This window comes from Kogia breviceps, chromosome 3 (genome assembly GCF_026419965.1).
Source record: "Kogia breviceps isolate mKogBre1 chromosome 3, mKogBre1 haplotype 1, whole genome shotgun sequence".
In the NCBI taxonomy this organism is placed as follows: Eukaryota; Metazoa; Chordata; class Mammalia; order Artiodactyla; family Physeteridae; genus Kogia; species Kogia breviceps.
In genome coordinates, this window is record NC_081312.1 from 25142789 (window position 1) to 25264684 (window position 121896).

The 121896-nt window shown below is 40.8% G+C and overlaps 4 protein-coding genes across 10 annotated transcripts in view; 2 read left to right on the forward strand and 2 right to left on the reverse strand.

Moving 5' to 3' along the window:
• The window catches only part of ADCK1 (aarF domain containing kinase 1), a 113852-nt gene extending 97200 nt beyond the window's left edge, over window positions 1-16652 (reverse strand). For 2 of the 5 annotated variants that reach the window (XM_067027979.1, XM_067027978.1), the window contains exons 1-3: window positions 16420-16543; window positions 5398-5543; window positions 1939-2022 (exon numbers count right to left, since the gene is read on the reverse strand). In XM_067027979.1, the coding sequence (XP_066884080.1) occupies window positions 1939-2022; window positions 5398-5532 (219 nt within the window). In that variant the 5' untranslated portion in view covers window positions 5533-5543; window positions 16420-16543. Of the gene's footprint in view, window positions 1-1938; window positions 2023-5397; window positions 5544-5699; window positions 5813-16159; window positions 16366-16419 lie in introns of those variants that run through there. The other 3 variants (XM_067027975.1, XM_067027977.1, XM_067027976.1) reach the window with 3 other exon arrangements.
• An 11293-nt stretch (window positions 16653-27945) lies between these two features.
• On the forward strand, window positions 27946-83209 carry SNW1 (SNW domain containing 1). The gene is made up of 15 exons (XM_059057629.2): window positions 27946-28097; window positions 46552-46810; window positions 51294-51447; window positions 55681-55842; window positions 63663-63758; window positions 63851-63957; window positions 64877-64981; window positions 66790-66859; window positions 67545-67610; window positions 69230-69346; window positions 75562-75703; window positions 78300-78396; window positions 81827-81944; window positions 82281-82444; window positions 82523-83209. The coding sequence occupies exons 2-15, from the start codon at window positions 46797-46799 to the stop codon at window positions 82719-82721; spliced, it is 1611 nt and encodes a 536-aa protein (XP_058913612.1). The 5' UTR covers window positions 27946-28097; window positions 46552-46796; the 3' UTR covers window positions 82722-83209.
• SLIRP (SRA stem-loop interacting RNA binding protein) lies at window positions 83207-92026 on the reverse strand. The gene is made up of 4 exons (XM_059057674.2): window positions 91892-92026; window positions 86828-86886; window positions 83763-83870; window positions 83207-83317 (listed from the first exon to the last, which is right to left on the reverse strand). Exons 1-4 carry the CDS (start codon window positions 91986-91988, stop codon window positions 83246-83248), a joined length of 336 nt encoding a protein of 111 aa, XP_058913657.1. The 5' UTR covers window positions 91989-92026; the 3' UTR covers window positions 83207-83245.
• A 51-nt stretch (window positions 92027-92077) lies between these two features.
• Window positions 92078-120248, forward strand: ALKBH1 (alkB homolog 1, histone H2A dioxygenase). Of its 3 annotated transcripts, XM_067027983.1 has the most exons (7): window positions 92078-92287; window positions 94531-94639; window positions 98483-98645; window positions 107936-108026; window positions 118032-118225; window positions 119073-119316; window positions 119576-120248. In XM_067027983.1, exons 1-7 carry the CDS (start codon window positions 92096-92098, stop codon window positions 119696-119698), a joined length of 1116 nt encoding a protein of 371 aa, XP_066884084.1. In that variant the 5' UTR covers window positions 92078-92095; the 3' UTR covers window positions 119699-120248. The 3 variants fall into 3 exon arrangements, with proteins under 3 accessions (XP_066884084.1, XP_066884085.1, XP_058913626.1); XM_067027984.1 differs by lacking the exon at window positions 119073-119316; XM_059057643.2 differs by having other exon boundaries at window positions 119073-119668.
• Window positions 120249-121896: the final 1648 nt, after the last annotated feature.

Genomic DNA, 121896 nt, shown 5'->3' on the forward strand with positions numbered 1-121896 from the left:
GCAATCAGCCAAATGCTGAATGTAGGAAATTCCACAGGATAAATGATCTGGTTTCTTCAACAAGCAAATAGCTCCCCAGAAAAAAGGAGGGAGGGGAAATATTATAGACTTAAAAAGATTTAGGAAACATCAGCCAAACATAATATATGAACCTTGTTTGGATCCAGATTTGAATCAACTTAAAAAAGAAATTTTGAGGGGCTTCCGTGGTGGCGCAGTGGTTGAGAGTCTGCCTGCCGATGCAGGGGACACGGGTTCGTGTCCCGGTCCGGGAAGATCCAACATGCCGCGGAGCAGCTAGGCCTGTGAGCCATGACCACTGAGTCTGCGCGTCTGGAGCCTGTGCTCCACAGCGGGAGAGGCCACAACAGTGAGAGGCCCGTGTACCACAAAAAAAAATAAAAATAAAAAAAATAAAAAAGAAAAAGAAAATTTGGGGACAACGTGGAAGATTTTTTTTTAAATAAATTTATTTATTTATTTATTTACTGTTGGCTGTGTTGGGTCTTCGTTGCTGCACGCAGGCTTTCTCTAGTTGCGGCGAGCAGGGGCTACTCTTCCTTGCAGTGCACGGGCTTCTCATTGCGGTGGCTTCTCTTGTTGTGGAGCACGAGCTCTAGGCACATGGGCTTCAGCAGTTGTGGCATGCGAGCTCAGTAGTTGTGGCTCACAGGCTCTAGAGCACAGGCTCAGTAGTTGTGGCACACGGGCTTAGTTGCTCCGCGGCATGTGGGGTCTTCCTGGACCAGGGTTCGAACCTGCGTCCCCTGCATTGGCAGGCGGATTCTTAACCACTGCGCCACCAGGGAAGTCCCAAAAAGGAAGATTTGAATATGGACTAGCTATTAGAGGTTATTAAGGAATTATTATCAATTTTGTTAGGTATGACCATGGTACTGTAGTTAAGGTTTTTTTAAGGTCCTTATCTGCTAGAGATACATTCTGAAGTATTTACAAATGAAATAATATGATGCCAGAGATTTGTTTTTAAATATTTCAGCAAAAATTAATAATAAATAAATAAATGAATAAAGAAGTAAATGAAGGAATGAATAAATAAAGGGGAGAGTAGATGAAACAAGACAGGCAAAAAGTTGATCATTTCTGAAGCTGGATGACAGTTCCATAGGGGGCTAATACTACTCTACCGTTATGGATGGTTGAAATTTCCATAATGAAAAGTTTAAATAAAAATTTAAAAATTAATTATTCCAGCCACCTAGGATGACTGAGGAGGAAAGTGTCACAGAGGAAAGGTATTTGAGCTGAGTCCTGAAGGATGACTAGGAATTTTCTAAGGGGCAAAGGGCCTTCCAGGCTGAGTAAAGATACACAGATCTATCACAAACCACCCTCTGGGAGAACCAAAGTTATCTACACTTGACCTCAAACTCAACTTACATCCCACACCAGTGCCCTCTTGCTTAATCCCCCAACTCTCTGGGACATGTAGAAACAGCACCAAAATCAACTATCCTGTTCCAAATGAGAACAGAGTGTGTGGTCGACAGCTCCACTCAGAGACCTACAACAGGCCCCAGTGTAGCCTTCAGAGGATACGAAAGCAATTAACCTCTCTCAATTGGGTTTTGCCTGACAAGGCGGTTTGGAAGCCAGCTGAGTTATCTCAGGGACAGAGCCTTCATCTCTCCTGAGTCATCCCAGACACGTGCCCTCCCCAGACACACACACCAGCCTCCCCAGCAGCACCTTATAGATTTATAACCTCAGTACTGGGGGGCCCAGCTTGATGGCAGCTTGGCAGCCCAGCCCATGGACACTAAAACATCCCCCCTCCTTCCTCCCAAGCCCCCAGCCTCAGTCCCTACACTGACCCCGCCCACCTCCAGCTGCACTCAGGAAGCTTGCTGGCTTTGCAGTCACTTCAGGACTTATCCAGGCCTGGCCTAGCTCAGATGGGTCCCACAGGTCCCTTACCTTGGATCGAAGCTGCAAGTATTCCTCTGAGCCATAGGGGACACTCCTCAAGGAGGTAAGATAGTCGTAACTGATGACAGCTGTCTGTGAACCAAGGAAGAGGAAGGCTTAGCACCAGACATCAAATGTTACTCCTCTGTCCAAGGCCTGCAGCTGCAGCCCCCTGACACAGGTGGTATGTCTAGAGAAGCAGTCCAACCTCTAAGAGGCCCTGCCCCCAGATTTCGATCTGGCTGGCTTCTTCCTGTCATTCAAGGCTCTGCACAAATGTTACCCCTACAGAGACCCTCAATCTAAAGTTACCCCCACCCACCAGGAACTCCCAATTATTTATCATCACAAACCACCGTCCAAAATTACCTTGCTCATTTGTTTCCTTGTATATGGATGGTTTCCACTTCACTAGAAATTAAGCTCTATAAGCTCAGGGGCATGTCCTTCCTGTTTATCATCGTATCCCCTGCACCTTTCACAGTGCCAGGCACACAGGTAAATGCTCAATAAATACTAGTTGGATGAATGCTGTTGCATAAACTTATCCCATCCCTTTTTATCACAAATAAACACCATCTCATACTTATGTTTGCTCTAATAGCATAAGTTTTAATTCTGGGTCCCTTTGCAAAAACTCCGAGAGAGGTTCCCTTATGCTTGGTGAATCAGGAAATTACAGGCTCCCAGGTATCTTCAGGCACAGAGGAGCCTTAAGGGTTGCTGAACCCAAACCTTCCCTTTTAGAACTGAGCAACTGAGGCCCGTAGAAATTAGGGGGCCTACAAGGCTGGTATTGAGAGGAGTCCATTCCTTTGTCTATACTCCCAAATCTTTATTCCATGCCACATATATTGGCTGGATACCAACCACTAGCAAGACCTGGCCTGAGTGGTGCACCAGGCTAATCAAGACCAGAGGCCTGAATTACGGTCAATGAGATAAGTCAGTCAGAGAAAGACAAACACTGAATGATATCGCTTACATGTGGAATCTAAAAAATACAATAGGGCTTCCCTGGTGGCGCAGTGGTTGAGAATCCGCCTGCCGATGCAGGGGACACGGGTTCGTGCCCCGGTCCGGGAAGATCCCACATGCCGCGGAGCAACTGAGCCCGTGAGCCATGGCCCCTGGGCCTGCGCGTCCGGAGCCTGTGCTCCGCAACGGGAGAGGCCACAACAGTGAGAGGCCCGCGTATCACAAAAAAAAAATACAATAGATTAATGAATATAACAAAAAAGAAGCAGACTCACAGATATAGAGAATAAACTCGTGATTACCAGTGGGAAGACGGAAGTGGGAAGGGGCACAATTGGGGTAGGAGATTAAGAGGTACATACAAACTATTATATATAAAATAAGCTACAAGGATATATTGTACAACATGGGGAATAGAGCCAATATTGTAAAATAACTATAAATGGAGCATGAGCTTTAAAACTTGTGAATCACAATATTGTACACCTGCAACTTATATAATATTGTACAGCAACCATACGTCAATGAAGAAAAATTTTTAAACATCACCCCTCCAAAAATAGACCAGAGCCCTGGCCTTTAAAGTATACACAGCCTAGTGGCTAGTTTATAAAGCACTGATTTATACCTTCCTCGCTCCTCTCCAACTATTCAAATCCCTAAGGTTCCATCCAACCCTACTTCCCCTAAGGCACTCATCGTGACCCCAGCCCACAGGACTCACTCCTGTGTCTGAGGTCCCACAGCAGCTGTCACCCGAGTCACACAACTTGACACCATACATGGCTTTAGATTGTTTTGTTTTTCAATTTATTTATTGATTTTTGGCTGCGTTGGGTCTTCGTTGCTGCACGCGGGCTTTCTCTAGTTGCAGCGAGCGGAGGCTACTCTTCATTGCGGTGCGCGGGCTTCTCGTGGTGGCTTCTCTTGTTGTGGAGCACGGGCTCTAGGTGTGCGGGCTTCAGTAGTTGTGGCACGCAGGTTTGGTAGTTGTGGCTTGCAGGCTCCAGAGCACCGGCTCAGTAGCTGTGGCGCACAGGCTTAGTTGCTCTGCGGCATGTGGGATCTTTCCAGACCAGGGCTCGAACCCATGTTTCCCTGCATTGGTAGGTGTATTCTTAACCACTGTGTCACCAGGGAAGCCCTAGATTGTTTTTTTGACCCATTCATGTGAACACTCCTCAGCCAGAAGCTCCTTCAAAGCTGCATCTGTAGGGGCTTCCCTGGTGGCGCACTGGTTGGGAATCTGCCTGCTAATGCAGGGGACACGGGTTCGAGCCCTGGTCTGGGAAGATACCACATACCGTGGAGCATCAAGCCCCGTGAGCCACAACTACTGAGCCTGCGCGTCTGGAGCCTGTACTCCGCAACAAGAGAGGCCACGATAGTGAGAGGCCCGCGCACTGTGATGAAGAGTGGCCCCCTCTCGCCGCAACTGGAGAAAGCGCTCGCACAGAAACGAAGACCCAACACAGCCAAAAATAAATAAATAAATAAATAAATAAATAAGAGTTAAAAAAAAAAAAAAAAAAAAAAGCTGCACCTGCATGGGACAATTCGTTTCTATCCTTAAGGCATATAAGACAATGCTGGGCCCAAAAAAGGCATTCAGCAAACACTTAGGAATCACTACATATTCCATGGCCTGTTTATCTATTTGCTAATCTTGAGTCTATGACCCAGTTTATGTTAAGGAGCGGGCACCACATCTGAGTCAGGCTAGGAAGAAGACAGGACAACACTGAGTATTAAGGGAATGATTAGACAACAGCCCAGACAGACTGTGCATCAGAGTATATCTACACCAAGGGAAAGAAAGCATGAGCTCATCCTGCGGCAGACAAAAGAGGAAAGAAAGCATGACGCATATGGCACTCTGCCCACCAATGGAGCAATTATGTAGGGGTGTCTGGAACAGCCACTTGCAGCAGACTTAAAGAGGATGTGATCACACCAGAACGACGTTCCTGAACCACTGGAGAAAACCTCTAACAGTCAAATATTCAATTCAGAGTCTGTTAGTTTGGAGCTTGGAGGGGATCTGCAAAGTTCTTCAACTCATAGATACTCTGAGCATGAGCCCTGCATCACGAACCATTCACGAGCTCATTGGAGGCAGACCAAGTTTTCTGGTAGAATTTAAGCAAAGCTGCAAAGCTCTCTTTCCATGTGTTTCCTGAGAAGACCGCCTCCTGAGTCTGTCACTGAAATAAGATAAGGAGGTTCTGTAAAGGTAAAGGTTTCAGAACAGAGACCCCATGCAGTACCACTCTGTTTAACTTCAGGATGCCAGAGGGTGTGTGAACAGGGATATAGGTACACAGGGGTGCACACCCATGCCTGTGCAACTGTGTAGTGGGAGCTTTACACATGTAAAGGTACATGTGAATCTCCACATATGTGTGACTGGCAGGTACATCTGCTGCATGTATGAACACCTGCAAGTAATACTGCAGTTCCTCTGCCCCTCTCAAAAGGAGAAGAACCTACCGTGGCAACTGCTCTGCCCACCCTGACAGCGCCAAAGTCGTTGAGGTCCAAGTACTTGTTGCTGTAGAGGTAGAAGCCAGAGGCGGCAAGAGCCATGCTGGTCCACGAAGCAAGCTTGAGAGCCCTCCTGGCCATGTCCGCAGACCCTGAAGGAGGAAAGCAGAGGAAGAGGAGCAGTTAAGAGTTTCATAGGTAGTCAAATTCAAATCCAGGCTCTGCCACTTAGACTGTATGATCTTCGGTCATTTCCTCAACCTCATTGCACCTGTGTTTCCTCATTTGTAAAACAGGATGATACCTACCTCAAAAGCCGTTGGGATAAAATGAGATCGTGTATATGAAATGCTTAGCACAGTACCCAGCATAAGTCAACTGTCAAAGTCGTTCTTCCTTCAACAGTACCAGGCACTGTTCTAGGCACTAGGGAGAGAGCCAAGAAAACAGACAAAGTTCTTACAGTCTAGAGGGGATGACAGATCACGAACCAACAGACATGTATTAGAATAGCAGCAGGGATTCAGTGCTGAGAAGAAAATCAAAGTGGGTAAGAGGAAGGATGACGTATATGTGATGAAGGATGCTGTTTTAGATAAGAGAAGCGAGTGCATGTTAACCACTCTTACGTTAACTATGATTGTACCACTAAGCACACACAGGCGTCATTAGCCCCCTGTGCCCAGGTCAGAAGCAACCACAGCCAAGATGGCAGCTGGTCAGAGCAGCCAGGTAAGCCCTCCAAGTCTGACTGATTTTCAAAATATTTATTTTGATTAGAATAGACAGCCCCTTTTCTAGACTGTAAGCTCCCTGAGGGCAAACACCATGGCTGTTACTACTTTGTCCACGCTCAGTCCTCCAGGCTGCTTTCTGGTTAGGGGCTCAAGGTCCACCTGCTGATTTGCTCTGTTTAACCAAACTCACACTCCCATTCAGTGGGACCAAGTGGGCTCCCGGCTCCCTTTCCCCACCCTACTTGTACTGCTCAGCGTGCCAGGTGGCTGCACAGACACTCTTTGGGGCCACTGTAGCCAGTGGGCCGATTCCCCTTCAGTTCCTAGGAATTCTATATCAGACTAATGTCCTTGACCACAGCTGCAGCTGCCAGCGGAGAAGTCCCACCCAGAAGTGCCACCTTCAAGCCACTTGCAGCTGCAAACCCCGCACAAATGCAGCAGGAAAATTTAGGTCATCACCCTGTTTGCTTCTGCCCTGGACTCAGTTTGTGACCATCCCCTCCCTGCTCTGTGCCTCTATTTCCTCTTTGTATGGAAACAATTGCTCCAAACGGCCTTGTCTGCATTTTCTTTAAAGTCTATTTTGACTCATGCCTCATAATATAGTCACAGATTTTTTTAAGTATCCACAGGGACATATTTTTCCCTTCTTTTACTTTCAACTTATACTTTGTACTGTTTCTCTAAATAGCATATGGTTGATTTTGTTTGCATTTAACATAATCACTTATGTATTGGGATTTAGTTTTACCATCTTCTGTGCTTTCTATATTCCTACCTGTTCTGTTTCTTTTTCTCTCCTTTCTTGACTTTTCTGGACCCAGTTCTTTTTATAATCCCATTGTTTTTCCCTTTGCAGTGTTCTTTTCCTAGCCAGCATTTCTAAAGTGTGGTCAGAGGAACTCTTAAAAAAAAAAAAAAAAATCAATCTGGGTGCCATTTCAAAAATGTAGATTTCTGCTAGACTCACAGACATAGAAAGCAAGCTTATGATTACCAAAGGGGAAAGTGGGGGAAGGGATAAATTGGGAATTTGAGATTAACAGACACACGCTACTATATATAAAATAGATAAACAACAAGGACCTACTATAAAGCATAGGGAACTATATTCAATATCTTATAATAACCTATAATGGAAAAGAATCTGAAAAACAATATATATGTATAACTGAATCACTTTGCTATATACCTGAAACACTGTAAATCAACTATACTCCAAAAAACTAATAATAATGATAATGATGTAGCAAAGTGAAAAAAAAAAAAAAAAAAAATGCAGATTTCTGAAGTCCACCCCTTGGCCCACTGAATCATCAAAGCTAGGGGTAGGACTCAGGAATCTGCATTTTTATAGGAAATATAATGGGTTATTTTTATGCAAAGTTTGAGAACCACTCTTCTAAATATTTCATTTTTAATAAAGAGAGGCTTCATATGTTCAAATTCATCAGTGAAACCATGCCCCCTTCCAAGTTTATCCTACCCACTCGCAACCCCAGATGACTGCATTCACCCCACAAGGAGGACTGCAAGCAATTTTTTTTTTTTTTTTTTGGCTGCATTAGCTCTTCATTGCTGCACGCGGGCTTTCTCTAGTTGCAGTGAGCAAGGGCTTCTCATTGCGGTGGCTTCTCCTGCTGCAGAGCACGGGCTCTAGGTGCACGGGTTTCAGTAGTTGTGGCATGTGGGCTCAGCAGTTGTGGCTCGCGGGCTCTAGAGCTCAGCCTCAGTAGTTGTGGTGCATGGGCTTAGCTGCTCCACAACATGTGAGATCTTCCCGGACCAGGGCTCGAACCCGTGTCCCCTGCATCAGCAGGTGGATTCTTAACCACTGCGCCACCAAGGAAGTCCCATGCAAGCAATTATTTTTAAAGGGATAATTTAAGAAACTCATTTCTTTCACTAAAAGCAAATGCTCTGGCCCACCTCCTGGGAGCAGTTCCTAACTCTGCAAGAAAGGGGTTTATAAACAAAAAGAATAAATTAAACCTTGCTTTGCAGCGTCCCCTTTCTTTACATCTTCTTTGTTTTATGAAAACTTCCCTACCCCATCCCTCGTTCCTTTCAGATGAGAGAGAGCACAGCGGTTGAGAATAAGCACTCCAGAATCCGGTGGGCCTGAGTTTGAGTCCCGACACCATCACTTACACATTGGGTAAGCAGGGACAGACTGCTAACTCTCCCCGAATCCCGTGACCTTGTCTGTAACACGGGGATGATCATAGCAGTGTCTACTTGATGAGGTGGTGAGGAATGAGGAAATCATGCAAAATGTTTAGCAAGGTGCCACCTACACAGTAAGAACACAGTAGCAATTACTATTGTTAGGGAACCTTAGACCAAAACCGCCCACCCTGGCCAGGCCCGGTAATAACCACTTGCATGAATTGTCTCACAACAGGAGGTCCCAATAAGGAGCAGGATACTGACAAGCTGCCACCAAAGAAGAATTGGGGAGGGGCCAAGAGAAGGGAGGAGACCCCCGCTCGTAATATGTCCTGCCAACCTCCCAGAAACCCTCACGCTGGAAACCATCTTGGCTGAGATGCACATGCCATCAGGAAGAACCCTGAGTCAGACCAAATATGAGCACAAAGAAGATGATTGGCCAGAGACAACCCGGAAAGCTAACCGCCCCCCCCCCCCCATAAAACCTGAGACTGCGAGCCACGTGGCAGAGCAGACCTCCTGGGTTCCCTTACCCTGCTGCTCTCCGCTGGAGCGCCCCTTCTCAATAAAGCCCTTTGTTTTGTCAGTACGTTTGTCTCTGTGGACAATTCATTTCCGAGTTAGACAAGAGCCCACTCCCGAACCCTAGAAGGGGCCCCCGCTCCAGTAACACTGTTACTACACCACCGCCATTGTGGTTGCTGTTATTCTGTCTTCACCCAATGCCAGGCTTGGTAAAGGATCTTATTACTCCCCTATCAACTTCTGCATGCCCCACTTCTAGCATCTCAGCAGTCCCCCACCTAGCCCTACCTTTTCATCTTGCTCTCTACACCCTCAGCCTGTAGTATTTTCTATTGAAAGGGGTAGCACGCTCAATGTCCCCTCCGCCTTGTTTCTGCCAAGACACAGGTTCCCAGTGGGACCCGGACTCAGGCCTTAAATTAGGCTGAGTGCCCTCAGCTCCTCACACACCTTCCTCCTTCAAGATCATCAGTTCGAAAAGGCCCATGAGGGGTGATCCAGGGACCTTCCTTGTGGGGCCTGCAGAAAAGCCCACCCTAAGAAGGCAGTACAGAGCAACCGTTGGTCAGGAACTCAGCCTCTGGAGCCGGGAAGAGCCCTGGCTCTACTGTTCACCAGCTGTGTGACCATGAGCAAACCACAACCTCTTGGAGCCTCCATTTACAAAAGAGGCTCTTGAGAGTACCTACCTCACAGGGTCATCGTGAGAATTAAATGAGATGCTGCTTTAACAGAATGCCTACCATGCTCAGTACATGAGACTTCTTTTTCTTATTGTTATTTTAAACTTCATTTCTTCTTCTCTGAAAAGCTGAAGAGCTTATATAGAAGAACTCCTAGCTCTCAGGGACCAGAATTCAGCACAACCTTGTACAATTAATAAAGGAGGTGGGAGAAACCCATCACATCTTGCCTCAACCATTCAACCATTCCCCATTCCAAACACTTCCCCACATCCCAGCCAACATCCACTCTGCCATGCAAGTCATCACCTTCCTAACCCACAATTGCATTCTTATCACTCTTACCTACCCACTCTCTACCAAAAAGTCCAAATTCTCTAGCAAGGCATTCAAGGCCCACCCCGTTCTCATCCCCACCCACCTTTCCAGCTTCATCTGCCAAAATATCCCGCCACACCCAATCCCGCATTATCCCTCTATGAAGTTTTGTCAGCCAATCACTCAGAGTTCCTTGCTCCTTCCTCTCTGGTCTCATTGTACACTGCTTTTACCTCTAATAATCTGGCCCTATATCTGCCTCTTCCACTAAATGCAAAGGGCAGAATTCGCTAATAAATAATAAGTGAGTAAATAAGTCTGCTAAAAAAAAAAAAAAAAAAAAAAAAGACTGAATGAATGAATGAGAGAGTGAAAATTTCCCCAGTCTATTCTCAACATGGAAACTTAAGACAAACTCTGCATTCCTCTGCTCTAAACTCTCCAATGGCTCCCACCTCACTCAAAGTGAGACAGGAGGGAAGGGGACGGGGCACAACCTTTAAAAGAATGACATGGCCATTGAGGATATGATAAAAACTAGTTAGAACCAATTAAGCCCAAGATGGCAGAAGATTCGACTTCCAGTGGACCTTGAGCCTCATTATATGCTCATTGTGATACGTTAGCTAAATGATACATCCAAAGGCGCCATGACAGTTCAGAGGCTGATCATAAACGGCCAAAAAGCGGGTGATGATCTAACTCCTGCAAATCCCCACCCTTTCCCCAAAATGACTGGAATAATCCTCCCACTTATTGGCCTATGAAATTACCCAGCCCATAAAAACTAACCACCCCATATTTCAGGGTCTCTTGCCTTCTGAGACGGCCCACAATCTGTCTATGGAGTGTGTATCTCACTAAATAAACCTGCTTTCCCACCTAGTTCTCAGGGCAGAGCCCCTTGCCTGCCTGCTTATATTCCTCACAAGTGTCCTATATTAATGACTCTACTTCTTGCCTATCACTTTGCCTCTCACTGAATTCCTTCTGCGCTGAGACATAAAGAACCTGAGCTTCAGTAAGTCCTGACACCAGGCGAGTGATTTTAATTAAAAGACAGTGGGTTCCACACATATGGTCATCTTATCTTTGATAAAGGAGGCAAGAATATACAGTGGAGAAAAGACAGCCTCTTCAATAAGTGGTGCTGGGAAAACTGGACAGGTACATGTGAAAATATGAAATTAGAACACTCCCTCACACCATACACAAAAATAAACTCAAAATGGGTTAAAGACCTACATGTAAGGCCAGACACTATCAAACTCTTAGAGGAAAACATAGGCAAAACACTCTATGACATAAATCACAGCAAGATCCTTTTTGACCCACCTCCTAGAGAAATGGAAATAAAAACAAAAATAAACAAATGGGACCTAATGAAACTTAAAAGCTTTTGCACAGCAAAGGATACCATAAACAAGACCAAAAGACAACCCTCAGAATGGGAGAAAATAGTTGCAAATGAAGCAACTGACAAAGGATTAATCTCCAAAATTTATAAGCAACTCATGCAGCTCAATAACAAAAAAACAAACAACCCAATCCAAAAATGGGCAGAAGGCCTAAATAGACATTTCTCCAAAGAAGATATACAGATTGCCAACAAACACATGAAAGCATGCTCAACGTCATTAATCATTAGAGAAATGCAAATCAGAACTACAATGAGATATCATCTCACACCAGTCAGAATGGCCATCATCAAAAAATCTAGAAACAATAAATGCTGGAGAGGGTGTGGAGAAAAGGGAACCCTCTTGCACTGCTGGTGGGAATGTAAATTGATACAGCCGCTATGGAGAACAGTATGGAGGTTCCTTAAGAACCTACAAATAGAACTACCATACGACCCAGCAATCCCACTACTGGGCATATACCCTGAGAAAACCATAATTCAAAACGAGTCATGTACCAAAATGTTCATTGCAGCTTTATTTACAATAGCCAGGACACGGAAGCAACCTAAGTGTCCATCAACAGATGAATGGATAAAGAAGATGTGGCACATATATACAATGGAATATTACTCAGCCATAAAAAGAAATGAAACTGAGTTATTTGTAGTGAGGTGGATAGACCTGGAGTCTGTCATACAGAGTGAAGTAAGTCAGAAGGAGAAAAACAAATACCGTATGCTAACACGTATATATGGAATCTAAGAAAAAAAATGTCATGAAGAGACTAGGGGTAGGACAAGAATAAAACACAGACCTACTAGAGCATGGACTTGATATGGGGAGGGGGAAGGGTAAGCTGTGACGAAGTGAGAGAGTGGCATGGACATATATACACTACCAAACGTAGGGTGGATAGCCAGTGGGAAGCAGCCACATGGCACAGGGAGATCAGCTCCGTGCTTTGTGACCACCTTGAGGGGTGGGATAGGGAGGGTGGGAGGGAGGGAGATGCAAGAGGGAAGAGATATGGGAACATACATATATGTATAACTGATTCACTTTGTTGTAAAGCAGAAACTAACACACCATTGTAAAGCAATTATCCTCCAATAAAGATGTTAAAAAAAAAAAAGACCGTGGCTTCGAGTCTCAATAGGAACTTTGGCTGGATTCGAATCCCATCTGAGGTGCAATTGGGTTCGAGTCCCAATCTGAGGTATGTGGTTTCAAAAGAGCCAAGGCCTTGGCATGACCTGCGAGGCCCTTCCTGATCTAACTCCCCAGTTCCCTGCAGGGTTTCAGGCCATTCCACTGTCCCGCTTGCTCACTTCACCCCAATGGCACCAGCCTCCTTGCTATTCCTCAAACATGCCAGGCACATTCCAGCCTCAGTGCTTTTGCACTTGCTATTCTCTCTGCCTAAAATAGGGGTCAGCAAACTTTTTCTGTAAAGGACCATATAGAAATATTTTTGGCTTTGCAGGCTATAACATCTCTGTTGTAACTACTAAACTCTGCATCGTAGTGCAAGGCAAAAGACAGCCACAGACAGTATGTAAAGTACTATGTGTGGTCAGATTTGGCCTGCAGGCTATAGTTGGCCATAACCTTGCTTAGCACATGGAACAGGTGCTCCAAAAGTATTTACTGAATGAATGAATTAATGAATGAGTAAACTATACCCTATGAGACCTGTACAGTCAGTAACAACACAGGTTCCCAGGTGAGAATCACAAACTTGGGCTGACAATTCGACAGCCATTGTCCTCCAGTCACCCCCAACACCCCTCCCAGACTTCCCTCCCCCAAACCCCATCCTCCTCAGGTTGCACCATCCTCCAGGCCTGTCCCTCTAGTCAATGAAGCCACCCCAGCCTTAAGCCCACCTCTGAGTGGGGAAGCAGCAGCAAAGCAGACACAACTCCCAAGACCCAGTTTTCATGCAAATGTCCTCAGTAATAAAAGAGGTGGAAATTGAAAAACATAAAATAGATGATATAGGAGTCAAACGGTGTCTAAATAGACTGGAGCTGGAGTTTTCCATAAGGTGCCAGTGAGTCTTTAACATGTAAATGAGTTGCTTCCCTCGGGGTAGCAAGTTTAAAAGACCCTGTCAACCGTGAAATAATGAAAAACACCTTTCATTATTAAATCTTTTGCTAATGAATCACCTGTCCTGTTCTGTTTACTTGCCGTTTTTGACTTTCACCTGAGTTGTTTCTCATAACAGTACATCCTTTCTTTTGGTTGGGGACGGGAGGGGGAGGTGCCTGGGGCCACTGGACCCTAAAACCTAACCGTTAGATAATAATATTAGCAATAACTGATCTTTACACAGCCCTTTGCACTCATTATCTCATTAGTTATTCCACAGAACCCAGTGAAGTGAGACAGATATTACTACCATCCCCAGGTATAAATGAGAAAACCAAGGAGCAGAGAGGGTGAGTGATTTGCCCCAGGTGGCTCAGCTGGTAAATGGCAGAGTAGATCTTCAGCCCTTTCTCTTTTTTTTTTTTTTTTTTTTTTTTAAAGAAGGTTTATTCAGGGAGATACACACTCCATAGACAGAGTGTGGGCCATCTTGGAAGGCAAGAGGCCCAGCCCTTTCTCTTTATGGCACGTGACCGTCCTGACAAGGACTCACAGACCTCCAATCCCCAACATTCTTAACCCCATTCTCAAGTAACTGCATCAGTCACTATAATTTCTGACCCTCTACCACCCCCAAAAACAGTGCCAGGCACAGGGAAGACACTGCTTGGCACCCTGGAAATCAACAGCAATGTCACAGGTCAACCAAAGCACCTCACTAGAAACCACCAATTCCAGGCTATGAAACATTTAGGAGAGCCGTGTTATTGTCAAATCAAGGATGAGCATGGAATCCATCTCGCTGAACCACAGGAAACATACTAGCAAGCATTGAGACAAGGCAAGAGGAGAGTCTGGGAAGTTCTACAAATTAAAAGTTGATGGTCAAATGAAATTCCACCCTCTGTACAGAACTAAATAGGGAACCAAGCACTTACTGTTCACAGGGCTAGGCCTTTTCAGCTACCATCTATCTGCTGCCTCCTCCTCATGCCACATTACAGAACAGTAAGCCTAGAATCACAGCTCCCTGTTTGGTGCACAGGTGAGAATGGCCACAGAGGAAAGAATTTAGGGCTCCAATCCCATAAAGTGACCACAGCTCCTCCTCCCATTTCCTAGAGAGACCGTTAGACAAACGAGCAGTATTTCTTTTGGTCTGCTCCCAAGACTGGAAAAGACCCAATAATACATTTGGAGAGAGTGATCTGGTTTTCAGGGAAAACTGGTTATTGATGTAGATAGAAAGCAACCAAGGTGGATGATACCATCATGTGTCATATCAATGCTGAGGGACCACCTAGTTCATCTGAACAGGTTTATAACCTGCCCTGCCCTGTAGATAGGAATGTAATCCAAATGTAATAACTCTCTTTCCTAGTGTTTGATGCCCAGAAGGTGATTCAATCAATATTGATTAAAGGAATCCCCAACTGATGCCAAAGTCCCAGAGTAGACAGGAAAAATAAATCTCATCCAGGCAAGGAATAGAATTCTCCACTTACTTCATCCAGAGATAGGGGGACTCAGGGAGAACAGTGGAAAACCAAGCACAAAGAGTGAGTAGCAGGTAAGAGGAGAAGAGTGAGTGAGATTGTAACCGGAAATGTACAGTGCCAAGTGCTTAAACATCTCATGTAACTCTCACAACTACATCCTGGGGTGCATCCTATTAGAGCCTCATTCTACAGATCAGGAAGCTGAGTTTTAGAAAAGGTAAGAAACTTGGCTGGGAAGCTACTAAGTGATGCAGCCAGAACTTGAATTACAGTTGTGTCTGCTCCAGCCAAGAGAGCACAAGGTAGATGAGAACAGGGCTTGCTGGGCCCTGAGGTGGGTCCCTGAAGTGCCCCTGATGTAGATAGTTAAACTGAGATGGTTTATTCAGTGAGTTTGGCGGGGGGGGGGGGGGGGGGGGGGGAATGCATGAACCAAGCACTATTCTTGTCTTATAGATCCCTTGTGTGACAAGAAAATACGTGTATATCAGAAAGGGAAAAAATGTAAACTCTCCCAGCAGAGGTCAAAGTTTACATCCTGAGGGCTGCTGAGAAATGGCCAAAGATACAATATGATGCAACCCAGGAAAATTCACACAAGTGCAGACTATTAAACTGGCAAGCCAGGACAGAAAGGCCCAGGACCAGGAGTGACGAGTTGGTGCTTTAAGTTCACAGGAATTTTTCCTACAAAACAGTGATACTCCAAAGTACGTTCCCAGACCAGCAGCAACCGTATGTCCTAGGAGCATGTTAGAAATGCAAATGCTAGCTCTCCACCCCAGACCTACTGAATCAGAAACTTGGGGGATGGGGTCCAGGTTTCTGTGTTGTAACAAGCCCTCCAGGTGATTCTGATGCACGCTAAAGTTTGAGAACTACTGCTTAAAGAAAACGTGTGAAGGCACAGATAAAGTCTAATTCACTTTCAACTCCGCAAATATTTCCTGAGCAGCCACTAAGTGCCAAGAATCATGGAGGTGATCAATAAGTACCTGTTGAATTGAATGACTTCCTAGTTAGTAGAAAGGAAATGCCACTTAACCTGGGGAGAGAGCTGTACTAGGCGTCTTCTAAAGGCTGCTATCCATACAGCGCTGTCATCAGCACACGTTTACTGTGCGATCCGGAAGCTCAGGGCCCAGCCAAGTGCTATAGATACGGCGCGGGCAAGGATATCTGCGCGGCTCGGAGGGCAAGGATATCTGCGCGCCCCTGCTCTGATCCAGCCTGCGCTCCAGCCCCGGACGCCTGCGCCTCGGAGCCCACAGACCACCTAGGCTGAGGTCTGGGTGAGCCACCTGCTGCTTCCCTCCAGCTCCAGCTCTACCTACACGCAGGACTGCGCCACGCTTCCGCCCACTGGTGAGCCAGGCTGAAGAGTCGCCGCAGAGGTGATGGGGCACTGCCAGCAACTCGAGTCACGTGGCCGCGCGCCGGGCCCCGGGTGATAAGGTCACCGGCCCAGGGTTCCCTCCCGGATGGAGGCCCCAGCACACGCGGGCGCCCGGCGCGTCCATAGTGGTTTACCCGCGCCCCGCGGCCCTGGCAGCCCGGGCTTTGCGCGGGCCTCCGAGGAGCTGCCCCTACTCACCCCGCGGGAAACAGAGACGCGGCGCCCGGCTTCCAGCAGCAGACTGGTGGCGGGAGTTCACGGGGAACTTTGCTTGCCGCCACCTCCGGATTGCTCTTAGTGAAGCCGGGGCTCCGCGCGGCCTGCCGGGAGTTGTAGTTCTTCTTGGTTCCCTAAGCCGCAGGGACAAGGGCCAAACAACAACCGCGGTCGCCCTGGACCGCTCCACCTAGGGAAGCAGAGGGGTCACGGACACTTGACCTGTCAGATAGCCTGTTTCTTTGCCTGCGCTGCGGCCAGGAGCCTTCCTGAAAACTTATTTTCAAGAAGCTATCCAGTTGGTCATAGATTTATGTTCAGTAGGAGGATGGAGTCGTGGGTTTGTGTATTACAACAGGCAAAGAAGAATTTTACTGACTGTTGCTGAATAGTAAGAAAGTGCTGATCGATCTTAGTCGTTTTGTCCCCCATTCATTCATTGACCTCTATTTACTGAATGTTTGTTTATAAGATGTACTTTGGAGACAATCATCAGACCTTCATTCCTTCTACAAACATCTCTTGAGGTACTTCGTGGGGGAACAGAGATGGGGTGGAAGAGTCATCTATCAATTCAATGCAATTCTAATAAATTTTCCAACAGGATTTTATCTGGACGTTTACAAGCTAAGCTAAAATTTATATGGAAAAACAAAGGACAAAGCATAGCCTGAACACTCTTGAAGAAGAGTAACATGTTTCAAGGACTTATCCTTACATATATCAACATTTATTATGAAGCTATAAAAATTAAGACTACGGGATATTAGTATAGGGATAGGCAGAGAGGGAAAATGAAACAGCCTAGAGAGCCCCAAAACAATCCAGGCACATGTGGAATCTTGATATATGACAGAGCTGGCATATGAGCTGAACCAACTGGTTCTCTGTTGGGCCCCAAACACAAAAAATTAATTCCAAATCGATTAAAGAATTTAAAATGAACAAGTAAAATCAGAACTTTTGAAGGAAATTTTTCTACTATCTCAGGGAAGGGTTTATTAAATGACATCAGCAAAACGGTATAGAAAACTTTGATAAATTTGGATTATGTTAAAGTTTAAAACTTCCTCATCAAAAGGCGTGAAGAAAAAAGACAAACCACTAACAGGGAGAAGACACTTGCAGTACAGGGCTACAGTACAGAGGTAGCAGTAGTGTAGAGTTGCATAATACAGCTGCCACCACCTCGAGTTTGCAATGTATAAGTGTTAAGATTAAAAAAAGGAATAATTTCTGGGCTTCCCTGGTGGTGCAGTGGTTAAGAATCCACCTGCCGACGCAGGGGACACGGGTTCAAGCCCTGGTCCAGGAAGATCCCACGTGCCGCGGAGCAACTAAGCCCATGTGCCACAACTACTGAGCCCACGTGCCACAACTATTGAAGCCCATGAGCCTAGAGCCCATGCTCCACAAGAGAAGCCACTGCAGTGAGAAGCCCGAGCACCGCAGGGAAGAGTAGCCCCCGCTCACCACAACTAGAGAAAGCCCGCGCGCAGCAATGAAGACCCAATGCAGCCAAAAATAAATAAATTAATTAAATTATTTTTTTTAAAAAAAGGAATAATTTCCAAATGGTGTGATTAGTGTTCGAATAGAGGTATGAACAAAGTGGTATAGGAACATAAAGAAGGGAGCATTAATTTTGCCCAGGAGATTTTGAAATGCTTTGTAAACTCAGACATGACTTACAGGCTGAGAATCAAAGGTTGAACAGGGGCTCCCCGGGAGAGGGTGTTGGGGAGCAGACCAGCATAGGAAAGTTCATATAAAAAAGCATAAAGATGAAGAATACAGTAAAAGACATAAAGGCATTTAAATTAAAATGGAAAATTTTAAACCACAGAGAGAGAAATATATTAAAAACTTAATATGGTCACTCTAATTGGACGTTAACTTTAACTATGAAATTGTTACCAGCAGGCTAGCAGCTAACCCTGAGGAATGGGAATGGGGGAGGTGGGGCTGGAGTACTTTCCGTTTATACTGTACCCTTCTGTAGTATTTGAATTTTTTACAGTGAATGTATGTATAACTTTTATAATTAAAATTTAATTGTTTACATTTTTAAAATTTTTAATTTAGCAGGTTTCCAGTTCAACATGGTATGTTTAGTATACCCATTTAAATCCACGCCTGCCTAAAATCCCATGAAAATGACAGGAAAGGAATAAAAAAGGCATAAACCCCAAAAGGAACAAGAAAGGAGACAACAGCAGATAGAAAATATTTTAAAATATATGTGGGAAGCCCCAAAGCAGATAGGCAAGTGAGGCGCTTTTAAACAAGCTAGTGCCTGAGCCCCCAGCCCCAGAAATTCTGATTTTGGAGTCTGAGCCTCTGTAATTCTCAGAAAGTGGCCTTGGTGATTTTAATGGGCAGTTTAGTGGAAAGGCTCTGTCAAGAAGGCAGTTCATATAGTGAAAAGTGGGTAGATTGAGAGCAGTGTAGAGTTCTAGCCCCCGCAGAGTCACCTGGAGAGCTTTAACAATCGTCCTGGGACACACCCTGGAGCTCTTAAATCCATTTTCCAGGGACAGAACCCAGATAGAAGGATTTTGCAGAGGATTTCCATGCACAGCCAAGGTTAAACACCACTGATTGACAGAATCTTGTTTGAACTGTGTGACTTCAAGCAAGTCTTCTCACTTAGCAGAGCTTTCATTTTCATCTTAATAAAATGGTGGTTTCCTTCTTGATAAAAGATATGAACTATCATCTGTCCTACTAACCTCAGAGGTTCTTGTGAGGATCCAGTGAGATGGTGTTTGTGCTTTGGAAACTGAATAGTGCTGTACAGATGTGTCCCGTCACACTTAGAAGAAAATACAGACTCTTTACCCAACCCTCCCTTCTGCCCATGGCCGTTACCACTCCCTCTGTCTCCAGCCTTTCTTTCCCACCCATCTCCCCCAGCTCACACCACTCTAGTCACACCAGCTTCCTTTTTGTTCCTCAACCTGCCAATCTGCCTGCTCCCTTGAGGCCTTTACACTTGCTGTTCCCCCATAATTTCAAAGGTCTGCTCTGTCACAGCAATCTGTTCTCTCTTTCATCATCACCCGTCCAGAGAGGCCATCCCTGATCACCCTTATCTAACCACCACCACCCCTCCACACTCCCTGAGACACATTCTATCCCCTTACACTGCTTTATTTATTAAAGTACTCATCAATACTAAAAATTATATCATTCATTTGTTTAAGATGGCTTTTATCTGTCTCCTCCACTAGAATATAAGCTCCATGAGAGCATGGATTTAGATCCATGGTGCCTAGAACAGTGCCTGCCACACAGTAGGTGCTAAGGATATAATGGTGAATAAAACGGGCAAGGTCCTTGCCCTCACAGAGTGTCATTTGGCTGAGGTGGAGAAAGAGGAGACAGGTGATAGACATGCAAAGAAGTAACAGGATCGTTGCATGATGTAATAAACTCTGTGAAGGAAGGAAGCAGGGGGGTGTGGTTAAAGAGTAACTGGACAGAGGCCGTTGATTGCGTCCTTGGAGAGCGTAGTCATACAAGGCCTCTTTGAGGAAGCTGCACCCGAATGGATGAGGACATCAGCCATGGGGAAGATGAGGAAGCATGTTGCAAGCAGGGGGAACAGCAAGCCCAGGGGTAGGAAAGAGCTTGGTATGTTTGAGGAACAGGAAGGAACCCAGTGTGACTGAGCAAAGAGGATGGTGTGGGAGGAAGTAGGAGAAGCAGGCAGGGGCCTTTGGAGGGCTCATCAGTTTGGATTTTAGTCCGAGTGCACTAGGAAGCCATTGAAGGATTTTAAATTGAGAGGGGACATGACCAGCGAAGCTAAATAGAAAATGCACTGAGCAACCAAAGCCATTAAGGAAAGCAACTAACTCATTCCAGAACCTGCCAGAGTCCCAGTTACATTTCTGGGACAGCGAGGCCTGGGTTTGGTACATTGAGTATTTAGAATGCTGTCCAAGAAGAGTTTTCATTCAGGGTGCTGGGTGGCTTATCCCAGGGGTGGACCATCTGGGAGAAAGCATCACACAGCCAACCAGAGGAAAAGCAAGAGAAACCAAAGTACAAAGTTCTTCCTTAAGGCAACAAGAAAAAAGTACGGCAGGGCTTCCCTGGTGGCGCAGTGGTTGAGAATCCGCCTGCCGATACAGGGGACACGGGTTCGTGCCCCGGTCTGGGAAGATCCCACATACTGCTGAGCGGCTGGGCCCGTGAGCCGTGGCCACTGAGTCTGTGCATCCAGAGCCTGCGCTCCGCAAAGGGAGAGGCCACAACAGTGAGAGGCCCGTGTACCACAAAAAAAAAAAAAAAAAAAAACACGGCAGAGGAAGTAATAAGGGAACTGTGTTCTAGGCAGGGGGAGAAGGCTTAGGGCCTGTGGTAAAGGAAGCAGGAAAGCTGCATTGGCTCGCAGCAGCACCCCAAAGGAGAGCAATGCCCCACAGGTGTCCGTCCACTGAAGCAGCAGCAGAAGGAAGCATGGGCTAGAGGCCCGAAGCTGGTGTTATCACCTGCCCAGGACAGAATGTTCCAGCAGGACAAAGGAAGTCAACTCAGGCCCAGGGCCAGAAGGTCAGGATCCAGCTACCCCAGAGGGCAGTTTAGCGTTTGCCAGAGGATCGGCAGCCCAATCCATATGCCAATCCATGTGCATCTGTGTAGTCGAGTGGAAGAGCAGAAACCTACTTGCCCTGCCCTGTGAGGTGGTCAGATGGGCCTGGACTTGATGGAAGCCTAAAGGGATTTTTTTTTTTTTAGTATCTGGGAGAAAGTAAATCAAGATAAGTAATCTGGAATTAACTTCCAACCTGGGGGCTGGAGTGTTATGGAGAACAGGGATTTCTTATCTGCCTCTGATTGACTGAGAAATCCCACAAAAGGCACATCACCCAGGCCCTTCAGGCTTTTTTTGTTTTCCAAATTTATTGAAATCTAATTGACATACCCTTCAATTTTCTTATCTGTCATAAGGGAAAAGAAAAACTCCTTGTGAAAAATAGCTGATATATCTCAGTAGGGTAAAAAAAAACATATAAATTCTTATCCAGAATTACAAATCTATTTATTGGAATATATATATATATATATATTTCCCATATATATATATATTCTAATAAATATTATATATACATATATATGCTATCATTTATCAAGCACTCATTGCCAGATGCTAGTCTAAGCGCTTTAAGTATGTACGTTTTCTCATATACTCTTCATGATATATGAGATACATATCATTATTATCCCCATTTTATAGTTGAGCAAACTGAGGCACAGAGAGTTAAGCAACTTGTCCAAGGTCATGCCGAAGGGAAGAGCTGGGCTTCCAACCCATGAATCTAACTCCAGAGCCCACACTCTGCAATGGGGAGCCCACTATGATCACAGATGTATTTAGAGAGGAAATCATTTGAGGCAAATGTCCAGGGCCAAAGTAAAATACACCCTGAGGTCTTTGAGCAGTTTTAACAGGAAATAGGCAAGCTGGCTCAGCAGTAATCCTTTATTACCAATGATTAATTGACCACAGTTCTCAAATTAAGAGGCATGATGGACTGGGAGCTAGGGAGCTGGGTTCCAGTCCTGCCTATGCTACTAATTAGCAACTGACCTTGGACCCATCATTTTACATCCCCGGGATTCAGGATCCTCTTTTGTAAAGAAAAGAAATTCTATGGGCAGAACTCTAAGGACTCTTCCATCGTTCACATTCCACGATTCTTTGAGTCTGTAAGCACTGTCCTACCCCTAGAGACTGACACGGAGGGCAGGCTTGAGTAAGCCCCTGTGCTGAATATGCTCTGTATCCCCACCGAGGTCCTCTCTCCACCCTGCTCTGCCCTGCTCCATGCCCAGGAGGCTGACCAGTACAGGCTGCATCCCTGAGACTCCCCTGCCCTCTGTCTACTAGTTGAGCTTGGCCAGTGGTAAGCGTGAGTAGGAGGCAGGGAGAAGAGAGACACCCCGATGTCTGCACGCGCACGCGCACACGCATGCACGCACACGCGCGCGCGCGCACGCACACACACACGCACACACACACCCCTTCCACATGTGCTCCCAGCCTTCCTGTCTGTGTTCTGGCAGTGGCTGGGTTCCTCTCCTGCCACAGCTCCTGTTGGAGCACCTCTGCCCTAGCCCCAGCTCCCACTGGGCTAGAGGAGCACCACTCCCATACCACCTCCATTTAGACTTAGGGATGACAATCACTTCCTGCCCTGCTGGTGCCCAGCTGCTTCCCCTTAACTTCCCACACCTCCTCTAATCAGTCCATCCGTTCAGTGCTCTGGATTTAAACCCTTGAATGTGCCATCTGTTTCCCGTAGGACCCTGACTGCTGCAGCCCCTGGGAGTGGGGTAGCTTTCTTCCTTGTCATTGCCACCATCTCTCCATGTGTCATAAATCAACACAGGAATCCCAGACCTCCTTTCAGAGTCCTACAGGCATCCTCACCAAGTCAGAGGGCCTAGAAATAGGCACTTTCAGGGTGAAGGGGCAGGATTCTCCAATTCTCCTATGGTGGTGGGAGCGTCAGTACCAATGTTCTATTAGCCAAAGTCTGTAAAAAACTCTTGGGATCTTTTGAGAGAGGTGACATGGAGTCAGACAGACCTGCATTGGCATCCAGGCTCAGATTCACTGGGTTTGAACCCTGGCTCAGCTACTTACAGGCTGTGAGAACTTCCTGTGCCTTAGAATCCTCATCTGTAAATTGAGGGAAATAACATTTGCCTCTCAGCCTTGCTGCAAGGATTGAAATGATAATCTATGCAAAGGTTTTGTACAATGCCTGGCACATTCTAAATAGTTGCTCAGTAAATGTTAATTCCCTTTCTCTATTAGGCAACTAGGAGGAAGACAGGCAAAGCCATGAAAACAATTAGATGAGTTAAAGTGGCTTCTCAAGAAATACCGTACCAACTCCTTCAGTTCTCCAATGGGATAGCCAGGGGCTGATATGGCAATGGACCAAGGCAGGGGAAGGAAAAAAAAAAAAAAAAAAAAGAACAACTCATCGGAAACCAGGCTTTTGTCAAAAAAACAAAAACAAAAAACCCAACTGCAGCAAGCAATTAGGGAACAATAGCTAAATACTTTCTATAATTAGAGAGAGAAAGCATCGCAAGTGATCAGAGTGCCTTTGTCTGCACTGACCCTCTTCACCCAAAGAATATCTTGGCTCACATGATATGGAGGCTGGGGATCTTTGTGGTTTTTTTAGTTTTCTTGAGAAATTGAATCTCACACCACCCTTCTGTTGCCAAGAAAGGAGGACAGCAGAGCCAGTGAGGACCCTCTCATCAGAAAGAAAGGCAATTGGAAATGTGACTCATGTCTAGGACTAATTCAATCCTGAAAGAGGAGATGATCTTACAGCATTGCCTGGGAGTTCCTGACACCCTGGCCCTACCCTGCTCGTGGGGCAGGTGGGTGGGTTGGAATTTCTGTAGGAAGAGGAGACAGATGGGTTTTGACATCCACCTAGCCTGCTCCTTTTGCTAAAATCTGGGGGGCAGCAAATCCTTACTATTTTTTAAAAATATTTATTTATTTGGCTGTGCCGGGTGTTAGTTGTGGCATGCAAGATCTTTTAGTTGTGGCATGCAGGATCTAGGTCCCTGACCAGGGATCAAACCTGGGCCCCCTGCATTGGGAACTTGGAGTCTTAACCACTGGACTACCAGGGAAGTCCCGGGGTGCACAGTTCTTTTTTTAAAAACATTTATTTAATTAATTTATTTATTTTTGGTTACGTTGGGTCTTTGTTGCTGTGCACGGGCTTTCTCTAGTTGTGGCGAGCAGGGGCTACTCTTCGTGGCGGTGCGGGGGCTTCTCACTGCGGTGGCTTCTCTTGCTGCAGAGCACGGGCTCTAGGCACGTGGCTTCAGTAGCTGTGGCACACAGGCTCAGTAGCTGAGGCGCACGGGCTTAGTTGCTCCACAGCGTGAGGGATCTTTCCAGACCAAGGCTCAAACCCGTGTTCCCAGCATTGGCAGGCGGATTCTTAACCACCGCGCTACCAGGGAAGTCCAAATCCTTACTTTTTTAACAATGGATATTCCAGACAAAAGCAAAGGAGAGGATACTTCCGCAAACATTCGTGCTAGAGAATTGATCTCTTGGTCTTGACAGAAGGACCAAGCTGGCTTCCTCATCCAGAATCTCTATGCCTTCCCAGGCACTGCTATTCTCCCAAGCCCCCAGGTTCTAACCCAAGTCATTCTTTTTCCTTCATTCTTCTCAACCCCTCATCACGAACTCAGCCTCTTGACACTTGCTTCCATAACCCTTCCCATCTGTCTCTTCCTCCCCATCCTATCACCACAAGCATTGTCCAGCTCCCCACACATCCCATGACTAGACTTCCACAGACTTCCGTCCAGTGCCCCTTCCTCCAGACTCCTCCCCCTCAAAGACTTTCCAAGAAACACCGCCTAAGGCACTGCATTCACAGTGCCATTCTGTATACCCAGACTTTCTAAACTATGGTACAAGTGCCCCTGGTGGTAGATAATTTTAGGTGGTGTTGTACACACAGTTAGTGTTCTGCCCAGGTCCCCTTGAGCAGGCCAATATGCACATCACTCAGCTGCTGTGAATGTTGGCTGCTAACAGCTCACAGCTGCCTCAGGCTCCAGAAAATTGATGGGCTGAAGGGAGCTGCCTCACCATGAAATATCTGGAAGGTGACATCCTCACACATTCCTACATCATGTTTTCAAGAAGATATCCTGTTTCTTGAATGATGGGGTGCGACAAACCGTTTCTTTGGCAGAAAACCAGGTCAGTCTAGGAAAATCTAGGACACCTGCAATTCCAGTCTGTGAGAGGCCATAGAGACCTCGTTGTCTCCCACTCCCTGCCTGGAAGGAACAGTTATTGGGGGGTCTACCATGACCCAGGTACCGAGCCACTATGAAGCACCACACCTTGTTTTGAGAATACTGATGTAAATAAAATGATGTCCCTGCCCCACTGAGAAGTCCATAGTTCAGTAGTAGACACAGATTTTTTTTTTAAATTTTACAATCAGTTTCAAAAGTGCTATATAGACAAATGTGTAAAGTAATACAGGGGGAGGGGCGAGCTCCTCTGTTCCTGCTACAATGGAGCACAGTGAAGTTCAGGATTCAGCAGCTGAGTTCCAGGGTGGACTCTCTCGCTTACTTGCTGAGAGACCCCAGGCAAGTCACTGATGGTATCTGCTGGCAAAAAAAGAGCCATTAAAATGCCCTTTAGAAGCCCAGAAGGATATACACCAACTTCATGGAAATTGGATTATAGAATTGCAGGTGGTTTTTATTTTCTTCTATTTGCTTTTCTACTTTTAAAATTTTCCACAGAGAATAAAATCCTTTTGAAATCAGAAAAAAAGAGAAACACTAAAATTTTTTAATGTGGTTCTCAGAAATAAGCTCCAAGGTGCAATCTTTTGAGGTATATACCCTCCTCCCCATACTTAATCTGCCTGTCTATCTATCTGGAAGTATTCCTCAAAGGGTAGTTTTTATGACTCATTCCAGATCAGGGGATGGAAATGTGTAAGATGATCCTGGAATATCTTGTCATACCAGAAAGCATGGAAGTTATTAGACTACTGGGGTTGGATCAAAAGGATTCAGAAGTCAACATGAAGAGCCTCCCACTTGTTAAAGGTGGGACAATTTGATCATCAGTTGGCTAAAATCATCAATGGATTGAAGCACATCAAATATGTTTAACTCCATAAAGTTTACGATACCTCCCCACCAAAAGGTCACCTCTGAAGAATATGAGGAAACCACTTAATTATTTTAAAAGCTGGTCAATAAAGAGAAAGAACTGAGTGAGCATCCATTCTCTCTTCCCTTTGTGATCTGTTCCAAAGGGTAGTCAAATAGTTGATGAAGGGAAAATTCTCTTTTACAGAATATTTCAACTAATAAATGTTAAAGGAATGATTGAACATCACCAATTTGCAATTACTAATGATTTATGGTGTAGCAATGATTATAAATGGCTGCTAACATCACAGGAAAGACAAGCAGACTTTGGATCTTCCTAACAGAAGTAAACACTACTATCTGTGAAGTTGCTTTATCCCTCCCCCCACCTCACCGCAAAAATAAACCAAAACAAAATCTGAATCCAACCAGGCTTTTATATCTAATTAAAAATTTACAGGAAATAGAGGAGAAACAACATCACAAAGATAGAAAGTAGAGGTTATAGGAAACTCTACAAGGCAAATGACCTAGTTTCTTCAACAAAATATTGCATAAAAAATAAATAAATAGGGCTTCCCTGGTGGCGCAGTGGTTGGGAGTCCGCCTGCTGATGCGGGGGGCGTGGGTTCGTGCCCCGGTCCGGGAGGGTCCCGCGTGCCGCGGAGCGGCTGGGCCCGTGGACCGTGGCCGTTGGGCCTGTGCGTCCGGAGCCTGCGCTCGGCAACGGGAGAGGCCGCGTCGGTGGGGGGCCCGTGTGCCACAAGTAAATAAATAAATAGATGGAGGGGGAACCTATAAGTAAAAGAGATATGACGTTACTGAACTCAGGTTCAGCTGCTCACCACTAGAAAATCAGTACTGGAGAGTGCTGGTAGAAATGGAAAACGCTGCTTTTAGTCAGAAAGCTGGCAATCTGGGGAGAAGGCAGACTCGTGTCCCCAAGCTAACTCTGAAGATTCTGCCTGCCCACGACAGTTTTTAAAGGGAAAAGGGGAAGTAATCTCAGTTAATCATTGAGTTCGGGGATCAGACGTAGCCATCTCCCACTGTGTGCAGGCTTGTCAACTCCTTGTGACCTTTCTTTAGATGCTACCTCGTTCACACAGTTTATTCGCGAGATTACTTATGGGGAAGCTGGGGAAGAGATCTGGTCATCTGTTAATTACTTATGCTTCGTTTCTACTTCTTTGATCTATGGAAAGAACTAACAGGTTAGGGAAGGTATTTTGTGATCAAAAGATTGGAAAGGTGTGCTTGGGCTGGAGATGAGTAGAGCCTGATGGGGCCTGGTTTAAGGTTAGTTACAATATAGCTTTGCTAAAGTGACAAAACAAAAAGGGGCCCCCTGCAGAGAGCTCTTTCCTGCCAAAAACTGCTTGTAAATCCCCACTTGTCAGAACATCATTCCATTTCTATGGGACTATGGGTGAAGATCTGTCTTCTTTTACTTCTTCATGCTAAAATAGGGCACCATATTCTCAGAGTGGAAGATGTTGACATGGGTCTGTAGCCTCTCTTGGCTGACAATTTTAGTTGCCTGCTTACATATATGGGCAGAACAAGCTACAATTATTTTGATGCCCACAAAGATATAGATTATTATGAGCAACAGTGTTAATCCCATTCTCTTAAGGCCACTTCTTGGAATTGTGCTAGCCATAGATTCAGTACTGCTCAAGATGGAGCAGCTTAAGTCAAGGCTGCAGTCTGGTCATCCCTCTGGGGCAGTTATAGTATCTGTAAAACAACTCAGATGCTGAAAGATTCTGTGACTCTTTTGTCCTGATTATTAACTACTCTTCTGTGACACAGGGAAGCCTGGGAGACTGCAGTTTTTCTACAAACAAGAGGCAGGGAACATGGAGGGGCCTTTGTACTTGGAGGGGCCCTGCAGGATTCTGCTCAGTTCCATGAGATATATCTACCAATCACAAGGGATAAAACTTACTTGGATCTCAATTCAGGTAAGCAAAACTCTGTGTGTGTGTGTGTGTGTGTGTGTGTGTGTGTGTGTGTGTGTGTGTAAAGCAAAACCAAGAACACATTAAAAAAAACATGTAAAGCCTAATTTTAAGACAATCAGGGAAATTCAAACACTGGATCTTTGATGATATCAAGGAATTATTTTTTTAAATTTAGGCGTGACAATGGTACTGTGGTTGTGGTTTTTAAACAGGAGTCTATCTTTTAGAGAAACATAATGAAAGTTTTACAAATGAAATATAATGTTTGAGATTTGCATGAAAATAATCCGGGAGAGGGAATAGGAAAGGGTATGATAAGCAAGATTGGCCCTGTGTTGAAAATTGTTAAAGTCGGTGGTGTATTCATCAGTTTCATTTTTCTGTGCTCTCTATTTTTGAATATCTTTGAAATTTTCATCAATAATATATTCTGGAAGTTCACAGCTGAAACGTGAAACTTTGAGAAAAGTAAAAGAAGAAAACTTACATTATCCATAATCTCACCTTGCAGAGATAATCACTACTATCATTTTACAGTATATTCTTCTTGACTTTTAAATAATATATAAAATAGAAATCCTGCTGTGAATATTGTTTTGTGATCTGCTTCTTTCACTTAAGATAGCATTTTTTCTTGCCATTAAAAATTCTAAAACATTAGTCTTAATAGCTGCAATAGTGTTTTAGTTCCTAACATTTATTTAATGAAAGCTCTGTTTTTACTGCTAAAAATTATTCTGCTACAAACATCCTTGAAAATCTTTCTTTGGGGGCACCCCTTATTTTTAAAAAGTAGAATTAGTGTTTAAAAGACAATAAACATTTTCAGGTATTTAATACATACCACCAAACTACTCTCTAGGAAGGTTATCCACTTAATGTCCTACCAATAGTGAGGTAGAATTCCCCTTTGCCCCAAATCTTACTCTTCTGGAAGAATTTAATTTTCCCTATTTAATAAAAAATTCTAAGTCAAAAGAGCAATTGGTAAGTGTATTGGAGCCAGATCTTTGAATCCTATTAACTGTGTGACATTGGGAGAGTTACTTAACATCTGTGGTCCTGGGAAAAGAACAGCACTGGGAAGTCATAACCATTAAATAAGGTCATACATGTAATGGTATATTATCTGTAAATTCCTAGCCACCATGCCTGGCTTGGCAGATGTTGGCTATAACTATCAACATTATCATTATCATTATTATTACATACTACCTTCCTATAGAATAAAATTCATATTTTTGTAACAGCTGTTTTCCTTTTCATGAAGAGGCCTTTTTACTTGTTCCTGCATTCAAGTCTATATTTAAGATAGCTTATGAATAAGTTAGGATGCCTTTGGTTGCATCCCCAAAAAAGCCCAAGTTAAGCCAATAGAGCTGCAGCACCCAGAGGTACGAAGGATTCAGAAGACGTGGTCTGACTGTCCTCAATAATTCCCTTGGGTCTGCCCATCTCTGGCTGTTGTTTTCAACCCCATACTGATGTCGCTAGAACAAGGCAGCTGTCAAATAAAAGAGACACAACTATATCTACATGTGTCTTTGCTCCCTTCCAGCTGGAAAAAGAAAAAATTCTTCCCCCCCCCCCACCCTCCAGTTAGATCTTGAGATGTATACTGATTGAGAAAACTGTTTTTGTTTTATTTAGTTTTCAGTTTGTGTGTGTGTGTGTGTGTGTGTGTGTGTGTGTGTGTGTTACTTGATAAGCAGATTCTCAAGGTAAAGGGCCAAGATGTAACGCACTATTGAATAAGGAGAACGAGCTGAGAGGACTTGCTGAAACAGGAACAGAATAAGGAACCCCAAAGCAGACCTACACATATGGTTACTTGCTACCTGACAGAGGCGGCCTGCAGAGCAGTGAGAAAAGAACAGATTTTTTAATAAATGGTGCTGATAAAATTGAGTATCCATGTAGAAAACTATTGAAATTGCACTTGTATCTCACCTCATACACAATAGTCAATTCCAGGTGGAATTGACCTAAGTGTAAAAGGGAAAACTATAAAGCTTTTACAAGATAGTACAGGAAAACATATTGAAGACCTTGAGACAGGGAAAAATTTCTTAAACAAGACACGAAAAGCACCACCATTATAGAAAAGATTCATAAATTTGCTTACCTAAGAATTAAAATTTGCTATTCATCAAAAGATACCATTGTTAGAGCAAAAAGACAAGCAGAGTAATAGAAAATACTTGCAATACTACAAAACAGACTCACAGATGTAGAACACAGACTTATTGTTGCCAAGGAGGTGGTGGGGGTGAGGGGATTGAGAGTTTGGGGTCAGCAGATGCAAACTATTATATAGAGAATGGACAAATAGCAAGGTCCTACTGTATAGCACTGGAAACTAGATTCAGTATCCTGTTATAAACCATAATGGAAAAGAATATGAAAAAGAATGTAAATATATGTATAACTGAATCACTTTGCTGTACAGCAAAAATTAACACAACATTGTAAATCAACTCTACTTCAATAAAATAAATTTTTAAAAAATTCTTGCAATAGACAAAGCACTAGTTTCCAAACCACGTGAAGAATTCTCACAAATCGACGAGAAAAAAACTTATCAACCAGTAAGAAATGGACAGGAAACTTGAACAGGATCTTCATAAAAGAGTAAATCAAAGACACTCCCCTCATCAGTAAGCATGGAAATGCAAATTAAAATCAACGCCATCGTTACATACCAGATGTAAAATTTTACATGATGAGTATATCAAGTGTTTGGGTGTGGGAATGTAAACTGAATCACCAACTTTGGAAAAGAGTTTGACATTATCTGGAAATAGGAAGATCCACATACCCTGTGACTCAGCAATCTACTCCTAAGTGTGTACCCCAAGAAACTGATGGGCAAATACCCAAAGTTGCACTATTCATTAATTACACCAAATTGGAAACAGCTCAGATGTTCAGCGACAGGAGAGCAAAGTCTTGGCTTGCCATTACACTCTCTAATAAAAATTAATTAATAATAGCTAATCTTTTTATGAGGTATGGTTGCATAATAGCTAATCTTATTGGGCACTTGCCATGTGCTAAACACTGTTTTAGGGTTTTAATATATAAATAATCATTAAAAATACGAATACAGAATTTACTATGTGCCAGGTACTGTTCTAAATAGGTTTCATATATTTAGTTATTTTATCTCCACACTTAACCTATGAAGAAGTCCCTGTAAGCAGCTTTTGGCAGGAAAAAAGAGCTCTCTGCAGGAGGCACCCTTTTGTCTTGTCACTAACCTTAAGTCAAGCACCCCCATGCTCTACTCATCTCTGGCGCTAGCACACCTTTCAAATCTTCTAATCACGCAATACCTTGCCTAACTTGTCGGTTCTTTCCGTAGATCAAGGAAGTAGAAATGAAGAATAAGTAATTAACTGATGACCAGATCTCTTCCCCAGCTTCCCCCTCAGTAATCTCACGAATACACTGTGTGAACAAGATAGCATCTAAAGAAAGATTACCAGGAGTCGACAAGCCTGCACACAGTGAGAGATGGCTATGAGTCCAACCCCCTATCTCAGGGATTGACGGAGATTACTTCCCCTTTTCCCTTTAAAAACTTTCATGACTGAGCAGAATCGTCGGAGGTGGTTTTGTGGGACACAGAGTCCACCATTTCCGCAGATTGCTGGCATTCTGATTAAAAGCAGCTTTCCTTTCTACCAACATTTGTCTCTCTCTCTCGAGTATTGATTTTTCCAGCGGCAAGCAGCTGGACCTGATTCAGTAACAATGCAATTATTATCCTCATTTTTCAAATGAGGAAATTGAGGTCAAGAAGTTAACTAACTTGCTCAAGATCACACAACCGTTAGTGGTAAAGTTGGGAGTCTGCCTTCATGGAGCATAACTAGAAAAGGGTCTAAAGCAGAACCTTAAGAAAAACCAGCAGATTAGGAGTTAATGCGTAAAGAGAGGCTAAGGAATCTTTTTACAAGATAAGGGGAGAGAGACAAAAGTCCCTTGTGGCTTCTATTTATCTCAGAGGGAGTGTGAGGAAACTTGGAGCAGAGATTTTTTTTTAGTATCAGCTTTACTGAGATATAATTCCACATACCATAAAATTCACCTTCTCAAAGTGTACAATTCAGGGACTTCCCTGGTGGTCGAGTGGTAAAGAATCTGCCTTCCAATGCAGGGGACGCAGGTTCGATCCCTGGTCAGGCAACTAAGATCCCACATGGCGCGGGGCAACTGAGCCCGTGTGCCACAAACTACAGAGCCCAGGCGCTCTGGACCCCACGTGCCACAACTACAGAGAAGCCCTCGCCACAACGAAGAACCCACGTGCCGCAACAATACAGAAACATCCCGCATGCCACAACTGAGACCTGACGCAGCCAAAAAATAAAAATAAAAAAAATCTGCTAGCAAAATAAAGTAAGACTAATATAGCTATTTAAAAAGAAGTGTACACACTACCAAATGTAAATTAGATAGCTAGTGGGAAGCTGCAGCATAGCACAGGGAGTTCACCTCTGTGCTGTGTGACCACCTAGAGGGGTGGGATAGGGAGGGTGGGAGGGAGGGTGACACAAGAGGGAAGAGATATAGGAACATATGTATATGTATAACTGATTCACTTTGTTGTAAAGGAGAAACTAACACACTATTGTAAAACAGTTATACTCAAATAAAGATGTTAAAAAAAAAAGAAGTGTACAATTCAGTGGGCTTTATTATATTAACAGAGTTGTACAACCATCACCACTATCTAATGTTAGGACTTTTTTAAGACTCCAAAAAGAAACCTGTACCACTAGCAGTCACTTCTCCTTCCCAGTCTCCCCTTCCTGTCCTCCGACCCTGGCCCTAAGCCCCCGGCAACCACTAATGTACATTCTATACAGATAGGCCTATTCTGGACATTTCATATACATAGAATCATATAATATCCTGTCTTTTGTGGCTGGCTTCTTTCATTTAGCATCATGTTTTCAAGATTCATGTATGATGTATCACCTATGGGTACTTCATTCCTTCTTATTGCTGAAGAATATTCTATTGTATGAATATATGTAACACATTTTGTTTACCCACTCATCAGTTGATGGACATTTGGGTTGTTTCCACATTTTGGCTATTATGAATAATGCTGCTATGAACACTGTGTACCAGTTTCAATGTGAACATATATTTTCATTTCTCTTGGGTATACACCTAGGAGTGGAATTTCTGGGTCATATGGTAACTCTATGCTTAGCATTTTAAGGAACTGCCGGACTGTATTCCAAACTGACTGCATCATTTTACATTCCCACCAACAATGTATGAGAGTTTCAATTTCTCTACATCCTCTCTGGTACTTGTTGTCTGCCTTTTTTGATTATAGCCATCCTCGTGGGTGTGGAGTGGTATCTTATTGTGGTTTGGAGCAAATTTATCTTTTTTTCTGGACCACAGTGCATGGCTTACAGGGTCTCAGTTCTCAGTTCCCTGACCAGGGACTGAACCCATGCCACGGTGGTGAAAGCCCCGAATCCGAACCACTAGGCCACCAGGGAACTCCCTGGAGCAAATTTCTTGACTATAGGTTGAACTTCACCTTGAATGTTCTCTTCCATCCTCAGCTTTCACCCAGCCTTTGCCAAGTCTCTCAGACCCCTCGTAAGAATGGGCTCCTGATGCCCTCAAAAAAAAAAAAAAAATTCTCAGTCTACCCACTATGAAGAACATTATTTTTCCTATGGGCTGAGCCTGACCCTGACCCTGACCATTCAGACAGGTTTCCACTCTCATGTTGAAAGGAGCTAGATTCCTCCTCTCTCCACTTTTCTGGATTCTCCCAGAATTACTCTCACTTCACCTCTGGAGGCTTCTCTTTACTGCCCTGGGAGGAATTTAACTTGCTTTTGTTAGGAACAGCATTTAGGGTGGAACAGCATTTAGGGTGGTTATTTTGTAAGGGAATATAAATTCTACCTGCCACACGAACTCTGACTTCTATTATTTAAACACTAAAATATTCTCAGCCCCTCATCTGAAGAAATAGCCCTATATTATTGTTGGTGTATAATTGGGTGATGGGTATAAAGAATTCTTCTATCAGGAACCTCTGCTGATGGGATTTTGACAGGTGGTCCCCAAGGGTATATGTGTGTCTGGTGAGTCAAGGAGAATCTCGGGATATGCGTGCAGGTAGTATATGGAGCGAGGAAGTCTCAGCCATCAGCTGGGTTCAGTCATCTTTTCTTTCCCAGTGATGAGAGAGCCAGAGACTCCACTTGCCCCTGGGACGGGGTCTGGGTAGAAAGTTAAAGGCAGGTGAATAGATCAAAGAACAGACAGGCTGTGGCTGCTACCTCTGAACCCTTTCCCATGCTGTTCCGTCAGCTCAAACAGCTCCCCAACTCCACCCCCCACCCAAACCTCTGACACTGTCCTCTGGGTCTCACCTACTAATGGCACATGATCTTGGAAGCATCCTCTGAAGCCCCAGGCTCTGCTAAGTGCCTCTCCTTTGTACTTCCAAAGCATCTGGGGCTTACCTCCAGACCACACTCTGATGAGGTTACCTCTTTATACCAGGGGTTGCAAACTCAAATGCCTACAGAGGCCAGAAAGATAAGAAAAATAAATGAAGCAGGTCAGACATGATAATAATCCTGGCTTTTAAACGAAAACAAAAAATTCATCTGTTTTCCTTAAATCACACAGTTCCCTTGATCTACCTTTTGTTTTCTGTCAAGAGCATCCTAGGTACATGAAGCATGTCACTTCCTTTACTAAAGAAAACAGTGCAGGGACTTCCCTGGTGGTCCAGTGGTTAAGACTCTGTGCTCCAACTGCGGGGGCAATGGGTTCAATCCCTGGTCGGGGAACTAAGATCCTGCATGCACACGGTGCGGCCAAAAAAAAAAAGAAAAGAAAACAGTGCACAACTGCAACCGTGAATGGCCACTGACTCCCTCAGATACAATAGGGAGTGGTGGGGACTATGGCCCACATTCCCACATTGGCAAACTGCCTCCTAGATGTTTGCTGCCATGTGAGACTATAGGCCCGGTATTGCCATCTCTACTAGCTTTCCAAAGCTGGAAATACATATTTTTATTAAAATCTCCCAATTTTTAAATGTCCACAACTAATTCAAAAGTTTTGAAGCATGTGTGGACCAACAGAACACTTCTGAAGGCCAGATTCAGCCCACAAGCCCCAGATCTACTAACTGCCTGGTCTTTAGGACTCAGACTGTGCCGTATTTAACTCCAAGTCCCCCCAGATTAGCACAGGGTCTGGAACAGAGAAAGCACTTGATATGTTTTTAAAGGAAAACACCTGATAGGCCTTCCCTGGTGGCGCAGTGGTTGAGAATCCGCCTGCCGATGCAGGGGACACGGGTTCGTGCCCCGGTCCGGGAAGATCCCATATGCCGCGGAGCGACTGGGCCCGTGAGCCATGGCCGCTGAGCCTGCGCGTCCGGAGCCTGTGCTCCGCAACGGGAGAGGCCACGACAGTGAGAGGCCCGCATACCACAAAAAAACCAAACAAACAAACCAAAAAAAACACCTGATATTCATTTAGTACTCACTGGACCAAGCACTTACGCACTTTATTATCTCATAGCATCCTCAAAGCTTGATGAGGTAGGTAGACTTGCTAAAGGTTATAGAACTAGGAAGCAAGGGAGGTAGGACTCGAACTCAGGTCTGTCTGACTCCAAATTTTTAGAAAGGTACCCTCTTCCACTTGGGAGCCAGTATGGAACAGTGGTTAAGACCATATTTGGGGGGTTTAAGTCACTTTGCAGATTTGTCACTTTCCATTTGTCTCTTGGGCAATTTACATAACATCTCTAAGCCTCCATTTCCCAATCTGTAAAATGGGGATAAATAAGAGTTAACTACTCATAGGGCTGTTGTGAGAGTTAAATGAAATAAATAGATACAGAGGAGCTCATCAACACACAATAACTATTCTTATTGTCCCCATATTTTCCCACTTATGGTTACTAAATCATAGCCATCCACGCCCACATCATTTCTTTAGTACACAAACAGGCATATTTTAGTGGACTATCTTGTTACAAGACAAGAGAAAAGACAAGGAAGTAATGTAAGGAGTCACTTCAGGTATCAGATGGCTACCTTCTGAGCCAGCAGCACACTTGATAGGAATGAAAACGATCAAAATAAATGACAGTGCTCAGGGCAAGGGGCAAATTGTTCCCCCGCCAGGCTGTTCAATAGAAAAAGGAATAGTTATCTTGGGTCTAAAGCTTCGTCCCCACTGGAGTCTTGTGTTTCAAATCCCCTTGAGATTAGAACCAACTTTCAAAAAGAATAATTAAATCTGGAAAGAAATGGGGTCAGCAGGTCTCGCAGTGCTTTCAGTCAGGAGGTCTCAGAGCTGGAGGAGGGAAGTAGCTGCCAGCAAAGCTGCTTTCCTCCATATCAACCCAAAGAACTGCTCATTCCCAGGAAGAAGACATAGGAGCACCTCACCACACACAAGTTGAACTTAACTTTGTCATCTACAGTCAAAAAATTGATTCTATTCATAAATTGATGCATCTCAGAACACTTTTGACTTGCTTAATAAAAAAATTAGTCAGCTTTTCTGCCGGGCCGTCAAAGAAGGAAGGCGCCTCGGGCACCGTCGGCCTTGTGGGCAGGGCGGCAGCGCCTGCGGGCCTGTCGCCGGGCTCTTTGAGGCGGGGGTTGGGGGGGGGGGGAAGGTCCCTGCGGTGTTAGATCCTTGTCTTTTTTTCTGCCGGGAACCCGGCTCCGAGCCAGAGCGCGTGGGGCCCGCGCCCGGGGCCTCCATCCCGGTGCCCTCTGTCCACTGCCGGGCGCAGCGGAGCGGTAGGCGCGGCCTTAGCCTCAAGGTCGTGTCAGGAGGCCCCCTTCCTCTCCCCCTCCCCAGTTGACGCAGCCTCGAGCTTTCCTCCGCGCCTTCTGCTCAGTCGCATTTTTGGAGCGTTGTCGGCGTTTGTTCCCGCATCTCCCTTTGTAAATATGCTCTGGAGACGTGGCATTGAAGTTGGAGAAGAATCCGTACAGTATAGGAGGCCCTGAGACGGTAAATGCCGGTTATATTCTTAGATGCTTCGGGTCACAGAGATGTGTATTTCCGGATACAATACAGAAGAAACCGGTCAAGAAATGGGAGACTGGAAGAACTTTTGCCTCTTCAAAAGCAAAGGTACAACAGAGCCTATGAGTTGAAGATGAATGAAGGTCGTTGTGATAAATGTTTTCCAAAAGCTTGTCACAGAGGATGGCTGTGAAAAAACCACCAGGAGGACAGCTGTGCACGTAACAAGCATATAAGTACCTGCAGATGAATGTTCAAGTCCTTAGCAGTGGTGTTTAAAAATTCTTCATTGCCTCAAAGGTGTGGCATACAACATTTTGGAAGGGAAAATGAAGAATTGGTCAAGAAGACATGAATTAAAGTAAATGACAAAAATTAATATTTTATTTAACATTGATCATCTCACAATAAATTATGTAGAAAAATATTTTAAAAATGGGTCACATTTAGTAATCATATAAAAACAGAGATTGTATTCATGATAACAAAGAAATGAAATACCTAAGAATTGATATCCTGAGAGATGCGTACAATCTATGTAAAGAAAACTTCAATATGTTATTGGAAGAGATGAAAGACGATTTCAATACATCAAAGTCTAAACAGTGTTCCTAAGATATAAAATTGTAAGGATATCAGCTCTCAAAGTTAACTTTTTTTTTTTTTTTTTTTTTTGCGGTACGCGGGCCTCTCACTGTTGTGGCCTCTCCCGTTGCGGAGCACAGGCTCTGGACACGCAGGCTCAGCGGCCATGGCTCACGGGCCCAGCCGCTCCGTGGCATGTGGGATCTTCCCGGACCGGGGTCACAAACCCGTGTCCCCTGCATGGGCAGACGGACTCCCAACCACTGCACCACCAGGGAAGCCCTCAAAGTTAATTTATGGTCAACTCAATGACAATCAATATTCCTACAGACTTTTTAAAAAGAACTCAACAAAATAATTCTAAATTTCATTTGGAAAAAAAATGAATGGAGGGATAGCATACTCTTATTCACTTATTTATTCATTTTATTAATTTTGCATTTTGACTGCTTTTACTTCTTTATTGAGATATATTTCACATTTCAAAAAATTCACCTTTTCAAAGTGTACAGATCAGTGGTTTTTAGTATATTCATAGAGTTGTGTCAACATCAGCACTCTATAATTTTTCTTCTTTTTTTTCTTTCTTTTTTTGACCTGGGCCCTTGGTAGTGAAAGCACAGAGTCCTAACCACTAGACCACCAGGGAATTCCCTATAATTTTTCAATATTCAAAAAAAAAAAACCTGTACCCATTAGCTATCACTCACCTTTCCCATCCCCCATTTCCACACAATTCAGCCCCAGGTAACTATTAATCTACTTTTGTCTCTATGCATTTGTCTATTCTGGAAAATTTATGTAAATAGAATTATACAATATCTGGCCTTTTGTGACTCCTTTCTTTCACTTAGCACAATGTTTTCAAGGCTTCTGTAGTAAAGGATTTAACCTTGCCGAAACAGAGATCTGGCCTTTGTCCTTAGCTTTGGGGAGGCAATCTCTAAGCTCTTGAAATGTCATGCCTAATAGGAGTGCCTTTGTTTTCCTGGTAGCCTTGAGTCACCAGATAGTCTAATAATACAATTTAGGGGGGAAGCTGCTCACATCAAATAGTCTTACAGTGGGGACTGGCCAGAAAGACCAATAATGTGATTTAGCATGGTGGCTTTAGGTCACACAGTATCAGTAAATATCTGGAGGGGCTGGAGACTGAGATCGTCCACACAGGCAGTCAATCACCCCTACGTGATGGAGGCTCAATAAAAACTCTGGACACCAAGGCTCAGGTGAGCTTCCCTGCTTATTGTCACACATTGATGCCAGGAGAGAAATGCTGTTGGGCTGCACATGGAGAAGACAACTGGATTCTCCATGCTTGGAATCCTCCTGGACTCTGCCCTATACACCTTCCCTTAGCTACTTTTCATCTAGATCCTTTTGCTATAATAAACCATAAAATGAATATAACACCTTTCAGTAAATTCTATGTGTCCTTCTAATGAATTATCAAAACTGAGAGTGGCTTTAGGAATCCCCAAATTTGCTGTTGGTGTTAGAAGTGAAGGTAACCTCTTACTGACTGCTCCCTCTAACTGCAAGTTGGCTAAACTCACTCAAGGTTTGTTCATATTTTAGCATGTATCACTATTACACTACTTTTTATTGCCAAATAATATTCCATTATATGGATATTTCACACTTTGTTTATCCTTTCATCAGTTGATGGACATTTGTATTGTTTCTACTTTTTGGTTTTTACGAATAATGCTGCTATGAACATTTGTGCACAAGTTTTTGTATGGATGTATGTTTTCAATTCTCTTAGGTATATACCTAGAAGTAGAATTGCTGGGTCATATGGTAACTTTATGTTTAATTTTTTGAGGAACTGCCAAACTGTTTTCCAAGGTGGCTGCACCATTTTCTAATACCAACAGCAATGTATGAGGGCTCCAATTTCTCCATATCCTCATCAATACCTGTTATTGTCTGTCTTTTTCATTTTACTCATCCTAATGAGAATGAATTGGTATCTCTGTAGTTTTGATTGGCATTTCCCTGATTGCTAATTATTTTGAGCAAATTTTCATGTGATTATTGGCCATTCACATATTTTCTTTGAAGAAATGTCTACTTAAATCCTTTGCCCATTCTTTTAATTGGGTTATTTGTCTTTTTGTTGTTGACTTGTAAGAGTTCCTCTGACTACAAGTTCCTTATCAGATATATGATTTGCAAATATTTTCTCCCATTCTGTAGGTTGTCTTTTTACTTTCATGATGGTGTCCTTTGAAGCACAAAAGTTTTAAATTTTCATGAAGCCCAATTTGTCTATTGTTTTCTTTTGTTGTTCAGGTTTATTGGCTGATAGTAGACTACATTATAGAAGTTTTACTAATTTTCTTAGGAGTATTAATGACAATGTGGTTACAAAGAGAATGCCCTTATTTTTAGGAGATGCCTGCTGAAGGGTTTGGGAATGAAATGTGTACCACTTTATGACACTGACATTTTGAAGATTCCAGGCCAGTGGTCCTATAAAATGTCTCATATTCTGGATTTTTCTGATTGTTTCCTCATGCTATTTAACCAATTTCTCTATCTCCTGAATTTCTTGTGAGGTCAAAGTTAGGTCTAGCTTGATCAGGTAATTTAGGAACATCCTGTCAGAAGCACCTAATATCAAATTGTCCCTCGATCCAGATTTCTTCACTATAAAGGTACATTTTTTCTTTCGCAGTTAATAAGTAATCTGTGAGTCTAGCCTTTTAAACTGTGCTTCAGTACAAATCAGTACTTTGATTTAAAAAAATTTTTTTTAAGATTTTGAAGGCATATGAAAGGCTTCTAAAAAGGCAGGACAGGCTTCCCTGGTGGCGCAGCGGTTGGGAGTCCGCCTGCCGATGCAGGGGACACGGGTTCGTGCCCCGGTCCGGGAAGATCCCACGTGCCGCGGAGCGGCTGGGCCCGTGAGCCGTGGCCGCTGCACCTGCGCGTCCGGAGCCTGCGCTCCGCAACGGGAGAGGCCACACAGCAGTGAGAGGCCCGCGTACCGCAAAATAATTAAAAAAAAAAAAAAAAAAAAAAAAAAAAAAAGGCAGGACAGTGCTACTTTTCACCAGGGAATGAATATAAATAAAGCAGCAATAACTAAAACATAATGGCATCAGAACATAAAATACTGGCATTGCAATAAATAAAAACATGCATCATACAGGAGAATAGAATGTTAGTTCGAAGGTACCCTAGAAATAAAATTGAGTTTAACTGTCTCACTTTACATATGCAAAACCTGAAGCTCAAGAAGCTTAATAAATGTTGTTAAGGCCAATTAAATTAAGTCCAGAAAATAATAATAATTTTTTGAGTACTTACTCTATCCTGGACATTATTCCAGCACTTTACATGATTAAATTAATTAATGAGTTCATTTAATTATCCCAACAGCTTTATGAGAATAGATTATAATTACTTTCCCCATTTTTTTGGCCAGCAAGAAATTTAGACAGAAGTTAAGTGACTTGCCCTAATTCCCTAGTAAATTAGGGAGCTGGGATGCGGACCCAGGAGAGCTGACTCCAGAATCTGTGTGTTTAAGAGCTCCACGCTTCTACCTCACAAGTTATGTCACCGTAGCTGTGGGGCCACAGATAGTTAGGAATCAAATTAGGCCCACTGAGGATGAACTCCTCCCTCTATCTGGAATACCAAGAGTGGAGTCAGTTGATCGTTCCTCATAATCTGGAGCATCACCAATTCTAGCCTACACTGGGCAGTCTATTATGAGCAGGCAGCTGCTACTTACCTGTGGTAATAAGGGAAGAATGCTACAAGGATGATCCAGAACAGCTGGACACAAGCACCCTCCCCACAAAACTGAATAAAGTACTTGGCCTTGGGGTATAATATCATGTTATTTTTTCAGTAGATTTGCCTTCTTAATCATGTTTTGCTAAGATTGCTATTAAAGTCATTTGCTATTCTCTATACACCCCATGGACAGCTAATGAAACTTAAAAGCTTTTGCACAGCAAAGGAAACCAAAAACAAGACCAAAAGACAACCCTCAGAATGGGAGAAAATAGTTGCAAATGAAGCAACTGACAAAGGATTATTTTCTAAAATTTACAAGCAGCTCATGCAGCTCAGTAACAAAAAAACAAACAACCCAATCCAAAAATGGGCAGAAGACCTAAATAGACATTTCTCCAAAGAAGATATACAGATTGCCAACAAACACATGAAAGCATGCTCAACATCATTAATCATTAGAGAAATGCAAATCAAAACTACAATGAGATATCATCTCACACCGGTCAGAATGGCCATCATCAAAAAATCTAGAAACAATAGATGCTAGAGAGAGTGTGGAGAAAAGAGAACCCTCTTGCACTGTTGCTGGGTATGTAAATTGATAGAGCCACTATGGAGAACAGCATGGAGTTCCTTAAAAAACTACAAATAGAACTACCATACGACCCAGCAATCCCACTACTGGGCATATACACTGAGAGAACCATAATTCAAAACGAGTCATGTACCAAAATGTTCATTGCAGCTCTATTTACAATAGCCAGGACATGGAAGCAACCTAAGTGTCCATCAACAGATGAGTGGATAAAGAAGATGTGGCACATATGTACAATGGAATATTACTCAGCCATGAAAAGAAATGAAATTGAGTTGTCTGTAGTTAGGTGGATGGACCTAGAGTCTGTCATACAGAGTGAAGTAAGAAAGAGAAGAACAAGTATTGTATGCTAACACATATGTATGGAATAGAAAAAAAATGGTTCTGAATAACCTAGGGGCAGGACAGGAATAAAGACGCAGATGTAGAGAATGGACTTGAGGACACGGGGAGGGGGAACGGTAAGCTGGGACGAAGTGAGAGAGTGGCATGGATTTATAAATACTACCAAATATAAAATAGATAGCTAGAGGGAAGCAGCAGCATAGCACAGGGGGATCAGCTCGGTGCTTTGTGACCACCTCGAGGGGTGGGATAGGGAAGGTGCGAGGGAGATGCAAGAGGGAGGAGATAAAGGGATATATGTATATGTATAGCTGATTCACTTTGTTATAAAGCAGAAACTAACAAACTATTATAAAGCACTTATACTCCAATAAAGATGTTTTAAAAAAGACTGGGGGAAGAACAAGTATTATGGGAGCACAGAAAATAACCTTTTTGTTGTAAATTATAATAAACTCAAGCTAGTTTAAGAAACAAAATAATTTACTGGCTCACTTGGTTAAAAAAATTCAAGGTGGTGTGGTCTTTAGGCAGTGCTGGATCCAAGAACTCCCATGATGTTGTTCAGAGGTCTCAACCTCTATCAATCTCTTACTCTCCTTCTCTTTACTCTCTGGTCTCTCCTTTTTGCATGGCGGCTTCATTCTTCCCTGTCATAGGCTCTTGCTTTATGCCAGGAAAGACAGATACTGGTAAATCACACCTACAACCTTATAGCTTCTGATCCAAAAGAAAGGCATATGCTTTCTCTCCTAATTCCATTGATCAAACCTCTAGCAATACTCTCTCAGTCTCCTTACTGGTTCCTCCCATCTCCCCAACTTCTAAACTCCAGAAGTCTGTCCTTGGACTACTTCTCTTCTGTACCCACACTCCCTCCATTGGTAATCTCATCTGGTATCATGAATGTAAGTACTATCTGTCTCCAAACTAGAACATTTCCCCCATACTTCAAACTTGTATACAGACTGCCTACTTGACACATTTACTTGGCTGTCTAACAAGGCATTTCAAATGTAACATGTTCAAAACCAAATTCCTGATCTTCCTCCCTCCCCCGCCAAATGTGACCCTCTTGCAGTTTTCCCATCTCAGTAAATGGCAACTCTATCCTGGTTGGAGTCATCCTTGATTACTCTCTTTCATACCTCACATCAATTCCATCACCAAAATTTGTTGCTTAGGGCTTCCCTGGTGGCACAGTGGTTGAGAGTCCGCCTGCCGATGCAGGGGACACGGGTTCGTGCCCTGGTCCGGGAGGATCCCACATGCCGCGGAACGGCTGGGCCCGTGAGCCATGGCCGCTGAGCCTGCATGTCTGGAGCCTGTGCTCCGCAACGGGAGAGGCCACACAGTGAGAGGTCCGCATACCGCAAAAAATAAATAAATAAGTAAATAAATAAATTTGTTGCTTATACCTTCAAAATAGATCCAGATTCCAACTTCTTACCATATCCACTACTAACTCCCTGCCTAAGCCATCAACATCTCTCCCCAAATTATCTCAAAAGCTACGCATTGGTCTCCCCATTTCCTTCCTTGCTTCTTGGAATCCATGTTTAACATAGTAGTCATAATGATCGTCTTAAAAACATACGTCAGATCAAGTTTTTTCTCTGTTCAGAACCTGCGATGTAATCTCTATATACTTCAAAGGAGTGATCTCCAAGATATATTAACAAGTGGAAAAAAGCAAAGTGAAGAAAAGTGTGTATGGTATCTGCTACTTGTCTAAGAAAGAAAAAGAAGTATAAAAAATATATATGGGGACTTCCCTGGTGGTGCAGTGGTTAAGAATCCGCCTGCCAATTCATGGGACATGGGTTCAAGCCCTGGTCTGGGAAGATCCCATATGCATGGAGCAACTAAGCCCACGCTCAACTACTGAGCCTGCTCTCTAGAGCCCACAAGCCACAACTATGGAGCCTGCATGCCACAACTACTGAAGACTGTGCACCTAGAGCCTGTGCTCTGCAACAAGAGAAGCCACTGCAATGAGAAGCATGCTCACCGCAACTAAGAGTGGCCATCTTTCATCACAACTAGAGAAACCCACATGCAGCAACGAAGACCCAACACAGCCAAAAAATAAATAAATTAATTAATTAAATTTATAAAACAATATATATGTACTTATTTGTGTATACTTTTAAATGGAAGGATAAACTATAAAAAATATTTTAAAATGTTATCTACAGGGTGAGGAAAGGAAAAAGAAGGAAGAGACAGGGAAATAATCTAGACTTCTCTAAATGTACTACCTGCTTGGTAAATTTTGGATTTGAAACCATATAACCGTTTCACAAAACTATATATATTTTATTTATTTATTTATTTATTTATTTGCGGTATGAGGGCCTCTCGCTGTTGTGGCCTCTCCCGTTGCGGAGCACAGGCTCCGGACGCCCAGGCTCAGGGGCCACGGCTGACGGGCCAAGCCACTCCGCGGCATGTGGGATCTTCCCTGACCGGGGCACGAACCCGTGACCCCTGCATCAGCAGGCAGACTCTCAACCACTGCGCCACCAGGGAAGCCCCACAAAACTATTTCTTTTTTTTTTTTTTTTTTTTTTACGGCAGCTCCCAAAAATCCAAAGCAAAATGAAATATTCAGACCTAACTGGGTATCAAGTTAGTGGCATAATCACACACGGAGGAATTATTACACGTCACTTTAAAGCAATGCAACCTGACTGTACATGCCTAGAGAGATATACCCTGAGGACAAAAAAGACTTGAAAAACAATTCAGAAACTATTATCATTAGGCATATGTTTAGTAATCATATTAGAAATGTTATTCTGAAACCATTATGTATATAGTAGTATAAGGCAAATGAATAATTAAGTTAACACCATTAGGTACTGAGATTTTCAGAAGAGATACACATATAAAATCAAAGTAAAATCTGTATAATCCTAAACTTGGATTGGAATTTTAGTATAAATGCATGATGCATTTTCTCAAAAAATATGTGTATATGTGAATTTTTTAGCTCTGTCCACTGAAAAGCCTTACAAACAATAATTGCCCAGTAACGATGAGCATTTAGCATCCAGATTGTTTTATTTTTTTACTTATTTATTTATTTTGGTACGTGGGCCTCTCACTGTTGTGGCCTCTCCCGTTGCGGAGCACAGGCTCCAGACGCGCAGGCTCAGTAGCCGTGGCTCACGGGCCTAGCCGCTCCGAGGCATGTGGGATCTTCTCGGACCGGGGCACAAACCTGTGTCCCCTGCATTGGCAGGCAGACTCTCAACCCCTGCGCTACCAGGGAAGCCCCCCAGATCGTTTTCTTTAAATATCACTTTCCACTTAAAGAAAAGCTTCTTGGGAAAAGGACTGATTCAAGGTCTGGGGCAGAAGAAGTACTAAATGAGCCTTGAACATCTTGTCACACCAGAAATCAAGTGATCTTGAAGGCGGGGCGCTTCTGCTGCAGCTCAAACTAGTGTGTGAGGTTTGGAAAAATTCAAAGTGCTGTACACTGAGTGCATACACCTTTCTGTATGTGTGCTATACTGCTATTAAAAGTTCGTTTCTACATCATGGAAGATTTCAAACTTATACAAGAGTAGAGAGAATAATATAATAAATATCCATTTCCGCATTATCTAGCCTCAACAGTGATCAAAACTCATAGCTATTCTTGTTTCATCTACAGTATATTCCACCCACCTCCCTCTCCCCAATATTTTGAAGATTTCATTTATCCTATCACTTCATCAAAGACTGTGTTTAATCCATAATCTATGTAAAAGACAATCTATCTAAAACACCTACATATATAAAAACATACATACATAATACACATAAGGAGTGTTCTAAAGGTAACTTACTAAGGATCACACAATACCTCCCACCCGGAGAGTGTTTTGGAGGTGGAGTGTGGAGAAAGAAGACAGGGTGTAAACATTTTTGAGTGTGAATGTTTTCACAGCGTCCAATAATTCTCCATTCGCCAGTCTCACGATTTCCCACTCTTTTATTTAACATTGCCGCCCCCGGAAGGCTTTCGTATTTGGGACCCCAACAAGGAAAATGAGATTAAGTGTACAATAAAATAAAGAGACTTAAAAGGCATCTCAACTTCGTTAGTATTTTGCCTAGAGAACGCTCTATCGTGTCACAGTGGAAGAGTGATGCCTTTGCTTTTTCTTAACTGAAGCGCTTATCCTGTGATAACTCCGGTTAGAAGAGAACCGAATTATAGTCTTCTTCAAAGAACTACAAATCCCAGAAGGCCATTCGGCTAAAGGCGCCTGCGCACCGCGCGCTCCTTCCTTACCCCAACTCTCTGCCGGAAAAGACCCGCCCCGCGGTGCTGTCGCTCGCTCTGGAAGAAGCGGAAGAAGATGGCGCTCACCAGGTGGGTTGTTGGTTTGGCTCCTCGATACGGAAGGGTCTGGGAGTACCCACCTTTTTCATTTCTCGGCCCACACTCTCCGGGCAGTAACCCGGCCCGGGCCACAGAGCGACATAGGCTGAGGCCACGGCTAGGCCCTCTCGCCTGCCGCCGGGGCGACTAGGCCTCTCCGAAGCTGGGGTCTTTCCTGAGCGGCTTCCCGGGTTGAGTTCGCCCCCTCACTAGGACCGAAAGCCGCGGCGTGGCGAATAGTTTTCTGGCTTAAGATGCCAGGGAGTCGCGTGTGTTTTCCCTTAAACATCTTGGGGGTGTGGAGAGAGCTCCCTCGGGTCCGCGGCTCGGGTGGGCGCGATGGGAGTTTGGAGGGCAGTGGCTTATTTGTCTTGGCAGAGTGAAGCGGGTGGGAGGCGACCGCCTGGCTTACTGCCGTTCGCCTGCCGAAGTCTCTCTCCTGTCTGTCCCGAAACAAGGATTCCTGGAAAAAAAGGGGGGGAGGCGCGCGCGGCACTGAACGGAGATTTAAAATCAGCCACATTAGTGGCCGCTGTCTACTAATTCGCGCCGGTGCTCCGCACTTTAACTTTGGGCCTTAGAATTTCTTCCCGTTGCTGGAACCACTTCGGATTTTTGCTGTCTCGGTTGCCTTGGCAACCGCAAGTAAAGTGGTCCGCGCCTTTAAGAGAAAGATGCTTAAGGGGGAGATTCCAAGGAGTTACGTAACTCCTATTAGTTGTCGACCTTGCTGCCCCATCTAAATAGAAAAAGTTTCCATGCGAACGAACGCAACAGAAGTTAAGTGTCACAGAGGGTAAAGAAAGTAATCATGTCAGTACATACGCTTGAGTTCCCTAAACACCCTTCATTCTCCTCACATACGTTTTTCCTGGCTGATGACAGTTACGAATCCTAAACATATTTGAATCAGAAAATTCTTTTGGGAATTACTTTTGGGTGCCTTGCTCTATCCTACGGCTTGTGTGTATAGAGAAGGAAATCTGACAGTCTTTGGCTGCAGGGAAGATGGGGTACAAGGCATACAGATACGAAACAAAGAACAACACAGAATGCTTATTGTGTAGTACAGACCTTAACTGCAAAAAGAATTAGATGGAATGAGCTGAATGAAATGGAGCGTTTTCTTTAGTAAATGTTGCAGGCAGCAAACATTTGATTGAATGCACTCCAGATGGGAGAAGTGTGACAAAGACTAGTTGAGTTATGAGGAAAGGCTTTGTGGAAACGATGGAATTTGAAAAGGACACAAAGGAAAAATATCAGAGATATTGTGGGTATTGTGTGCTTAAAACTGCAGTGGCAGGGACTTCCTGGTGGTCCAGTGGTTAACACTCAGCGCTTCCAATGCAGGGGACGCATGTTCAATCCCTGGTTGGGGGAACTACGTGGCGTGGCCAAAAAATTATTATTATTTTTTCCTTAAAATTGCAGGGTCAGAGTGCAGTCTTTAAATAGCTTGACTTACATAGCTTTCTGATTTTGTTGAGTTTTAGCTGATTTGGTTTCTAGAGATGGTCTCAAGTTTCCAGGTGAACTGTTATCTCTGAAATCTACCAGGGATTCTTTTTTTTTTTTTTTTTTTTGTGGTACGCGGGCCTCTCACTGTTGTGGCCTCTCCCATTGCAGAGCACAGGCTCCGGACACGCAGGCTCAGCGGCCATGGCCCACGGGCCCAGCCGCTCCGCGGCATGTGGGATCCTCCCGGAATGGGGCACGAACCCGTGTCCCCTGCATCGGGAGGCGGACTCTCAACCACTGCGCCACCAGGGAAGCCCTCTACCAGGGATTCTTAACAGCAGGGACTGGACATGCTGATGTGTTACAGTCCTGGTGTTACTAACTAAAGATTTAAAGTCATACTGATTTAACTTTCTGAACTCGTGTATTTAAGGTTATGTATCTAATAATATCACTTGCATTTAATATGCTTTCTTTAGTAAAGGGGAAAGGATAGACTAAGATGTCTCCACAGTGGCACTATTGACGTTTTGGACTGGATAATTCATTCTTGTATGGGACTGTCCTGTGCATATTAAGATGTTTAGCAGCATCTTTGGCCTCTACCCACTAGATGCCAGTGGAACCTCCAAACCCCTTTCTACCCCCTACCTCCCAAGTTCTAACAATCAAGATGTCTCCAGACATTGTCAAATGTCTACATTGTAGATATTTTGCTCCCAGTTGAGAAACACTGAGGTAGACTTTCTGCTGGCTTATGCAGCCCACCCCCACCATAGGAGTGTACCTCATGGGAGTATCATCCTTTACAGGGAACAACAAAATTAAGACCTCCTGGAAGGCTAGAGTGTGTTCTCATCATAATCCAGGCCAGATTTCCTGTTTACTGGTTTGTCTAAACTCTGCCTTTTGATCATTTTACTGACTGGTTCTTCCAACAGAAGGTAAAGACAAGAGAAATGAAACATAAGTAAATATTTTGGCTTCTTTGTTACTGTCTTTGTATTCCTCCTATGTATTGGGTATACATGGTTTACTGAAAACAACTGTGATACAAGCCCAAAACGTTTGACTCCATTCATCCAGTTAGTAAATCGCATGTGTTGAAAGTCTACCATATGTCAGGCTAGAGTTGGTTTTACAGTATTGAATCAGTCAGGCAAACTTCTTATCCTCACAGAACTTACATTCTAGGGAAGACAGACTGCAGGAGTAAACAAATCAGTAATGCAAGTTCAGGTAGTAAGTACTAAGAATAAAATACAAATAAAGGGTTAGAGAGTGACTCGAAATGTGGGGTGGAATGCTGTTTTGGACAAGGTGGTCATGTAACAGCTGTTGGGAGGTATAATTGAGAAGGGACATGAATACTAAGAAGCACTAAAAAATCTGGGGAAGAGTTTTCTTAATAAGTAAATAGAATACTTTATGGCAGTGGGAAAGCAAATGTAAAGATCCTGAGATGGCTTGTTTAAAGGAACAAGTGACATAAAAATGAGTGCAAAGGGAAGAGTGAATATATTTCTCTTGCCAACATTGAAGTAGGCCCTGCTGTGAGCTAGCTAGACAGTGCGTGGAGAGTTAGGAATAAAAGAAACAGGAAGCGTGATTCCTGTCCTCAAGTTGCCTACAGTCTAATGAGAGAAAGAAAGGTAAATAAATAGATGATAGCAATAAATAAGGTAGATGTTGTAATAATGATACATAGAGGGTCTTGTGAGAGCATGGGTGGTTAGTTTGGGCAACTAACCCAAACTGGGAGAATTGGGGAACAGCTCCAAATAATCAAAGATTTATGAAACACATACTGAATGGTATTTAGACACCGTGCCAAGTGGTTCATGGGTACTGTCATTTAATACTCACTACAGCTTTGTGAGATAGGTAATCTCTTGATCTGTCATTACAGATGAGAAAACTGAGGTTCAGAGAGGTAAACAACTAATTCAGGTTCCTGAGTGGCATAGGCAGGATTTGAACTCTGAGTTCTTAGCCATCACATTACCTGACCTGCCAGACTGGATTAGAGCCCTCTGACATATGCTGTCATAACACTCTGTACTTTTTCTTATTACTTAGTAAGTGGATTACTATGGATTTGTGTGATTTTGATTGTCTCTCTCCCCTGCAAGACTCAGCTGTCTTTTTCTGTTCATCATGTCATTGCCTACCTAACATAGTGCCTGAACCCCAGCAACCACTAAATATTTTTGAATAAATAAGCTCTACTGCTTATTCACATATTCTTACTAGTCAAGAATCACAAAGGAACCTTAACTTTTCCATTAAATATATTATTCATATACTGGAATCCTTTTGTGGTACTTTGGGATATCTCTATAATAACATTTATCATACTTAAAAGTTAAGAATGGTTTAGTAGAAAGGCTGCTTTGATTAAAGAGTACCAAATTACATCTTTAGAATTTCTACTTTGAATCTTTGACCTCTTGAATTTTAAATTGCATTCTAAACTAGATACCTTGGGAAAACACACTTAAATATGCAACTCATTTTCTTTTTTTATCCACCTCTTTGTTGCATTCAGTGCTAATATTTATTTTTTTGTATTGATGCTAAAATAGTTAAAAGTAGGAAGCATTAAGAGTAAAATAGTTAAAAATAAGGAGTAAAAGAATAGTAAAGACGCTAAGAAAACCATATACTAGAGAGTTGACCCCTTGGTAATTGAGAAAATTTACTTGTTTATTATAAGAAAAGAAAGGTGGAAGCATAAAAACTCAATGGTTTATTATGTGAAATATCTGTTAATTTTTTATTCTGGGAACCAGTTGCCTGCATCCTGGTTAAATGTTTTTTACTGTATGTCTATTAGTACTTATTTCTTTCCAGGCATAATAAAATGACTGATAATCCTGCCATAAATCATTGGAAAGTTTGTTCTTTTGCTCAAAGGGAAAAATATTACAAGAAAATAGTATCTGATGGCCAAATTGCAATAATCAAATATAAGAGTTTTAAAAATTCTGACTTTTATTATCTTTGCTTATAGCTTTTTACCTGCACCTACTCAGCTATCTCAGGACCAGCTTGAGGCTGAAGAAAAAGCAAGATCGCAGAGATCACGACAGACCTCACTGGTCTCCTCCCGAAGAGAACCTCCCCCATACGGGTACCGGAAAGGCTGGATACCTCGGTTATTAGAGGTAAATAATTGTGCTGAAAATTATTATAGCACCTTTGTAAAATAAATTTAAACCCTAGAACTTCTGCATATGAATGTCAGTATGATAGAATTCTGGTTGTGAGCTCTCAAGACATGTACTTCCCACAGAAGATTGAGCTTTTTCTTCTTGCTTATTCTCACTGCTTTATGATCACTGGAGAAGCGTACAATTTATGTCTCTTCTTATGTCAAACTGTTACTCATGTACAGAAGAAACTAACATACCCTTTATGTTTGGGGAGGATTATAGTATATGGAAAATAATGGGAAAGTAAGAGGAAAAAGATGAAAGAATGTTTTCATGTTCAGGTGCCTTTCCTTCCCTCTCCCCTTCATGCACAATGCCGCATCACCCTGAAGAAACAACTTTCCTCCAGGAAAAACTCCAGCAGCATTTCCTTTTCTGATTTCTTTCCTGTTGGTATAGTGGATAGAACAATGACAAGGAGTTCTTTTTAATTAATTGTTTTGCATTATAGCTGTGTTCCTTACTCTTTGTGGAACCCTGGACAGATCCTAAGCTCTCTTCATCTGTTTTCTTATCTTCAATTTGAGAATGTTAATATATCCTAACATACAGATTAGATAAATTTGGGGGAAGGTATAAGAGACAGAATTTGTTGGTTGATTCGGAGGCAATGAGGGAGAAGGAGGACTCTGAAATGATCTTTTTATTTTTTAATTTTTAATTTTTTTTTAACATCTTTTTTGGAGTATAACTGTTTTACAATGGTGTGTTAGTTTCTGCTTTACAACAAAGTGAATCAATTATACATACACATATGTTCCCATATCTCTTTCCTCTTGCGTCTCCCTCCCTCCCACCCTTCCTACTGAAATGATCTTTTTATATCTCTAGCTTGTTCCCAAAGAACAAACTTTTTTGGCAGCACCTATTCTCCTAATTACTCAGGATCTTGTGCATCAGTTCAATGCCTATTCCTATCCCTAATTCCAGGGCATTCTGCCCATGCTTTATCACCTTTTTTTTAATTTAGAGAGAAATGCAAACATTTGAGACTTTCCTCCTCCAAGCCACTTCCTGTTCTCCAGCTCCCTGTATTTATTCTGACTCCTGCAAATTTTCCTCCTCCAATTCCCAAGGGATATACCTGCCCTATTAAAAACCTCTGTGCCTATTCATGTTTGTACCCAGTTATTTTCATTTTATCACTTTGTCATGTTCTGTCTTTATATGTTTATAATTTTACTGTACAAATGGGAAGGACCCAGTGTCCTTAGCTTTTTTTCATATGCCTGCAAGTGGTGCTCATAGTGAACTAAGTATTCAGTGGATTGAAATATGTTGCTTAGCACCTATAAGAAGGCAACTGTATTCTCAACCTCTCTCATGTTTGTCATTACCCCTGCCCTACCAAACTCTTTGTACAGCCTAGAAGAGGAACACTCAACTAAAGAGATCATGTCTTCTCCTAACATATTCCCTGGTGATTTTTTTCTTTCTTTGGTTGGTTTTTGTTCAGCTGTCCTCTGGTCCTTATTAATTCTAGTGTGTGGAAGCCAGTCTTACCACACTTATGATGGGATTTTTGTTGTTGCTTTTGTTTTCACTGATAATGTAATTCGTGAGAAGCAGAGCAAAATAAAAGATATTAAGGAAGCTGTGATGCCGTCTTATCTGTGGCAAAAAAGACAGAACTTGTCATTATCTAACAGAAGGCTTGAGTGTTTCTTTTTAGGGGTTACAGATGCTCTACTTTTGGCCTCTTGACAGATTAGGGTGGGGTGGCAAGCATCATTTTACCTACAGTAGAAATCTCATCCTTACTTGCATTTCAGCATCAGGACATTCAGGTACTATTAGCTTTTAAAATCTTACTTGACTATCAAAAAGTGTCATATATACTGGTGGAGCAGAACAGTTTATTTGAAAATCAAACCAAAATGGCCAGCTAATAGAAATACTGTGTGTGCCTCTTGAGGAGAGTGAAAGTTCTGTGGAAGAAAGCATTTTGTTCTAGTTTTGGTTGTATTTTTTTGCGGTACACGGGCCTCTCACTGTTGTGGCCTCTCCCGTTGTGGAGCACAGGCTCCGGACGCGCAGGCTCAGCGGCCGTGGCTCACGGGCCCAGCCGCTCCGCAGCATGTGGGATCTTCCCGGACCAGGGCACGAACCCGAGTCCCCTGCATCGGCAGGCAGACTCTCAACCACTGCGCCACCAGGGAAGCCCTGTTCTAGTTTTTAAAGTAAAAACTATGATTTTTCTGGCAAGCTTTATGACCACGTAATGCCACATCTACAGTCTTGAAGTGCTTATTATAGTTGAAGAGCTCTAGTAAATCTGAGCCCATGTCACATTGATGGCCTGGATACAGGTAGGACCTTTCTTGGGAATACCTTAACCATTTTCTGCCTAATTTACAAGAAAACGTCTCCTTTAGCTTTATTGTTTGTTTTAAAAAATGTCATACCTTTCTTTAGCAAGTAAGCATGTTGTACCTAGAAAATCCAGGATCTAATATCCAGGATCTAATGGAATATTTCTTGAAGGAGGAAATCATATAAAAGTGGCTATTTTGATAATGTTTTTCATCAAACCCCTTCTAAATGATTAATATTAATATATTTTTTCTCTCATTTCTTAGTGAAATGGTTTGCCTTTTTTTGAGCCAGGGTATTTCAGTTTAGTAAAAAATTTAAAGACTTTTGGAGTCAAAAGATCTGGATTCAGGTCCTTGTAGCTGTCCATGAGACCTTGGAAAAATCACTTTTAACTTTTCTAAACTTGAATTTTTTCCATGTGAAAATATGAGGTGTTGAAGAAGTACAAGAATTAAATGAGAATATATGTATTATATTTTGTAAATTATAATAAGGTACTAAGCAAGTATTATTAAATTTAACAAAACTATTTAAATTATATTTAATATTCATATGTTAATTTGATGGTACACGTTTTTGTAATATTAAACTTCATTGACAGACTTAGCTTGTTCTACTTTAGGAGTCTTAATTCTCTTCTAAGTAATTGTATAATCATCATTAGAAATGTGGTAAACTCATTTCTGGGTCCTTCCTATTTATTTGCTTCTCATGGAACAACACTGAATAAATAGTATGCTGTTAAAGTCTGAAGAAGAAATATAATTCTTTACTTTTTTTTTTTTTGGCTGTGCTGCTTAGCTTGCGGGATCTCAGTTCCCCGACCAGGGATTGAACCTGGGCCACAGTGGTGAAAGCTCGGAATCCTAACCACTAGGCCACCAGGGAAATCCCTAATACTTTACATTTTTGCTCTAACTATAGCATGACCTGTCCTTCACTAAGAAAATTATGTATGCTAAAATGAAAAATCTTTTCCTTATGCTAAACATTTTGTTTAATTTCTTCCTGTCATGTACATAAAATCCACATCCTTGCCATGGTCTAGAAGCCCTTTCGTGATCTGGTGTTTGTCCACCCATGCAGACTTATCACCTATATGTCTGCTCCTCTGCCCTCAATAAGCTACTGCCCCAATGGACACTCATTTCCTAGGACATGCCAAGCTCGTTCTTGCAGCAGGGCCTTCACACTTGCTGTTTAATCCGCCTAGAAAATGCTTCCTTCAGATCTTCCCATGACAGATTTCTCATCATTCAGGCTTTAGCTCATGTTACCTCTTCACAAAGGTTATCCCGACCACACTATCAAAAATAACCCCTCTTGGGACTTCCCTGGTGGCGCAGTGGTTAAGAATCCACCTGCAGGGGACACGGGTTCGAGCCCGTGCCTGTGCGCCACTACTGAGCCTGCGCTCTAGAGCCCGCGAGCCACAACTACTGAAGCCTGCGCACCTAGAGCCTGTGCTCAGCAGCAAGAGAAGCCTCCACAATGAGAAGCCCGTGCACCGCAAGGAAGAGTAGCCCCTGTTCACTGCAACTAGAGAAAGCCCATGCACAGCAACAAGACCCAATGCAGCCAAAAATAAATTAATAAATAAATTAATTTTTTAAATAATAAAGAAAATAGCCCCCCTTCCCAGTCCCTTTATTGCCTTCAAGGCATTTATCACAAGCCAAAAATTATGCTTTTTATATCTTTGCCCACTAAAATGTACACTCCACAAGGTCAGAGACCTCTGTTTTGTTTACTGCCATTTCTGTAGCATCCAGCATAATAAGGATTCAATGGTTATTTGTTGAATGAGTGAATATATCTTAAATCTGAAACTACTAATAAATATTCTTTTTATTTCTTTTTAATATATAGGATTTTGGAGATGGAGGTGCTTTTCCAGAGATCCACGTGGCCCAGTATCCCCTGGATATGGGACGAAAGAAAAAAATGTCAAATGCACTGGCCATTCAGGTGGATGCTGAAGGAAAAATTAAGTATGATGCAATTGCTCGACAGGGACAGTCAAAAGACAAGGTAACCCTCTCATTGATTTTTTTTCTCCATTGATAAATACTTTGTGAGGAGTTTTTTTAATTGTATGAAAAATGATAGATCTGGCCATTTAGTTTATGTTAAAAGTAATAGTGACATATACTTAGGCTAACTGAAGATGACTTCATAACAATATGAACAATATAATATTACTTCATAACAGCAATGACTTTCTCCTTTGAAATTCCCCAATTGATGATAGGTTATGTATACTTAAGGGTTTTTATGTATTTGTTTTACATTTTAAAAACAGTTCTTTTTTTTCCCTTCTAGTTTTATTGAGATATAATTGACATACAGCACTGTATATTAAAAACAATTCTTTTATAGTACTAACTTTTTTTTTTTTTTTTTTTTTTTTTTTTTTTTTGTGGTACGCGGGCCTCTCACTGTTGTGGCCTCTCCCATTGCGGGGCACAGGCTCCGGACGCGCAGGCTCAGCGGCCATGGCTCACGGGCCCAGCCGCTCCGCGGCACGTGGGATCCTCCCGGACCGGGGCACGAACCCGTATCCCCTGCATCGGCAGGCGGACTCCCAACCACTGCGCCACCAGGGAAGCCCAGTACTAACTTTTTTAAAGGCTAGCAAATTTTTAAAAATCTACAATCCTAGCACCCTAAAAAAATTAAATTTAGTTTTGTCTATAGTTTTCTATTTCTCTTCCATGTACTTAAAGAGTACATAGATACTTAATTATTTTAATGGTTCATTTGAATAGAATTAATCACATAAACTTCTTTCTCCCTTGATTAAGTACAAAACTAGCACTTGCTACTTTTAGGATGGCCCTGCTTACAAAGTAATCCAAAGACCAAAAATGAAGTTTACTTAAAATAATCTCATCACAGAGCAGCCACACTCAGAGCCAAGGAACTGTTTTTAAGACCTAGTTTTTTCTTTTTTTTTTTTTTTTTAACAAATAAATACTCCAAGTAAAGGTAAAAGGGCTCTTTAGAATTGAAGATATTGGGGAAACTACTTGAGAACCTTCACTACCTTTCCTTTGCTTCTCTCTCTCCCAAACATTTTCATTTTACTCTGTAAGACAGCACTAATGATAAACCATCCTTTGCTCCTCCATCATGGCTGCTAGTTTGGGGGGAAAACAATTATGCAGTCATGCAAATTTGTATCTCACGTTTCAGCAGAGCTGTCTTGATGTTCCTCCAAACCTAACTCCTACTCCTCTCCATCCCCTCTCAGTTTAACAGGTGACTCCCCATCTGTTTGCAGATAAGACTATTAGAAGAAAATTGTCGGCTTTCTTTATCCTGCACATGTCTTTTTGTCTTGAATATTCCTTTTGTCTCTATAACAAATCTCTTCTCCTATCTAAACCTAATCTTGCCAAGTGTATTCTAGTGTATCCTGGATCTCTTCCCTCCCCCTTTTCTTTGTAACCTCACCTTTACATGTATTCCCACTTTACATATATACACACACACACACATATACACTCAAACATACACATTTTTTTTACATGAATGAGATTTTAATTCTCATAACTCCCATAGACGCTTTTTTATTTTTTTACTTAAGATGTTTTGAAGATTTTCATTAAGAAAAATCTATATAGATATTCTAAGCATTAGTGGTTTCCAATTTTTTAGTTGCGCACTGTGCTGTATTCAAGATCCATATATAAACATCTTTTTGCACATGAGTATTTGTGTAAAATAAATTCTTAGTAGTCTATATATTGGGTCAAAGGATATTCACACTTCAAATGTGACACATAATGCCAGTATGTTCTCTAAAAAGCCTTTGCTTAATAATCATTCCATTCTTTTGTGTTTCCCTCAGACCCTCCATCTGTTAGTCACCATGAAGGGGTGACTTTTCTTATTTCCTTAACATTTCTCTGGTATTGTCCCTTCTCTGCTACTTAATTCAGACCCTTATTTTTTCTTGCTTAATTTACTGCAGCAGAGTCTGAACCCACCTCCTTGGCATTTGTCTTGCCTGCCTGAAAAAAACAGTCATTTACGTTTTTCTATTTCTCTCCCTCTCTCCCCCACATAAACACACACAAGCATGCACACTTAAAATCTTTCCATAGCCTTCAGGATAAGAACCAGCCAAGAACCTTATGGAATACTTGATCCCTTGCTTACCTTTCTAGCCTAGCATCAACTTTCATGACCAGAATATTGAAATCTAAAAATAAAGAGTCCAGTTTTAGCCATTCTACTTATTTTCAACACAAAATAATCACCATAACAGGTGGTGGTTAAAGAAGAAGAAACTTTCAGGCATTCCCTATGAATGTCTGCTATGAGGAACTTCTTGAAGCTCCCTTACTATGGCACGTTCTTTCTTACCTTGGGAGCCTCCCCTGGGCGCCCTCCTATGCTGGGGAAAGCTGTCTCCCTATTCTTTTTTCTCACTAAATTCTATTGCTTTCAAGTCACAACTCGCTCTTCACTATTCCAGGATACTCTCCCTGATCCTCCCTAGCTAAATTGGGTGTCCTTCCTGCCTATTACCTGTGTTTACTGTAAAGTAGCAGTTGTAATTATCCATTTTGTTGCAATTATCCTTTTGTTGTAGTTATCCATTCACTAATAATGTTTTATGTCATTTGACTAAAAGCTCCTTGAGTACAGAGATTATACCTTTTCATTTTCCTCTTTGGCACCCAACTTAGTGCCTGAAAGCTTGACACACAGGCATTCAGAAGTGTTTGTTGGAGGTATTATAGCAATATTTATTGAATAACAGAAAACCACTTTTCCTGAAGCCACTAAGAAAGCACAGTCCACTCCTGCAAAAAGAAAAGTAGGTCCCTATACATGCAGGGCATATACTGGAAATTTACCCTGGGCCATGAAGGCCTTCATTCACCTTTGTTTTGGTGCACCTCTCCTTCTCTGGAATAATAACTATGCTTTATTGGTATGTGCTACCTGTCCTCTCATTTATTAGGAAAAAGCAGCATTTTAGGACAATAATTGGATATTGACAGGATGTGTAATTTTGAGTGAAATACAGTTTTAGCCCATTTTACATGTATATTGGTGATTCTTTTGTATTGAAAGTAGAGTAGAAATGTTAAAACTGAACTGTTTATTTTTAGATTTCAGTATTCTGGCCAAATAAGGTCTCCAAAGTATTGTTCATTACACAGTAAAAGCCTTACACGTTTGCCTAGAAATCAGCCACTGGAAATGAACCCTAGACTAGTAGTTTATAGGGGTACCACTCTCAGGTTCATACTAACCCTGACTGTAATGGGGAAGTCTGTACATGTGTGGGGTGTATAGGAAATCTCTCTACATCCTGTTAATTTTGCTGTGAACCGAAAACTGCTCTGAAAACTGCTCCTAAGACTGCTTAAAAAAAATCATAATAAATAACCACAATGAAGATTAAGAAAAAAAAAGAATAGGGCACTCAATGAGCAGAAAGATACTGAATACAGTGACGACCTGGAGTATTCTAACATCGTTTATGATGGATGTATTTCCTTGCTGGACTCTATACCCCGGAATATACATTTGCATTCCTTACACAAATTTAATTAATATGTTATTTTAGAAAGTGGATGTATTAATGCATGAAGTTCTAGACTGCATGTAATAATTCCACATTAACTATGCATTGGCATTTGGAGGAGAGGGACACTTCTTGATTGTTTGGGACTGTCTTGAGCATTGTATTATGTTCAACATAACTGGCACTACCTATTAAATGCCAGTAGTGCCCCCTCCTGCACTCCCACCATTGTCTTAAACAGAAACATCTCATGTATTTTCAAAGGCCCTGGGAGGGAAGTTGGAGGTGTTAGCATTGCCCTGTGTTAGAACCACTGATTTTCCTGTTTTAGAAGTAGGAATTGGCTACTAAATGCACAAAATGAGATTTTTTAAAAATTCATTGTCATTCAGAATGCTGATATGCAGGGTCCTTGACATAGGATGAAAATGGCTTATTGGATTATTGAATTTGCACTATAGTGCAGTGGTTTCTGATTTGTATCAGAGGGATCTGGCATTCTTCAGAAACCAGGGACTTCTCACTGAAATATTAATAGTGAAAGAGCAAGAATGGAAAATGCTAGCTGTAGGTATAAGAGGTGAACAAGGTAAGGTTCCAAGGGATAATATTCTAGGGCAAGTCTAAGGCCATTGATCTCTCTAAATGTAAAGTAAATACTGTGTACAAGACTTAATAGTGGGCTTCCCTGGTGGCGCAGTGGTTGGGAGTCCGCCTGCCGATGCAGGGGCCACGGGTTCGTGCCCCGGTCCAGGAAGATCCCACATGCTGCGGAGTGGCTGGGCCCGTGAGCCATGACCGCTGAGCCTGCGTGTCCGGAGCCTGTGCTCTGCAACAGGAGGGGCCACAAAACAGTGAGAGGCCCGTGTACCACAAAAAAAAAAAAAAAAAAAAAAAAAAAAGACTTAATAGTAATACAAAATTGGGAAGGAGAAAAAAAAATTTAAGTAAATCTCAATAGAACTAAATCCTTTTTAAATTTTTTTTTCCAATTGTGACTTCAGTCATAAATCTTGAAATAAAAAGCCTGGTGTTTACATTTTTCCTTCTGAAATCGTTAAATAGGAAATGTTACATACATGTTATTGCCTAAAAGAATGCCTTCAACTCCTCAGCTCCCCCCCCAAAAAAAACTCCAAACAACCTTAACCCCAGGATAAATTGTATGTTATTACCTTGTTCATAGGATTTTATAAACTATGTCTATAAAGAGTGTTTTCTTTCTACCTCTGAAATGGTAGCTATGCTGACAATCTTATCCTTTTAGTCAATCCAATCCTTTGCCAGTTTTCAGTAATAAAAAACTTCTGTTTCATAGATGAGTTATTACTTTATCTTGTTCACAAAACTCATTTGTGCTCCTGATACCTTCGAAAGTATATTGTAATTTTTCGGATAATCCTCCCCAGCCCCTTTGCCCCCTGAGATATACTGAGTTTCTTCAGCACATTTGGTTCTCAGGCAATACAAATTTGGGGTTTTATAGTTAATACCATGGAGGAATCTTGCTCTTCAGATGTCCTTCACTCAGCTTTGTGAAATGCTAGAATCTTACTGATGCTCATTTAAAGGGTTATTAACTTTGGAATACCCAAATAAGAAGCAGCAAATGGCTCTTGTATGCTAAATTAGTATTGAGACTTTATGTTGAGCATATACACTACCAGGGAGTAGAATCCCTTCCTGTAGCAATTACTGTGTAAAAGTAATTAACTCTTCATAGTCTTGGTATTATTTTCTAGAGACTGTTACATAACTTTTAATTCTTATGATATAGATTTTTTCCATACTGAAAAGAAGTAAGACTTTTTTTTTTTTAATTGTTGGCTGCATTGGGTCTTTGTTGCTGCACGCGGGCTTTCTCTAGTTGCGGCGAGCCAGGGCTGCTCTTCATTGCAGTGCGTGGGCTTCTCACTGCGGTGGCTTCTCTTGTCGTGGAGCACGGGCTCTCGGCACGCGGGCTTCAGTAGTTGCGGCATGCAGGCTCAGTAGTTGTGGCTCGTAGGCTCTAGAGCGCAGGCTCAGTAGTTGTGGCGTACGGGCTTAGTTGCTCTGTGGCATGTGGGATCTTCCCTGACCAGAGCTCGAACCCATGTCCCCTGCATTGGCAGGCGGATTCTTAACCGCTGCGCCACCAGGGAAGCCCAAGAAGTAAGACTTTTGAGGTAAGCGACGAGCAGTGTGATCTTAACGCACTGAGCCTTGCTTTTTTCACTGGAGTGAACTTTAGGGTCCCTTCCAAAATGAACACTCTGAGAGGATGGTGACACTAGTAGCTCCCATATCAATAGACGTGTTTTGTGGTAAATTATCTACATTTCTTACCTGATCCCTTTTCTTATTCCTGAGAAAAACAAGCTAGAGATTTCAGTCTATAGTCATGATACAGGTTTTCCAGGAAATCAACAGCTTATATAGAACATTCTGCAGGCCCCAAATATATGTACCTTTAGCATAGAATAGAGCATCTCTCAATGTCATACATTCAATCATTTGTACAAAAACTATTGACCGAATGCCTCCTGTGGACCAGGCATTGTTATAAGTACCGGAGATACTTTAATGAATAAGAGATTCCTCATCAATAATATAGGTATAATCATTGTGCACACCTCATAGGATTGATGCGAAAGTTAGGTTAGTTTATATATATAAAGCAAAACAACAGTGGCACAAAATAAGTGCTTAATAAATGTTACCTATTATAATTGTTATTACTTTAATGGGGAAGACAGGTAAAGATTTTAAATAGATAATAATTTCATCCTGTAAGCAGTGCTTTGAAGAGAGTAAACAGAGTTCTGTGACAATGATTGGGTAGGGAGGGGTTTCTCCTTTAGTGAGGGCAGTCATAGGAGGCCTCACCCTTGCATACCTGACCTTTGAACCAAGACTCAGGTTGAGAACCCAACTGAAGAACCGGGAGCAATACTCTGTAAAAGCCCAGAATTGGGGGAAAGCAGGTTGTGTTCGAAAAACAGAAGAGTCCATGTGATTGAAGCATAATGAATGAGGGAGCGAGAGGTACAGGGGAAAATTGGAGCTCTAGGCAAAGCCAGGTCATGTCGTATAGGCCATTAAGTTTTTTTGCTCTGTTGTTTGGAGTGAGAAATGAGCAATAGCATGCATTTCCTTTAAGCTATTTTAAGGAATGTCATGGTAGAATGCAATTATTGATATAAGACTTTGACTTACAGTAGTAAACATTTTCTTCTGCAGAAAATTTCTGAAGATCTCAAGTGCCCAGGAATTTGGTTTTCCTTCATATTTATAAGTTGTCCTTTATCTTTATGTGTGTCAAAGAATTCCTAACTCAAGCAGCAAAATCTAGAATGCTGCTTATTTGTTAAATTTCTAGTACTTCTGTTTTTCTATAAAATCTGCCATGTAAATTATTATGGAAGTATTCGAAAGGATAGATGGACATGAAAGTCAGTAATATTCTATTTGGCAGAGGCCTACCAATCAGATAACAGTCCTAAATTTGGATAATGAGTGTAAAATAAGGTATGTGTATAGAATTTTTTTTTTTTCATGGAAGAAAGTGTTCTGGTTTTTTTTGACCATGGCATATGTTCATTTTCATAGTCTATGAATAGAGTTGATGCCATAAAAGACAAACGTTATAAGTAGGGCGAGGTCAATGAAATTTTTTAGGCCTCCTGAATTTGGAAATTATTCGGTAACCTGACTTAAATTCCAGTGAGCTTGTAATCCAAGATAATGGTGCTATAGGCAGTTTATATCATCATTAATTTCAAGTCCTAGTGAGCCTCAAAAATAGGGATCACTGGGCTCCCCTGGTGGTGCAGTGGTTGAGAGTCCGCCTGCTGATGCAGGGGACACGGGTTCGTGCCCCAGTCTGGGAAGATCCCACATGCCGCGGAGCGGCTAGGCCTGTGAGCCATGGCCGCTGAGCCTGCGCGTCCAGAGCCTGTGCTCCACAACGGGAGAGGCCACAACAGTGAGAGGCCCACGTACTGCAAAAAAAAAAAAAAAGGAGGGGGGATCACTGATGCATAAGATTTTGTTGGCACAATTTATTTGGATACTGACTTGATTAGAAGATTTCAAATAATTTAAATGCATGAGGTCAAAGGAAAATTATTAACTTTTATAGCCAGGGCAGCAATTTGTGTATATATATTTTATTAAACTTCCTTGGTTTTAAAATCTAAAGGACAAAATCTGTGTCCTAAATGTGTAAGTGTGCTGAGAGGACATTTTGACTTCTGAAATGACTTAATGAGGTTGCTTCTCTTCATTCTTTGCTTTTCTTAAGCCTGCTTGTATTTGAACATTTTAGGTCATTTATAGCAAGTACACTGACCTGGTTCCCAAAGAAGTCATGAATGCAGATGACCCAGACCTTCAAAGACCTGATGAAGAAGCCATTAAAGAGGTAACTGGGAATTGATATATATAATTATTTTAGATGACTTTTTACATCTTTATTAACTTTCAAACCACTCAATGTGTTGTTTCTTATTTCAGATAACAGAAAAGACAAGGGTAGCCTTAGAAAAATCTGTATCACAGAAGGTTGCTGCAGCCATGCCAGTCCGAGCAGCTGATAAACTGGCTCCTGCTCAGTATATCCGGTATGAATCATGCCTGGAGGTTTTAGTTTCATGTTGAAAGTGATTGGAGTTGGGGGTCCTGGTATTCTTTCACTATCTTTAGTCACAATTGTAAATGCAGTTTTTTAAATAATGACTTGAAGCCTATTGACTCTTCGTGCATTCAGTTGAAAGCAGAATTTTTTAAGCTATCCACTTTTAAGATATTAGCTGTTATGCTACTTTAAAAACATTTTTTGTTTTTAGAAATTAACTATTACATAGAGTATATGATGCAAACCACAATGATTATAGTTTTCCATTTTTATATAATATATAACAGTATATTGGAAACATAGTATAATGCGATTATAATTATTTAATATAATAGTATACTATAAATATTAATAGTATATTAATATCATTTATATAATAATAGCCATCCTTGTAATACAAATTTTGAGGGATTTTACTCAACTAAATCTTTATGTGGAAAGATGATTCATATATAGATATTAACAGAAAGTTTAGAGCTGGTAGGACTGCTGCCATTATTCTTTCTGTTTTACAGCCTATGCTTAGTCAAAAACTACTAACTATAAGTTGCTTGCTGAGGATATTATCAGGCATTTTTTCCTCAAATGCAGACTTACAAAATAGGTGCTATTTTCTAGACCTCTTATCTGTGAAATTGAACACTGGCTTCCATGGTTCAAAATGGACTGTGATGGATTATTTGCAAATTAATACAACTGTAGTTTACATTGTGCTTATAACTCAGAATTGCTGTTAGTTCTCTTATCTCCGTTGCTATCTGCTCTGCCTAAATATTGTTGCAATTTTCAATTAATACTTTGTGAGAGAAATTGACAGTGTAGTCCAGTTTAGGATTGTAATAGAAGAAAAATACCTATTGAAAACTTGAACTGGTTATACCTTTAGTTTCATCTACATTCTTTAGATACACACCATCTCAACAAGGAGTGGCTTTCAACTCTGGAGCTAAACAGAGAGTTATTCGAATGGTGGAAATGCAGAAAGATCCGATGGAGCCTCCAAGGTTCAAGTAAGTAGGTGGTTTCATGAGAAGGAACCACTATTCTTAAAAAAAGATACCAAAGGAGGAAAATGTATATCAACATGTAAATGGATAAACAGATTGTGAGACATCTATACGTGGAATACTGTTGAGCAATAAAACGGAATAAACTTTAATACATGCAGTAAAGTGACATGGGTGAATCTCAAAATAATTATGCTGAGTGAAAGAAGTGAGATAAAAACAAATACATACTGTATGATTCTTTTTATATAAAACTCTAAAAAATGCAAACTAGTGTACGATGACAGGAAGTAGATCAGTGGTTGCCTGCTGGGAAGGAGGGAGTATGGATAGGTGATGAAAGGAAAAATAGGGATAGGCAAAGGGACATGCAGAAACTTTTGGAGGTGATGGGTATCTTCACTATTTTTATTGTGATGATGGTTTCACAGGTATTTACTTGTATCAGAAGTTAATCAGATTGTACACTTCATGTATAGTTAATTGTACATTTGTTGTATCTCAATAAAGCTGTTTCTTAAGAAGGCAAAAATGTATTGCTCGATGAAATGATGTTAATAGTGTGGAGGTGAAGTGGGTAATGATGATGACAGAGTTGGCCGTGTTTTAATAATTGTTGAAGCTGAGTGGTTGTGATGAGAAAAACAACTTTTGAGAAAAACAACTTTTTTTCCCTGAGTTGCTGCCTAGGCATTTTACAGTATGATAACCCTGCTCACACCTAGAGACTGGATGTTTAGATTAGGACTTGTGTTTAGGATGCCGGTCATAAGTTCCCACTTTGCCTTTCCCAGGGAACCTTTTAAAATATAGTTGGCCCTTTGTATCTGCAGGTTCTACACCCGTGGTTCCAACCAACCACAGATCAAAAATTTCAGGAGGGTTTTCCCTGGTGGTCAAGTGGTTAGGACTCCGTGCTTCCACTACAGGGGGCACGGGTTCAGTCCCTGGTCGGGGAGCTAAGATCCCACATGCCGCGTGAAATGGCCAAAAGAATAATTTTTTTTAAAAAGTTCAGGAAAAAAAATTCCAGAAAGTTCTCAAAAACAAAACTTAAATTTGCCACACCTACCAGAACTATTTATATAACATTTACATTGTATTAGGTATTATATGTAATCTAGAAATGATTTGAAGTATATGGGAGGATGTGTATAGGTTGTATGCAGACACTGCGCCACTGTAGTAAAGGACTTGAGCATTCACGGCTTTTGGTATCCTCAGGTGTCCAGGAACCAGTCCTCCTCAGATACCAAAGGGTGACTATAACCACTTAGAGTTAAGCCCCAGGAAAAGTTAGTATCCTCTGTCCCAACTATCTTATAAGTAATAGATATTGCTACCCTGCTCTCTATCTCCTGCTCACTTGTGGCCTAGGACAGAAGATTATCCTTCCTCCAGTTCTTTCCCTGCTCCTCACTCCTCACTTCTGGGATCTGAAAGTAATAATAAATCTTGTGACTCTACTTCCTCAGGTGGGTGTATTAAAACTGCACCTTTAATTGAAACAACCCAATGGGTTTCACTTCCCCAAAGTGGGCACTTGGATGCTGAGAGAGCTATCTGCGGACCCTGGGTGGGTGTCTTGTGCCCCTCATTCAGCAGGTCGGAATCTGCACATTCTTAATTGAATATACCAGCTCTAGCTTCTCAATGCGTTGCTATATAATAGGTGGACGTTTGTTATACACTCTCTGTTTTTGTATCTGTTTGAAGCTTTACATAATAAAAAATGAGGAGGGGAGATGACATATTAACTGAAAAGGAAAAATCTGTATCACTCTGTGGTTGTGCTTTGGTTTATCCTTCAGGATTAATAAGAAAATTCCCCGGGGACCACCTTCTCCTCCTGCACCCGTCATGCATTCTCCTAGCCGAAAGGTAATCTTTGCTCTAGTTTAAAATCTCTTTTTGTACTCATGATTACGAATTTTATAAATAACCTCGCATAGAATAAAGTCTAGATGTCTGTATAGTTACATTTCACCACACTTATTGTTTCTTTAATTTGTTTTCCAAGATCAAATAGGGACCCACTCAAGACTATAACATGCAATTCCAGAGTGCCTATGAGAATGTATGTAAAATGTTAGCTATTCGTTTTATTATTATTAACCTAACCCCTGCATTTAATGGAATGAAAAGGGTCTGGTATTTGACAAGAAGAATGTTATCATAGTTACAGGAAGTAAGTACCTGGGATCATTAGGTCTGTGCTTGATAGTCCAAGTGGCTTTTTTTAGATATATTTTATTACCCAACTAAAAGAACAAGGTCTCATCTGAAAGAAGTCACATCAGTTTAAATATGTAAAAATATTAACCAGCCTTTATAACTGTCAAAAATAATTTATAGATTATTTTCCATTTTTTATATTAAAGTTATTACTAGAACCTATGATATGGGAACATAGTATATAGTGCCACCAAACAAATGGATTTAGGACCTTTGACTAAATCCATCCATATGTAGTGTATACTGAGCTGTCTTTGAAGAGAAAGATGACACTTAGGTTTTTAGCTAGACTATAAATCTAAAAATGTCTCTTCCTCTTTTCTCAATTCAGATGACCGTGAAGGAACAACAAGAGTGGAAGATTCCTCCCTGTATTTCAAACTGGAAAAATGCAAAGGTAATTAACTTGTCATAAAATCATAAAAGGTAATTAACTTGTCTTAGTTTTAGAACCTCCTGGAAAACACCCAGGAAGGACCTTCAGCCTGGGTACCTTTAGTTGAAACCTCAGCATCTCATTTAGCTGAAGATTTTCAAGAAAGAACACTCAACTTATGTGATTTTTCTCTTTTTATTTTAATGTAATAGAAATGTTAGTATGCCAGGCACATGAATACCATGTGGATTCTCCTAGTAAATTGTAGTTAGTGGAAGCATATAGAGAAGGAAAGGGTAGAATAAAGTAACATATCAATGAAAGATGGTATTCTTTAGAAAACTCAAATTTATATCTAAAATTCTTCCTGAAAGGATTTAAACCAATTTAAATAATCATATGACAAAACAGTAAATGTTTGGATATATTCAGTGCTTTAATTTTTAAATTATTTGTTTCTGTTTATAACAATGCAAGTATAAACTGTATCTACTAATCACCAAAGCTTCCAGGAGTCATGAAGAATCTGTAAAATAATGCGGAATAAATTTCCTAATCACTATTTCCTCTTTTCTCTCAAATAATATTTCATGATTCTGATGTTGATGGGTGAAGAAGGCCACTTTAACCCATGGTTTAAATATAAATTATTCCTTAAAGGAAGTTAGGGAATTCCCTGGTGGTCCAGTGGATAAGACTCAGCGCTTTCACTGCCAAAGGCCCGGGTTCAATCCCTGGTCGGGGAAGTAAGATCCCACAAGCTGTGCGGCGTGTCCAAAAAAAAAAAAAGTTATACACTCATCCTGAAACAAAAAGATTGTTGGGTGGTCTGGTTTGGATTGATTAATATGTATGTAACTATGAAGTGTCTTGAGCTGACTCTGTAACACTTCCTTATATTAGGAATAAAGATCATGGACTAGAGGTCAGTATTTGGGAGTCTAGTCAGAAATCTGGAAGAATAAAGCTAAGCCTGAAAGTTACATGAATGTTCAAACGTATTCCTTGAGTTGTTGAAATAGGATGCAAAATTTCAAAACACAGAATCTTAGCTGTCTAGCAAATTTTATCTTTTTTCCATGTACTAAAACTTGCAGGGTTCCAAGAATCTGACAAGTCATGAGAACAGTACAGCAGATTAAGCTACCTATAGACACTGTGATTTTAGTGATTTGTTCTACCTTTGTATGACTAAAGGTATTTTACTTGATGAATAACTATTAACTATTTGATAATGATTTCCTTTTATTATAACCCACAGTCTTAACATGAGAATCTGTTTTCCCAGAGCTTGCACTCTGAAATCATACTGCCCAAGTTTAAATCCTAGTTTGTCTGTTTATTAACTGTGTGACATTGGGGACGTTACCTCAGTATCCTTATTTGTGAAACGGAATTAATAATGTTACCAGTCTTACAGAATTGTTGTGAAGGTTAAATGAGGCCATGGATATAAAGTGCTTAAACAATCCTCCACACAAAGCACTCATTGTTAGCTGCTGCTGTTGTTGCTTAATTATGAAGAAAGATGTAAGGAAAAAACTTTAAATGGTTGTCAAAACGGACATATATAAATCTAGTTTTAAAGACTCTGTAGTAGCTCTTTTTTGACCAGTGTTTTCTATCTGCCTTCATGCTAGGGTTATACAATTCCATTAGATAAACGTCTGGCAGCTGATGGAAGAGGACTGCAGACAGTTCACATCAATGAAAATTTTGCAAAACTGGCCGAAGCCCTCTACATTGCTGATCGGAAGGTTGGTCTGTTATAATTAAGTTGTTTAATGCTCTTGGTAATTTGTAAATCCGTTCTCAGTTACCTAAGATACTGTTATTTTAGCTACATTGCTGAGTACCTGAAGAGGCTGTCACCTGTGGATGTGTTCCAGAGATGACAGGTGCTGGTTGCAGCTCAGTACCTGGTCTCACCATTCGTACACTCATACAACTTCCTCACCACTGGTGATTCGGCTTCCCCACAACATTCCAGAATAATGGTTCACTAGGCTGATCTAATTTGGGGAAGATTGCCAGCTGCTCTTTTTAGATTTCATCATTTTTCTCTCTTTTAAATGCAGGTGTCTCCCAAAAGGTCAGTATCAGGGAAGGGCAAATAAACATTCTGATGTGTTGAATGCCATAGAAAATGACATTCATAATATTGGCTGTCTATTAATATCATGGTATTAATATGTGTCTTTGAACTTTACATACATCATGGCGTGTGTATAGAACATAGAAGAGTATACCTTCTGTATCACAGTGAGCACCCTTATGGAAATTACCTCTTGCACATCTACACTAAGGCTTTATCTATTTTTTTTGAATTTTATTTTATTTATCTTTTTATACAGCAGGTTCTTATTAGTCATCCATTTTATCCACATCAGTGTATACATGTCAGTTGCAATCTCCCAATTCATCACACACACAGCCCCCCTGCCACTTTCCCCCCTTGGTGTCCATACATTTCTTCTCTGCATCTGTGTCTCAACTTGTGCGGTGCAAACCGGTTCATCAGTACCATTTTTCTAGGTTCCACATATATGCGTTAATATACAATATTTGTTTTTCTCTTTCTGACTTACTTCACTCTGTACGACAGTCTCTAGATCCATCCACGTCTCTACAAATGACCCAATTTCATTGCTTTTTATGGCTGAGTAATATTCCATTGTATATATTTACCACATCTTCTTTATTCATCTGTCGATGGGCATTTAGGTTGCTTCCATGACCTGCCTATTGTAAATAGTGCTGCAGTGAACATTGTGGTGCACGTGTCTTTTTGAATTATGGTTTTCACTGGGTATATGCCCAGTAGGGGGATTGCTGGATCATGTGGTAGTTCTATCTTTAGTTTTTTAAGGAACCTCCATACTGTTCTCCATAGTGGCTGTATCAATTTACATTCCCACCAACAGTGCAAGAGGGTTCCCTTTTCTCCACACCCTCTCCAGCATTTGTTGTTTGCAGATTTTCTGATGCCCATTCTAACTGGTGTGAGGTGATACCTCATTGTAGTTTTGATGTGCATTTCTCTAATAATTAGTGATGTTGAGCAGCTTTTCATGTGCTTCTTGGCCATCTGTATGTCTTCTTTGGAGAAATGTCTATTTAGGTCTTCTGCCCATTTTTGGATTGGGTTGTTTGTTTTTTTAATATTGAGCTGCATGAGCTGTTTATATATTTTGGAGATTAATCCTTTGCCCATTGATTCGTTTGCAAATATTTTCTCCCATCCTGAGGATTATCTTTTCATCTTGTTTATGGTTTCCTTTGCTGTGCAAAAGCTCTGAAGTTTCATTAGGTCCCATTTGTTAATTTTTGTTTTTATTTCCATAACTCTAGGAGGTGGATCAAAAAAGATCTTGCTGTGATTTATGTCAAAGAGTGTTCTTCTATGTATTCCTCTAAGAGTTTTATAGTGTCCAGTCTTAACATTTAGGTCTCTAATCCATTTTGAGTTTATTTTAGTGTATGGTGTTAGGGAGTGTTCTAATTTCATTCTTTTACATGTAGCTGTCCAGTTTTCCCAGTACCACTTATTGAAGAGACTGTATTTTCTCCATTGTATATCCTTGCCTCTTTGTCATAGATCAGTTGGCCATAGGTGCATGGGTTTATGTCTGGGCTTTCTATCTTGTTCCATTGATCTATGTTCCTGTTTTTGTGCCAGTACCATATTGTCTTGATTACTATAGGTTTGTAGTATAGTCTGAAGTCAGGGAGTCTGATTCCTCCAGCTCCATATTTTTCCCTCAAGACTGCTTTGGGTATTCAGGGTATTTTGTGTCTCCATACAAATTTTACGATTTTTTGTTCTAGTTCCATAAAAATGTCATTGGTAATTTGATAGGGATTGCATTCAATCTGTAGATTGCTTTGGGTAGTATAGTCATTTTCACAATATTGATTCTTCCAATCCAAGAACATGGTATATCTCCATCTGTTGGTATCATCTTTAATTTCTTTCATCAGTGTCTTATAGTTTTCTGCATACAGGTCTTTTGTCTCCCTAGGTAGGTTTATTCCTAGGTATTTTATTCATTTTGTTGAAATGGTAAATGGGAGTGTTTCCTTAATTTCTCTTTCAGATTTTTCATCATTAGTGTATAGGAATGCAAGAGATTTCTGTGCATTGATTTTGTATCCTGCAACTTTATCAAATTCATTGATTAGCTTTAGTGGTTTTCTGGTAGCATCTTTAGGATTCTTTTTTTTTTTTTTCGGTACACGGGCCTCTCACTGTTGTGACCTCTCCCGTTGCGGAGCACAAGCTCCAGACGCGCAGGCTCAGCGGCCATGGCTCACAGGCCCAGCCACTCCGCGGCACATGGGATCCTCCCGGACCGGGGCATGAACCCGTGTCCCCTGCATTGGCAGGCAGACTCGCAACCACTGCGCCACCAGGGAAGCCCTAGGATTCTTTATGTATAGTATCATGTCATCTGCAAACAGTGACAGTTTTACTTCTTTTCCAATTTGTATTCCTTTTATTTCTTTTTCTTCTCTGATTGCTGTGGCTAAAACTTCCAAAACTATGTTGAATAAGAGTGGTGAGAGTGGGCAACTTTGTCTTGTTCCTGATCATAGTAGAAATGGTTTCAGTTTTTCAACATTGAGGATGATGTTGGCTGTGGGTTTGTCATATATGGCCTTTATTATGTTGAGGAAAATTCCCTCTATGCCTACTTTCTGCAGGGTTTTTATCATAAATGGGTGTTGAATTTTGTCAACAGCTTTCTCTGTATCTATTGAGATGACCATATGGTTTTTCTCCTTCAGTTTGTTGATATGGTGTATCACGTTGATTGATTTGCATATATTGAAGAATCCTTGCATTCCTGGAATAAACCCCACTTGATCATGGTGTATGATCCTTTTAATGTGCTGTTGGATTCTGTTTGCTAGTATTTTGTTGAGGACTTTTGCATATGTGGTCATCAGTAATATTGGCCTGTAATTTTCTTTTTTTTGTAGTATCTCTGGTTTTGGTATCAGGATGATGGTGGCCTCATAGAATGAGTTTGGGAGTGTTCCTTCCATAGAATGAATTTGGGTGTGTAGTTTTTTGGAAGAGTTTGAGAAGGATGGGTGTTAGCTCTTCTCTAAATGTTTGATAGAATTCACCTGTGAAGCCATCTGGTCCTGGACTTTTGTTTGTTGCAAGATTTTTAATCACAGTTTCAATTTCATTACTTGTGATTGGTCTGTTCATATTTTCTGTTTCTTCCTCATTCAGTCTTGAAAGGTTATCCCTTTCTAAGGATTTGTCCATTTCTTCCAGGTTTTCCATTTTATTGTCATAGTTGCTTGTAGTAGTGTCTTAGGATGCTTTGTATTTCTGTGGTGTCTGTTGTAACTTCTCCTTTTTCATTTCTAATTTTATTGATTTGAGTCCTCTCCCTTTTTTTCTTGATGAGTCTGCCTAATGGTTTATCAATTTGGTTTATCTTCTCTAAGTACCAGCTTTTAGTTTTATTGATCTTTGCTGTTTTCTTTGTTTCTATTTCATTTATTTCTGCTCTGATCATTATGATTTCTTTCCTTCTGCTAACTTTGCGTTTTGTTTGTTCTTCTTTCTCTGGTTCCTTTAGGTGTAAGTTTAGATTGTTTATTTGAGATTTTTGTTGTTTCTTGAGGTAGGCTTGTATAGCTATAAACTTCCCTCTTAGAACTGCTTTTGCTGCATCCCATAGGTTTTGGATCATCATGTTTTCATTGTCATTTGTCTCCAGGTATTTTTTGATTTCCTCTTTGATTTCTTCAGTCATCCCTTGGTTATTTAGTAACATATTATTTAGCCTCCACATGTTTGTGTTTCTTAGGTTTGTTTCCCTGTAATTCATTTCTAATCTCATAGCATTGTGGTCAGAAAAGATGCTTGATATGATTTCAATTTTCTTAAATTTACTGAGGCTTGATTTGTGACCCAAGATGTGATCTATCCTGGAGAATGTTCTGTGCACACTTGAGAAGAAAGTTTAATCTGTTGTTTTTGGATGTAATGTCCTATAAATATGAATTAAATCTGTCTGGTCTGCTGTGTCATTTAAAGCTTGTGTTTCCTTAATAATTATCTGTTGGATGTTCTGTCCATTGGTGTAAGTGAGGTGTTAAAGTCCCCTAGTATTATTGTGCTACTGTCAATTTCCTCTTTTATAGCTGTTAGCAGTTGCCTTATGTATTGAGGTGCTCCTATGTTGGGTGCATATATAGTTATAATTGTTATATCTTCCTCTGAGATTGATCCCTTGATCATTATGTAGTGTCCTTCCTTGTCTTTTGAACATTCTTTATTTTAAAGTCTATTTTGTCTGATATTAGAATTGCTACTCCAGCTTCCTTTTGATTTCGATTTGCATGGAATATCTTTTTCCATCCCCTCACTTTCAGTCTGTATGTGTCCCTAGGTCTGAAGTGGGTCTATTGTAGACAGCATATAGATGGGTCTTGTTTTTGTATCCATTCAGCAAGCCTGTGTCTTTTGGTTGGAGCATTTAATCCATTCACGTTTAGGGTAATTACCGACATGTATGTTCCCATGACCATTTTCTTAATTGTTTTGGGTTTGCTTTTGTAGGTCCTTTTCTTCTCTTGTTTTTCCAACTTAGAGAAGTTCCTTTAGCATTTGTTGTAGAGCTGGTTTGGTGGTGCTTAATTCTCTTAGCTTTTGCTTGTCTGTAAAGCTTTTGATTTCTCTGTTGAATCTGAATGAGATCCTTGCTGGGTAGAGTAATCTTGGTTGTAGGTTCTTCCCTTTCATCACTTTAATTATATCATGCCACTCCCTTCTGGCTTGTAGAGTTTCTGCTGAGAAATCAGCTGTTAACCTTATGGGAGTTCCCTTGTATGTTATTTGTTGTTTTTCCCTTGCTGCTTTCAATAATTTTTCTTTGTCTTTATTTTTGCCACTTTCATTATTATGTGTCGCGGCGTGTTTTTCCTTGGGTTTATCCAGTATGGGACTCTGCGCTTCCTGGACTTGGGTGGCTATTTCCTTTCCCATGTTAGGGAATTTTTTTACTATAATCTCTTTAAATATTTTCTCCGGTCCTTTCTCTCTCTCTTCTCCTTCTGGGACCCCTATAATGCGAATGTTGTTGCGTTTAACGTTGTCTCAGAGATGTCTTACGTTGTCTTCATTTCTTTTCATTCTTTTTCTTTACGCTGTTCTGCAGCAGTGAATTCCACCATTCTCTTCCAGGTCACTTATCCATTCTTCTGCCTCAGTTATTCTGCTATTGATTCCTTCTAGTGTAGTTTTCATTTCAGTTATTGTATTGTTCATCTCTGTTTGTTTGTTCTTTAATTCTTGTCGGTCTTTGTTAAACATTTCTTGCATCTTCTCGATCCTTGCCTCCATTCTTTTTCCAAGGTCCTGGATCATCTTCACTGTCATTATTCTGAATTCTTTTTCTGGAAGGTTGCCTATCTCCACTTCATTTAGTTGTTTTTCTGAGGTTTTATCTTGTTCCTTCATCTGGTACATAGCCGTCTGTGTTTTCATCTTGTCTGTCTTTCTGTGAATGTGGTTTTTGTTCCACAGGCTGCAGGATTTTAATTCTTCTTGCTTCTGCTATCTGCCCTCTAAGGCTTTATCTTGAGTTGGTCTGATTGATTTTGAGAATATAACCAGTTCCTGTTATTGATACTGAAAATTGCTTTACTGGAATCTTATTTAAATTTATTTTTTAGATTGTTTCTGAGAAAACATTAGTGAAACACTGACTTACAAGATTGATTGGGGTCACTATAGTTTCAACCACTAAAACATTTCTCCTAGTGAAAAAGCTAAATTTGCAATGTCATCTAGGCAAGTTATCTTTTTGTAGACAAGAATCTGTTTTAATCAGCAATAACAAATTTGAATTCTTTATAACTGTTCTTTCAGTCCAGAGTTTAGTCATGACAGCTATAATTCTTTATCCCCAATAGTGTCTTATTTAACATCTGAATTTACTCACAGGCTCGTGAAGCTGTGGAAATGCGTGCTCAAGTAGAGAGAAAGATGGCTCAAAAAGAAAAGGAGAAACATGAAGAGAAACTTAGAGAAATGGCCCAGAAGGCCAGGGAGAGAAGAGCTGGGATCAAAACCCATGTGGAAAAAGGTATGAGATACTCATTACTAAGCTGAATTTGCATTGTTAATAATATCTATCTCATTTTAGAAAATCTCTATTGTTTTTTATTGCATACAGAAGCAGTACATACATATAAAGAAAGTATAGATATTTCAGAAATAATGTAGACGTGAAACAGTAATTTCTGCCTTATTAAGCTGAAACAGTAGAAAATAAAGAATGTGTATTTAAATGTGGGCCTCTAATATGCAAGAACACCAGAAGTTTTTAAAGTTCTGGGCAGTATACTTTTAAAAATCACATATTACTCAAATGATAGGCTTAATTTTCTCTTTTTTAAATTTTCTTGAAACTTAGAAAAAGAAATCTGATCTCCATCTGAATAATTCACTTCCCCCACATGGTAATGAAAAATTCATCTCCCCCACATGGTAAACTAATCCAGAGGTTTTCTATCTTGTAGGCCTTCGATCATTAAATCTGCCGGTATTTTCTCTCTGGCTTTATCTAGTGGTCTACATTGGTATATTAATTCAGGTAGAGTGAGAGGACTAATTCAAATTCAAGAAAATTATGAGAGTGGTTTTTCTTTCATTAATAAATCCTAGACTAGTGTAATTATTCATTCCCTTCATATTGAGCATCTACTGTGTGCAAGGCTCTCTTCTAGACACAGAGTTTTCTACTAGACAGGTGGGTATAGCAGTGAGCATTTTAGTGAATGTAGACAGACCAGAAAAAGTTAGTCATATGATATATTAGAAGATGATAGTAGCTATGGAGAAAAATAAAACAGAGAAGGAGTATAAAAGTGCCAGAAGGAGAGAGTGGTCGGAATAGGCCTCACTTCTGAGATAGTAACATTAGCACAAACACTTGAAGGAAGTAAGGAAGTGAGCCACGTGGATATCTTAGGGAAGAGCATCCCAGATAGAAGGAACAGCAAGTGCAAAGGCCCTGAGTTGGGAGTATAACTGGTGTGTTCAAGGAAAAGCAGGAGGCCAGTATGGGTGGATTAGACTGAGAAAGCTAAGCAGTAGGAGATGAGGTGTCAGAGTAGTTAGGGCAAAATGGCCAGGTCATGTATGCCTTTTATTCGTTGTAAGAACATAGCTTTTACTTCAAGTAACAAGGGAAGCAATTTGAAGAGTTTTGAGCAGAGTGACATGATCTTGCATATGTTAGAAGGCTATGGAATGGTCATTTGGAGAAGCAGGGAAACCGTTTGGAAAGCTATTGCAATAATCCAGATGAGAGATAATAATGAGAGGTAGTGAAAACATGGTCAGGTACTGGATGTGTTTTGGAAGTAGAGCTGACAAAATTTGCTTATGGATTTGGTAGAGGAATGACAGAAAAGGAGTCAAGGATGACTCTAGAACTTTTGGTCTAAATATTTGAGAAGGATTGAGTTGCCATTTACTAATATTGAGAAGACTGCAGGGGGAAGAGATTTGGGAGGGAAAGATTAAGAGTTTAGTTGTGGACATGCTAAGTTTAAAATGGAGGTGGCAAGCAGGCAATTGGTTATAGGAGTCTAGAGTTCAACTGTAGGGAAGTAACTAAGGTTATAAGTAGTAATCCACTTCCTTGAATCATATATAAATGTCTTAATGAGGCAAGATATAAAAAGCTACCTGTTGTAACCTAGCCACTATTCAGAGTAAAACTTCCCTGTATCTAAGTTCTCTAAACTGATTAAAAAAAAAAAAAAAAAAAAAGAATGGTTCTTGAGAAATTAGTTAAAAATTTTAAAAATATCTTGCCAAATATTAATAAAAGCTAACGCTTATTGAGTGTTTATTATGGCAGGCACCGCTCTGAGCACTTTACATATATTAACTTATATAATCCCTACAGCAGCCATATGCAGTGGTTCTGTTATTATCACTGTTTTACAGAGGAGGAGACGAAGGCTCAGAGGGGTTAAGTCATCGGCACAATTTCACATTTGCTAATCTGTTGTAGAAACAGGATTTGAATCCAGACAGTCTGGCTCCAAAGCTCATGCTCTACACTGTATTCCTTCTATATCTACACTATATCCCTTCAGCCTGGAGAGAGCAGAGAAATGAAGATAGACATAAACACAATAGATACAGAGCAAGGTGCAACCAGCTCCAATGTACCATGAGCAAAAGGTTCTTTATTCGAAGTCAGTCTTTGAAAATATAAGGATAAACTTAGCATAATTCTTTTTTCCTGACATTTTATTATGAAAATTTTAAAACACATAGAAAAGTTGAAGGAATTGTACAATGAACCCATATCTCCAGCACCTAGATTCTACAGTTAATATTTATTTAAAAACAATTAGCATTGCTAAATTTGCTTTATCACATACCTACCCAGCTCTCTCTCCATCTGTCAATCCACCATACTACTTTGATGTAGTAGTACACTTTATGCCTAAGCACTAGCTGCATGCATGATTCTGGAATTCACATTCAAAAATTAAACCAATACTATTGGATTTAAATTAATCGCAAGTAAGGTTAAAAGGGCTGAATGAGAGTACAAAGAAATTCATGGATTTTTCTGTCTAAGGTTAAAGAATATTCTCATGTTCAAAATATCAATGGGTAATATAGTGATAAAGTAATTTTCAACTGTGTCCACACAGAGGATGGGGAGGCACGTGAGAGGGATGAAATCCGGCATGACAGGCGAAAAGAGAGACAGCATGACCGGAATCTTTCCAGGGCAGCTCCAGATAAGAGGTTGGTACTATTTGAGATAAATACGAATTATGAAGAGTGGCCTCTGTGAACCTTTTAGAGACAAGGTTTAGTGCACCTTTAAGACCAGTTTGCTTCTCTCTCTTTGCCCTTCAGGTTGATAACTTAATAAATCAGCACTTATTTTCTTGCACTTAACTGCTTACTCTGTCTTAGCAGAAGAACTAACTATCCATGGAAGTTATCTTTTCTTCCATTACCTTGTAGAGTCAGCTAGAATTGAGAATGATGGGGATATAGAAAAGGGGATTGAGATCATGTTTGTTAATAGAAAGTAGTGGATATGCCTGTTCTGGTCTGTTCTTTTCCTGTTTCAAATGGTGAGACAGATTTATCATGTGCCTATTCCTCTAGATGGGAAATAAGCTTCTGTACCTTTATTGAGATCCTTTCACATGCAGAGTACTGTACCAGGTACAGTGGGGAAGAAGAGCAGGTTTTGTAAGAAGTGAAAGTCAGGGGCTTCCCTGGTGGCGCAGTTGTTGAGAGTCCGCCTGCAGATGCAGGAGACATGGGTTCGTGCCCTGGTCCGGGAGGATCCCACATGCCGTGGAGCAACTAAGCCCGTGAGCCATGGCCGCTGGGCCTGTGCGTCCGGAGCCTGTGCTCCGCAATGGGAGAGGCCACAACAGTGAGAGGCCCGCATACCGCAAAAAAAAAAAAAAAAAAAAAAAAGAAGTGAAAGTCAGCCTCTCTTCATGAGCAGTTTCACTTAAAATTCAGAAAGACAGAGCTGTCATTTGAAATTACTTAGGAAAGTTGACAGCGCTCTTAATAAGTACAGACTTGTATAGAACAAAGGAAATACACATATGGAGACTGGGAATAAAGTAGGGATTAGTGAAGTTTGTGGTTCACCAAAGGCTGAGGACTGAAATTGCTGAAAAGTTGAAGACATGCTGTAATACAGAGGTGGAATTCTGAGTAAGGGTCAAATGCAAAACATTTTCTTTCCAAATAGGCAGTTTTCCATGCTCTCATCCTCCTCTGAGCTGATACAATCTATTTTTTCAAGTCATATCTTAAACAGATTCCTGCTGGTGGTGTTCTTTGTTGTTTAATGGCATATTTCATCTCCCTGAATGAGTGAAGTCATGGATAAGCAGAAAATCTGAATTTAGTGTTGTGTTTAAATGTACAGAGTAGGAGAGAGGAACGAAGTATGAAAGTGCACGGTTAATGACACTCTTAGTTTGAACTTCCTAAGCTGCAAAAATTAAAATGGCTCTGTGGATCAATTGAGCCCTTAAAACCAGTAACATGACTATGAGAATTGATAACATAGAAAAGCTTTAAACTTGTGATTGTATGAAAATTAAGATTGTCTATAGAAATCATTTTAAAACCTGACCCTCTAGTAAAATAAATGATGACAGTTACCATGGTATCACTGCAATGTAGATTGCATATATACTGAAACAGCAGGGGAATTAAGTTAATCTGAATGTCAAAAATCTTACTGAGTAATCCAGTCATTGATATATTTACCTCAGAATTCTAATAGGATAAACTTACTAAATGTGGTTAGGTAAAAGAACGGATTCTAGCTTATTGAAAATGATTCGTGTGATACATACAATTTGCATCTACTCCCCCTAACCCTTTATAATAGTAGATATAGACCATAGCAGTTTCATGTCTCAGCATGCATTACAAGGTGATTGCTTGTATTAAAGACTTCCATATCAAGAATGATTCTTTTGGGGCTTCCCTGGTGGCGCAGTGGTTGAGAGCCCGCCTGCTGATGCAGGGGTCAGTCCGGGAAGATCCCACATGCCGCGGAGCGGCTGGGCCCGTGAGCCATGGCTGCTGAGCCTGCGTGTCCGGAGCCTGTGCTCCGCAACGGGAGAGGCCACAACAGTGAGAGGCCCGCGTACCACCAAAAAAAAAAAAAAAAAAAAAAGAATGATTCTTTTGAGAAAGGACAGTCTCTTCAATAAATGGTATTGGAAAAACTGGACAGCTACAGGCAAAAGAATGAAACTAGACCACTGTCTTACACCATGCACAAAAATTAACTCAAAAATGAATTAAGGATTTGAATGTATGCACAAAAATTAACTCAAAATGAATTAAGGATTTGAATGTAAGACCTTAAACCGTAAAATTCCTAGAAGAAAACACAAGTAGTAATAAGCTCTTTGACATTGGTCTTAGCAATGTTTTTTGTAAATCTGACTCTAAAGGCAAAGGAAACAAAAGGAAAAATAAATAAATGGGACTATATTAAAAACTTCTGCACGGTGAAGGAAACCATCATCAAAACGAAAAGGCAACCTACTGAATGGGAGAAGATACTTGCAAATCATATATCCAACAAGGGATTAATATCCAAAATATATAAAGAACTCATACAACTCAACAACAAAAAAACAAACCCAATTAAATGGGCAGAGGATCTGGATAGACATTTTTGCAAGGAAGACATGCATATGGTCAACAGGCACATGAAAAGATAATCAACATCACTAATTATTAGGGAAATGCAAATTAAAACCACACACCTGTTAGAATGGCTCTTATCAGAAAGACAAGAAATAGCAAGTATTGGAGGGGATGTGGAGAAAAGAAAACCCTCATGCACTGTTTGTGGGATTATAAATTGGTGCAGTCATTATGGAAAACACTATGGAGATTCCTCAAAAAATTAAGAATAGAACTACCATATGATCCAGCTAGTCCACATCTGGGCATTTTTCTGAAGAATACAAAACACACGAATTCAAAAAAATATATGCATCCCTGTGTTCGCTGCAGCATTATTTACAATAGCCAAGAGATGGAGGCAATCTAAGTGCCCATCAACAGATGAATGGAACACTAGAGTACAACTCAGGCATTAAAAAATCCTGCCGTTTGTGACAACATGGATGAACCTTGAGGGTATTATGCCAAGTGAAACAAGTCAGAGAAAGAAAAATACTGTGTGATTTCACTCATGGGAAGTCTACAAAAACAGAACAAAACAAAAACAAACTCATAGATACAGAAAACAGATTGGTGGTTACCAGAGGGGAAGGGGGCTGAGGGATTGGTGAAATGGCTGAAGGTCAATTGCATGGTGATGGACAGTAACTAGACATTTAGTGATGATCACTTTGTGTAGGGTATACAGATGCCAAATTATGTTGTAGTCCTGAAACTTACGTACCAATTTTATCTCAAGGAAAAAAGAGTCTCTTAGCAGTTCTTTTCTGCTGTCAGGAAGGCTTAACTGTATAACCCTATCTCTTATAATCATGTATCTGAAATGCTTTAAGAGCTGCCATCCTGATTATGCATTATCAAGGAATATATATTCACAAGATGTGAATGTACATATTTACTCTGCTTCTGATATCGGTTGTATTTAAGTGGAAATTCAACTTGTTTGTGAATAATTTTCAGTTTGTGGCATGGTATTTCAAAACAGGTCGAAACTGCAGAGAAATGAAAATCGAGATATCAGTGAAGTCATTGCTCTGGGTGTGCCCAATCCTCGGGCTTCCAATGAAGTTCAGTATGACCAAAGGCTCTTCAACCAATCCAAGGTACAAAGAGTCTAGAAATAGCATATATTAAGTGTTGATATGAATACCAGTCCTCAGGGAAAAGGAAATTAACATACTAGCATCCTCCAATTTTAAAGACTACGCTAAAGCAGTCAGTTGTTAACGAGTACCATATTTAATCTAAGAACCCAAAGGTGGTATGAACAAAAAATGGACTTTGTGACCATTCTTTAATGACCTTTTTATTTGCAGTTCAGATTATTGAAAATGTGAGCTATAAATGAGCAAGGGTTTTTACTCTTCACAAGAATGTAATCAGATTCAACTTTTAATAAATAATAACATGTACATTTTTAACATCCTGTTTTTCCACAGGGTATGGACAGTGGTTTTGCAGGTGGAGAAGATGAAATTTACAATGTTTATGATCAAGCCTGGAGAGGTGGTAAAGATATGGCCCAGAATATTTACAGGCCCAGTAAAAATCTGGACAAGGACATGTATGGTGATGACCTAGAAGCCAGAATAAAGACTAACAGGTACCAAGGCAGACAGTTTAGTTTGTGTCTGCACCAGTGAAGACAAAGTAGTTCATGGTCGTTTCTCTTTTTCCCTAGATTTGTTCCCGATAAGGAGTTTTCTGGTTCAGACCGTAGACAAAGAGGCCGAGAAGGACCAGTTCAGTTTGAGGAGGATCCTTTTGGTTTGGACAAATTTTTGGAAGAAGCCAAACAGCACGGTGGCTCTAAAAGACCCTCAGATAGCAGCCGCCCCAAGGAACATGAGCATGAAGGCAAGAAGAGGAGAAAGGAGTAGATACTTTCTTCAGAGTGAATGAACTATTATTCATAACCCTAATATGCAAGTCATATGGGGGAACACTTTGTAAATGGCCAGGATAAAAACTAAATCTGGGTGTCAGAGCCCAGCACTACTTTTTATTATAGAAGAAAGGGGGGGATGGAAAAATTCTACTTTGAATTATTTAGTTTTTTTAAAGAGTGAGTTGTGTTTGTGCTTCTCCCACCTTTTGGCATTTACAGAACATACTGCCCCACACATGAAATTAAGGCCACTTCCTTTCGAGTGACATTAGTACTTTGGGGTTAATATTTTGTCTAAGAATGACTGCTTACAAATAAAGTTACCCCAACCACAGTGCGTAGAAAGAAGGATGTTCACATATTGGAACTGTCCTGCCAAATGATGTTTGCCCTCGTTGTGCTCTGTTTTAATTTGGAGTGGGGAAAGTAAGCTCTTGCTTGGTGCAACTATCTGTTTCCAATAAAAACATTTAGACAAAATTTCCAGTTTTGTTTATTTAATAGGCAGTGATGGTGTCAAAAATCTTTCTCTTCATCAGATGTTTGGTCCCCTTGCAAAGCTTTGGGTTTTTGAGCTTGAACATGGAGCTGGGGAAAAAAAAAAAAAGAAAAAGAAATCACATAAGCACTGTAAGGAAAGGCAATGTCTGCAAAAACATTAAAACTGAAAACTTGTTGTGTTAAGGAGTCAGCATCAGGAAGTCAAAGGATGTTATTTGTTCCTTGTACTTAAGACTCTCTGAAAACTGTAAATCAGTCTGGCCCAAGGTTACATAGTAAGTGGAAAAGCCAGGATTTCAACCAGAGTCGCCCTGCTGTTTCCACTGTTCTGTGTTGCATATACCTTGCTAACCATTAAAGTGTCTTCCTGTACTTCCCTTTCCAGACCTTTTAGAACTGGGCACTCTCCCACCACCACCATTCTTTAACAAACATTAAGTTACAAATCTTCCAAAGTCCCTGTCATTTCACACTTCTGACCTATTTAACTGATATACAGAAAGCTCATGACATGATATAGAAAAATATTTACCTTTACTCCATCAATAACATGATTTTCCTGTTGCAGTGCATTGTGAAGTTCTTCTTCTGAAGAAAACTGAATCCAACCCATACCTCTGTGAAAGCCAGTCTCTTTGTCCTAAAAATTCAAAATTTAGGAAGAGAATAATCATGAACTTGAGAAAGTTTCCAGGAGTTCCAAATCAAACTACCAACTTTTTCATCGCCAAAATGGAGTAAAATACATTTTAATAAATATCAAAAACCCTGCTTTAATACAAATACTCTCCTATTTACCCAAAGCTTAATCTCTGTTAATCATAACGCTTTTCTGCTACCACTGGAGAAATATAAGTAAAGAGCTTTCTGTGTCATTCTAGATATACACCATTAACAGCAATAGTCAAGTGAAATTTTGATCACATAAAGAAGTACTCTTCCTGTTTCTAATTTCTTCACTTCTAGAAACTAGAAAATTAACCCTTAAAACCTAGGTGCATTTCTAGTAATTTCTGAGACTAACCACCCTCATCACAACTACTACCACCATTATCATCACATGCTCCTAATGAAAAAGAAAAAAGTTACCCTTATTTACCTAGTTCTAGACTTCTGGTTAATTTAAGCAGTTCTGCTACTTCCCTTTGTGTAAAAAACAGAGTGCTTATCATTCAACCTATACATCAGATTCTATATGTCTTATACATCAGAGGTTCTAGTGTGCTTAGACATACCCTGCCCAGCTCTCCAGCCCTTCTATGTAAAAAATGCGAAGATGTCTATTCACTCAATGTACATCATCAGTCTTGTTACAAAGTTATGTTGTGCTCTGCCCCCAAAAACACATTCTTGGAAATTACCCCCATATACCTGGAACGTAAGTTTATAAGTATTAACCTAGAGCACAGGAAAAGTTTCTGTTAATGTCCCAGTGATTCACTCCTTACCTCAGATAGATAGGACGATTTCTAAAGCACTCTATTCCAGGTGGCCATTTCCACTTGTAAAGGCATTAACATTTTTGTGCTAAAATTTAGATACTATGTATTTAAAATTGGAACCTGGATTTCTAACGAGTACAATGAACTTGTTACTAGAAACTAATTTTCTTCCTCTTACACATTACTTAATTTTCCCAAGAATCAAAACCTCATGTTTAAATCTAAAATCTGTTAACTCTGGGTCCTAAATTCTTCTAAGAGGGAAATGGCAACTAAGAAAAATGCTACCTTTTGGAGAAACTTTTTTTCATTTTTAATATATTTATTTATTTATTTATTGGCCACGTGGCATGCAGGATCTTGGTTCCCCAACTAGGGATCGAACCCTTGCCCCCTGCAGTAGAAGCACAGAGTCCTAACCACTGGACTGCCAGGGAATTCCAAGAAACGTTGTTTTAAATGCTCTTCAAAAAATGCAAATTTCATACACTTTTAAAACTATTTTTATGCTTATAGATTTTCATGTCTGTAATACAAATGCCTCATTTTTTAAATCAACTATAAATCCCATTGTATCAATGAATTAGTATCTATTTAACCAACCCCACTGATGAACACTTAGGTTCTTTCCAATTATGATATTATTAAACAATGCTGTTTTGAACATTCTTGACTTCACATTTCTGTAGTATAAATTCCTAGAAATGAAACTGCTAGATCAAAGCAAATTCTTATTGTTAATAGATTTTGCCAAATTACCCTTCAGTGAAGGTATCAGTTAACTTCTCAACAATTTCAGTACCAGTTTCCCTACACCTTTACTAGCACTGGATATGTGTAATCTGTTAGATCTTTGGAAGGCAAGTAATGTTAAACCAAGCATTAAGAATTTAAGTTGCTACTTTACCACAGCCTTTTCAGTGCCATGAGGAAAAAAGCAGTTTTAGTGAAGCATGTGTAAACTCTGTACTCACGTCACACACCCCAAAAAACAGTAATCTAGAGAGTCCACAGAAAAATACAGCCCAGGATAAAGTAGAACAAATCCGTAGATTGATTTCTTTTTTTTAAGACTTTTTTTTTTGGAATTAAAGGACTCCATTACATTTTTTTTAACTTATTTACTTATTTATGCCATACACCGAGCTCGGCTTGTGGGATCTTAGCTCCCCGACCAGGGATTGAACCCATGCCCTCCACAGTGAGAGCACAGACTCCTTACCACTGCACCGCCAGGGAATTCCCTATAGATTGATTTCTAAACCCTCATGAGGAGGCAAAGAAAATGTAACAAATATAAACACACACACAAAAAGCACTCAATGAGGATAAAGGTTAAAATATTCTCCACCAGTTAGTTTTATGATAAAATTATCCTCTACTCTCTGAAGTCCTTATTACAACACTGTAACAGACAAAATTCCAAAACAGCCCCAAGATCTCCATGTGTCCCACCATGTTGACCCTGTATAATCTCTCCCCTTGAATGTGGGCAAGGCCTATGACACACTTCTAAGCATAAGAATATAGCAAAAGTGATGGGATATTGCTCCCTTGATCAGGTTATACAGCAAGGATGATGGGGTGTCACTCCAAAGACTACATTATAAAACTGTCTTACCAGACCAGAGAAACTCCCTTGCTGACTTCGAAGCAAGGTGCCACAAGGGAGAGAAGCCGGGTAACAAGGAACTGCAGGCAGTTCCTAGGAGCTGAGAGCAGCCTCCAGCTGAAAGCCAGCAAGATAGCAGACACCCCAGTTCTACAGCTGAAAGACTAATTCTACCAACAACCTAAGGGAGCTTGGAAATCAATCTTTCCCAGTTGAGCCTCTGATGAGACTGCAGCTCCAACTGACACCTGGATTGCAGCTACGTGAAACTCTGAATAGAGGACCCAGCAAAGCTATGCCTGGACTCCTGTACAAACTGTGAGATAATGTATGTGTGTCGTTTTGAGCCATTAAGTTTGTGATAATTTTATGCAACAACAAAAAACTAACACAAATACCTAGGATAACCACCCATAATTCAATCAACAAAGACTAAACAGCTTCACTTCATTTCATATTCTATAAATTGATAATGCTTTCAAAAAAAAATCAAGAATTAGAGGATAACATTATTACTTTTTTTTTTTAAAAGATAATACTCACAAAAGGAACAGTGCACTTTCGTACATGGCCAAATTGTGAAAAGTGTTCTCTCAGTTCACCTGTATAAGAAGAGAAAACTATTAAGAGTTGTTAATTTTGTATCCTCCATCCTAGATTGATATAGAAACCAAAAGGGCTCCTAGAGCTCCCAAACCTCTTGTGAACAGGAGTTACTTTGTATTCCCTTGAAGCCTTAAGATCTAGGAAATAGCTATGGTATTGATTATGAAACTGTAATGTACTAGATTTGGGAAGGTGATGGGGTGAGAACATGGACAGATAAATTGCTGAGTTGACTGTAATCTTCATCGCCTGCAAATACTGAGTGTCTTCACCACACCAGGTACTGTGCTTAACTCATGGATTATAATCTCTGAGAAGGTTACACAGAAGACAGAAAAACAATTACAGTACAGCATGTTGTTAGCTATATTAGAGATTTCCAAATAAAATCTCAATTTACTTGCCTTTCATAATTTACAGTTTACATTAGGTTAAATAGTTGTTACTATTAATAAAGTTTGTTGAGTGGATCCTACCTATCCTTCCTGCCTTACTTCCCATTGCATGCCCATAGGTACTTTCTAGTACAACAAATGAAAATCTGTGTATCTGTCCTGTGGATTCCTGTCTTTGCCTGCTGTTCTTTCCCTTTAACATGTCAGTAATCCAATCTCCTTTTGCCTAAATTGTATCTATCCTTCAAGACCCAGGCCAAAAACATTCACAGATTTTATTGGGCTCCTACTGCAAAACAAGACAACATACTAGCCCCGTGAGGCCTCAAATATGAATAGTGGATTATTTTAAAGATCAAAAACTACATGATGGGCGTGCCTGCGTCCAGGAAGTGCGGGGTGATGCTGTAAACGCTGGGGTGAGAGACTAACGTGTGGAAGCTGCACCCCGCACCTGCTGCAAAGCTGTGCAGGGCCGGGTGGGTGCGGGATCGGTACGCCATGATACTCTCGGCACCCAGGAAGAGTGTGAAGCGCGAGACTGGGACGAGGAAGTGTGGGTGCTGCTTCTTCCTGCACAGCCTGCAGTTGCAAACCAGAACTCACAGGTTTGCAGGGGCCCAGGCTCAAATTTAACCATGCAGCACGGGTTCACCCCCAGTGTAGTTCACCAGGCCTGGGGACTCGAAGGTGTCCAACAAACTTGGCCGTATGCATGCAGCGGAGGCCTCACAGCTTCCCCAATGTCTCCAGCTCTGGCTGCGCACCCAGGTGTATCTCGTTGAGGGGGACACAGAGGGCGCCGGCAGCTTCGGGGCTTGCTGCACACCTTTGGAGTCCGCCTCCCCCAGAGCTTCTGCTGAATCCTTACCAGATCCCACCTGGCCGCCGCTGGCCTCCTCCCCGCCACGTGGCTCCCCACCCGGACTTGGATAAGTGGGTACCGCGTGTCTCTGACCAGGTGGCTGCGCAGATGGCGGCAGGATCCCCGGGTTCCTTTTGGTCCCGAAGCTGAACATTCGCGCTGCTCCTCACTCTGCCCAAAGCGCCTGCAGCCTTCAAGTGTGTGCCCACTGCCCCCGGCTTCCCAGTAAGTTACTGAGCAGCCTCACTGCATCAGCCCGACTGACCACTTGTGCTGTGAAGAGACCCTTCCCTTGCCCCTATGAAACAGCCTTTACTGGCCTGCAACTCTGGCTGAGCTCCTTCTCCTAACTACTGTTTTCGGTTGTCGATGCAAGTCAGCAGCCTAACCTTAAAATACTGAAACACTGAAAATACTGAAGACCTTTCAGCTAGCAGGCAGCAGCAGGCAGAATAGTTCAAAATAAGCATTGTTCACCTAGTAGAGTCAAACTGAGGCACACACAGACCTTCAGGGATGTGAGTGTGTAGTGTGAGTAGCTGTGCTAAAGTTGGAGTAGTAAAGGTGATGTCCCACAATACTAAGTTACAACACACCAGTGGATCCATAGAGAAACTGGATGTTAACCTCAATATAGGACAAAAAGTCACTTATTTAAATTCGTTCTCTAAGAACAGGAAGTAAAAGAAGAAACAATACATTAATTTGTCCATCTCTACCAAGAACAAATTAACAGCTCTGGGAAGCACAGATAGGAAGCTGAACCGTTCTCTGGAGATTGATGTAATCATTGGGCATGGCCAGAGGAGAGACCACACAAAATGAACACAGATCCTCTTCCCTAAGGTGTAACAGTGAAACAGTGAGGAATCTTCAAAAAATTGCTTCCTGAATTAGGTAGTGACATCTACACATATTGGCTGCAAGCAGAGATGTTACAAATCCACCCACAATCTAAATTCAGTCATTCTTAACATTTTGTCATGTACACATATCTACATGCATGCATATATATGTAGTTTTTCAAAAACATTTTTAAGTAAGATACACACATCAGTGCCATTACGTCTCTCAATACTTCAGCACTCCTGTCCTAGGAATAAAGACATAATTTATAGCCACAATACCATTATCACACTTAGAAGTCAATGATAATTTCCTAATTTCATCTAACTCCCATTGTAATAGGGAAGAACTTTTGTATTCTATTACAAGTTAATCACTAAAGGGATGTTGCCTATAAAGCTTAAATTATACATAATGGCCCATCTCTGGGAACCCTGCCTCCCTGGTAATGATTGTTAAGCTAAAATACCTTTGTTTAGCTCATAGGAAATGTCCTGACCAGGCCCACCTGTGAACTGCTGTACCAAAGAAGAAATTAACACATCACCTCCGGCGTCTGGCTGGAACCAGGGCTTTACCGACTTCCCTTGCAGTATAAAAGAAGCCTGAATTTTAACTCAGGGAAGGTGTTTCTTTGGAACACTAGTCCACCGTCTTCTTGGTCTGCTGGCTTTCCGAATAAAGCTGCTTTTCTTTGCCCCACCCAACAACTCCTCTCTCAACTTACTGGCCTTGTCGTGCCGTGAGCAGCACAAGCTTGGACTTGGTAACACCAGTATATATTTTACATTTCCCAATTGTTTCCTAAATGTGTTTTTAAAATTTCCCCCCTCAACACGGGATCTATTAAAAATCACACATTAAATTTGAAAAAAAACCCCACAAAACTACATGATCGCTTTCTCTTCCATACTACAGTGCTGGTACTTCCACTGATTTACATTTCATGTTACCTGTTTCACCACCCTAGTTCATCTAAACCTCACTGGTTCAAAAACTGCCTCCTCACCCCCACCACTATACCATAAGCTTGCCAAGTGTTGAGTCCACTATGTCCACAGTGAATGATACACAACAGGGCAAACAATATTTGCTGAATGAATAAATAAATGTCCAGTAATCCTTCAACCAGCCACAGGGGCTAAATTTCTGAAGTGCTCTAATAGTTGATCAAACCAGCTGGCAAGATCAGGCTCTCACACAGAACATATTACTGGAGGATAAACAAAACAGTTTTAAACCAGGTATCAAAAGTTCTAGAAAACATTCACTTCCAAAACAAACTAGCTCTAGAAAGTAACCCTTTTCCCAAATTACCTACAGCTGTTATGGAAAAACAGCTGCAAGCAACAAGAAAATGCTTACCACATAACAGATACTCCTTAAACATTTGCTGAATGAATGAACTGAGAGAGACTGTAGTCAAAGTCGTATTTTATACACTCTTTGAGGATCTTGAGCAAGTCCATTATGGTCTGGAAACGCATCTGTAAGATGCTTGCAGAAACCCCTCAGCCTTTCCAGTTTCACAGGGCCTAAGCAAGACATTCTGCTGGGTGTGGTCTCAGAAGGTGGGAAACAAACTGATCTATTTCCTATTCTGCTACCCACACTCATTCCATTCCTTGTTTAAGGGAGCTGACCTGATACATGAATATCTGCAAAAGTGACCATGGATTTTAAAATTTTTGTAAGTATATGTAAAAACCTTAACTCAAAACTGCAGCTGAAGGCTCCCCTGGTGGCGCAGTGATTGAGAGTCCGCCTGCCGATGCAGGGGCCGCGGGTTCGTGCCCCGGTCCGGGAAGATCCCACATGCCGCGGAGCGGCTGGGCCTGTGAGCCATGGCCGCTGAGCCTGCGCGTCCGGAGCCTGTGCTCCGCAACGGGAGAGGCCACAACGGTGAGAGGCCCGCGTACCGCAACAAACAAACAAACAAAAAAAACCTGCAGCTGACAAAAATCAATGTCGGTGAGAGATTTCAGTACTGATTACTCCCAGCCCTCTATCTCCAGCCTAGGCCTCTCCCATAAGCTTCAATTTTTGTAATCATGAAAACAACTTTCATTTATTGAGTACTTACTCTGTATTGAGCACAAGTCTAAGCAGTTTACATATAGATTCATTTAATCCAGTCAACAATCCTAGGAGGAAGTTATTATTGACTCCATTTTGTAGATGAGGAAACTGAGGCTTGGTAGTGAGCCCTTTTCCCCAGTTACTTCCGTTAGTCAGGTTACACTACCAAATGGCCAAGCTGGAATTCTAACCCAAGGAGTACGGCGTCAGAGAGCATTTCTCCATCGATACACACCGTCCTCTGTCCAACTAACGGAGACCTCACAGGTTTTTCAAACTAAACACATTTAAACTTTACTCTTCATCTTCTTTCGATCTGCTTCTCCTACATTCTAATCACGAAATTCACCAACGCTAAAAACCTGCAAGTCATTCCAATCTTTCCCCCATCCGTACTCTTCCCCCATTCAAGCCATCTGTCGATTTTGTTTGGTTAACATAAGTGAATCTGATTCTTCCATCACTACCCTGAAATCCTCACCTTTGAACTAAATGACTGAAACTACTTTTGCCACTTTGAATCCATCCTCCACCCTGCAGTCAAAATAATCCCTTCTAAATCGTTAGTCTTATATTTCCAAGTAATTAAACCTTTAAACTCCGAAAGGGTAGAGGCCGTTAATACGTGCCCCAAAAGCTCAAGGGGCATCCCTAAACGGCTAATTGCAAACAAAATTTCTTTCTACTCAATGGCTTGCTCAGGAGCATAGCCGCCTTAATCCAACCACCACGCTGATTTAAGTGCTCCGCAGAAAGCAAGGTTTTTCAGGATTGCTTCGACCTAAAACTTCCGCCCCTACTACATCTCCGACTCACTCGAGGCCGCGGTCCACGGAATTTTTCTCACAAACGCAACCGGCCGGCGGATATTGGTACGCAGTGCCATTGCTGCCCTCCCTGCCGAAGCTGCCATCTTCAGAATGAGGGACTTCCAGTGACCTGAGGTCACGACCCCGGAAGAGCCTGCCTCATCCGGAGCACGGAAATCAGCTTCCGGGTCAAAGGAAGCCGGGCAGCGAGATGGGGGAGATGGGGAAGATGGCGGCGGCCGTTGGGTCTATGGCAACGCTGGCGGCGGAGCCTGGGGAGGACGCCTTTCGGAAGCTTTTCCGCTTCTACCGGCAGAGCCGCCCCGGGACCATAGACTTGGGAGGGGTCATCGACTTCTCGGTAGCCCACGCAGCCCGCGGCACGGGACCTGGTGCCCACAAGGTACGTAGAGAGGAGCGGCGCGCACCTCCCTGTCGCCACGCCTCGCTTCTTGGAGAGGTGTCAGTGTTCTCCTAACCTCTTTTCGCTTCCAGGCTGACGGTTATTGAGCGACCCCCGCCTTCCCTGGGTGCACAGTTGAACTGCCCACAAAGTGTCACACTTTGGCGATGAAGGGCTCTATTGACCGTTTCTCCACGCAGCTTTTCCTGGCTGCGGCCTCGGTCAAAAAATGCCTGGGAATTGGTGTTTATTCTTTCCATTAACTGTCCATTTGAATTTGCACCTAGATTTGTGTGAAAACCCGTTAACCGTGTTCGCAGACATTAGGGTAGCGTTTTACAGCTTGAAACCAATTACCCGAGTGTTCCCAGAAGCCGTTGTCCATAAAAGGCCCTGTCTTCTCTGGGACTTTTAGAAAGAGGGCATTGAAAGATTCTGAGATAATCCCTCCAGGTTGAAAGTAAAGGGCAACTGAATCCAAGCACTATACATTATTTCTGCCTTATTTTTGCATTATTCCTCGTGGAAATTGAAGAAAACACGGGGGGGGGGGACGCAGGGAGAATCACAACTATAACGTATGTTTCTTTTCAATCGCTTTAACACTGAAGATAGATCCCTAATTTGCCGTTGGTGTCCACAGATGGCTGGATGAGGCGTTCTTTTCAAGCTTAGTAATAGATCTCAGTAAAATTGGAATGCTATAGTAACATCATATTTGTCTAGAACTCAGCTTCTTAGAAACTTCATTTGTTAGCAGAGATGGTCTTAGAGTTGTCAAAATAACATGCAGAAAGTCCAGGAATAGTGTACTTGGCTCATGGGAGAACCCCTCAGACTTTCATTCAACTTCTTTTGCCCATATTTTACCGTTGTACTTAACATAATTTTAAAATGTAAGCCACCTGAGAAGGGGACATTGTATCTGGCACAGTACCTAAAACAGTAAGTACACAGTAAATGCACTATCTATTGAGTACGTAAAAACATGGGTAGTATTTCATTCTCCAGCTCAAAACAGATTGAAAGTAGCAAATTAGAGAAGAAGAAAGTTGCTATTAGTAAGATATCAGATGAGAGCGGAGGAGAAAGTGATGGCTAACAGTCTGACAAGGGAGGAAGCAGAAAAACTTTAAAAGACTGAGAGGTTTGATTCAGCTTAGAATGTGATAGATTAGGTCCACAAACTTCTTTCTAGTTTGAGGGTGTTGCTGAATTACAGTGCAGTATTAAGTATGATCTATTTAAGAAATCATTATGAAATGTTTGAAATAAAAACATTCTGTTCTCTGGGTGCTTGAAAGAGTTAGGTGGTCAGGACTCTCAGAGAGTTTCAGATAGCCATTTCATTATACAGACTGGATATACAGCAGCCACTTATTGGTAGTTTGTCTGGAAATCTACACTCTTGGTAAAGTTAATAGATTAAGAGATAATCATATCTTTTGGGGAGAGAACATTGGAGGTATCTCAGGCAAGCCAGACCCTAAGTTTATTATTAATGTAAGAGTAGTTCGGTTTTTTTTAAATATCCTTAGTTACTTTAGTGACTGAATATTGGATTTCTCAACTAGTTTAATGAGCCATCCATAAGATACTCTAAAATGCAAAGAAACTTTCATAAGCCCCTTAAAAGCTTAATTTTTAAGTAACTAACAAAGACAAAAAGTTACAGGTTTCATTTTGAAGTTCCATCTAAGAGAGCAAATATTTTACTTCTAGCAAACAGGATTTCCAGTGTTTTATTGAACCATTTTTTCTGAGTGGTTTGAGCACTCACCCTCCCCAGCCTGGTGTTCCTCATAGCTGTTTAAACCCCATCTGTGTACAAGTTTCTCAGGAGCATTATTGTTAGCCCTAACCGAAGTAAATAGCATTATGACTTAGGGTATTCCATATACCAAACACCTTTCGTAATTCAGAGTCTTATAAGAAATCACAAAGGTGTGGTATCATAGGAAAAGATAGTTTTAAAGGCCAAAGTCAGTCTGCTTCTCATCACTACTTCAATTTTGTATAGCTCTGTTGTGTTTATTAGTACATAGTTGAGGAAACTGAGGTTCTAAGAAGTTAAGTGACTTAGATCTAAGTCTTACATTAAGTAAGTGATAGAGCTAAGTTTAGGACCCCATACTTAGGACTCCTAACTGACCCATATCAGAAATGCCTGAAGAGGTTTGAGATTCTCACAGTTAATCTGTAAAATAACTTTAGCCCACTGACTTCTGTTTCCTTCCTGCCAGGTGGTCAAATCTCACCTGAACGTGTCCTCAGTCAGTGACGATGATGCATACAGAGCTGGACTTCAGCCGGTAAGCAAGTGGAGAGCCTACGGTCTCCAAGGCTATCCTGGTGAGTGCACTTGAGCTCAGAGGGCAAAATCAATCATTTGTCTAATTTTGGAGGAGTTATAATCAAGTAAATAGACAAAGAGGAAAACTAAACACACAAATGTTCCACTCCCGAACCCCTCCTGAATCCTGCCATGTCTAAGATTTCCATTTGTTTGGCATTCCCAAAGGATAGAACAGGAGTCAGTAATGCCTGCCTTATAGTGCAGAAAGTGACAAACCAGGTACGAATCAAAAGTTAGGACACTGACTCTGGACTCCCTGCTGCAGCTCTGAACATCTACTCTGGCAAAAGAAGCACTTTGAATTGATTGAGTAACTCATGATGTTCACACAAGTCACAAAATCCCTACATTCACGAATGGCATAACAACTTAAAAATTGTTGCTATCATCAAGGCTGAATTTTTGAAAAGAGAATTAAAGTTAATGAGATCAAAAGTCCTAAAAGACTAAATAATCTAGAATTTTAGTGATATCAGGTAGTTCATTGTACAGATAGAGAAATTAAGATAATGATGAAGAGTGGGTCGTGTTATTAACCTTTTTTCTCGGCTCATGGGACCATTGTGTTGATAGATTAATTATCATGAATGATTTAGAAAATTTGTAAATGCCTTATTTGGCCAAACGATTTTATATTTGCATCCTGTTTCTAGAAGACATAAAGTTAACATTGCACTTGTGATTTCAAATATGGGTCAAAAGCAAGAAAAATTCCTTTAAAAAAAATTAATTTTTGTTGTACCAAGGGCCAGGTCTGTGTTACAGTTATTAGTACATTGTCAGCACTGAAGTATATGTTGATAGCATTAGAAGGGGTAACAGCTTTAAAACTTTTATAAAAGGCCTTGTGTACTTTAGTTCTATATTAAAGAACTAAAGACCAGTTTTGTGTCTGAAGTCACAAAGAAAACAGTTGAATGGTGGCTTTTATATTTGAAATCATTGCTCTTTATGAATTTGAATAAATGAGGAGCATACATCACCAGTAGTTTTTTGTGTACCTTATGTTCTTGAATGCTGCCCTTTACCTTTCAGGCCTTGCTCCTGTTTTCATGGCCATGTTTCTGTTGCTGTGCCTTCTTCCCTTAACAGATTGTTCAAACTACAAAGTTATCAATCCCACTTCGGTTTTCTGTTGTCCAGATTGGAGTATACCTCATTTTATTGTGCTTCACAGATACTGTTTTTGTTTGTTCGTTTGTTTTTCTTTTTTACAAACTGAAGGTTTTTGGCAACGCTGCATTAAGCAAGTCTGTCAGTGCCATTTTTCCAACAGCATTTGCTCACTTTGTGTATCTGTCACATTTTGATAATTCTCATAATATTTCAAACCCTCCACCAGCAGAAAAGGTACAATTCAGTAAAGGTTCAGATGATGGTTAGCATTCTTCAGCATTATTTTATATAATTAAAATTAATTAAAATTTTAAATTAAAGTGTGTTTGTTGTGTTTTTAGACATAATGCTATTGCACAGTTAATAGAGTACGGTAGAGTGTGAGTATAAGTTTTATATGCACTGGGAAACAAAAAATTCATGTGACTTGCAATTTGCCGTGGTCTAGAACCAAAGTCGCAGTATCTCTGAGGTATGATTGTACTTGCTGTTTGAGGTTTCCTAGGACTTTACACTTAAGCCACATCATTTGAGTTGGTACCTCATTATGTTATGTTGCCTGCCACTGTAAGCTGCATTTAATTGAAGTACAATGTCCAGAACATGGGAAAGGAGTCTCCTCTTACTCTGACTTGATCAGAAGGATTATGTTTACTTCCGGATCCTGTTTATTCTGAAGGAACCTGAGTATACCACACGCTGTCCTTACAAGAGTGAGCAGGAAGGTGATGGGTCTGAAGACCAGAAGCTGAGCCTGGGGAAGAGTAGACCTGAGTGGGAACATGACAGCATCAAACATTTGAAAATTTGTTGTACACAAAAAGGGGTGGGGGGCTTCCCTGGTGGCGCAGTGGTTGAGAGTCCGCCTGCCGATGCAGGGGACACGGATTCATGCCCCGGTCTGGGAAGATTCCACATGCCGCGGAGCGGCTAGGCGCATGAGCCATGGCTGCTGAGCCTGCGTGTCCAGAGCCTGTGCTCTGCAACAGGAGGCCACAACAGTGACAGGCCGGCATACTGCAAAAAAAAAAAAAGGTGGAAAGCAATGCATACTAGTGATTAAGGTCTGACACCAGACTGCATGGCTTCATGTACTGGCTCTATCACTTCCTGCTGTATGATCTTGGGCAAGTGTCTTAATCTCTCTTGGCCTCAGTTTCCTCATATGTAAAATGTGTCTAAAGATAGTACCCACTTCATAAGGTTAGGATTAAATGTGAGTGTACATGTAAAGTACTTAGGTCAGTGCCTTGCACATAGTAAATGCTCAGTAAATGTTAGCTACAGACTTAGAGGCATTTATCAAGAAGAAATGACAACTGATTTGGGGTTGCTGAATGTGTCAGGACCTGAGACCAATGCATGAAAAATTTTAAAGAGGCAAATTTTAATTCCATAAAAGGAAGACAACAGTTGTCTGGAATGGACTGCCTATAAAAGTATTTAGTTTCCTGTCACTGTTCAAACTTGAATTAGATCAGAAGTATTCTTCCTTTGATGTGATATCTTTGTGGGTATTATAATATTCTTATTTTGTGAAATAGTGGTGATAGCAGACAGTAGGTTATTGGAAATATTTTTCATATTTTAAAAAAAAATACATTGACAGTCCTGTTACTCCTAAATTATTTGGAGAATTTGACTAATACATGACATGCAGAAGTGGCCTCCACACTTATAAGTGAATCTCCGTTCCTGTCCTCCAATTTTAGAGGAAAAGGGATTGCTTCTGGTCAAAACCACTCCCTTCACCTTTTAATCCCACCTTCTTTTACCCCTTACAGCTTTCAAGACCTTGCTGTGTTCCTTTCTTTTCTGTTTTCAACCAGTTCCTTTCTGCGGGCTCTTTGCTCATGTAAGCACGCTTAGGTCTTTCCAAACCCTTAAAACGATAAACTCCCCTCTTATTCTTCTGTGACTACTCCTCGGCCTTTGTTTCCTTTCACAGCCAGACTTCTAAAGGCATTATCTGTATAACCATCTCTAGTGTTCTATCTCCAGGTACTTAAGACAAAGTTTTTCACCTCTAATTCTTAAGAAAGTACATATAGTGTATGTTTGATGAATGAATCCTTAACCATGCATAGGATTCCAGTTAAGTATTGTTATTCGTCTTTTACAGAGCAGAAATGGTTAGGTATTTGCATACTGAGCAGATGTCTATACCACCTTCCTTCCCTGCTATAGTAGTCAAAGTTCAAAGGAAGCAGAAATCACACCAATTATTTTAACAGATGATTTAATATAAAAAAATCATTAGCCAGATATTAGAAAACAAAAAAGGCAACACTGAGATATCACAGAAGTAGTAACTACAGGAAGCAGTTTCCACCTCTCTAAATGATACCTGGTGAAATTTGAGGGGTGACTTGTCAGTTTCAGTTCTGAAGTTTGCTTTGGAATAACACAATTGATAATTGTGTAATATTTGTTTCTCTTGAGGACAACCCAGAAAACTAGAGATAATTGCATAGTGGTAGGTGTCTAGCATTCATCATCAAAACAGCTTTTTATTAACTTGAAGGAACTCCTCTTCCTCTGAAATTAGAGAATAGGAATGAGAATATACACTTAGGTGTGGAAGCCACTGGAAGCATTAGCAAAAGGAGACACGGAATAAATAATAATGTAATGGGTATAAGGATGCCAACAAAAATACATGATCTGATTAACTGATGGAGGATTTCCTCCTCTTCTTTTTTTCTCATCCATCTTTTGTATAGGATTTATTTTTATCCCAAACCCCTTCCTCCCAGGTTACCAGTGGCACTGGGTGAAGCAGTGCCTTAAGTTATATTCTCAGAAACCTAATGTATGTAACCTGGACAAACATATGACTAAAGAAGAGACCCAAGATTTGTGGGAACAGAGCAAAGAGTTTCTAAGGTAAGTCTTAGCAGTCACAATAAAGCATTAGTATTCAGTTCACGTCATCACAGATCTTTAAAGGAACTACTCTATAATAGTTCAGTGAAAGTAACTAACATTTATTTTTCCTCATTTCCACTCAAATACAGCACAGTTATATTCTTTCCGCCAGGAACATTTGGACAGACACTTTGACAGTTATATTAAATTGAGGTCCACTTTAAAGAATTTGCTTATCATATCTTAGATATCGAGTTCATCCTCATTAATCATCAGATGATCCATTTTCATTTGGCTTCAGCCCTTTTTTCTATGTAAAGTAGGAAATGAAGGAATATTTGGAACATATTAGCAAAAATGGTTTGTTCACAATATTAGGGCACCTCAATTCTATGTTTTGTTCAAAGTTTATTGTCAGTGAATAGTGTAGCTAGAGATTCTCGCCCAGGAGTACAATAGTTAGGTGTAAGCATCTTTATTGCAGCATTGTTTGTAATGGGGGGGAAAATGAGAAACAAGTGTCTGTCAGCAGGAGATCAGATAAATCAAGCATGACAGACCTAAGCAGCAGAATGCAGCCACTATACAGCCATTAAAAAAATCCTAACTCCAACCCTCCAGCAAATAGTAGGGTCTACAGTTGTAATAAACAAAATCATTCCTCAGCATCTCCATCAAAACCACTGTAGTCTAAGCCACCATCATTTACTGCAGTAGCCTCCTAACCAGTCTCCCTGTGTCTGCTCTTGTGCCTCTTCAGTCTGTTTTCTACAGAATATAGAAATCGTGTCATTTCTTTTATAGTTTCTAATGTGCAATACTGCAGTTCAATTCTAATGCAAACCATCCAGAGTCAGCACAGACATCACAAGTTAAAGGCATGGTCCTTAACCAAATTACCCTCACTTCAGACACCACCTACAAGTTTGGGAGGACCCCAGGCTGTACACACTTCTTACCAACTGGTTACAAATTCAGGGGAATTCCCATGACCTCCTCAGTTTCATTAACTCACTAGAACAACTCATAAAACTCAAGAAAGCATTATACTTATGATTATAATTTTACTATAAAGGATACAAATCAGGGCCATCCAATGAAGAGATCTGTAGGGTGATGTCTGGGAGGGTTCTGAATACAGAGCTCCCATGTCCTCTTCCCATGGACTCAGGGCATGTAGCCCTCCCAGGAAGCTCTCCCAAGGCCTAGTGTTCACAGTTTTTATTGGGATTTCACTACTTGAACATGACTGATTGACTCATTGGCCGCATGCTTTAACTCAGTCTCTAGCCCTTCACCTATCGAGTAGGTCATGCTAATATCTCTTCAAGCCTAAACCCTCTAAGTTGACATTGGTCTTTCTAGCTTCACAAACCCACATCCTGAGTCATCTTTTTTTTGTTTTTTGTTTTTTTTGCGGTATGCGGGCCTCTCACTGTTGTGGCCTCTCCCGTTGCGGAGCACAGGTTCCGGACCCGCAGGTTCAGCGGCCATGGCTCACGGGCCCAGCCGCTCCGTGGCATGTGGGATCTTCCTGGACTGGGGCACGAACCCACGTCCCCTGCATCAGCAGGCAGACTCTCAATCACTGCGCCACCAGGGAAGCCTGTGAGTCATCTTTTTAGCATAAACTCAGGTTGATCCACAGTGAGTAACAGATACTCCTGTCCCTCCCAGGAATTCCAAGGGTTTAAAACCTTGCTGTAAAGAACCAAGGACAAAGGCCAGTCAGATTCTTTGTTTACAGCCCCCTCACAGTTAGAATAAAATCAAATGTCTTTATCAAGGCCATGAGGCCTAGATGATCTGGATTTCCCACCTCATCTCCTATTCCTTTTCATTTATTTTCCAGCAGTACTGGCTTCCATTCTGTTCCTTAAACACATCAGGCATGCTCAGATTCTTTGTACAAGCTGTTCTGATGTCATTTTATGAGATGATTCCTTTATTCAATTAAAAATAGCCCATTTCCTGTCCTCTTTATCCCTTTGCCCTCTGTTTTTATTCTTCAGTGCATGGTAGTTACTAAATAAATATTTGTAGAATTACTTAGTTAATGGATACTTTTTTATGCCTTTTGAATTTTGTGAATGTATTATCTATTCAAAAATAACTTTTTAAAGAATAAGGCAAGGGAAAATATACATTTAAATAAAGCAACTTAGCTTTATTTATTCCATAAGTTAGCTTATGAAGTGCTTTGTATCCATTTTTGTATGTGTGCTTTTTTCCATTGATATTCTCAATGTGGAAGCAGAATTAATTCCTTCCCCTTTCTATTTCTTTAAGACTTTGTTTATGATGCTGTTATAGCATTTATTGTAGTGAATCCTGTCATCTGCCCCCTTCTCCTTCCTACTACCTGCCCTGCCCCATCCCTGCCCCCAGACCTTGAAATTCTTGTAGCCTTGGCACCAACCACAGTTCTTAGTATATATTAGAAGGTGTTCAGTAAATACTAATTTTAAGTAAATTGATATCTTCTCTATTAGCCCAATAAAAGCATAATGCTGAACTTGAGAATCATTAATTAAAAACTGTATAGTACAATACCTTTCCATCTTATTTTCATTAATTTATTAAATAATGTACATTTGTGCTTTAGGAAATATTTGGTGGTAGCATAGATATAAAACTCATTCCATGTCTTTGAGGAAGGGACTATTAAAGGAGGAATTCAGGTGCTTTCATAAGGTATTTACAGCACTAAAGCTGTATTCTTTAATAGAGGAAGTTGGAAGGTGCTGTATGGGCACAGTAGAGGGAGAGACTGAGTTGAGGATAAAGATTTCCCTTAAGTTTTTAAACTGGAAAAGCAAGTTAGAAAAATCTGCTATGCAGAGAGTAGAGTAGGAGAGGAGAGAGCATTTCAGTAGAAAATTGTATGGTCAAAAACACAGCCATGAAAGAAGGAGGGTAGGATACCTTGTAGGAAATGCTTGAAGATGAAAGTAGAAAGGTTCATGCCAGATTATAAGGGGGTTTACATGCCATATAGTGTAGACAAAAAATTAATTAATCGATCTAAGAAAGAAATGGAAACATTTTATTCGAGCCAAATTGAGGATTATTACCTGGGAACAGCATGTCAGAAAGCTCCAAGAACTGTTCAGCCATTAGAAGTCAAGGCACAGTTATATAAGTTTTTTGACACAGAGAGTTGTGTATTAAGTGATGGATTATTGACAGTTTACACAATCCAGATCTAAGCATCCCCGTACAAGATCAAGAAGGAACGTTATCTTTTAAGGAGTTGTCTTGTTGCTAAGAGAATGTTGCTCTTTATGTGAGTGGGTATTTCTGCCGATGGGGGAGGTTGCTCGATGCATAATGCAGACACACAGTGCACAGTGAGGGGAAGAGGGAGCCAGAGGGCAGAGGAGATTTTTTTATGTTTAAATTTTTCTCGTTTTGGGAGTTCCCAATGATTAAGACTCCACACTGTCACTGCCAAGGGCCCGGGTTCAGCCCCTGGTCAAGGAACTAAGATCTCACAAGAAGCGTGGCACAGCAAATAAATAAATGAATGAATGAATGAATGAATTTATCTCATCTTGCCATAAAACATAAATTTTATTTCACAATAGGAAAATGTGGACTTTGTCCTATAAACAGGAGGAATTCATCAAAATTAGTAATTGATTTTTCACTTTAGAGAGATAATTCTTGTGGCAGTGAGGAAAATGGATTGAAAATTTAGTCATTGCAAAACGCACAATTAAGAATTTCGCTTAAGGGACTTCCCTGGCGGTCCAGTGGTTAAGACTCCACGCTTCCACTGCAGGGGGCGCAGGTTCAGTCCCAGGTCAGGGAGCTAAGATCCTGCATGCTGCGCGGTGTGGCCTAGAAAAGAAAGAATTTAGCTTTATAACCCACGCAAAAGATGATAAAGGCCTGGAAAAGACATTGTGTATAGGGCTTGGGAACCAAGAGATTATGAAAAGTGAAAGAGAAGTAGTTAAGGATTATGCACAGATTTCTAAGTGACAGGCAGGTTTACACTTCAGTTGTGGGGCTTCCCCCAGGTTTATTGAGGTAATTGACACATAAGTGTGTTAGTCCAGGGTGTAAGGCATGATTTCATACGTGTATATATTCCAGATGGTTATCACAATAAATTTCATTCATGTCAGTCACCTCACATCATTACAAATTATTTTTCTTGTGATAAGAACTTTTAAGATCTACTCTCTTAGAAACTTTCTAGTATATAATAGTGTTAACTATAGTCACCATGCTGTAATTTACATCCCCAAAACTTACTTCTCTTACAATGACAAGTTTTTATCTTTTGACCATCTTTACTCATTTCTCTCTCTCTCTCTCTCTCTCTCACACACACACACACACACACACACACACACACACACACACACACACACACACCCCACCCCTGCCTCTGGCAACCACCAGTCTGTTCTATTTCATATTTTTTAGAGTCCACATAAAAGTGTGATCATTTGTCTTTCTCTCCTTTATTCCATTTAGCATAATGCCATCAGGTTTCATCCAAGTTGTCACAAATGGCAGGATTTCCCTTTTTATGGCTGAATAATATTCTACTGTGTGTGTATCACATTTTCTTTATCCATTCATCTGTTGTTGGATATTTAGGTTGTTTCCATGTCTTGGCTGTTGTAAATAATGCTGTAGTTATTTATTTATGCAAAACAGTATAGAAGTTTCTCAGAAAATTAAAAATAGAACTACCATATGATCCAGCAATTTTACTTCTCAGTCTATATCCAAAGGAAACAAAATCATTATCTCAAAAACATACCTGCACCTCCGTGTTCCTCAGTGGAACATTATATACTAAGATTTAATGGAAATAAGGTTTGGAGGAAGAGGAGAATGAGCAGAGATGATCCTTAGTGTAGTTTGGGGCGTATTGTTTTTGAAATGCCTGTGGAGTATCCACATGGAGATGTCTAGTATGCCTTTGGAAATATGGAACTGAGCTTAGGTGCATAATGAGAGAGAGGGAGAGAAACAGAGATAGATGTGGGAGTTACACATGAAGGCCATAGTGAAGCGAACAGTGGGAATAATGTGGTTTTTTGTTTGTTTATGGAAAACATACAGAGAAAAGAAGGCGATTGGCCCTAGGAAGCATAAGCTCTGGGTGGGGAAAAAAAAGTACTATTAGAAGCCAAGGCAGGGAAGTGTTTCCCAAATAAGAGAAGGACCAGTCATGTCTGTAGGCCTGGGATTTGACAATTAAATGGTATAATTGAAACTAAACTAGTTTTGGTAGAGTGGTGTAAGCAGAAGTCAGATCTCAGAGGAGGGGGCTGGCCAGCAAATATTGAGTCCTTTTAGCAATGTTTAATTGTGAAGAGAAGAAGCGATGTGGAGCAGAGGGAGGCAGGACATAGAGGGTACCTGAGTAAGAGGTCAAGTTGAAAAGATGTTTTCTCAGGTATGTGGAAATGTTGGAACATTTTTGCAGATCAAGAGGAAGAAACAAGTACACAGGAAGAGTTGAAAATATGAGAAGAAAGATGATAATGGAGAAGGGTCTCAGAGGCCACATCAGGGAAATGGGAGATAGTATAGGTGAAGAATTGGCCTTAATGAAAAGAAGTAAGACCACTGCTGAAACCAGGAAGGAAGGGCAGAGTAAGGATTTCAAAAAGTTTAGAGGTATAGGGGAGGCAAGTTGAAATCATTAACTAGATCACTTGATCAGGCCTCTGTATTCTTGTCCTGGAAGGGAGTAAGAGCAGGACTGAGGACTTGGGATAAATGGTGAAAGTTTAGAACAGAAGGTAGAAGATTAGGTAAGAATAACATTTGCAAGATAGCAAAAGAGTGTTAAGGTAGAGTTGGATGTCCATTTGCTCTGACTAACTGAGAGATTCAGGTTGAAAAGGGAAATAAAACTGGAAGCACTCAAATACTGAAAAAAATGGAGTTCTAGGGACAGGAGATGGTACTTTAGGTTTAATGGAAATGAGAGACTAGGAAAGGAAGAAGGACAGAAAGCTGTAGTCGTGGAGGGAAATATTCAGAGTTGTGAAAGACTCAATCCCTAAATCTTTAAAAATGATTGAAAAAGCAATACCTGCAATAGGATTTTGAATGTTTTCTGTCATAAACAACCTTCAGACTTCTGTCCTGAGTGAGTAGTTTTGCTTTCACAGTGGTTCACTACTGTCCCTTGAGGCAAGAAAGAAAAGAAAATACCAATGGTTACCCACTGCATAGAGAGTGGACAAGCAGGACAGAAGTTTGTTTCCACCCAGTTAGGGTTCAGTTGAAAGCAGTGCTATAGGATGAGATTGCTGAAAGAAATGCCAATGCTTACATTAAGATTTTACCCCTGACAGAAAGTGAGCAAAGTGCTGGGTGGGCACATTCACCAGGGGAGAAGGTGCCAGCCCACCTATCCATCATCCTCTAGCTAGTGCCTGGAGGGGCAGCATGTTTCTGTTTGCAGTGAAAACCAATAATTAGGGTCACACTTGCTTGAAAACATTATTTTGGATAATTGGGTGAAGATTTAAAGTTAGGTTAGATGCCAACATATTCCCTGCATTCCTTAGGGTGGATAAGTGGCTCCACTGGCACTGAGCCTTCTTGGCTTCTTTTTTGGACAAATCAGGTACAAAAAAAGAACAGCCCACCCATCCTTTCATTAATCCCTCAGTATTTTCTGTTTGAAAAAGAACTGGGAGCATGTGAAACTTGGTTTGGGCCTTACACTATTCACAACGTTCAAGTGATTTTTTTGGAATCTTTGTTACCCACGAGGCCCGTGGGGACCAGAAAGGTCCCTAAGTGGTACTAAGACAAGAAATGTCTAGCACTGGCCAGTCCTTCTCTCACATCTTGAAGGCAAGTGTTAACAACAGTTGTTGCTACTTTCCTTCCAGAAATTCTATACAAAGGCAAGAATGGAAGTCAGGTTCTCAGAAGAGGATATGAAATAAGGGATAGAATCTCATACGTACCTGGGTCTAACACAGTACATACACACACACTTTCACTTCAAAATGGCACACTTGGTGATCACAACTGTTCTTTCACTAAGCGTCTTTAAGCTTTTTTTTTTTCCTTTTTGTTGTGAGGACTGGGCTTAATGCTTGTGTAAGTATGGCTCTTTCTGGCTTCTTTTGCATCCTGAACCTGTCCCTCTCTATAATATAAAGCAAAACCCAAAGCCTTTTTTATAGTGATACAGTTAAGGTAGAAAAGACATGTTCTTTTGTTTTCCTAAACAAGAAACTAAATTTTAAAGGGTATGTTATAGGCTATATGTTCATGTTTGGTTGTTACTATAATTTTGATAATTTTATTAACACTATAAACTGTGTTAATTATAATAATGTATACCCTGTTCTTAAAGAACATTAGACCCAATCTTTTGATGAAAAGCAACTTATTGGTGCCATATCAAATGTTTAAAATGCCATCAAGTTTTCAGAGCTGCCTTGTTAGCTTTATTTGTACAGGTCAATCTGATTGGGGTTCTTTTTCAAGAATAAAATGATCTCTTATTGAGCTAGTAAGAGTTTTTTAAATTTTGGCTAGAATAGTGTTTCTCAAAGTGTGGTACTTGGACCAGCAGCATCAGCATGGTTTAAAGAAGCTCAGTGCCCAGATTTTTACTAGGGGATGGCACATAGGCAGTCTCTGCCTGACAGGTACCAAAATTCCAACTCCCAGAAGGGAGTCAGGTGTTCAGCATAAACTGTATTGTTTATACAGACAATGTAGGCACAGTGAGTTCTGGCAATGATGTGAACCTCCCCAGAATCCAAATTCCAGATGCTTGCCAAGGGCCAACCTAATATGCAGTGCTTTCAAAGGGTAGCAGTCGGACCTGCTATGCTTCTTTTCTTCACAGCTGTCCTAAATATATCAGCGTTTGATCCATTCTTGTTATTGATTTACTGGTCTTGATGTATGTCTGTGTGGCAATTTCCTTAGAATGTAAACTCTTTGAGGACAGATAGCATCTATTCTGTAAACTTTGTCAGACCTCAAGATGAGTGCCACTTACAGTGTGAGCTTGCAATAAATCCTTTGCTTCTGTTTATGCTTTGTGCCTATATTGCCTATTGCATCACTCCTTGTTTAAATGCTGGCCATTCTTCAATGCCACACTCAACTCCCCAACTCTGCCATGAAGCCTTAACTGATAAGACAGTTGACTTTGAGCTTTCCTTTTTCTTAATTCTAGTGGCCCTCCAAATCTTCTGCTATTCAGTTTAGTGCTAGATTTTATACTGCCTTAAATTTTCCCCTCATTTCTTATACTTATCTGTCATCTCCTGTCAAATTATAAACTCCTTAAAGCAGCCTAATCTTTTCTTTTTTAAAGAGCAGTGGTTCTTAGACCCCCCCAAAAAATTTTTTTTGATTGATTAATGATGTAAATTACATAGAAAAAACAAACTAAATAAAATGATTAGACCTAGCATTCTTGTATTTTTAGATATTTAGAGGTAACTCAAACAAACAAGCTTCCTCTTTAGAAGGAGAGTAGTTAGGGAATTCCCTGATGGTCCAGTGTTTAGGACTCCATGCTTCCACTGATAAATGCCCTGGGTTCAATCCCTGGTCGGGGAACTAAGATCCCACAAGCCACACAGCGCAGCCAAAAAAAAAAAAAAAAGAAAAAGAGTAGTTAATCCCATAGGTTTGATTAAACAAGATATAATTACAGAAAGGATACCTCCATTTTACAGAAACCTGTGGTTTGAATAAGGGAATGTCAGAAACCAAATCAATTACAGTGGCCTTTAATTGTTAGCTGGGCCTCAGTTATCTAAGTTGTTATATGGGGTTAAAGAAGTCATGTTAAACCAGTAATTTTTGATTATATACTGTATTTTGCCAAATGTTTTTTCCCCCAAACTGCAATTCTGGGAAGCCACCATTATTCTAGACATAGTGATAGCTGTAATTAATCACGTCCTGCTTTTAGCAAACCAAATTGAACGTGTTCTGTTAGCCAAATTTTCAGTTATCTGTAGGGCTCTTTGTCCCATTTCCCATGGACGAGTAAAGGCATTTCTGTTGTCATTTTGTTTTATCATTATTGAGATGCTGGAGACTCGACATTTAAAATTGATCCCATTCAGCAGAGGATTTAGAACCAACGATTAGAAGTTAGAAATGCTAACATGTGTTTTAGTATTATTGTATTCTTGGTCAACTCATTTCTGTTCTAATTTCCCCTGTGGAGGTCTTGGCTAACAGCTTATATAGAATACCAAATTTAGACTCCAGGATCCATAAAACAGGCTGTTGCTGCCATTTGAAGTGAATAAATCATCTTTTGTCTCCAATTGTTGCAGATATAAAGAAGTGAATAAACGGAGACCCCGAAGTTTACTAGAGAAACTGCGCTGGGTGACCCTAGGCTACCATTATAACTGGGACAATAAGGTATTAAAATTTTCCTGCTAATTCCATTGTTCTTCCATTTTTATGCTTTTTGGGCCCACATAGTTTGATTTCTTCCTGGCCAAGCTTAAAGTATCAGATTATACATATGTGGAAGGATTTCTTTTATTTATTCCCTTCTAAAATCCTCTTGATATGGTATCTCAAGAGCAATGATTTTTTTTTTTTTTTTGGCGATACGTGGGCCTCTCACTGTTATGGCCTCTCTCGTTGTGGAGCATAGGCTCCGGACGTGCAGGCTCAGCAGCCATGGCTCACAGGCCTAGCTGATCCGCAGCATGTGGGATCTTTCCAGACCAGGGCACAAACCTGTGTCCCCTGCATCGGCAGGTGGACTCTCAACCACTGCGCCCACGGGGAAGCCCCAGGAATGAATAATTTATCAAGAGAAAATTACTTTTTCATATGCTCTCAGGTTATATTATTTTATCAGAAGTCATTGGTGCTTCTTCTGGGGAGGTTTCAGGGATACAGATTTTCCTTTACTGTATTTAAGAGCAATTCTCAATTACAATCTTTATTTCCATTATTATTTAGTGTTTGTTGATCATTTATTTTCTACATAATATGTGCCTAGAGTAAAAGAAGCTCCATGTACTTCTGGTATTCTCTTCCATCAACTCACAAAAGAACATTCAAGATCTAGACACCTTTGACTGCCATATAAGGTCTGAGCAGGAGAGGGATGGGAAAGAATGTCCTACAGTTAACAAAGTTCTATGTTTTCTTGAGGTACAATTTCTTCTTTCCTGACCCCTACGATTCAGAAAATGCCTCCTTTATCGCTGGCATCTCAGTGCCTCTTTTCGCAATGAGATGTTTGCCACCAAGTTGAAGGACTAATTCTGAGAGTAAACTGAATAAAGCAAATTGGTATAGACCATCTTCCTACTAATCAGTTACTTTTTAAGAGCTCCATAGTTTCAGTCAACCCAGCTCATTAATAAATATGTTAACTACTCAAAATAATGGTAAATGTTGCTCAGAAGTATTCATGATAAAATTCTCATTTTCAGTGATACAGATTTAATGGAAAACTAGACATCTGTATTTGGGGAAATGGCCTTGTGGTTTTCTTTGGGTTAGACAGCCTGGATTTGAATCTTGCCTTCATATGTATAATGCCTCCCTCATAAGGTGGTTGTGAGGATTAAATGATTAACGCCTTTGTAGTAATAACAACAGTGCCTGGCTATTCTAAGCAGTTAAATGTATTAACACCATAAATGTTAGCTTATTGTATTTTATGATATTAACTGTAGGTATTGTTATTCCCCAAAGAATAAGTTAGCCTCATTTACTAAGAAAAACATGGAGTGAAAATTATAAAAAACACTGAAAGAGTAATCAGAAAAAGAGAAGGAGAATTAAGAAGAGTAGTACATAGACAGTTTAGATAGGGATGAAAGCCCAAAAACGTAATTCTTTCATTATAGCAGAGGCAATCTAGTGCTAGAATAGGAGCTCTAAGTGGCTGGTCTTCTGAAGGACTAAAACAATGTGAGAGAAAACCTTAAAGTTCCCTAACTACACCCTTAGTTTTGAGAAATTAAATAGGAGCTTTTATTTGCAGTTCAGGAAAAGAAGAAAAAAGCAAAACAGATTCCAACTGAAGAGGCTTGGCCATCCATCAAAGACTTTTCAGAAAAGACTTTCTTAATGTGAAATTAAAGCTCACTTCTCAGCCCTGAACCAAGATGGCAGAGTAGAAGGACATGCTCTCACTCCCTCTTGTGAGAACACCAGAATCGCAGCTAGCTGCTGGACAGTCATCGACAGGAAGACACTGGAACTCACCAGAAAAAGATACCCCACACCCACAGACAAAGGAGAAGCCAAACTGAGATGGTAGGAGGGGTGTACTCACAGTAAAATCAAATCCCATAACTGCTGGGTGGGTGACTCACAGACTGGAGAACACTTATACCACAGAAGTCCACCCACTGGAGCAAAGGTTCTGACCTTCACTTCAGGCTTCCCAACATGGGGGTCCAGCAACGGGAGGAGGAATTCCTAGAAAATGAGACTTTCAAGGCTAGTGGGATTTGATTGACTTCAACAGGACTGCGGGAAACAGAGACTCCACTCTTGGAGGGCATACACAAGGTAGTGTGCACATCGGGACCCAGGGGAAGGAGCAGTGACCCCAGGGGAGACTGAACCAGATGTACCTGCTAGTGTTGGAGGGTCTCCTGCAGAGGCGGGGGATGTCTGTGGCTCACCGTGGGGACAAGTACACTGCCAGTGGAAGTTCTGGGAGATACTCCTTGGTGTGAGCCCTCCCAGAGTCCACCATTAGCCCCGGTAGTCTCCAGTGTTGGGTTGCCTCAGGCCAGACAAACAACAGGGAGGGAGCCCAACTCCACCGATCAGCAGTCAAGCGGATTAAAGGTTTACTGAGCTCTGCCCACCAGAGCAACAGCTCTACGCACCACCAGTCCCTCCCATCAGGAAACTTGCACAAGCCTCTTTGGTAGCCTCATCCACCAAAGGGCAGACAGCAGAAGCAAGAACTATAATCCTGTAGCCTGTGGAACAAAAACCACATTCACAGATAGACAAGATGAAAAGGCAGAGGGCTATGTACCAGGTGAAGGAACAAAATAAAACCCCAGAAAAACAACTAAATGAAATAGAGATAGGCAACCTTCCAGAAAAATAATTCAGAATAATGATAGTGAAGATGATCCAGGACCTCGGAAAAAGAATGGAGGCAAAGATTGAGAAGATGCATGAAATGTTTAACAAACACCTAGAAGAATTGAAGAACAAACAGACATGAACAATACAATAACTGAAATGCAAACTACACTACAAGGAATCAATACCAGAATAACTGAGGTAGAAGAACAGATAAGTGACCTCGAAGAATGGTGGAATTCACTGCTGCAGAACCGAATAAAGAAAAAAGAATGAAAAGAAATGAAGACAGCCTAGGAGACCTCTGGGACATTAAACACAACAACAGGGCTTCCCTGGTGGTGCAGTGGTTGAGAGTCCGCCTGCCGATGCAGGGGACACGGGTTCATGCCCCGGTCCAGTAATGGCTTCTGAGCCTGCGCGTCGGGAGCCTGTGCTCCGCGACGGGAGAGGCCACAACAGTGAGAGGCCCATGTACTGCAAAAAAAAAAAAAAAAAAAACACAACAACATTCGCATTATAGGGATCCCAGAAGGAGAAGAGAGTGAGAAAGGACCTGAGAAAATATTTGAAGAGATTATAGTCAAAAACTTACCTAACATGGGAAAGGAAATAGCCACCCAAGTCCAGGAAGCACAGAGAGTCCCATACAGGATAAACCCAAGGAGAAACACACCGAGACACATAATAATCAAATTGGCAAAAATTAAAGACAAAGAAAAATTATTGAAAGCAGCAAGGGAAAAACAATAAATAACATACAAGGGAACTCCCATAAGGTTAACAGCTGATTTCTCAGCAGAAACTCTACAAGCCAGAAGGGAGTGGCATGATATAATTAAAGTGATGAAAGGGAAGAACCTACAACCAAGATTACTCCTACCCACCAAGGATCTCATTCAGATTCAACAGAGAAATCAAAAGCTTTACAGACAAGCAAAAGCTAAGAGAATTAAGCACCACCAAACCAGCTCTACAACAAATGCTAAAGGAACTTCTCTAAGTTGGAAAAACAAGAGAAGAAAAGGACCTACAAAAGCAAACCCAAAACAATTAAGAAAATGGTCATAGGAACATACATGTCGGTAATTACCCTAAACGTGAATGGATTAAATGCTCCAACCAAAAGACACAGGCTTGCTGAATGGATACAAAAACAAGACCCATCTATATGCTGTCTACAAGAGACCCACTTCAGACCTAGGGACACATACAGACTGAAAGTGAGGGGATGGAAAAAGATATTCCATGCAAATCGAAATCAAAAGAAAGCTGGAGTAGCAATACTCATATCAGATAAAGTAGACTTTAAAATAAAGAATGTTACAAGAGACAAGGAAGGATACTATATAATGATCAAAGGATCAATCTGAGAAGAAGATATACAATTATAACTATATATGCACCCAACATAGGAGCACCTCAATACATAAGGCAACTGCTGACAGCTATAAAAGAGGAAATCGACAGTAACACAATAATAGTGAGGGACTTTAACACCTCACTTACACCAATGGACAGATCATCCAAAATGAAAATAAATAAGGAAACAAGCTTTAAATGACACAATAGACCAGATAGATTTAATTCATATTTATAGGACATTCCATCTAAAAACAACAGATTTCACTTTCTTCTCAAGTGCACACAGAACATTCTCCAGGATAGATCACATCTTGGGTCACAAATCCAGCCTCAGTAAATTTTTAAAAATTGAAATCATATCAAGCATCTTTTCTGACCACAGCGCTATGAGATTAGAAATGAATTACAGGGAAGAAAATGTAAAAAACACAAACATACGGAGGCTATACCATATGTTATTAAATAACCAAGAGATCACTGAAGAAATCAAAGAGGAAATCAAAAAATACCTGGAGACAAATGACAATGAAAACACGATGATCCAAAACCTATGGGATGCAGCAAAAGCAGTTCTTAGAGGGAAGTTTATAGCTATACAAGCCTACCTCAAGAAACAACAAAAATCTCAAATAAACAATCTAATCTTACACCTAAAGGAACTAGAGAAAGAAGAAAAAACAAAACGTAAAGTTAGCAGAAGGAAAGAAATCATAACGATCAGAGCAGAAATAGAAACAAAGAAAACAGCAAAGATCAGTAAAACTAAAAGCTGGTTCTTTGAGAAGATAAACCAAATTGATAAACCATTAGGCAGACTCATCAAGAAAAAGAGGGAGAGGACTCAAATCAATAAAATTAGAAATGAAAAAGGAGAAGTTACAACAGACACCACAGAAGTACAAAGCATCCTAAGAGACTACTACAAGCAACTCTATGCCAATAAACAGGACAACCTGGAAGAAATGGACAAATTTTTAGGAAGGTATAACCTTTCAAGACTGAACCAGGAAGGAATAGAAAATATGAACAGACTAATCACAAGTAATGAAATTGAAACTGTGATTAAAAATCTTGCAACAAACAAAAGTCCAGGACCAGATGGCTTCACGGGTGAATTCTATCAAGCATTTAGAGAAGAGCTAACACCCATCCTTCTCAAACTCTTCCAAAAAATGGCAGAGAAAGGAACACTCACAAACTCATTCTGTGAGGCCACCATCACTCTAATAACCAAAACCAGACAAAGACACTACAGAAACAGAAAATTACAGACCAGTATCACTGATGAATATAGATGCGAAACTCCTCAACAAAGTACTAGCAAACAGAATCCTACAACACGTTAAAAGGATCATACACCATGATCAAGTGGGATTTATCCCAGGGATGCAAGGATTCTTCAATATATGCAAATCAATCAATGTGATACACCATATTAACAAATTGAAGGAAAAAACCCATATGATCATCTCAATAGATGCAGAAGAAGCTTTTGACAAAATTCAACACCCATTTATGATAAAAACTCTCCAGAAAGTGGGCATAGAAGGAACCTACCTCAACATAATAAAGGCCATATATGACATACCCACAGCAAACATCATTCTTGGTGGTGAAAAACTGAAAGCATTTCCTCTAAGATCAGGAACAAGACAAGGATGTCCACTCTCACCACTATTATTCAACTTAGTTTTGGAAGTCCTAGCCACAGCAATGAGAGAAGAAAAAGAAATAAAAGGAATACAAATTGGAAAAGAAAAAGTAAAACTGTCAGTCTTTGCAGACATAATACTATATATGGAGAATCCTAAAGATGCCACCAGAAAACTACTACAGCTAATCAATGAATTTGGTAAAGTTGCAGGATACAAAATCAATGCACAGAAATCTCTTGCATTCCTATACACTAATGATGAAAAATCTGAAAGAGAAATTAAGGAAACACTCCCATTTACCATTTCAACAAAAAGAATAAAATACCTAGGAATAAACCTACCTAGGGAGACAAAAGACCTGTATGCAAAAAACTATAAGACACTGATGAAAGAAATTAAAGATGATACCAACAGATGGAAAGATATACCATGTTCTTGGATTGGAAGAATCAATATTGTGAAAATGACTGTACTACCCAAAGCAATCTACAGATTCAACGCAATCCCTATCAAATTACCAAGGGCACTCTTTGCAGATCTAGAACAAAAAATCTTAAAATTTGTATGGAGACACAGAAGACCCCAAATAGCTAAAGCAATCTTAAGGGAAAAAAGCAGAACTGGAGGAATCAGACTCTCTGACTTCAGACTATACTACAGAGCTACAGTAATCCAGACAATATGGTAGTGGCACAAAAACAGATATATAGATCAATGGAACAAGATAGAAAGCCCAGAGATAAACCCATGCACCTATGGTCAGCTAATCTATGGCAAAGGAGGCAAGGATATACAATGGAGAAAAGACAGTCTCTTCAATAAGTGGTGCTGGAAAACTGGACAGCTACATGTAAAAAAATGAAATTAGAACACTCCCTAATACCATACACAAAAATAAACTTAAAATGGATTAGAGACCTAAATGTAAGACTGGACACTCTAAAACTCTTAGAGGAAAACATAGGAAGAACACTTTTTAACATAAATCACAGCAAGATATTTTTTGATCCACCTCCTAGAGTAATGGAAATAAAAACAAAAATAAACAAATGGGACCTAACGAAACTTCAAAGCTTTTGCACAGCAAAGGAAACTGTAAACAAGACAAAAATACAACCCTCAGAATGGGAGAAAATATTTGCAAACAAGTCAGCGGCCAAAGGATTAGTCTCCAAAATATATAAACAGCTCATGCAGCTCAATATTAAAAAAACAAACAACCCAATCCAAAAATGGGCAGAAGACCTAAATAGACATTCTCCAAAGAAGACAGGTGGCCAAGAAGCACATGAAAAGCTGCTCAACATCACTAATTATGAGAGAAATGCAAATCAAAACTACAGTGAGGTATCACCTCACACTGGTCAGAATGGGCATCATCAGAAAATCTACAAACAACAAATGCTGGAGAGGGTGTGGAGAAAAGGGAACCCTCTTGCACTGTTGGTGGGAATGTAAATTGATACAGCCACTATGGAGGACAGTATGGAGGTTCCTTAAAAAGCTAAGAATAGAATTACCATATGATCCAGCAATCCCCCTATTGGGCATATACCCAGAGAAAACCATAATTCAGAAAGACACATGCACCCCACTGTTCACTGCAGCACTATTTACAATAGCCAGGACATGGAAGCAACCTAAATGCCCATTGACAGATGAATGGATAAAGAAGATGTGGTACATATATACAACGGAATATTACTCAGCCACAAAAAGGAATGAAATTGGGTCATTTGTAGAGATGTGGATGGATCTAGAGACTGTCATACAGAGTGAAGTAAGTCAGAAAGAGAAAAACCAATATCGTATATTAACGCATATATGTGGAACCTAGAAAAATGGTACAGATGAACCGGTTTGCAGGGCAGAAATTGAGACACAGATGTAGAGAACAAATGTATAGACACCAAGGGGGGAAAGTGGCGGGGGATGCGGGTGGGGGTGTGAAGAATTGGGAGATTGGGATTGACATGTATACACTAATATGTATAAAATTGATGACTAATTAAAAAAAAAGAAAAATGAGGAAGAGGAAGAGAAACAGGACATGAGTATATTGTTAATATACTGAAATAACAAAAATATACTGAAGCCTATTTTTTTAAATGTGGATGAAAGATTAGTGTGTGTGTGATAGGTTTCTAGTTGTTACTGTTCGCATTCCTGTTAATGGATTGTTTCTGCTACATTGAATCCTCTGTGCTTTGGAGCAGGTGTGTACCAAATTGTCTTTTGTCTCAGTAATAATTACTTACTGAAGACAAAAAAAAAAAAAAAGCTCACTTCTCTCCAGAGCTGTGACCATTGCTCCAGCTAGTCGACACTAGTGGGGATGTGAGACAAAAGTGGATTTTCTAATCAGATTTGAGGTTGATTGAGTAACGGGAGGAAGGATAGAGGAGCTTCAGCCCAAGGAAGAGTATCAAGATGCTGCTGGCTTACATAGCCAGACTAGCCCTCAGCCTCATCTGCATAGGAGGCTGCTGCCTTGTCATTCTCAGAAATTGTATATGTTTTGTAGAGAGGGTGTTCTGGCCTTTGCTTTTCGTTTTTTAAGAGAAAAAGTATATTTATGATCCTTAGGTACAAAAAATAGAGGCAGTTCAGGGGGTAAGTGCTGAAAATTACTTCCATTTTAAGGTCCTGCCTTGACCACAGTGTAAGTCGGTTTAAATTCAGATGTTTTGAGCGGGTCATCCCATCAGATTGACCAGTGAAATCACATGAAACTACGTTGCAGGCTGAGGGGTCCAAAATCAAACTGGCTGTAGTATTTGAGTTGCCTTTTTTTTAAAAAATAAACTTTGTATTGTAGTATAGTTTCAGGTTTACAGAAAAGTTGAAAAGGTAGTACAGAGTTCCCAAATACCCCACACCGAGTTTTCCCTTTTATTAACGTCATATTAGTATGGTACCTTTTTCTCAATTAGTGAACCAATAGCAATACAGTTTTTAAAAAAAATATTGGTGGGCTTCCCTGGTGGCACAGTGGTTGAGAATCCGCCTGCCGATGCAGGGGACACGGGTTCGTGCCCCGGTCTGGGAAGATCCCACATGCCGCAGAGCGGCTGGGCCCGTGAGCCATGGCCACTGAGCCTGTGCGTCCGGAGCCTGTGCTCTGCAACAGGAGAGGCCACAACAGTGAGAGGCCCGCATACCACACACACAAAAATATATATATTGGTATTTACTTATTTATTTGGCTGCGCTGGGTCTTAGTTGCAGCACGTGGGATCTTTGTTGCTACATGCGGGATCTTTTAGTTGTGACGTACAGGCTGTTAGTTGCAGCGTGTGGGATCTAGTTCCCTGACCAGGGATCAAACCCAGGCCCCCTGCAATGGGAGCGCAGAGTCTAAACCGCTGGACTACCAGGGAAGTCCCAGTAATATATTATCATAATAGTGAAGTCCATACTTCATCTGTATTTCCTTAATTTTTAACTGATGTACTTTCTGTTCCAGGATCCCATCCAGGTTACATAACATTTAGTCAGTGTGTTTCCTTAGGCACCTCTTGGTAGTGATAGTTTTGAGTTGCCTTTTACCCTAAGAGAACTATCCTGTTTGGGAGTGGAGTATACCAGAGAGAGGTGTAATTGCTTCATATGTTGACTCTATACAGCATGACTTTGTCTGATTTATCACTGCATAGCACAGTGCCTACCATATAATAGGTGCTCAGTATTTTGAATTGACCCATTATTAGATTACTGGTTGCCTCAAAAATGGATGGCTATTAAGTAGTACAAACTACTATGTATAAAATAAATAAGCCACAAGGATGTGTTGTACAGCACAGGGAATATAGCCAGTACTTCATAACTATGAATAGAGCATAATCTATAAAAATTTTGAATCACTATGTAGTATACCTGAAAGTAATGTAACATTGTAAATCAACTGTACCTCAATAAAAAAAATTTTAAGGGATGGGTAAATCATGCTATATTAATATTACATGTAATAGAGAACAGACTTGTGGTTGCTGTGGGGGAGGGAGGGATTGGAAGTTTAGGGTCAGCAGACGCAGACTTTTATATAGAGAAATGGATAAACAACAAGGTCCTACTGTATAGCACAGGGAACTATATTCAGTATCCTGTGATAAACCATAGTGGAAAAGAATATTAAAAAGAATGTATACATAGGTATAACTGACTCACTTTGCTGTACGGCAGAAACTGACACAACATTGTAAATCAGTCAGTCCACATATTACATGTAAATTAGATGATTTTAAAGTGGTAATTAATCTTATGCCACAGTTTCCTATTTTCCTGAGATCATTGTTTATTTTTCTTATTCTCCCTACTTTTATCAAAGAAATACTCAGCAGATCATTATACACCTTTCCCTTCTGACCTGGCTTTCCTCTCAGAGCAAGTAGCCGCTGCCTGTGGATTTCAGGGTTTCCGAGCTGAAGCAGGTATCCTGAATTACTACCGATTAGACTCCACACTAGGAATCCATGTAGACAAATCTGAACTAGATCACTCCAAACCCCTGCTTTCGTTCAGGTAAGTTGGGTCTAGGGATTTTGAATTACTTTTTATCACTTCATTCCTTTTTCTAAAGCACTTTTAAGCTTAAATAAATAAAACATTAGATTTTTTAAATGGTTGGACTCTGTAATCTTTCACTTCTGGGCATCTTAGCCATGTATCGTAAGTAAAATTAGCCTAGTCTTTTAGAGTAATGACCAAATTACAATGAATATTTCTGTTTAAGATGCATAGAGTCTGTCTTTTATAATGAGAGGTATTGTCAGTGTCTGTGGAATAGATAAGTGGTAAAGGCCGTAAGGCAAAGTGAGCAACCTTTTTGGAATAGAGAAGAGCAAAGCACAGAAGCCCGAAAAGTTTACTCTCCTTGTCTCCCTAAATGTAAGTTTATATTTTTGCAAAGTACTGCACCTGTATCTCATGAGGAAAGTGCAAGAACAGAATCTTTTATTAATTGCCTTATCTTTAAAGTAAACAGGAATGATAAATATATAGTAAAGGACCCAAATAAATTTTAATTTGCTTATTTAATTGCTTCAGATTTTATTTTGCAGCAGTTCTGTGGGCTATAAGTTTAAGTAGCAGATCACTGGTAGCTGGTCACTCATAGACACAAGCTGGAAAAGAAGGATCTTAGCATGGTTTAAAAAGGAGGATTGGGACTTCCCTGGTGGTCCAGTGGTTAGGACTTGATGCTTTCACTGCTGTGGGCCCAGGTTCAGTGCCTGGTCAGGGAACTAAGATCCCGCAAGCTGCACAGTGCAACCAAAAAAAAAAAAATAGCAGTGGGCAGTAACTTTACCAATCATGGCTAATAACAGAAACTTACTATGTGTATTGTTTTACTTTTTTTTTTTTATAGCTTCGGACAGTCTGCCATCTTTCTCCTGGGTGGCCTCAAAAGAGATGAAGCCCCCACCCCCATGTTTATGCACAGTGGTGACATCATGGTAATGTCAGGTTTCAGCCGCCTGTTGAACCATGCAGTCCCGAGGGTCCTTCCCAGTCCAGAAGGGGAAAGCTTGCCTTGCTGCCTAGAGACGCCTCTCCCAGCTGACCTCCCCAGAGACTCAGTGGTGGAGCCCTGTTCTGTGGAGGACTGGCAGGTGTGCGCCAGCTACTTGAAAACTGCTCGTGTTAACATGACTGTCCGGCAGGTGCTGGCCATAGGTCAGGACTTCCCTTTGGAACCCATGGAGGAGAATAAAAGAGACATCATCACAGAGGGTTCCTGCCATCTGGATGATGAGAATAGCCAAGTAAAACGAGCTAGGTTAAACCCTGACTGCTGAGACTTGAAGAGCCCGATTCTTTTACTCAGGCAGATCTTACAGTAAATGACCATGCTGTTTTGTATTGCCGCAGACTTCAGCACAAAGACAGGCCAAAAGCAGAGACAGGGAAGAACTCATCATTGATCACACTGTTGCCTTGGAACCCATCCTGAAGAGAAAACTGATAAACCACTTTGGTCAGAGAAGTGCCTGACGTGATCCAGTCCTGGTTAGGTTTTGGCACTAACGTATGTGCGAAGTCCAAGGAGGTATGAGCTCCCACAACAGCCTTCTCAGCCTCGCCATTATCTCTGAGTGAGGTAGATGTGAGTTTCCATGTCTGTGGAATCTTTGAATACCTCAGGTTTTATTGATGGGAACCATAATTCCCTTTCCACCACCCCATCTAAGTGATTTGTGGTAAAATTGTGGTTCCATGAACCAACCATTAGTTTTACCTTCTTAATTCTTCCAATCAACACCAAATTCTTTGATCTTCTCTGGTCTTCACAGAAAAATCCTATACACTTAAGACAGTGGAACTGGAAATCACATCTAGAAAAGACAATCGCAGCTATCTCTCTTGCCTAAAAGGTAAATATATATAAACCCAAGGAAAGAGGGACAGTAGTTTCTCCAGATGTCTTTCAGGTCTGTAAACTCTTCCCGTTGGCTTTTAAATGCAATTTTAATTGTTGGACTGAAAAAGTCCTAAGGGTATTCTGTAACTGTTTTCCCCATGAATAAACTTACTCAGTTTTAAAGATCTGTGTCTATGTTTGAGGGTAAGTGTATCTGGGATTCGTTTTTTTCCTATTTTCACTTGCTGTATTGTTCATGCTATTGAAGCCTTCTAGCTGTTTCTGCCCTAAGTATTCTTTGTGGCTGTCTCACAGGAGAGAATATTCCTTGATACTCCAGTCACTGCTGTTTTTTATATTGTAGACAGTATGGAAAATGCTCGAAGCACTGAGTTTAATCTGTGTACCTCCACCAGCTCACCTCGGTATACCCTGAGTCTTTTTTTTTTTTTTTTTTTTAACATCTTTATTGGAGTATAATTGCTCTACAATATACCCTGAGTCTTTAAGTTACCTTATGTCTCGGTGGGGCTCAGTTTCCTCACTCATAAAATGAAAATATTTATTACCATCTTCCTAGATGGATATTGCTATTTAAAACAATAATGGAAATTTAGTGCTCCTTTCTAGAAACATAATATTGCCAATATTTTATTACTATCTGGACTCTTAGAAACATCCCAGCTTATTTGTTTGTGTGGATGACTGACCAGAAGCTGCTTTGATACCTGCTGCTTGTGAAATGACTTGCCAAATTTGCATTTCTCCTCTGTCCTGCCTTTTTTTTCTTATGAGTGTTGAATATTGAGTTTATATTGTAATCCTTGGTAGGTTTTTTTTTGTTTGAAGGAATAAAAATTAACAGGTTCATCCTTTATGTGTACATACATAGGTTCTAAAATTTGTTTGTGGTAGGATAATTTTATATAATTAAAATTACCACTGGAAGAATCCCTTAAATTTTTCATAATGTACATTATATGAACACTGTGTACATTATATGTGACCCACTGAACACCAACACATGTCATTTAGTAAATCCAGCAGTCAGCTTATCTTTCAGCATTAGAAGATTGCTCTTTAGTCAGGTGATTATCAGATGAAGGTATTGGCTTGTGTTCAGTGTCAATATTGTACAAAAAATACATGTTCAAACTGTAAACTCACACTCCATCAAGCAAGATATGTATGCTGTGAGAAGCATGTGGAAACTGAGGCCAGCCAAGAGGATGGAAGACTCCTCTCTCCCAGCCCACGCTTCCTCTAGGGATGTGCTCCTAGACTCATTTGGGGGCTGGAGAGGGTTGAGCAGAATTGCTTGCACAGTTCACTTCTCTCTCGTTTTTATGTATATTTCTGTGAGGCACATATAGTTGAAGATGTATATAATGCAACTATATTTTGACAGCAGAAGTTATACAGCTCAAGGAAAAAGGAAAAATTGGTGATTTTTCTACATTTAAATGAGGATGATCCCCCCCACACCAAGTTTGTTTTAGTTGTCTACCAGATGTTTTTGAAGTCAGGTGTCAGCAAACTATGAGCTCCCCTCTGTTTTTGTACTGCCCATGGACTAAGAATTGTTTGTACATTTTTAAATGGTGGGGGGAAAAACTCAGAAGAATAATATTAGTGACACATGAAAATTATATGAAATTCAAATTTCTGTGTCCATAAATAAAGTTTTATTGGAACACAGCCACACTAATTCATTTCCAGATTATCTGTGGTTGCTTTCATGCTAAAATGACAGAGTTGGGCTTCCCTGGTGGCGCAATGGTTGAGATTCCGCCTGCCAATTCAGGGGACACGGGTTCGTGCCCCGGTCCGG

Bases quoted from the DNA above. Each gene is read 5' to 3' on its own strand.
- SNW1 (XM_059057629.2), top strand. The intron at 55,843-63,662 runs GTAACCCTCTCA...TGAACATTTTAG, and splicing joins AGGGACAGTCAAAAGACAAG to GTCATTTATAGCAAGTACAC. The intron at 64,982-66,789 runs GTAAGTAGGTGG...TTTATCCTTCAG, and splicing joins ATGGAGCCTCCAAGGTTCAA to GATTAATAAGAAAATTCCCC.
- SLIRP (XM_059057674.2), bottom strand. From the start codon at position 91,988: ATGGCAGCTTCGGCAGGGAGGGCAGCAATGGCACTGCGTACCAATATC. The intron at 86,887-91,891 runs GTGAGTCGGAGA...CTTCTTATACAG, and splicing joins TCCGTGGACCGCGGCCTCGA to GTGAACTGAGAGAACACTTT. The intron at 83,871-86,827 runs GTGAGTATTATC...TTGAATTTTTAG, and splicing joins GAAAGTGCACTGTTCCTTTT to GACAAAGAGACTGGCTTTCA.
- ALKBH1 (XM_059057643.2), top strand. From the start codon at position 92,096: ATGGGGGAGATGGGGAAGATGGCGGCGGCCGTTGGGTCTATGGCAACG. The intron at 98,646-107,935 runs GTAAGTCTTAGC...CAATTGTTGCAG, and splicing joins CAGAGCAAAGAGTTTCTAAG to ATATAAAGAAGTGAATAAAC. The intron at 108,027-118,031 runs GTATTAAAATTT...CTTTTATCAAAG, and splicing joins ATTATAACTGGGACAATAAG to AAATACTCAGCAGATCATTA.